Raw genomic sequence first — 115,817 nt, 5'->3', positions numbered from 1 at the left:
ATTCTTTGATTATCCTGACTACAAGTTATAAATGCAGGTGTTGGTGATTTTGCTTTTAATCTGTTTTGTTGCAAAGTCATTTTGTAATCTTTCGTGTCCTGCGTTATTGGTTGTGTATTCATCTGTTGGTCATACTTTGTTTGTGGCAATGTCTGCGGATTGTAAAAATTTTTATTCAAAAAACTCCTTCTCTTTAACTAACAATATTAATAGGAACCAGCTATCGATTTTACATGTAAACATGAGAAGCCTAGTTGGCAACTTTGAAAAATTAGAATCACTGCTTGTCGAAATGCAAGAAGCACCGGACCTTATTGCTGTGTCAGAAACCTGGCTGAATGAAAATCGATTGCATTTTGTTAGCTTGCAAGGCTATAATTTTGTCCACTTTAATAACAAACAAACTGATGCTAAAATACAAGCAGGTGGTGTCGGGCTATACGTAAGCAGTTCAATAAAGTATAATCAAATTAATAATTTAAGTCTAAACTTACAGGAATGTGAAGATCTCTGGGTGGATATTACTTTATCAAACAATAGACAGTGCACAGTTGGTGTAGTATACAGACATCCCAAAAATAAGTTAATTGAGTTTCAAACCAAATTCTGTGAGTGCATTGATTCGTTAAATAATTTCAAAAAACAATATTACATTTGTGGTGATTTTAATATTGATATGCTAGCAAAGACAAAAAATTCTGCTGTAAAAAATTACTGTGATGCGTTTCTCTCTTTAGGCTGCAATCAATTAGTACAATCCCCAACCCGTGTAACTTCCACAAGTTCAACTTTAATCGATCATGTATACAGCAACGACCAATCAAATAAAATTCAATGCCATGTTCTTATTCACGATGTTTCTGACCACTTTCCTATTGTAGTTGTGATAAACTCTGTAAAACCAAAACAAGAAAAATATACACAAAAAGTAAGGAACATGAAAAACTTTGTTGCTGATGAATTCGTTTGTGATCTGGAAAATAGCTTGACCAACCAATACACAGAAAGGAATGATTCAATTCATAGTAAATTTAATCATTTCATTGACACTTTTAATGACACTTTAAACAAGCATGCACCTTTACGATTGTTGTCTCGAAGAGAAAGAAAACTCAAGACCAAACCATGGCTAACAAAAGGAATTTTGAACTCCATCAAAACTAAAAACAGACTATATCACTTAAAAATAAAAGACCCAACAAACACTTCTGCACAAGCAACATACAAAAAGTACAGAAATGTACTTACTCATACCAAAGAGCAAGCAAAAAAATGCATTACAGTTTTCTTATTACGCAAAGCAAGCACAACACTGGAAAAATATGGAAAACCATAAATGACATCATCTAGTACAAACATAAGCACACAGCTCACATACCAGAAGAAATAATTAGCACTGACAATGAAAAAATATCTGACCCTGCACAAATAAGTAACTGTTTTAACACTTTGCTCCTCAAAGGGAGGCCAGATTTGGCCCCCCCCTCATATTTCCTTTAATTATTTGAAGCACAGTAACGCCATGCACTTGGTTTTTCTTGACTTTTCCTAAAATTGCCAGGCGGATCTGATGATATTAAATTTGATGCTAAAAGTTGTGTAGTTTTCTTGTAAATTCAAGATTTTGGTGAATTTTTGCTATTTCTAGCTAACTTCCAGCAAAGCGTGAAATGGATTACATTGCGATGACAAGCCATAAGCTCATAATTGCTTCGTGCATCGATATGCGCGAGCAGAGAGAAGCATCCTCTTGCTTTCTTTTGTTTGGTTTGACCTCAATAATACAAAGCGCGTTATTTCTTATGCTACAAAGAAAAGCCAGTGATCGCAAAGCTGTTAATTAGAAACAATAATAGCAAGCTTTTTTGCGTTATCAGCTCTACAAAGAAGAATAGCAATCCACGATCAAAATAGTAGGCTATGGAGGCCACAAACTATTCAAAACAGTTGTTTCAAGCAGATAATATTCATTGACGAATAAAAAACGTTACAATAAGAAATCTTTTCTTGGATAAAGACACGAAAACCTGGTTTCGAAATAAACGTTCTATGGAAATGCTCTCATTGACAAAACTTGCAATTGAGGAAATGTATCACTGCAAATGCTTTTGGGAGAAGCCGGAGAAATAGCGTTTTTGCAAACAGTAATTGTGAGATACACTCAAAATTATGAGATAGGCTCCATTTGCACGTAGCAGCTAACTCGATGGCGTCCCTTCACTGCTTTATGTCGCCTACTTGTTGTTATGTCCTGTATTTTTGTTTCACAGTGCACTGTGTTTTGTTCCAAAAAGCGCAAAATAAAGATGATAATGCCTCATCTACATTACAAAATATTTTGTAATGTAGGCCTACAAACAAAATGTACAATGTACACAATGTACATTACAAAATATTTTGTACTGTAGACGAGGCATAAATTTAGGCGTCACATAAGACAAACAACAAATCAGCTTTCTTCATCATTGATTCAACATCTGAATACGTTGCGCCAATGTATAAGAGGCCGGCTATTGTGAAGACCCGCCATTTATAAACGATCCGATTATACCAAAAGTGGGACAAACTAGTGGATCAAAGAATGAATAAATAATGCTGAGAAAACTAAATCTAAGTGACGAACAATACCGATGTCTTCATTTATCTTGGAAAAATGCTGCCTAAACTTATCAACAAAAAATACAGTAAATAACGGCAAGGATCCCGAAAGCAGAATTTGCTCGACTTTGGCATGAATTTAGTCAGACATCTAATAATTCCACACATACAATAACGGGCTCTCAACTGCTGTAAGATACATAATAATCAACCTGGTTCTGGGCGATTTGTGTAACAGTTTAGGGAAAGACACTATTTGAAATGATGCACCACACAAAAGATTTTCAATGAAGACTGAGTCTAAAAACCGATGTGGATAGTGCTGCACAATAACTTCAAGTTTAGGACAGAAGAGGCACAAAATATCACGATAAAAATAAAGACCTTGTGGGAAATTTTCGAGAATCATAACACGATGCAAATACCATAAACGCTTAGTTTGCATGCTGCTCTAAGCTGGCCGGCAACCACAAAGGTAGACAATAGCCTACAGGCAGTTTATAATTCGATAACAGCGCAATAAACATTATAAATACGTAAACCGACAAATTTCTTTTACAAACGTTTTACGTCTAATAGTAAATTTTCCCCCAACAATTTTTTGTGAAGCACTTGCAAACCACGGTTTTGTAAAATAATTCATCATTATTATTTTTTACTTCTCGGATATTGTAAAACGTCATCAGCAAAATCACAAAAAAAATTTCATTACTTCAATGTAGTAGGCCTAAGAATTTTTTATAGAATTGTAGCCACGTTGTTTCAACAAAGAAGCCATTTTTTAGCAATGTAAAGTTATAGAAAATAATTTGCAATCATGCAAATGGTTGGAAAGAATCTAGGAAGTCTTCTCACAATCTGGCACAAAATGATTATGTTTATTGTATCTCAGTAAAATGTTTTACGACAAACTTTGAAGCTTCGTTATAATCATTTTTATCTTTGAAGTCAAACGTTATTTTTTTTTTGGCCAGAAACATAATCACTGCCTTGCTGACGTTGTCGCTTTTACGCGTATTTTTAGTGCTTCAAACAATAAGGACCCAGTCAGCAATCCAGTCCTTTTACATTGATTCAACATTTGTAAACGTTAAATTTATGTAGATTTGCTGACTGTGGGTTATTTCACATTTCCTTTGTTTACGCATGTTCCTCAATTCGCTGTTGCATTATTTCGACGCTGGCGGACTAAAAATGTATTTTCAAATTGATTGACACAATCTTCAATAAAAAGTGAGCTTCGAACTTAGCTTTGTTGATGTAAATGCTGTATTTTTTGTGGATGTAATTTATGAGTCATGTTTATAAACACTCGTAAGCGAAATGACTTATGATGTGGCCTGCATGATATTTGTGATGCGACTTGACACAAATCCACAATTTCAAAAGCACCTAATTTGAACTTAGAAATTTCAGATTATTTCAACAACTTGTTCAATTGTCTTCTCTCTACTAAAAATATTCATACTACAAACTCAATTGTAGACCTAAAATACACAAACGAAGATGTAAACAGCTATTCAAGCAGGCTAAGGTGTTACTTATGAGAAATTTGGTTCCATAAAACTAGAAGCTAGCCATGAGTTTCGGAATGCATTAGTTTAGGACAAAAATGTAAGACAACAAACGCAGTTTTGTTTTTTTCAAATTCGTGTAACAATATTACTCTGATTGTATCTATTTTAGAATCAGTGAGTACTGAGTAGCTTACAATAAGATTTGCTCGCAAGTCGTAAATTCTAATCAATGCAATGATTCGGCACACCGCACACACACTTCGTGCGTTCGATCGAGCTCTTTGTTATTTAGAAGTTTGCATGAAATCGGATTAGCACGGTTAATTAAAGGCGGCAAGTTAAATCAAAATTGTCGTTTTTAGGTACCTTTGCAAAAATTGAAATATCAAGTTTAACATATAAAATTTTAAAATAATGAGTTTTCAAACTTATGGACAAATGATTTGCTTTCACACCAGTGCAACTTCTGTTGAAATAGCATCAGCGGATAACTCGTAACAGCTGATTGAATTTGATCCAAAAATGGCCCCCCCTTGAGCAGTTAACTTCCAAAAAAACGTTGAAAAGCAAAGGGTTAATGATTATTTCACAGAAATTGGTCCTTCCATGGCATCTAAAATCCCTCTACCGTCTCCTGGCTCATTATTGAAATTGCAAAGTGTCCCATTCTCCTTTTTCCTAAAACCTGTCAATCAAGAAGAAATATTAAAACATCTTAATAATCTTTCTGTCTCTAAAAGTACAGGACATGATGGAATACCTATAAGATTTGTCAAACTATCCTCACCAATAATCGCCCCTTTCCTCACCAACTTATTCAATGAGTGTATCGATAAAGGTGTATATCCTGATGTACTAAAGGTCGCTCAAGTTACCCCAATCTTCAAAAGTGGCTCCAGGAAAAATTGTTCCAACTATAGGCCCATATCACTATTGTCCCCCTTCACCAAAATATTCGAAAAATGCCTGTATGAACAAATGTACAATTATCTAACAAAAAAAGACCTGATCACACCACATCAGTATGGATTTAGACCACAATATTCCACTTCGTTAGCTGTGTCAAACGTTTGTGATAACATCTTAACTAACCTAGATAATAAAGATACAACTTGCTCTGTATTTCTTGATTTAGCTAAAGCCTTCGACACAGTTGATCACACTATTCTCATACAGAAACTGCAAACATACGGCTTTCGGGGCCTTCCATTACAATTGTTAAAAAGCTATATCAGCAATCGTCTACAGCACACGGTCGTCAATGGAATCTCTCAAACTCAAGACAGGTTACCTGCGGTGTGCCCCAAGGATCGACATTGGGACCCCTTCTTTTCTTACTGTATATAAATGACTTACCAAATTCAACAAACATGAATGTTAAACTATTTGCTGACGACACCAATCTTACGATGAGCGACAAATGTGAAATAAATTTGCAGAACAATGTGAATGCCGAAATGCAAAAAGTTTACAACTGGTTGAAGCTTAATAGATTATCATTAAATTTCTCAAAAACTGAATACATGCTAATAACAAATAAAAAACACATAAAAAATTTTAACATTAGCATTGGTAACACAACCATTCAACAAAAAGATCAAATAAAATACCTTGGCGTTTACACAGATAACAAATTAACATGGAAATATCACATAGATAAAATTTGCCGAAAAGTAGCAAAAGGTTCATGGGCGTTGCTTAAACTCAGAAATTATGTCAACACAGACCCTTTAAAAGATGTGTATCACGCTTTGATTTACTGTCATTTGCAATATTGTATTTCAAGCTGGGGAAAGGCCTGTGACAGTGCACTGGATCCATTAATAAAATTACAAAAAAAGGTTATAAGAATAATTACGAAACAAAATTACTATGCTCACACTAATTTTTTATTTTTCAAAATGAACATCTTGAAACTAAAAGACATACATAACATTGAAATAAAAAAACATATGTACAAAGTTCATATGAATGAGTATCCGTCTACGTATTGTGATTTATTTACAAATGCTTCATCTATTCATCAGCATAACACAAGATATCAAACAAGCAACAATTATTTTATAAACAGATCAAACACAGAATTTGGCAAGAAGTCCATACAGGTATTGGGACCAATGCTCTGGTCAGAGGTTCCAAGTAGGCTAAAAAACTTATCATTTCATTGTTTCAAAAAAGAGATCAAAACGTTAATTTTACAAAGCTACAGTGCATCGTAAGTGATATGTTATGGAAACCAACTTGTCAGTTGCTTCGGAAACTTTATTATTCTCTGCTTGCTTCATGGAATTTTGTGTTTTGGCTTACGTTATCATCAATATGTTTTTTTTTTGTGCGTATGCTGTTGTTGAAGCGCGGGAACGTTTCAATTATTATTTTTCTCTTGTAAGCTTATTTTAAATGGCAAAATCGTAATTTCCGTAGGGTGGCAATTGACTAGTAGACCGTATGGTCGTCTCGTTGTCTCCTTGTCGGTATGGGAACTTGTATAACTTTTGTACTGTGTATATTGCATATTTCAAACATGTACCTATGTTCCTGTTACTGACAAATAAAACATTGATTGATTGATTGATTGATTGATTGCTTGGAGTAGATTACTGAGCTTCCCTTAAATCAACCGTCTAGCGTGAAACAGAAATCACTGGGCTGTATTTAGGGCTACCATATGTCCTCTTTTAAGAGGATTTGTCCTCTTTTTTGAAAAAAAATAAGTTGTCCTCCGAGGACACCCAAAAATGCTCAAATGTCCTCTTTTTTACATTTTCAGTTTTCTTGCTCATATTTTCAACAGGATTTCATTGTAATGTGACTTTTTACAATTTCCAACCATTTCTGTACCAATGCAACATGTTGATTTATAGATTTTCGAAAAAACATTGAATGAACTAGGTTACATTGCTTTGCGATTGTCGTAGGTATCCAAATGGCGGCCAGTGATGAGTGCGAGCGAACTGCAAATCCACTTGTTAGGGAATTGCTTCATTTGAAGAGATCTGATCAACAAATTTATGAAAAAGAAAAATTGGGACAAACTAAAAAAAATGAGAAAATCAAAAAAATGAGTAAATCACAACAAAATAAAAAACTAAAAAACGCAAAAACTTGCAAAAGAGTTTGACGTGTTTACATTTTAAGCTTCACACACTTTTGCAATGAATTATTGTTTTACCCAGATTTATTTTATATTGATTCAGCGCTTGTAGACGTTGCTGATTACCAACTTAATAGTTTGGCTAATGTGTCAAGCGAAGCAAATCGAAAAAATAATCCAATGTTCACTATGCATAACATATAACCTTATTCAAAATAAATCGTGGCATGGATAGTTGGATACTTACAACTTATGTGGGTGCAAATGTAGAATAAATTTTATCTGTGATGCACCCGGGTACAAGGAAGGAATCAGCCTATTAGTTGAGTCTGTCCTTAGTATCTCATTAACAGCTGTATACAACTTCAATTATATTTAGTGCAAGTAATTTATGATTTCGTTAAAGCTGATCCTTTTTTCTCTGAAAAAAGGGCATGGCTACCTATAGATACTGCCTGCCTCACATTTTTATTACATTATCACATCACATTTTTATTTTGTCGCACAAATCTAACAAATCGGCTTGCGAAAAACAAATTTGTCTGTCTTTTTGTGTTTGTTTTTTTGCTGTAACTTTTGCTGCATACGGCTATAATTATCCAAAAGGATGTAAAAAAATCTTCATACCTAACGTTCTACTTGCATTTTACTCGCTGGCGAAACGCATCCTCTTTTTAAGGGATGAAAATATGGTAGGCCTAGCTATATTTCCATGTATGTTAAGTTTACTTTTAGTCTGTTATGTTTTTAGGTTGTTACAATAGTTATTGTTAAGTATTTATTGATTTTCACATTTTGTTGCATTGAAGAAGTTAGATAAGAAGTTCAAAAATCCAAGAGTAGGCCTACATGAAGTTTATTTTAGGAAGAAAATGGCTCTACGCCAGGGGTCACCAACTGGCGGCTCGCCAGCGAAAGTTTTTTCCCACAAACTTTCTGTCTCATTTGCATATTTCTGTAAGTGTAGCCACTACTGGTTACCGCGCGGCGCGAACGTAGCCTGGAGACACCTAGCCTATAGACAAGCTTAAAAAAGTTGAAAAAAAAATTGATTCTGGTCAGTCACTACAGTCTAAAAGTAAGATTATCCGAATTGATTAAGAACTAACCCTAACCCATTAACCCTAACCTTACTTTTTTTGAAAAACTTTTGTGCACCGCAAAATTAATGTAAAGAAAAAAAATTGACTTCGATGGGCGTCGAACCGATGTCCTCACGAATGTAAGGCAAAAGATGAAACCACTGAAACAAACACACCAACGAAAAATGTTTGCCTTCACACGGTATAAATACAACCTCTAATAAATACATATAAATACTAATAAATACAACCTAAAATACTTTTCTTGAGGAGTTAAAGAGCATGAAGGCAAAAAATACTTTCCTGGAAGAATATTTTCGCCTTGCATACGAATCCACCAACCGACCAATCAGATTGTAGTTCTAGGTGGGGGTCGCTTAACGTTATTCCAATGCGATGTCCAGCCACACTGTCCCATTGGTTGATTAAAACGTCTGTTTTCGAATTTCGAAATTGTCTGTGAGCATAGGGTTGCTTATTTTAAGTTTGTAAGTGTTATGTAAACACTAGTGTGCGTTTCACCGTTATTGTGTTTCACGAGCAGTGTTCCCTTTGTGCAAGTTTTTGTGAGCAAAATCCATCTTGTTTGTTGTTAATTTTACTTTCAATTTCATCAGATAAACGTAGCAACTAGTGCTAGAAACTCAATTTATAATAAATTGGCAAAATATTACAAAAATTAATATTATATATAAATCTAAAGACTTTTTCTGGTTATAGGCTAATACGAAAATATTTAGCTTAGTTCGGCAAAATGGTATTAATAATAATCAACAATTCTTGCCATGCTGATGAGCACCGCAAGTGACAGTTGTCTAATAATAATCAAAGAAAGACGGTTTTAGAGACTCTCACAAAAAGGATGAAAAACCAATTCATTGCATTTTTGGAGGGAACACTGTTCATGAGTTACCGATAGAAACGTTTTTTCAGTGATTTCCACAAGCGTTTGTTTCATAGTTCCTGGTTTTTTTCTCCTTGTTATTAGAGCCTTATTGTTCACTGATATGTTTGCTAGTCACTATTGTTGCCTGTATTGCGGTTTGTCAAACATTTCCTTGTTTACTGAAACTGTTAATTGCAAGATATCTTTTGTGAAGCGTAGTGACGACACCACTCTTGCTTGGCGATAAATATTCTGATGAAACCGCTCGCCTCGCTACAAGTGCGCAAAACAAGTGGCCTCGTTTATTAGGCATTGTTAAAGAAAGTCAAAAGTGTTGTTAAAGGAGCATGGCCTGTCAATAGCGTTGTTCGACTAATTTTGTTGCTACGGTATTCTAGGATAAATATTAACAACATGTAACGCTGGATACTGGGTGCGAAATGCGTTCGTTTCTAGCATAAGAGTCAACCTACCTAAAATTTTATCAGTGCGGCCCGCCACAGCTCTCCTTAATGATAAAGTGGCCCGCATGTAAAAAAAAGTTGGTGACCCCTGCTCTACGCTATTGTCCAAAGAAAATGTAGCCTACTCTCAAAAATATGGACCTCAGTGGCAAAGGGACTCGAGACTATGTGAATGGCTGAAACCTGTTCAGAGTGATTCATCAAAGGCTTTTTGCAAGTTTTGTCACATGGAAATATCTCCAAGTTGCAACTCCTTTTATATCACGCCGCCACAAAGAGCCATATCAATATCATCATCATCGGCGTATGATCATATCTTTCCAGGCTAGATTGGAGAGCAGGAAATCATCAACCACTAACAGTCTCGTCGTCCAGGGCCCTCAGACCATACGTACCATGTGGAGGCAGGTGGGTTAGGCAGTGGTGGATGACATGGTCTGTGGTCTGTTCAGTGGCACTACACTCGCATTCTGATGAAGGGGTGAGGCTCCATTTGTGCATGTCCGAACGAATACTGCCGACGCCAGTTTGCAGGCGGTTAAGCCTGACCTACGCAAGCCTTGCGAGGTGTCCGACATCCCCAGTGGGCGGGGATTTGCGTCGGATATGAAATCACGGAGCGTGGAGGTGTGGTTTTGCCACTCCGTGTTCCACATGTGGTTCGTCCAGAGTTCCGCACTTAAACCAAGTTCTTCTGCGTTCTTAAGTAATTGTTGTACGGCAAGCACAAAGGGGGGCGTCTTGATTTCAGTCGCTGCTTTATAGGTGGTAGTCGCTTAAATGTTGCATGGAGGGGATGGTCTGGGTCCAGAGCGCGGCGAGCGAGAGAAATCTAGGCTCCTTTACGGCGTAGCTCAGCGGGTTGGATGCCTGCTAGGATGGGTGGGTAGTCCGTTGGAGTTTGCATCAGGCATCCAGTCACAGTATGCAGTGCATCATTGATGGCGGTATCAATCTGGTGGGTGTGAGAACTACGGCCCCACACTGGTGCGCAGTAATCAGCGGTGGAATGAACAAGGGCTGTACGAAGAGTTTTGGCACCAGTTCCCCAACCGGAACCTGCCAATCGCCTCAAAAGAGCGACGTGTGTAGATAGTTTTTTGCGCAGTGACTCCAAGTTCCGGCGGTATGTGAGCGACCTGTCCAGGGTTATGCCGGGGTAAGTAGGTTCGGCACAGTAGGGCAGGCGTTCCCCATCAATGTTGATGTTTATCTTACGCTGTGCCTCCGGTTGTTAAGGTAAAAGGCCGCCGACATTGTCTTTGCTGAGCTATAACTTCCATCAGTGCCGGTCTTAGGGTATTTCGGGCCCTGTGCGGAATATGCTTTGCGGGCCCTAATGACAATGATCCAATTCAGTAGCGTAGCTAGGTATTTTGAAAGGGAAGGAGGGTGGCGGCGTGATCGCCGGACGGCGTGTTCGCCAAAGGCGACACCCATATTAGCGGGGGGTCTGGGGGGGCTTACCCCAAAAAAATTTGATAAATTACTTTGAATTAGCTGCATTCTGAGAGCATGTTCAACAAAAATTTGGGTATGAGTATTACTGTAAAATGGTGCTGTCCGGTGGCATAGCAAAAGGATAAGATCCCAGTCAGCAAGGGTTCGTGGGGTCCACGTGGGATTTCCATGGGCATTCGTGGGCTTGTGGGCTTAAGGTGAGTTTATCTGATGTTTCCGATTAGGCCCCAAGTGCGCGGCCTACTTCATATTTTTTTCTTTACGACCGATTCCCGACATCTTTTATTGAATTTATCTTAATAATGTTATCATATCATGAAAATGTATCTGGGAATTTATTTTTATTTCTTGAAATAAACTTTCTGGGATTTCTGTGGGCATGAAGTGGGCTACCCACTAGGGTGGAGTGAAAAAAGAAAATTTTGATTTTTGCTTTGTAATAGCGATTAAAAGTTGTAGTGTGGCTTGACTATTAAGCTTTGAAAATTTCAGCGTTTTAAAATAAAGTTTTCGTCTGCCGCAAGCAAGTTCAAGATTACAAGGGATGTGCTGATTAAATATCACAATTTGCTTCAGATTTTTTTCCGCAACAAAACCATCGCATGTGACGTCATAGAGGATATTTCTTACGATTCAATTAGTCCATTTAAGCAACATAATCGGAAATATGCAATTCTTAAAAAGGGCCTGAAAAAGCCATTGCAGCGGTTTGTATGTCTGTTGCATTTTAATGAATTACCACTGAGACACTTGATGCATTATCTTGATGGAGTTACATCTGGTCCACTAAGTTTTTCTGGCTCCATTGGTAAAAAACTTGAAGACTGTGACAGTTTACCAGTCACAGAGTTTGAGGCTGTTGATATTCAACTGCCTTCAATTGACGTGAGCTTAAGCACAGACCAGCAGTAGCCTACTGTAGCCTACTTGTATGGCATCTGTAAAGCAATTAGCTCAGGGCGTTGTGATGCCAAGCTTGCCTATTGTAATCCAAGAAAGATGAATCACTCCAGATGGCTGACAACAACCAATCGCATTTTGAAGCTTTATGTTTCACGAAACAATCCCTGTAAAATCTGAGAGCGTTGGTCTTCTTCATCGTGTATCACACGGCCGTAGCCCAGAGCATCACGCAGGCTCTTGCTCTATCGTTGAACTCGGCCAAATCCTGTGCAGAGCACCTTGCTTTTAGGTCAGGGCATTCGAGTAGATGTTGCATCGTTTGCTCCTGTCCGCATTTGCAACTTGTGCTCCCCATGGAATACCCCCAGTGTCTCATCAAGGTTTTACACCTGCCAATACCAGTTCTTAAGCGGTTGAGGCATCGCCAATACTTCCACGGTTCACGTTTTCTGGGAGGAAGGCTCTCCATGGGTGTGAGCTCCATATTGGCCAATGTCGGTCCGGCTGCCAGTCTCTCCTGCCATAGTTGAACCCGCACATTGGCGGCGACATCGTCATGACCTAATGGGACAACTGAAGCAAGGAAACTTTTGGTGGAGTAGCCTACATTGCCAAGTTATACGCTCCAACGTGGTTTGCAGTGAAAACGCAACCTTCCTGTACTACTTACTGTAAAGGAGCTAAACACTTTGTTTCACGTAGTTAAAAAGTCGCGCTGTCTTAGCGCTGAACTAAAAGCAATAGTTGTCCCTGGTATCAACCGAAATGCCTTTTTTGCTCACCAAGAGAACCTATTGCTGTGGATGTTGGTAGATGAACGTCTGTACAACAGAAAATTAGCACTGAGAAGGATACTTTCCAGAAAACAAGGTCATGGAGATTCCATTCGTCTCTTTAAAGTTCCACTCTTGATCTTTGAAGCAAACGAATACTTTGAACTGATTGATTGGCAGCATACAGAGAGATATGAACCACCACTAACTCGAGACATACCGGACAGTCAGTTAATGTCCTTCATTCAAGATGCTGCAGCTCCAGAGCTTGAATTTCCTAGCTATCCGTGTCACACGCAAGCCATGGAAGGTGGCCTTGCCCCTCGTTATTGAAGCAGCATCTGCGGTGTGTGGGCAGAAACAACGGGACGGATTTATTCGAAGTAGACTGTAGTCAAAATTAGAAATGCCTGTATTCAATACAAAACGAGAGTTTTTGGCAAATGGAGTGCTTAATGAGATTTAAACTCATGGGAGTCGGCAGAGAGGGGCACTTGTCCCCCTGGATTTGGGTTTTATAAACGTTTCTTTCCTTATGAAAACGATACTTTCAAAAATGTTTCTTACCTTTGGGCGATAATATCTTTTTCATCCAATTTTCTTCGAAGTAAACCAACATTTTTCCAGGACTATTTTTTCGCGCTTTCGGAAACTATCGCTAAGTATGCCTTGGAAATATTTTTAATTGTAACGTTTTCGCTCGTGCCGTCCAAATTTACGTTACATTTCATCAATACACTTAGCTACGTTGCACTCGTTGTAGCTCACAAGATGAAATTTGGCTTAAAAGATGTTTGCCCCCTCCCCCTGCAATATTTCTGCCAACGCCCATGTACTGTATAAGCCAGGGGTGGGGAACCTTTTTAGTATTGCGGGCCACATAAAATGAGAAATAACAAAGGCGGGCCACTAAAAATTTCGAAATTTTAGCTAGTAGCTTGACAACGGTGACAATGCATTCTTTCACGAATTCTCCATCTGCATGTGGTTTCAGCTTCTTTGTTATCAGTTCAGTATGGTAACTTCATAACTCGTTCTGACAATATCTTCACCCTGTTTGCAGTAGCCTACCTTGACAAAGTGCTTTGCTGCGCTTGTAACTCTCTTCTAAGGACACTAATCTTATCCTGCCTCGCCTGCCCTGTTAGCTGTTTCAAATAGCAGGAGTCATAATGACGCTCTAAATGTGATTTTTTCTTTGCTGCTACAGATTTACCACAAACAATGCACACAGGTTTGCCACTTAGGCTACTTCAACAAAGTACAAGTTTGTCCAATCTTTCTGGAACATTCTGCCTTCATCACTAATCTTTCTTTTCTTTGCAGAAGCCATTATACAACGTAAAATTTTGCTAATTTGAGAAGTAGGCTACTCTGCAAAACACTTTTCACGAATGGCATAACTGACCGATTAACAATAACTGGTCACATTGTTGTTACAAATTGCCTTCTATGATGGATTAACTAGTCATAGAAAGCCATTCGCAATATACCGAGAATGCAGAGCCTAGCCTACTCTTTTTTGAGCTGTTGTTTCAATATATTTTGGGTAAAGAAATATTGACGCGGGCCACATGGAACAGTCACGCGGGCCGCATTTGGCCCGCGGGCCGCAGGTTCCCCACCCCTGGTATAAGCTGATGATTTAAAAAGCGTTTACAATATTTATATGGGATCAAAAGTAAACAGGCAACCGAAATCTCAATATTGTCATATTAAGAAAAACACTTTTCTACTGTAGTTTGCTTTACCTTCATTGCACATACTTGCTTAAACTGTGGTGATGAACTTGTGAAAGGAACAGAAATTTGAAGAAAATAGCTTAAAATCCGTGTTTTTTCTTATCAGTTGATCATATACATGCAACAAGCGTTCTAAAAGACGTATTTTCCACTGCATTGCAACGATTTATGTGTAATTTACAACTCTGATATTGTTAGATAGAAGTACCGAAGGTAGAAGTTAGATAAAAGTGACGATCTGCTAATTGTGATGACGTCATAGCTCCAAAATACCAGTGAAAACTTCAATGGACTTGCGGCAGACGTAAACGTTGATCAAAATCAAAAATATTTCAGCATGTGAATACATTTACCACATCACAACTTTTAGTAACTATTACAGATTGATTCTATCAACTTTCATTTTTAACCTATGTTTCACTCCACCCTACTACCCACCATGATGAAAAATTATAAAATATACGTTTGCACCGGTCCATTATGCTATATTAAAGTGCAATAATCATAAAAATTGAATATATACAACGATACAATGCGACGGCGGTTTACATTTTAATAATGGTTTCATGGTAGGCTGCCCACTCATTAGACGTAGGTGGGCTGCCCACTTGGGACATTTCTGCAAACCGTGGACACATAGGTACTGGGGCCCACACAGTACAATGTGGGTAACCCATATGCAGCCCAAGTGGGCCCTACGAACCTTTGCTGATTGGGATCATGCTTTCTTTGGCATTTTTCGAAAATAAAGCTATGTCTTTATGTTAAGTCTGGATGCAACCTATTTTGTACCCTGAGATCGTGTAACAAAATCAAATTTCGACCTATTTCGTCCCCTGAAAAGATCGAGAGAAATTTTGAAATGTTTGCAGCAACTCCGATCAGCGACTTCATCGGCTCTGTTTTTTTCTCGATCCTTTCAGGGTACGAAATGTTCAGGGGACAAAATAGGTTGCACTCGTTAAGTCTCTATGTTTTCTTGTTGCTAATTCCTTTGTTGAATTCAGTTGTTGAATTTTTCCATTGGAAATGATTACATCAAAAGATTTACTCAGAAAATGCAATAATTTTCTCGAGTAAATTGCGGGCCCCCTAATTTGCGGGCCCTGTGCGATCGCACGGTTTGCACAGTGCACACCCCAAAGACCGGCACTGCTTCCATTTCTGGAGGTATGCTGTTATAGTGTTTGCATGTCTTAGCTGAGGTTTCTCTCCACTGACTGCAAATTTTCCACTGAGTGCAGGAGCGCCAGGTCGTCTGTGTAAGCATACTTCCTGGAGATGGTGGGGGGCAGGTCGTAGGTGTAGGCTACATATTGAACAGGACAGGAGCCAAGACTGAGCCCTGTGGGACGGCCTCTTTAAGTCGGCGTAGTCTGCTTCGACGACCGCTACCGGTTGTGAAGGTACTGTAAAACTGCGGTTTTGCATCAATTTCATCAACAAATGATGGCAAATCTGGACGTCTAACTTGCGCCACAATAACATCTCGAGCATTATCATTAGTAGAATTAGATCGCTCACCAATGTCCAGCTTTTGTCTTTCTAATTCAAGTTTTAACTTTTCCAATTCATATTGAGCTCTTCTTTCTTCAGCTTCTGCTTCGCGCTGCGCCCGTTTCTCCTCAGCTTCAAGTTGTGCTTGTTTCTCTTCAGCTTCTCGTTGTGCTTGTTTCTCTTCAGCTTCTCGTTGTGCTTGTTTCTCTTCAGCTTCAAGTTGTGCTCGCTTTTCTTCAGCTTCAGCTTCACGCTGTGCTCGTTTTTCTTCAGCTTCAGCTTCAAGTTCTGCTTTCCTTATTTCACGAGCAGCTCTTCTATCTTCTCTTTCGTCAGCTTCTCGCTGAGCTTTTTGAGCCATTATCTTGTGATACTCTTCCATCACAAACTGAGACTTATCATTGTCACTCAGCCCCATTCGTTCAGCCATGCTCCGTAAGTCTTCAATCATCTTATGTTTGACGGTAACCGCCATCTTGACACCTTGTTGTTAATTTATTATTCTTTCAATAAATCCTTCGGTATTCTTCGGTTTTTCGGTTTTCCCGGACGAGCCCCCAGAATGTCACGATTTCTTTCTATCTCTTACCAGGACAAAGACTTGGAAAGGTTCAATGACGTAGTTTAATGGGTTATAACCGAAAAGCAGTCAATTAAATGTCGAATGGTTCTGCTAGCAAAATGATAATCTAACTTCTTGAAGGACTTTAACGAACGGCTTCAAATAACTCTAATTTCGAACACAATTTATATCAGCACCAATTCTCATCTACTTGTATTCGATTTCTTCAACTCTCAATCAACAATAATTTCTGCACCAACTACCAATTCACAACTCATAACACAACTCTCATAATCAACTCGTCATAATACAACTCCCATAATCACATAATCAACTCAATAATAATCATTACGCAAACTACACCACTATTTATAGAAAGTTGTTTCGGTCTAGTAACATCGAGAAAGTTACGTAATGTCACATTGTTCTGTCAAGTTGCAATAAATGTCAACAAGCAGAAGCTTAAAGAAGTCTAAAGAATGTCACGTAGGAGTAGAGGACTCTTACATAATAAATATTTCGCAATCGGACATTTACTGATAAACAACCTTATGACGTCATGACAAACGACGCTCAGAAATTACGAAAAACAACAGAACATTCCAGAATTGCATGCTTACAGACGATTCTAGAAATACGTTACATAATACAGATTTCTCATACAAAGGTTACTTCAGGTCATAACCGATAATAACACACCGCACCAGAATTCCATAATGAAAACAGCACAATCTGTCAAGACGCAAAGCAGCCCGACGCGAGGCCTTGCACATTGATTGTGACAGGTGTGTTATACAGTAGCTAGGGATGGTAGAAGTAGGGGATTGCTCACTCAAAATTAAGGGAGGGTCACAATGTGATGACAAAACTTGATGCAACTACAGCTTGAGGTCTTCTGCCATATGTCGCATACTCAGGTGCAGTTTATGTCGCATACTCATACAGTTATGTCGCATACTCACTACTCAGGGGGGGGGAGAACAAGCACCTTCTCGTGGTCCCTCCCGTCAGTACCATATTTTCAGGAAAAGAAGATATGCGAAGCGAAGCTTGTCACACTCGAGCAAACCAGGCCCAGGTTCAGTGCAGGGTGGATAGGGAAACGCCCTTATCAGGGCGCGGCAGCTCCTCTGTCGAAAAGTACCGACGACCCACCGTACTGCAGCTGAACACCGAGGACATTACGGCCAGCAAGCTCAGCATCATGGAGTATCTGGCCACAAAACATCAGGCCTTCGTTATTCTCCTCCAGGAGACCCACTGCCAGTGTTGGGCGCGATAACTCATTTTTCAGTTAAGCGATAACGATAATCGATAAACGAAAAATGCCTAAAGCGATAACGATAAACGATAAATCAAAAAAAAGTTAAGCGATAACGATAAACGATAAATTATCGCCGATAATGTCCGATAACGATAATTTTTTTTTCTTGATTGGCGCTGCCCCATCCCATGCAGCACGAACTGTTTTCATCAACATGACGAAAAATCGAACATAATATACTGTAAAGGGCCAAAACTTTTTGTAAGTTATGCATGAATAGAATCGCAACAGCGGCAGTAGGTATCGAATCTTCAACCTCTTGATCCAAAATCAAACCACTGAGGTAACCGCCGTGCTCATAATTATACCTTCAGATACCAGTTGGATGCTTTTATCAATTGAGTTACACTGCCGCTTACGTGCAGTAGGCAAAATAATTAAATCAAATGAAAATACCATAAAAAATTCCAAACTTTGTATTTTGCTTTCTGCAGGGCTGTTTACAGCAAAGTCAGCAATAATTGAAAAAATTCCAAAAAACGCCAAATGCTTGAAAATTTATCAGTAATCTTAAGCGTTATTGGTAATAAAATGTGCATACACTGTGAAATCCATCAAGCTTGTGAAATTTGATAACAGATTTGCCCAGCGTCTTATATATAGGACGGCTTTTTTCTCAAATGTACAAACACAAGTAGGAAAAAAATAATTGTGGTATGTTTTTTAGGTCATAATTATGCAATATTTAAATTTTCCGAAATTTTGTTTAAGTAGCCTACTTTCATTTTCGGCACAAATGGGTTAACTTTTTAAGATAAACGGCACTTAGGCCTACGCATTTGGTTATTGTTTTTGGATTAAATTTATATCGCCAAGCTAGAAAAAGATCGATCTTACAGTCTATAACCGATCTTGTGTTGTTATTGTGTGTGAATTTTGTCTTTTAATCTGAGTTTGTGACGTAACCGCACGTCTCAAGGCAAGTTCTTGCAATTTTAGTTAATCTACTCATCTAAAGACTTAATGCGTTTAAAACAGTAAGTTTCATGTTTTGACGAGAGAGATTTTATTTTTTTACCACAATTACTAACACTTCCAACGAAAAAAGAAAACACAAGAATAAAATAGTTGATCGTGAGGTGGCGCGAAAGACCATGTTTCCGATGTAAAAGCGGCCTCGTATTGCGACACTTTCACAAACCACTTGCCAATTTCTGTCGCTTCGCTTCAAAGGAATCTGTACCGCCTGTGCGCTTACATTTTAATTGTAAAATTCACTCGCGATTGCCGATTGCAGCAAAACAACAAGAGACTTGTTGCATGCATTTCATTGCATTGCAATTTGCAACTCTAAAAATTATTGTGTTGTCAGGGCCGTCGCTGCAGAGGGGCGTGCCCCCTCCCCTGTCAACGACCTGTGCATACACACTTCAAGCACTGAAGAAGAACTGGTTTTGATTTTAGTTTCATTAACTAGGTGGCTAGTAAAAATATTACTTTTCATGGTCTTTCCACTTGTGCGTTGATCCGAAATAAAATTTATCGGCGATTAATTATATCGGCGATAATCAAATATTGCCTTTGGCGATAACCATAAACGATAACTGAAAAAATAATTGAGCGATAACGATAAGCGATAAAAATTTATCGCCGATAATTATCGCCGATAATTATCGCCGATAAATTATCGCCGATAATGCCCATCACTGCCCACTGCACATCTGTGGATAAGTTGGTATTACCCAACTTCACACTCGCAGGGGCAACCATCACCAGGAAACACGGCCTCGCCACGTTTGTCCATGATGAGCAACTGAGCTGGACGCCAATCGACCAGTCCAGTGCCCAATCGGAGATAAAGTGGCTATGCATAAACATATCAGGCTATCACATCATCAATAAGCCACCACCCTCACGCTTAACACCAACAGCCATCCCAGTGTTCCCCCCACCCAGCCTCTATGCTGGCGATTTTAATTGCCACAACGTTGACTGGGGCTACAACACCACCAACATCGACGGAGAAAGCCTGGCCTCATGGTCAGCCAATAATAACCTCACCCTTCTACTGCATGATCCCAAGGGTGCAGCGAGCTTCTTCTCCGGACGCTGGAACACTGGTACAAACCCCGATCTGGCTTTCGCAAGTGACGACCCCGATAATTGCCAACCGGACAGACGTGTGCTAGAGAAGTTCCCCAGGTCCCAACATCGATCCTCGATTATCACGGCTCCAACGCTCATAATGCCTGTCCCGAGCAAGCCTGTTAAGCGATGGAACTTCAGAATGGCTAACTGGGAGTACTATACCCTCCTCACCAATGAACCCACACAGTATCATCAACAACGTGGAAGAAGCCTACCAGGACTTTTGTGATGCAATAACATCTGCGGAAAAACAATCCATCCCCCGCGGCCGACGAAAGACCTACATACCGTGCTGGGATAAGGAGTGCGAAAGCCTCTACTCCGACTTCTTCCACGCCCCTCAGGGCAATGACACCAACAGCTCAGCCACAGCTCTGTTGGCAAGGCTGGACTCAAAGAAGAAGGAGCGCTGGACAGAAGCCGTTAAATCAATCGACTTCACGCACTCCAGCCGCATAGCATGGAGTACACTGAACAACATAACTGGCAGATCACGTGCCTCTCGTCAACAATGTCCCGTTTCAGCAAATTCCATCGCCTCACAACTTGTAGAGAACGGGAAATACAAATCGAGAGACCGTGAATCAGATAGATCCGTCTTGCAAGAAATGACGGACCTCTGGAGGGTAACAACCCCAGATGGGGACAACATCTCGGGTGAGTTCACCCCGGAAGAATTTTCCGCCGCCCTCCAGCACATAAAGCCGGTCCCTGACCAACTATGCCCGGAGTTGATACTCCATGCTGCCGCCTCCTTAAAGTCCTGGTTAAAAGACTTCCTTTCCTGCTGTTTGCGCCACCTGAGAATTCCAAGAATCTGGAGAAGAGCCCTTGTGGCTGCAGTTCCTAAGCCGAAGAAGTCCCCAGGGGACCCGAAGAGCTACCGTCCAATCTCACTGCTCTGCATCCCTGTCAAGATCCTCGAGAGACTCATCTACGCCCGTGTCGAACCAATAATAGATCCGCAGCTCCCTCGTGAACAAGCTGGTTTCCGACACGGACGATCAACCGTAGATCAGGTCACACTCATGACCCAAGACATTGAGGACAGCTTCTCGGCTAAGAAGAAGGCTGGCGCCATGTTTGTTGATCTCACGGCTGCCTATGGTACCGTATGGCATAGCGGCCTCACCTGCAAGTTACTCCGTCTGCTTCCCGACAAACACATGGTCCATATGATGAGGGAAATTGTGCAAAACCGCAATTTTACCCTCACAACTGGTAGCGGTCGTCGAAGCAGACTACGCCGACTTAACAACGGCGTCCCACAGGGCTCAGTCTTGGCTCTTGTCCTGTTCAACATATACACCTATGACTTGCACCCCACCATCTCCAGGAAATATGCTTACGCAGACGACCTGGCACTCCTGCACTCAGCAGGAAACTGGCAGTCAGTAGAGAGGAACCTCAGCCAAGACATGCAAACACTATCAGCATACCTCCAGAAATGGAAGCTACAGCTCACCAAGTCAAAGACAGTGTCGGAGTGTCGGCGGCCTTCCACCTTAACAACCGGGAGGCACAGCGTGAGATAAACATCAACATTGATGGGGAACGCCTGCCCTACTGTGTCGAACCTACGTCCTACATACCTCGGCATAACCCTGGACAGGTCACTCACGTACCGCCGGCACTTGAAGTCACTGCGCAAAAAACTATCTACACACGTCGCACTTTTGAGGCGATTGACAGGTTCCGGCTGGGGAGCTGGTGCTAAAACTCTTCGTACAGCTACCCTGGCCCTTGTTCATTCCACCGCTGAGTACTGCGCGCCGGTCTGGTGTCGTAGTTCTCACACCCACCAGATTTACACCGCCATCAACGACGCACTGCGTACTGTGACTGGATGCCTGCGTCCCACTCCAACGGACTGCCTACCCATCCTAGCAGGCATCCAACCCGCTGAGCTACGCCGTAAAGGAGCCTAGATTTCTCTCGCTCGCCGCGCTTTGAACCCAGACCATATCCTCCATGCAACATTCAAGCGACTTCCACCTATAAGCAGCGGCTGAAATCAAGAAGGCCCTTTGTGCCTGCCGCACAACAACTACGCAAGAACGCAGAAGAACTTGGTTTAAGTGCGGCACACTGGACGAACCACATGTGGAACACGGAGTGGCAAAATTACACCTCCACGCTCCGTGACTTCATACCCGACGCCGATCCCCGCCCACCAGGGATGTCCTTCACAAGGCTTGCGTGGGTCAGGCTTAACCGCCTGCGAACTGGCGTCGGCCGCTTTCGTTCGGACATGCACAAGTGGGGCCTGGCTCCTTCATCAGAATGCGAGTGTGGTGCCACTGAACAGACCACAGACCATGTCATCCACCACTGCCTAACCCACCGGCCTCCACATGGTGCGCATGGTCTGAGAGCCCTGGACGACGAGACTGCTGAGTGGCTGAAGATTTCCTGCCCTCCAATCTAGCCTGGAAAGATCGCTCATACACCATCATCAGGTACAGTTTATATGACCTGCCCACGTGTGTACAAAGTGTGTATCGTCAAAATAAATGTAGGAAATATGTGATATCATCATGTTTATTTAATAGGATTCAAGTCATGATAATGCAGTGGTAGACTTCACGCAACACCGGTAATCGTAACGGTAGGCAGCCTCACACTGCTGCAGTAAGGCTTTGTAGATTTTCTAGAACCCAAAATTTTAACCAAATATAGCAATTCATTTGATGAGAATAAATTTACCTAAAAGCAAAGAAAACGTTGTGCAGTTCTGCTAATTTTTGAACTCCATTAACAGCTGTTCATTTCGCAATAAAAATCAGTACCGTAAAGTGAGTCGTCCCGATATCCTACTGTGCCTAGTTATAGCCCAGTCACCGTGGAGGCAATTAATTAGCATAGATGCTAGGTTTGGGGGCATACTGAATTGGTTGTTGGTGTTAAGCGTGAGGGTGATGGCTTATAAACATTGATGTGATAGCCTGATATGTCTATGCATAGGCTAACCACTCAACTAACCACTCTTTCTCCGATTAGGCATTGAATTGATCTATTGGCGTCTAGCTCAGTTGCTCATCGACAAACGTGGCGAGGCCGTGTTTCCTGCTGATGGTTGCCCCTGCGCGAGTGTTCTACAGATATGCAGTGGGTCTCCTGGAGGAGAATAACGAGGGCCTGATGTTTTGTGGCCAGGTACTCGATGATGCTAAGCTTGATGGCCGTACTGCCCTCGGTGTTCAGCTGCAGGACGATGGGTCGTCGGTAGCCTACTTTTCGACAGAGGAGCTGCCTCGCCCTGTGAAGGGCGTTTCCCTATCCACCCTGCGCTGAACCCGGACCTGGTTCGCTCATGTGTGATAAGCTTCGCATATCTCTTTTTTCTGTCTTGAAAATATGGTAGGCGACAACCCTGGAAATCAGTATGGTTTTTCTCAGTCAATCGGATGGTGCGTTATTTTCAGTCAGTTCACCACGGATTATTTTCTTGAATGTCACGGCGTCAGTTCAGTTATGGTCGTGGTTTAGTTTTATGTTCTGAATCATGATTTCGATTCAGTTCATTTCATTCTGTTTGTGATCAAGTTAGGCATTATTTGGCTGATTTCCAATCTGGAAGTTTTTTGTTTTTTTTTCTTTGCAATAAATTCATACTTGTAGAAACCAAGATATCATTCTCAGATCATCCCCACTGCGTGCTTGTATTGGGAATGTTGCTGTAGCAGTTACACTTTGGAATGGGAGGATGCTCTACAAAATTCGACGTCTGCTACTGACGGAAATTTTATGAGAATCTGGCAACACTGAACTCAGTGCACACCACAAAAGCACAATCTGATCTGAGTCAAGTCAACTCAGGTCTCAGCAGTGTTGCCAACCTTGCGGTTTTCTCGGGAATTTGGGCTTGTTTTTTTCTGGGTTTGCGTTTTTTTTTTAAGACTTGCGGGTTGCTTGTTTTTGGGCTTGTTTTTTTCTGGGTTTGCGGGTTTTTTTTTAAGACTTGCGGGTTGCTTTTTTTTGGGGCATGTTGTTTTATTGTTATTGAAATATTTCATTTTATTGGTATAATAGTTAAATTTTTTAAATTATTATGACATTTTTAAATATTATGGAACTTTTGCTGTTTTAATTTTCTGTTTAAACGGATTTAGTATCTGGCAACACTGGGCAGCGGTTTCTTTTTCTACTAGACACTTTCCAAGAATTCCAGCACACACAACAGTCAACAACTCAAGTCACAAGTCAGTAGTTCAAGTTCACAATGTCACAAAAACAAGTCAGTAGCCATAGCCAGGTAGTCAACAGGGGTAGTGTGTGCTTCTGCCTGGTAGTGTCACTATAGCCTAGTAACTCCTTATTTACTTTACCAAATAACTCTACTTCATTTCACATTTTATATCTGAGTGAATAATAATTGTATATGGAATGTTTTGATAAAGCTTTGGTAGAGTTTGCTTTGTTGAACCATAGAGAAATACAACATAGTGTCATAGTAACTTTGGTGGGTTTAGCATACTTTATTACATACAAAAATATAACATAATTTTAAACTTAAAATCATCTCTCGAGGCAGATCTAATTTTCAGACTAAGATCATGGAAGCCTTAAGAATCAAACGTAACAATCCATCTCTCAATCGGCAGTTATTCGCCGTGTGTTCTACTCCAATGCCTGTAGTCTACTACACCTCACATGATCTGTTTTCCACCGCATAATTTACTCGTAATCATTCTCGTATCATTTATTCAGTTTGCAGTCTTCGAAATTAGCCTCGGCAATTGCCGAGGTGATTGCCGAGGCAGATGCATAAATGGCACATTAGCCTCGGCAATAAAAATGCCGAGGATACACGAGCGCTTGTAAGGACCACAAGATTACAAAAATAACCCTAATTTTCTTAGACCACACCAGACTAGGAGGTTGATTCAATCTTACTATTGCTTGATGTTTTTATTTGGGTTACTTTCTACTTCACCGCCGCTTAGACACGTGCCCAGCTGGGAGAATTGAATCTTTTATAGAAATATCACCCTATTTGCATTGATTCAACGCCAGTAGACGTCAAATTATTGTAAGCATTTACTCCTTATCGCGCTTCGCCTTCCGTTATCTCGTCCAGCTGTATCAGAAACGATTTCACAACGAACCACACAACATCAACAGACGTCGAATACATGTAAGTAATAGGTTAACGCGTTAACCTTTAGAGTGAGCTTTGTTATTTGCGGTTTGTGATAGATGTCTGGTTGCGTAACAACAACAGGTGTAATTTTATGCGCTGACAATGCTCATGTGAACTATAAAAAAAGTTTGCAATCTTATAAATACTGGCTTAATTGTTACGCAAAAGTTATTCTTTCATCGAATGCTTGTTCTTTACCAGTGTCATTGCCAATATAAATCATGGTAAAGGAAGATACAGTTAAAAAGTGGAATTTACCTGCTATAGGTTATGAAACAGAGGGGACAGAACTAGGAAAAGTTAGTGTAGTATTTTGCAAAATTTGTAAAGAATTATATGACGGAAACAAATCGGAATTAGAAAAGCTACGGGGCCCAGTTAAAAAAGTAGTACAAAATTGGATAAATGGTACTTCGGCAGTAAAGAAAAGTAATGCTTCCGATCATGTGACATCGCGCGTTCATGAACGGGAAGTTTTGCGTCTTCAAGCTTAAGCTTCAAGACGTCGTCGTCGTCATCTCTTATTGGGCATTGTTGTTACGCAAAACAACCGGTCGGGAAAATTAAATCGATTTGTGCTGGCTCGAAGGTTGAATCAACCCAAAATTAACATACTTCCCCCCCCCCACCGTGAGTTATTTAACATGAATTATCGTAACAGCGTGCGTATCGCGTTGCTCGCTTTATCGTTACTTTAGGTATTATTACATCACAACAAATCAAACAATGCGGTCTTGATAGACTACTCTATTATATTTTTCACTTCTCGTTTTACATGTTGTGGCAGCCTACAATTTTTTCGTAATAAACGTTCACAGCAATTGCCGAGGCAATTTCAACTTTTGCCGTTTGACCTCGGCAATGTTTTCGCCGAAGTAAAAATATGCTAATTTCGAAGACTGAGTTTGTGCTTTTCAGTCCAGAGTGTCGTTACAGTGCAAAGTGAAATTTATCTTACGATTTTTCATTTTATGTACCGTATTTCAGATTTAATTCCTGATGAGGCCACACGTACGTGTCAAAAACGTTTGAGTTTATTTTATTTTAATTATGTTATATTTTGTCTGAAATAAAGTATGCTACGTATACCCGCTTAGGGATGGGCAATTCAGAATAATTCACTATTCCAGAATTATTCTGGAATACTAAACCGAATCCAGAATCGAATCCAGAATACCAAATCCTATTAACTTCCAGGCTCCAGCAACACAAAAAGTAAAAAATTTCAGACACAAAAGCTACACATTCAAAGTAAATTTTTGTTGCAATGCAACACATTAAGGCAGGGTCCCACGAATTACCCATAAGCCTCATAAGTACCCATAAGTACCCATAAGCACCATAAATCGCGTCGAATTACCCATAAGTCGCGTCGAATTACCCATAAGCCCCATAAGTCGCGTCGAATTACCCATAAGCCCCATAAGTAGCGTCGAATTACCCATAAGCCCCATAAGTCGCGTCGAATTACCCATAAGCCCCATAAGTCGCGTCGAATTACCCATAAGCCCCGTAAGTCGCGTCGAATTACCCATAAGCCCCATAAGTCGCGTCGAATTACCCATAAGCCCCATAAGTCGCGTCGAATTACCCATAAGCCCCATAAGTAGCGTCGAATTACCCATAAGCCCCATAAGTCGCGTCGAATTACCCATAAGCCCCATAAGTCGCGTCGAATTACCCATAAGCCCCGTAAGTCGCGTCGAATTACCCATAAGCCCCATAAGTCGCGTCGAATTACCCATAGGCACCATAAGTAGCATTGAATTACATAAAAGTAACGTCGAATTACCCATAAGCCTGTATAGTGTAGAGTGTAGTCTATAGCCGTCTAGAAGCCTAGTAGTCGGCTGCATAGCCGAGTGGTGAGGAGCACGGGCTGGACGTTCCAAAATATAGTTCGACACCGCTCAAGAGCAGGACACTTGAAGGCATGCCTAAAGGTGGACACAAAGATTGGCTTCGTTGCCTTCCCGTCCGCTTATGTGAAATCTGCAGTTTGCTGCAGCAGATGGAGTGTTTTGTCCGATAAAACACCTTAACATTGGACAATTTTCCCTATGAACCAGGTGACTGCAGCATGGCAATCGTTCTCGCACTCAGCTAGAGACTTAATTCTTGCTTTGAACTTGATAATAAAGAAAAAAAAGAATAATGGCAAGGGTGGGAATCAAACCCGTGTCACCAAATTCAATAACCTTTGCCTTAACCACTCAGCCACGCAAGAGCTCGTGAAATCTTCGCTTAATTTGTTTATATGGGTAATGTTTCGAGAACGCTCACAATATTATCAGTTTAGTTTGTTTTTATTTCTGACCATCACAACGAAAAAACAATACACGACAAACTTAGCACAGATCTATAAAAGGTAGAAGCGACAAAACGCGGACGTTATAACGTGCACAATACCAAAGCCTGCAGATTACATATACGCTGACATGAGGCGTAAGTAATTCCACGTTGCTTATGGGTAATTCGACGCGACTTATGGGTAGGGTTGCCAGATGTTCACTATTTTAGTGAACAAATCACTATTTTAAGAAAATGTTCACTGTAAACTATTTTGCTAATAGTGATAGTGAACATGTTCACTATTTTGACAATTAATTTTTGTCTACAATTCTGTCAATATATTTTAGCCAATAGCCATGGATTAACCAGTGACTATACACTTCTGCTGCTTAGAAAGTAAAAGCACATGAGTCTGGTGCTTTGAGGAAAAACCCCTAATATGCTACCCCAGTGTAATTTCGCCAAAGACAGGCTTGGCCAGCACGAAGTCCAACAGTGGAGTGTACACTGTACAGCCTAGGTAGCTGACAAACTGAAAGCCACTAGCCTGAGCAACTAACAGCCTAGAAGTTTGGCCATTTAACTGTTTGTTTATAGAGTGTGTAGGCCAGCTACTCAATCATGTGTGATGTGGCTAATAAGTTAAGAATTAAGATCATCGCTGGAAAAGTGGACTAACTTCTTTCAGAAAGAAACTGTACCTAAATTGTTAAAATTTGTCCAGTATACAATGTCTATCCCTGTATTTAATGCCAATGTTGAGAGAATTTTCAGTGTTATGGGTAACATATGGACAGATGAGCGCAGTGGCGTAGCCAAGGGGGAGTGTTTTGGGGGTTACTACCCCCCCCCCTTTGTCACGCGTGTGACATATTGAGAATGATGCTTTCAGTCTCTATGCCTCAAAACAAAGTTTGCCTAATTTTAAACGAAACTGCATTAAAAGAGCGAGTTTTGCCAATACCAAACATTTAAATATCTCAGCTGGGAATTAGCAACAAGAAAACATAGAGACATAGCTCTATTACCGAAAAATGCCCAAGAAATAATGATCTTATCCTTTTGCTATGCCACCAGACAGCACCATTTTACAAGAATATTTATACCCACATTTTGGTTGAAAATGCTCTCAGAATGCACCAAATTCAAAGTCATTTTTCAAAATTTTCTGGGGGAGGCCCCCCAGACCCCCCGCCACTGGGTGTCGCCTTTGGCGAAGACGCCGTCGGGCCTCGCCCGCCGGCCGTCAACCCCTCCCCCTTTCACAATTCCTGGCTACGCCACTGCTTTGAGAACATTGAGGATGCGGTCACGCGCTTTCAAAATGTTCACTATTTTGAGGAAAAATATCTGGCAACCCTACTTATGGGGCATTTGGGTAATTCGACGCAACTTATGGAGCTTATGGGTAATTCGACTCGCGTCGAATTACCCATAAGCAACGTAGAATTACTTACGCTTTCATGTCAGCGTATATGTAATCTGCAAGTCGCTGTTGCGACTTGCGATCGTGTCACTTGTTTGTTTGTTTGTTTGTTTGTCTTAAACTGATTGTCCTGCTTTGGTATCATGCACGTTATAACGTCCGCGTTTTGTCGCTTCTACCTTTTATAGACCTATGAACCAGGTGACTGCAGCATAGCAATCGTTCTCGCACTCAGCTAGAGACTTAATTCTTGCTTTGAACTTGATAATTAAAGAAAAAAAAGAATAATGGCAAGGGTGGGAATCAAACCCGTGTCACCAAATTCAATAGCCTTTGCCTTAACCACTCAGCCACGCAAGAGCTCGTGAAATCTTCGCTTAATTTGGTTTATATGGGTAATGTTTCGAGAACGTTCACAATATTATCAGTTTAGTTTGTTTTTATTTCTGACCATCACAACGAAAAAACAATATACGACAAACTTAGCAGAGGTCTATAAAAGGTAGAAGCGACAAAACGCGGACGTTATAACGTGCATGATACCAAAGCAGGACAATCAGTTTAAGTGACACGATCGCAAGTCGCAACAGCGACTTGCAGATTGCATATACGCTGACATGAAGGCGTAAGTAATTCCACGTTGCTTATGGGTAATTCGACGCGACTTATGGGTAATTCGACGCGAGTCGAATTACCCATAAGCCCCATAAGTCGCGTCGAATTACCCATAAGCTCCGTAAGTCGCGTCGAATTACCCAAATGCCCCATAAGTCGCGTCGAATTACCCATAAGCAACGTGGAATTACTTACGCCTCATGTCAGCGTATATGTAATCTGCAGGCTTTGGTATTGTGCACGTTATAACGTCCGCGTTTTGTCGCTTCTACCTTTTATAGATCTGTGCTAAGTTTGTCGTGTATTGTTTTTTCGTTGTGATGGTCAGAAATAAAAACAAACTAAACTGATAATATTGTGAGCGTTCTCGAAACATTACCCATATAAACAAATTAAACGAAGATTTCACGAGCTCTTGCGTGGCTGAGTGGTTAAGGCAAAGGCTATTGAATTTGGTGACACGGGTTTGATTCCCACCCTTGCCATTATTCTTTTTTTTCTTTAATTATCAAGTTTAAAGCAAGAATTAAGTCTTTGGCTGAGTGCGAGAACGATTGCTATGCTGCAGTCACCTGGTTCATAGGGAAAATTGTCCAATGTTAAGGTGTTTTATCGGACAAAACACTCCATCTGCTGCAGCAAACTGCAGATTACACATAAGCGGACGGGAAGGCAACGAAGCCAATCTTTGTGTCCACCTTTAGGCATGCCTTCAAGTGTCCTGCTCTTGAGCGGTGTAGAACTATATTTTGGAACGCCCAGCCAGTGCTCCTCACCACTCGGCTATGCAACCGACTACTAGGCTTCTAGACGGCTATAGACTACACTCTACACTATACAGGCTTATGGGTAATTCGACGTTACTTCTAGGTAATTCAATGCTACTTATGGTGCCTATGGGTAATTCGACGCGACTTATGGGGCTTATGGGTAATTCGACGCGACTTACGGGGCTTATGGGTAATTCGACGCGACTTATGGGGCTTATGGGTAATTCGACGCGACTTATGGGGCGTATGGGTAATTCGACGCGACTTATGGGTACTTATGGGTAATTCGACGCGACTTATGGGGCTTATGGGTACTTATGGTGCTTATGGGTACTTATGGGTAATTCGTGGGACCGTTAAGGGCATTCTAAATGACTTCCAGCCAAATGGGAGCAGTGTTGCCAGATGATGGAACCCGCTTGGCAACAAAAAGTAACTAAAATTTTACCAGATATTTAAAACACCCTAAACAGGCCCGTAGCCAGGGAGGCATTGCCCCCCCCTCTGGAAAATTTTTGCCCCCCCTGGCAAAATCTCAACATTCTCGAGCAACAGCAACAATTATAATGATTTTGTCCAAAAAAAATTTTCGACCCCCCCTAAAAAATTGCCCCCCCCCTTGCTCTGCGGTCTGGCTACGCCCTTGACCCTAAATAAAGCAATTTTGCTTAAATACAAATAGTTTTTAAGACATGAGACACTGCCATCATCCATATGCAAACCTCTTGCAAAACATTTTCTATACGAGCAGGGATTATTTGCTAAAAAGTTTAAAAAAATTAAAAAAACTTTCTTGAAAAAAATTGAGTAGGGAAAATTTCACCAGATTTCACCAAAAAGTTATCTGGTTCCAAGGTCAAAAAGCTTGGCAATAAAGACCTCTAAATTTCACCAGAATTTTTCAATTTGATATTCTATCTCCCCATCTGGCAACGCTGAACCGGAGCGCAGCTTAGTTTCCGTCAACCCGCAGTCGAAAAGAATCGCTCGGAAGATGCTGATGTGGCAGATATGCTGAGGTGTTTCAGAGCCAACTCCTTTAGCAGGGGGCATCTGCTCAATGTTGTTACGCGCACCAGTCAAACTATCGCAGAGTCGCATACGCACGTGAATTGAAAATAAATTGCGCGCACGTGAATTGAAAGAAAATTGCGCGCTTAGTTTCTTTGATTGCTCATGCGAGCGAGTGACGTAGAGTTGCATGCGCCGTGCGCGCACAACGCGTGCACAATGGTTTTGAAAGTGCGGAACTGCGGATGGTGTCAGTGCAAAGAAAAAGTGCAAACCACACTTTTTTTCAGTTCACTGTCTCAAGCTGACAGCTTGCACAAGACTTATGTATATCTTTAAAACCGAATCTTATTACCCGGTTTTATTGCCGTTTTGGATTCGGATAGTTTAGGATCCGAATCCTTCTGGATTCGATATTCTGAATTGCCCATCCCTATACCCGCTATTTTGACTGTTTTTTGTTGCTTGTTTTTGTGTTAATTTGCTTGTTTTGGGCTTGTTTTTCAATTTTTTTTGCTTGTTTTTGTAACATAACCTGACAACACTGGGTCTCAGAGTCAGATTTTTCTCTTGTGTCATATTATGGTATGGGCCAATCTGAAAAATGTTTGCTTCACCTCTTTATTTTCTTCAGATTAAATATTTGTAAATTGGTAATCAATTATGTTAACGCCTGAGTTTGAAATTTCGCAATGTGATAGTTTTGTTTATTTGACAATTTTGGCTCCATATACAAAAGTTTCACATGTGGAAATTACGATTGAAGGAAACACATTGTTGTTTTATGCTAAGCCATATTACTTGAAGTAAGTCTGTGGGCACAGTTGTATGCATACCTAGTTATTAGTCATTGTTACTTATTTTTTTACAGTGTTTCTGTGTTTGATATTTTTCTTCTCTCGTGTTGTCGCTATGTGTCAGGGCATCCGTTGGTTAGCCACTGCATGGTGTCGTCATCGATAGAAACTAGGCCTTCCATACCATTAGGTGGTCTGTATAGCCGGCAATCTTTGATAATGTGGGCTGCCGTCTGCATTTTACCACACTCACAAGCAGCACTCTCTGCCAAGCCCCAGTGCAGCATGTCTGCACCATAGCGTCCAACACCAGTGAGCAAACGGTTACGCCTTGATGAGGCAAGTCTAGAGAGGCCTTGGCCCAGCTGGTTCTTGGGCGGGATCTGAATACTTGGCAAAGTGGGGATGTGCTGCTTGACCATTGTTCACACCACGCCGCGTGGCACCACTGTTTGCTAGGGCTTCCACCAGAAGCTGGTCTTGTGCAGCGCGTACAAATGGCTTTCTTGATTTTAGCCGGATGCAACCTAGTTCGTACCCTGAACACTTCGTACCCTCAGTTCGTACTAGAGATGTACCGATATATCGGTATCGGTGATATCGGCCACTTTTTGAGTATCGGTATCGGCAAAATTTGGCCGATACTGTAGCCGATACTAAACATGTAAAAAAGGCGCTTGCTGCGGATTTTCCACAGAATAAAGATACAGATTTTTTCAAGTTGTAACTAACGTCACATTGATATAGAAAAATAACAACCTGTTCAAATTGCTGATATCTCACACTCCCATGACTTCTTGCGCGTGCCTTTTGGCATTGGTTGCTTGCAGTGATTCTTTCACTCAAACAAAACGTTTTGTTTCAGCAGTTTTGCGTTGTTCGATTCTTAAGTTGTGAAAGAGACTCAATTTCTCCAATATGTGTTTCTTTTTTACTCTCAGCAGAGTGTAAAACTTGTAAAAGTTTTTCATCCATACCACGTCATAAATGAAATTATATCTCAAATCGGCGTAATGACGTGACATCGTCTAAACATTTTATCGAATAATAAATTAACAAATTCGATTGTCACAAGTGGTTTGGTTGTGGTAAACAAATACGTTTTAACTTTGAAGTACATTGAAACAAAATATCCATTACCGGTAATCGATATGTAATATACATGGGTCTGCTACTGTTCGGTGAGTCCGATTCGGTGAGTCTGATTCGGCGAGTTCCTAACTTCTAACCCCTAACCTTAACTCCTAACCCCTAACCCTAAAACGGCAATGATAATTAGGCTACGGTACCCGATAATTAAAAAAAAAAATTGAAAAAATCCCTCGTTAAGGGATCGGACTCACCGAATCGGACTAACCGAATCGGACTCACCGAAACGGGCCATTCCGAATATACATAGGCTATGTACGGTAGTCATAAATTCCATATCAAGAATAAGTCCATATTTTTAAGGTTTACGTCAGCTCCAGAGATCAGTAGGCACAACAAGACCTTTTACTGATTGGTTCAGTGAGGATTCGTGGTCCCATTGCTCTCCTTTTTAGTGAATAGACTCGTTTTCAATTCATTCTTATAAGACATTACGTAATGAAAAAATATGTGATAAGGTTGGAAGACATTACATCATGTCTTTTCAATACAAATTGAAGTTTAACATTTATTCTTTTGTTCATAGTCGCCCACCTTCAAAGCGGTATTACAAACAGGGCTGCGATTTTTTCTTTCTTGTCGAACGACCAAAAATTCTACGCTTGTTTGTCGAATAGTAATATGACGTCACAAGAGTCAGATTATAAGCGTTTGGCCGCGAGTTACCGCACAAGTTGTGTGGTATCAGAGTCACTTACTGTTTTTAATCGCACGCTGGTTGAGTGATTCCATCTACGACGGCAAAAAACATTGCCGTCGCCAAATCAACACACCTTAGATTGCTGCGACAATTGCCGTGTGCTTTAATGTTTATTCAAACGAAATTTTATGCGCTTCTTCATTGCGTGTCACACGGCGGGAGCCCAGAGCATCACGCAAACTATTTTATGCGCTGACAATGCTCTTGTGAACTGTAAGTTTGCCACCTTATGAATACTGGCTTAATTGTTACGCAAATGTTATACTTTCATCGAATGCTTATTGTTTACCGGTGTCGTTGCGAATATAAATTATAGTGAAAGAAGATACAGTTAAAAAGTGGAATTTACCTGCTATAGATTATCAAACAGAAGGAAAAGTTAGTGTGGTATTTTGCAAAATTTGTAAAGAATTTTATGACGGAAACAAATCGAAATTAGAAAGCTAGGGGGTCAAGTTAAAAAAGGAATACGAAATTAGATAAACGGTTTTTCGGCAGAAAAGAAAAATAAGGATTCTGATTCTGATCATATGGCATTGCGCGTTCATGAACAGGCAGTTTTGCGTCTTCAAGTATTTCAGTGATGACGCGACAACCTCATCCTCCCATACAGCGTCTTATGATTCCGATTCTGACAGCTAGTTCTTTATCAAACAGACTCGTGTTTGCTCGCAGTATCTCAATTGTGCCGAAATTATGTTAGTGTAAACGTAAGTCGAGGCAATCATCTCGCAGTGAGATATTAATTTGTTACCGGTACCTGGTTGAACAATTAACGTTATTTTATGATAATTCAAAGTCGCTAGATGTCGAATTAATGTAAAACAAACGTACATTTCTTCTTGGGCATTGTTACACAGGCAGCAAAATTCGTTATTTTTGCATTGACTTCACGTCTGTAGACGTTGAACCAATGCAAAAATGATGATTTTTGCTGTTTGGGTACGCAATGTAACCCGCCAGGAAAATTAAATAGATTTGTGCTGAATCGAACGTTGAATCAACCTAAAATTTACTTACGTTTCCCCCTGAGTTATTTAACGCAACAGCGTGCGTATCGCTACTTTTGGTACATCACTACAAATCAAACAGTGCGGTCGTGACTCGTGATAGACTACTCTAGCATATTTTTCGCTTCTCGTTTTTTCGATTCAACGTCTGCAGACGTTGAATCAATGTAAAAACGACGGGTTTTGCCAGCTGGGTTGTGTGCTTTTGTAAATGCAAATGCAAAATCGCCCATTACGTAATCACAGAAACCCTTTTAGTGGATGGAAGTCAAGTTGCAACCGTGTTTATCTGTCTACTATTCCTTATTCACATTGCAAAACATTTCTGCAAGCTTGGAACAACAAGTGCATAAGTCAGACATAAATACAAACTTGCAAACACGTTGACAATTAAAGTAGCCTACTTCGGTTATTTTATCTATAAAGGAAACCCGTTGTGTCGAATAACACAAAACGTGTGTGGCGAAATGTTTGTTGCCAGGCGTTGGAACTTCGATCAAAGCATTCTCCCGCAGTGTTCAAAAATGGCGGCGCTGACGCCTTGGGAGTTTCTCGTGTGAAGCGTCACATTTAGACCTTGCTTTGAAGTACCTGGCGCAAGAAAGTTTACGTAAGTCAGCACTCTTATGATTGCATCACGTGATGCTCCCCCCCCCACCCCGATTGTTCCTCGACCTGACGACGTTTAGTCCTCTCTCAGTTTTTTTTTACCTTTTTATTTTCCTTTTTTTTTTTTGTAAGGCACGGCGTTTGTCGAATAGTGATGGCGCGTGTCGAGTGACCTCGTCACCGAAAAAGGCAAAAATCGCAGCCCTGATTACAAAGAACAATTTTCGTTATGGGGGGCATCAAGAATATGTCGACATGACTTTTAAGGTTTACGTCAGCTCCGGAGATCAGTAACATATAGGCCTAAGGTTGTTCTCTTTGATGCAACAACACCATTGATTGATTGGTTTAGTGAAGATTCGTAGTTCCATTGCTTTCATTTTGAATGATTATACTGATTTTCAATTTATTCCTACAAGACATTACGTAATGAAAAAATATGTGATAACTAAGAATGGAAGAGAAGACATTACGTCATGTCTTTTCAATTCAAAATGAAGTTTAAAAATTATTCTTTTGTTCATAGTCGCAATCCACCTTCAAAGCGGTATTACAAAGAACAATTTTCGTTAAGGGGGGCATCAAGAATAAGTCGACATGACTTTTAAGGCTTACGTCGGCTCCGGAGATCAGTAACATATAAGGTTGTCCTCTTAGACGCAACAAGACTATTGATTGATTGGTTTAGTGAGGATTCGTAGTCCCATTGCTTTCATTTTGAATTATTATACTGATTTTCAATTTATTCCTACAAGACATTACGTAATGAAAAAATATGTGATAACTAAGAATGGAAGACATTACGTCATATCTTTTCAATTCAAAATGAAGTTTATTCATAGTCGTAATCCTCTTTGAAAGCGGTATTACAAAGAACAATGTTATGGCGCAACATGCAGCATTTCAATGAAGTTCGGGAACAGTTTTTTTTCTTGTTCATCTGCGCTTTAAATACCAGTCATTCTCCGTTGTTCATCCACTAAGCAGTTTAGATCAACTGTGGTTAGCCTGCTTGCAGCAGGAGTTATACTGTACAGACAGTGGTGTAGCGTAATTATGGCGTGACTTATTTAATTATGGGGCACTCCAGAAGCAAAAATATTTAACTTGACATGAAAATTTAGCCTCGGGCGATTTTTGTTCTGTAGCCTAACATTCAAAATTTTACTTATTACCCTATTTATTATAGCCTACTCGAGTATAGTTCAAGATTTTCACAAGTGATTTTCACCGCAAAAAGCCAGGTTTGACTTATACATTGGACAAGCTGTTTCCAGCTCGGCAGCCTTCAAAATTAACGCATTTTTGCTGTGACAAAATTGTTGCTGACCTAGAAAACTGAGTGTGAAACAGCGTCGGCCGAAGTAAAAGTTTTGAATATATACGTTTATTTGCCGTGATTCAAACTTCATTATGAGTTTTTGTCAATTCTAAACTTTATACACTTGTTGAACAATACGCAAAGCTCACGAGACAAAACAGCAAAAAGAGCTGATTTAAGTGCTAAATTGTAAATAATATTTATAAGTGCTAAATTGTAACGTGTTCAATAATTCCTTATATGTATGGCTACTGGACATCAAAAAAGCATTGTTTGGAATTTTTTCAAACTTTCAAAAGACGATGAAGCGAAAGTTATATGTGACCTATGCCAGGCTGGTGTGTCAAGGGGTGGAAAAGATGGAAAAACGTTCAACACTACGAATTTGATAAAACATTTACAACATAAACATAGCCAAGAATTTATAAATGTCAAGCAGACGCTAGAAGAAAAACAGCGTTCGGAACGAAAAAGAAAATCATCCGAATTACCAAATGCCGCGAAAAACACTGGAGATCCTTGTCCAAGCAATAGTAGGCCTAGTAAGCAAATTACTCTTAAAGAAACATTTGAACGAAGAAACATTTGGGATATAAATAGCACTCAGGCGCGAGAGATACATTACCTCATTGGTGAAATGATAGCTGTGGACTGCCAACCATACTCAATTGTTGAAGATGTTGGGTTTTCGAGAATAATAAAGAAATTAAAACCAAACTATCAGTTACCCAGCAGAAAATATTTTTCACAAAATATTTTGCCATCCATTCATTCATCGGTCAATGCAAAAATAAAGATGCTGCTTTCCAAAGCTGAGAACATTAGTCTCACGACGGATATTTGGACAGGGTCTGCTACTATTCGGCGAGTCCGATTCGGCTAATCCAATTCGGCGAGTTCCCTATTCGGCGAGAGCCTTTTTCGGCGAGTGCCCTATTCGGCGAGTTTTTGAAATTTTATTTTTGAAAGGGAATTATCGGGTACCGTAGCCTAATTATAATTGCCGTTTTTACATCGTTAAACGTTGAAATCGTGCAGAAAGAAATAAAAATAAAATGTTTGAACTATTAAATTAAAATTCGTTATGTCAGTTCAGTTGAGTTGTTTTTATTTCTGACCATATGAAAAACAATACACGTCAACATAGCTAAGGTAGAAGCGACAAAACGCGAACGTTAAAACGTGCTTGTGACCAAAGTAAGTTATTGAGTTGAAAGATATTTGGCACGGTCGCAACACCTTCAGAAAAATTTAAGAAATGAACGGAAAATAAAAAAAATAAAATGTTACAAAAAATGTTACATCGTGGCCTACCGAGAGCTCCTTCTCGGCGGCCAAATCTGCGTGCTTGGAGGCCAAAATACAATAACGATAGCACAAGTAAATAGCATTAAATTTGCAACAATGTTAAAATGATCACTTAGCGTTGTTGAAGTCTGGGCGACGTCCTGCAATAGAATCGTTGTACCACGCAATAAATGCTTTATCGAGATTGTAATCCGGTATTGCGGGACCATCTAACGACCCTAAATTGTTTTAACTGCTCGCAGCTCAGTAAATTGTTTCAACTGCATACCGCCTTTCATAAAACCTGACCATTTATTCCATTATGATGTCACCATTGAGGGTGTGAAGTCACTAACCCACAGCGTTCTCAACTATGAAGACACGTGTTTTACCCACGGATGTCAACTAACCTAGTTCTCCTTTTTAACAACGATTCAATATCCGACAACATTGAATCGATATAAAAACGACAATATTGCTAGCCGATGTAAATTAGCACTTCGGATTAACACTTCATCAAAATTAACATCGAATTGCAAACAAGACTTACAGCGCTGGTGATTGCAGCTGGATATATTCAATACAACAGTAGTGACTATGATGCGCTGACCTAATTCTGCGTCACTCTTTGATACTACATATTTTCGACATTCAATCCACGATCATTCTATTGCGAAATTAAACAATTGGCTAAAAGAAACTTGCGAAGAAGAAGAAGAAGCGGCCAAACTTGGCCGACGTTGGAGGTAGCACATATGCGGTCATTCAAGCACTACTTAGCGACCATGGCCACCGGCTGCTTTAAGGCTTGCAACGTATCCTAGTCATCAAAGTTCTCTTTTCTACACGATTTCAACGTTTAGCGACGTTAAAACGATAGGCCACACATTTCGTTAGCCTTTTCATTCTGTTACTACAATGTAAAAATGAACTGTTAGGCTAACTGGGTTCTTGGAACAAATTTTTGCTGGTAGGGATAACTAGGCTACGGTACCCGATAATTTCCTTTCAATCCAAGCTGTAGGCCACACATTTGTTGATCCAAACTAATCATTTTAAATATTTAAAAGTACTAACTTATAGATATAAACATGATTTTTTTTTTGTAACATTTTATTTTTTTTATTTTCCTTTCACATCTTAAATTTTTCTGAAGGTGTTGCGACCGTGCCAAATTTCTTTCAACTCAATAACTTACTTCGGTCACAAGCACGTTTTAACGTTCGCGTTTTGTTGCTTCTACCTTAAAAACAACTGAACTGACATGATGAATTCAAGCACGTTTTAGCGTTCGCGTTTTGTCGCTTCTACCTTTGCTATGTTGACGTGTATTGTTTTTGATATGATGGTCAGAAATAAAAACAACTGAACTGACATGACGAATTTTAATTTAATAGTTCAAACATTTTATTTTAATTCCTTTCTGCACGTTCAGCGACATTAAAACGATGTGAAAACAGTTAGGCTACGGTACCCGATAATTCCCTTTCAAAAATAAAATTTCAAAAACTCGCCGAATAGGGCACTCGCCGAAAAAGGCTCTTGCCGAATAGGGAACTCGCCGAATCGGACTAGCCGAATCGGATTAGCCGAATCGGACTCGCCGAAACGGGCCATTCCGATTTGGACAAGTAACAACAATACTTCATTCATCAGCTTGGCCGCTCACTGCGTTGACATTGACTTTGAACAGGCGACAGTTGTTTTGAGAGTGATGCCATTTCCAGGCTCTCACACAGCTGCCCATATCACGGAAGCCTTGCGGGGTGCATCACAAGACTTCAACATACCCTCTTACAAAATTCATTTGATCATAAGTGACAATGGGCCAAACATTGTGAAGGGTGTTAATGACACTGGTTTTGCTAGTTTGTCTTGTTTTTTGCACACGTTACAGCTGGTGATACATGACTGTATATTTGAACAAAGAGTAGTAAAGGATATCATATCTCAATGCAAAAAAATTGCTGGTCATTTTAGTCATTCGTCGTTGGCTTATAACAAATTGGAGAAACTCCAACAACAATACGGTCTTCCTGAGCATAGGTTAATACATGATGTTCCCACAAGGTGGAACAGTACCTACTTAACCCTTTAATGCCCGGACTACTTTCTACAAACGAAAAAAAATTTTTTTTTGTTTTTTAGTGACATTTGTGACCCAATAAATCCATTTTTATCAAAAATTTTATTTTTTGTGTTTTAAATAAAAAAATTAAAAATGTTGCCAAATGGCTACATTGGGCATACAGAGTGCGCAAATATGAAAATTCGTAGATGCAAATTATCCTGTAAATTCGATCGCTGAAGGTCAAAAACCGAAGAAGAAATGTTATATGCATTTTACAAAGAGTAACCAGAAAACTAAAATGGCTTTAAGATTCTTTGGCAGGCTATTTGCAATTTATATTATATTCCTCCGGAGGAATTTGCTGACATTTCGATTACAGATGCTCTATCAAGGGATTCACTTCGATTGTCATAGCCTTCCTCGTCTCTTTTCTTCATATCTGTGTTATCATTGAAGTGCATGCAACAGCGTTTCAAATCTGTTGCGTGGCATTCAGTCAGCTATTAGAGAGTATCTCGTTCGTCTTTCCCATTACATCCTTCTCGAAGGCATCTTTACAATACTGATGTGTAGGAGGAGCACTCCTATAAGCTTTTCATTTCAGCAATAGATGTAGTCAAGACATGTCCGTCTTTTTGATGAGCGTAGAGTTTTGATTCACGGACAATATTTCCAAACAGCTCGTCATCAAAAAACTCTAAAAAATACTCCAAAGAGGTTTCATATTCAGATAGAGTATACCCTTGATCCTCCCACTGAACATCCAAACTGGGTTTAAATACCTCTTTCTTCCACGTACTCTGGCGTTTTGTGGTTTTACTGGTTGAGCGTTTTGTCGGTTGAACCTCTTTCACACTTTTCTCAACCACTTCAACTTGTGGCTGTCTTGTAGTAGAAGGCGCCGAAGATAACCTTGATGAAGAACTGAAGAAGTAGGCATTCCGCATCTTCATCGGACTCATCCTCTTACTCTGAAATGTCACCAGCGGGCACAACTATCGCAATATCCCATTCAACACCAAATCTACATTATTTTCATCAATTGTAGATAATTCAGGCAGCGTTACAGTAAAGAACGTATCTGCATAAAAAGTAAAAAAAAATCAGAAATTTATTCTATTCCATCGAATTTGGACTCTTTCTACGCCCAATGTAGCCATTTGGCTACATCAAAATTTCGGGTAACATAACTAAGATTAAAAACATTAACTTCAAAATTAAAGTATTTAGTCTAGTTATTTGTTGATATGACTTTGTGAAAACACACAAAAGTGCAATAATTTCTTCAAATAAACAAATCTGCAGTGCTCTGAAGCTGCCTCATTTTCTGACTATTTCAACTTTTCAATGGTCACCTCATCACCATGCTTTCTTCGGAAGGGAATTGTGGGTAATTAGTGTTTCCAATAAATTTCTTTGCTATTATTGTCTTCACAAGAGATAGAATGGTGGATTAAACCATGACAAGGAAACTTATTTGTTTTTAAAAAAGTTACAGGGGCCCCTCAATTAAGATGTGCCAATTGGCTACACTGGGCATTAAAGGGTTAATGTTAGAGCGTATGTACGAACAGAAAAAGGCAATTGCCAATTATACCCTTGACATTTCCAATCTTTCTGTTTTTGATGCCAACAAATGGTCTATCATTGGAAAACTATCTAACCTGTTGAAGATATTTCATAAGACCACAGTAGCTCTCTCTGAGAGGACAAGTACGGCATCAAACATCATTCCTAATATCAAATTCATGAAGCTGTATGCAACAAAGGCGTCAAGTGACCCACGGTTTTCCGGCCTAGGCAGTATGCTGACAGCTTTAACAACATCCTTGAACAATCGCTTTAAAAAATATTTAGATGATACCAATATGGTATTGGGAACATTCTTGGATCCGAGATTCAAAGACGATCTATTTCAAACTGCGGCTGAGGGCACAAAAACATCGTTGGTTAGCATCAAACAAGCATTCCAACAAGAATTTGAGAAACGTAACGAATGGGAAAAGGGTTGTGAAGAAGATTCTGGGACCTCCACACCTTCAAATATTATCCCAGAAGTGGAATTAGAGGAAGATGACACTGCTGAAGGCACTGATTTATTAGACTTTAATTTTGAATCCTGCTATAGCGAGTTATTGATGCCCGTGACTGCAAGTGACAGTGCCGAGAACCTTATGTCACAATCTGAAGTTGCAGATGGGACAAACAGTTCGTCTCTGAAAACGTATGCAGACATCTGCAGTGAGATAGATCGGTACCTTTCCATGAATAAGCAACACCTGGAGGGCAATCCATTAGAGTGGTGGAAGTTCAACAAGCACGGACTTCCAATTTTGAGCAATTTAGCTACTAAATTTTTATCGGCTCCTCCATCTTCAGTGGAGAGCGAACGATTATTTAGTATTGGTGGCAATGTGTATTCGCCCCATAGAAATCGCCTTAGCGCAGATTCTGGTGAAAAACTTCTCTTTCTTAATTACAACCTAAGAATTTTCAACTTCGACTATTAAGTTAACTTGAGTGTTTTAACGCTTGTCGTTTCTATTATTTTCTATTCCTTCTCTGTAGGCTAATTCATTTAATGGAATAATCGTTGCGCAGTAATGTATCATTGGACATTGACCTGTAGCAGTTAGCCATGACCTGTAGAGATTACAAAGCAATAGCATGCATGTTTTGCAGTAGCTTGCTATTTTGTGGCACTGTGTGGTAGACCTACACTCTTTAGAGTAGAAGTTGTCTTTCACTGTAAGGTATTTTTTTATTCAGTAATTTTGCTTTTGTAGTATTCTAGAGTGGGTTATGCGTATCTTGTGCTTCCATTTCTTTGAGCTCATCAGTATCATTATCCTGATATGCTTCACTTGTTTTGTTTGGTTGACTAATGCGAAGTAGGCTAATTCGTAGTAGGCTATAAAGTGAAATGGTTTGCAATGTATGCATAACTTCGGTTCACCTCGACGAAGGAATCACGAACGTAGTCTGACTAGTCTCACATAAAAAAACCTTTCTCAGAACAGAATGTTTCTTGGCTTTGATTTATGTATGTTTAGTATTGAGTTGAGCAAACCTTGCTCTCCGATACAAACGCTCCGGGTTAGTAAACTGTTCTTAACCCACCACAAGACTTTCATAATTTAATCAGTGGAAGTTTTCGGTCCTGGTTTCTTTATCACACTAAGGTAATTATTTATTGTTAATTTGAATGAAACGTTGTGAAGTCTACTTTTTAAGTTTGTAATTTTCAATTGCTGCATGCTTTGGTTCGGTTGTTGTTATACTGGACATTGGACAACATATTAACATTGCAATACATCAAGTGATCAATGCAACATTTCGTAATCAGCATTCATAAATTTGTTGTTGAAGTTTTTTTGCGGACCAACATTTCGTTACATTAAATTAACGCAAACCAAGTGTGGTGTAGCGCGTGTCGTCAGTGACAGCCTGAAACCAAAATTAAAAAATGGTAGGGACATCAGCGGAGTTAGGATCAACTGAAAGGTCTTTAGGACGAGGAAGATGTCTGCTGTCTTTCAGATTCTTACTTAAATTAAGATTCTTACGTTTAATAAATTGACATGACCTGCATTGTATCATATGTAACGAACGAACTCATTTCTGTGAAGTAGGCTTTTTTACTGCAATAAACTTAAAACATGATTATCATGCAATTGTAAACAAGCTGTAAAGAATGTTAACGGAATATTAAATGACAAACTAAACAAGTGTTTAAGTTTCCGATTGCACTGCTACACTGTTGTTAACTGAAAATAAAGAATGAATCAACACAAAAGAAAACAAGTATAAGTCAAGCCAGGCAATCCGCAAAGTCACACTGCGCTGTTATCAAGAGAGATGGTGGTGTGTGATGACACGTGCTACACCACACCAAGTAACGCAACAGAAATAGCGAAGAGCAATTATCACTATAAAAAAACACAAAAATGTGACGCAAATCGGCAACATCACAAGACATAGATGTTCTTTGACTTGTCAGCAGCAAGTGGGGATAACTATGGGAGTTCGTTGCGCAGCGTACTTATACTTACTCTGCCATGACATTGTTTAAGCTTAATAATAATAATAACAATATTAAATCACAAGCTGATAGAACCAGCTTACTATAAAAACAACCAAGTTACATGGGTTTTTTAAACGTTTAGTAACATAAAAAAGATGCAAAATTATACGTTTTTGCTACCTAGGTAGTCTTGGCCCGGCAAAAGCTTCTCAACCAAACAACATTGCACATTACTTGTCTAATAGTTTTTGTTCGACTACACAAATGACTTGGTTTACATCTTATTATGAATTATGATAGCCTATATGGAGAGTTTACGCAAACCCTAAAATATTAATGTTTCAGAAACCCTAATTATGATGTAATGTTTCTTCCCTTATACCCCAGTCCTCAATTACGGTGGCCTTTCATTACCAAAACCTACTATTATGACACAACAATGCGGTTGAGATTGAATTTGTGAATCTTTAATAAACTATGCCAATTCAAGGCTTTTTTTAATAGTTCTATATGCAAATAAGGTCAAACTTGGCGGTGGGATGGTGCAACGGATAAGGCGTTGGCTTTCCAATTATGCAAACCTGGTTCGACTCCCGGCTTCAGCTGGTTGTTGATAAACACCGCTCACCTATACCCAGGGTGTAATAAATTGGGTGTGCATAGTTGCTGAAGTAAAGGCGGCCGAGAGAGAGGAACTGGCCACCCTACTCTCCTTAGTGCCGATTGCCGAAGGCTTAGTATAATGAGAACCTTATATCTTCTCATTCCCCAAAGCTCAGTATCTGAGTATGGGACCTTTAAAAAAAAGGTCAAACTTAGCATTTGATACAATTCCTTGCAAATACCAAAATTGCTTCTATTTGTAACACTAAACTAAAGTATCGGCCAAAATATCGGTATCGGCCTAAAAAAGTGATATCGGTATCGGCCAAAATATTGGTATCGGTACGTACATCTCTAGTTCGTACCCTGAAAAGATTGAGAGAAGAAATTAAAAAAAGTGGAAGTCGCTGATCGCAGTTTCTGCAAACATTTTAAAATTTTCCCCCTGAAAAGATCGAGAGAAAGATAGCACAAAACCGAAGTCGCTGATTGCAGTTTTCGCAAACATTTTTCCGTAGTTTCTGCTAACTCTTACTCTAACCTTAGAGCATGGGCGGGCAACTTCTCCAGTCGCCGGGCCTGATATAGGAAAATGAAGTACCGTACTTGGCGGGCCGGATTCATTAATCGCGTATTTATCTACCTACTGTAGACAAGGAATAAATCGTACTTAATGTAATGTAAACTTTAAGTTTAAAGCATAGAGACTAAAAACAGGATTTCATGAATTCATTAACAATTAACTTAATGTACCGGTACTTCAATAGCTGCTGAAGTCAATGAGACATCTGTGGTCGATCAAAGTTGTCAACAAGTTCTTTGAACTCTGGCTGCATGTCGGACGTAGAAACCCTCAGTAAAGACTGCTCGAGAACATCAGTGAGATTGGATCGCAGCTTTGTCTTGTTGATATTGACGGTCGAAAATGTTATGTAGACCAGAACAGAACAAGTAGGCCTAGTTTCATGGCCATTTTTCTCAGGTTGGAAAACTTGGACTCATTTCCAAGCTTGGGCTGGGGCTCTGAGAAGATAGACCCCAGCCCTAAAGGCTTAAATGAGAGTCATAGCTTATTATTTTGGTTGCATGGCTTGAGTTGTAAGTTATTTTTGATTTGTAGGTTAATCTTTCCCAAAGAAGTCCAAGATGAGGGTTCATCTTGTCAATACGAGGTTGATAGTGGGACCTACATCTTGAAGGTAAAGAAAGTGTTGCCAGGAGAGAAGTTTCCGGATCTTGACCTTATGACAACGCTGTTGTGTGAAAAGAAGTCTTCCATTGGTCCATCCATTGAAGTGCTTAATGTTGAGGGTTAGTATATTTACACTTACCTGTAGTAAGGGCATGTATTAAATATATAGTCCATCCGTGAATTTCCGATCTTGGTGGCAATTCTGACCACTTGACAAATTTGTAAATATTTTGCGATTGAAATGGATTTGACAGAAAAAAATTAACTGTTCATTTATGAATGTTGTCATTGTCACAATAATGTTATCACAACTTATGCAAATTTTATCATTTTGCCCAAACTATGTCACTTGTTTTTGGCTTTTGAAATCACTTTTTAAGAAAATCTTTTCTTTTGTTAAAAAAAAAGAAAAAAATGGCTTCCTGACTTTCATGATACAGTAGTAATTCCGTTATTTTTGTCCAATTGAAGTTTAACCATTTGGAAGGAACTGGATCTCAAATTAGTCACAAAATACGCTCTTGTGATTACATCACAAAAAACAACAGTACCACCGCATCATTACAGTTCTTAGATCAGCGTTTCTCAACCTGGGGGTCGCGAAGGTCATTTCATGGGAGTCGCAACTTAGATATTGATAAAAGATTTTCAAAATGGCAAAAATTTCAGGATAAATGAAAAATCTTTGTAGCAATCACTTTAGTATATACTATGCAGTAATGTCGTAGCAGGGTCTGCTACTATTCGGTGAGTTCGATTCGGTGAGTTCCTAACCTCTAACCCTAAAACGGCAATGATAATTAGGTTACGGTACCCAATAATTAAAAAAAAAATTGAAAAAATCCCCCGTTAAGGGATCGGACTCACCGAAACGGGCCACTTCGTCGTAGCAAGTGACTAATTGGTTGCACTGTTACGAAAGAGAACGCGTAGCTCGATTGTAGGCTAATTTAACATCGTTTGTTCAAGTAGAATGATATTTCCGTGAGCTCAAAGAAAGAGATGCCGCATTTATACGAAATCCGTTCTCCACCGCTTTGGATGTTTTGTGCATGTGATGTTTTTCATGAAATGCCACTCAGTTCTGGTGTGCTATGAATTATACCCACAACTATCTGAACTAGCTTTTTGAATATTATTTCCATTTGCCACAACATACCTCTGCGAAAGTGGTTTTTCAGCTCTTGTCCAGAGTTTTAAGAGCTAAGCCTACTCAAGCAAAGCAGAATGGCCCGTTTCGGTGAGACCAATTTGGTGAGTCCGATTCGGTGAGTCCGATCCCTTAACGGGAGATTTTTTCAATTTTTTTTTTAAATTATCGGGTACCGTAGCCTAATTATCATTGCCGTTTTAGGGTTAAGGTTAGAGGTTAGGAACTCACCGAATCGGACTCACCGAATAGTAGCAGATCCCAAACAAAGAGGTGAAAAATATTTTCAGTTGCATTCAAATGCATTGCATCCCAAGTCGTGTGGAGCAGGTCATTGAGTTTTGGGAGTGTCAATTTATCCTAACAGTCGATTGGCAGATACCTATAACTTGCGTTGGTTGTGTGTTGATTATAAATTGCCTCAACACCAGATGGCGTATCTTCTATTACCAGCATGAATGTTGTTAACAGAGCATAAATCGATGGAAAATGCAGATGAAATTATCGATTGGGAAGTTGATGATCCGGAAGTCGTCAGTGATGGGTTGGACTCGTTGTATGGATACGGATTTGCAAACAAGACTCACCATCTTCCTGTCATGGTTGGTCAATGGTCAGACTACGAATGAATGAGATCTAGTTTACAATTTTAGCGCAGTTATTTTGCAGAATTTGTTTTGTAATGCAAACTACATGTCTGATGGCTCGTCGTCTCGGGATCTTAGGCTTGTAATTGAACAGTTTGCCAGGGGCTTCTGGAACAGGCAAATGAATAAGTAATTTCATGATCCTCTCACTCACTGTAGAAAACTTTTTTTGTAATCGGTGCTTTATGCAAATGTTGAACTCTATTGGGGAACCGGATAACTAAATGGTCTTTCGCTGCCAATGGATAATCAGATTGAATTATTTAACACTGAGCATATAAGCGTTTTTCTAGGTTTGTTAATTGTATATTATTGTGATACTGGTTTTTTTTTTTGGGTCATTTATCGGTCAATGACCAATTTTTTAGCAAAATGTCCGAAAAAAATATAGTCAATTCGCTCAAAATGTCCGAAAAAATATATAGTCAATTGACCAAATATGACCAAAAATGACTAAAAATGACCGAAATAAATAAAAAACGACCGAATTTTTTCAAGCAATTTCGGACAAATGACCGAAAAGTCTCAGCAAAAAAAAAAAACCAGTGTGATGTAAGCTTATTGTGTACTATTATCTGATGGGCAATGAAGTACTTTTTATTGCTCAAACATAATCTTTTCCGATCTACTGTATATTGTCAAATAAAATTTCATTTTTTTTATTAGCCAATAGCTATTTTATTGATAAGGATGTTGATCCAATCAATGATTGCCTTAGTGAAAAGAGATTGGGCGCTCATTGCAAAAGTAAGGTAAGAAACCTATGAAAATGTGACCTTGTTTTTTCACATTCTTATCATCTTCAGGAGGTTTTACAAGAGGTTCTCTCCATTCATGAGCTCGATACTACATCAGTATCCGATCGACGGCGCCTCAGGATAGCAGCCGAAGACAGCAAGTTTAATGATGATCATTATTTGTAAGTACTTGCAGTACTGCAGAACTTTCGCTTTTCCAGACTGTGTTAAACAAGCGTTGCACATTCCCGCTCACCAGGCCAGTGATAATATTAAGTCAATGCAACTGGAACTATGATAATGTGAGGTTCCGTTACATCTACTGACAACTGATCCCTATTACCTTAGCAATTGAGGTTTTAGCTTTCAATGCAACTGGGTTTGCTTCCAGTGTACAGACTGTACAGTAGTACACATATGCTGCTAATGGATCAACTGTAAAGAGTAGATTTTGGCAATGCTGCCAAGTGAAAAATAAAATTGATTGATTTATTAGGGCAGATTTATATGACGCTGAAGATATGGAAGATATTCTGAGCTACGAGCAGTGGTGGGAAGATGGCATCTTGTCCTTCTCCACCGATGATAAGTTATTGCTGCAGAATTTTCCAAACAAGGAATACTTGCTGACAAACTTGGAAAGACGAATTGTATTTTTAGGTATGATGCTTCATGCTTTTACCATGTAAGCATTGTCAGTGTTGATCATGGTCATCTCCCTCGATATAACGTTGTAACGATATAATAATCGCTTATTATATATCTTGCAACTATAAAATCAATCGATATAAATCAATCGATATCGATACAAATCAATCGATATAAATCAATCGCTTATTATATATCTTGCAACGTTAATAGATTAACGTTTCAAGACTGTGTCTTCTCTCTCCACAAACACAATTGGACCTCGATTGGTGGTTGTGCTGAAATTCGTGCAGGAAATAGAATTTCCATTTTTGTGGCATTCTTTGCGGCTAAGCGTCTTGATGTTGTGGCAGGTTTGTTGGACGTCCTAGTGGGGTATGCTTACAACACACGGGTCCTGCAAGGGGAGCACACGGTCGGTTCATCTTGGACGATAAGGAATGTCAGCTCAACGTTGTCCTGGTGCGATGCTCATGTGGACCTGCGTGCTCTCCTCCTCACTTGTTACCGCAGAATCCTTTGCTACCCGCAACACAGGTGGGTCTCAGCCCACTATTGGTGATGTGCTACAGCGCCAGGGAGATGTTGTGGCTGCTATGTTCTATGGCTAGTAATGTTAATAGACGTTTTTGGCTCGCTTTGTTGCTTTATTATTACGGGTCTGCTACTATTTGGTGAGTCCGATTCGGTGAGTTCTTAACCTCTAACCCCTAACTCTAAAACGACAATGATAATTAGGCTACGGTACCCGATAATTTAAAAAAAAATTGAAAAAATTCCCCGTTAAGGGATCGAACTCACCGAATCGGACTCACCGAAACGGGCCATTCTGATTATTACAGCAGTTACTTCTACTGTTTGCAGCCACTTCATACATATTTCAGCAGGAACTAAGAATTGCAGAAGTGAATTCAAGCTTAGTTTGAGAACATGATGAGTGATGACTCATTGATTAAATCGGCCTACTTGCTGATGAAATGTTTGGGACAATACGCTCTAGTCTAGTGGTTCATTTGGTGATGTGAGAGACTCGAATTTTGTGGAGTGAAGATTAGAGAAGATTTTGTAAAACTTAATTGATGATCAATGAATATTGTAGATGAACATAACATACAAAAAATTCTGCTGCTAGAACAACTCCCATCGCCCGTTATGGCGCAGCTTTCTAGATACAGGAGTGCTTCTAACTAAGCTTAGGCATTGTCATGCCTAGTTTATATTGTGGCGCTGGTCACTTGATTCGGTTTCGCAGGAACTGGAAACTGGCCGAGAAGGTTATTGAAGATGTCGTCACGATTCTGAGATTGGGGAAGCGATGCGCGTTGCGATGCTTGCTCGCGGTCTATGCGACGTTCCGGGATGCGGATGAAAGCCCTTGTTACCTGCTCAACCAACTTTATATACAAGACTACTGCGTCTGGATGCAGAGAGAGCGGGATTGTGACCGGACAATGGCGTCACTCGCTTCAGCTATATGTAAATGTAAAATAGTGAAGTCTAGTGTAGGATTTGAACTCGATATGTTGGAGGAAGCGGCTCTTCTTGCCATCGAAGAAGATGAAAGGACGAACCCTGAAGAAGATGGCACGGAGGACGATGTTAATGATGACGTTGTTAATGATGACGTTATTTGTTTATTAAATACATTGACGATCGTTGAGTGATGTATTCAACAATTGTTAAAAATACTGCCACAGTCAAATTTGCTTTTATTTATATAATGATGGCATCGCCAATCTCTTTCCATCGATAGACTGTTCAGTTTTGCAATTGATTATTTTATCAAGCCAACAGCGGTAAATAGTTTGAATATTTTTGAGTATTGTTTATTGCTGCTTAGGCGTTTGCAAACAATCTTAAAATGTAATGTTGTGTAAGAGGTATGAAAAGTTACAATGTTGCACCCATGAGTGCAAAAATCAGTTTGGTTCAAATCCTAAAATACATCCGACCAAAAGTAGTTTTTGGCGATATGTTGCTGCTGAGTCCTTGATAGCATCTGTTTTTCGGTAGAACCCCTAATCCGCAGAATATATTTTAGAGGTTGATGAATCCTGTACTTTGTGACGCATTTCATACTTCTGGTTCAATAAGCTTTGATCATCGATGCCTGGTCTGCTTTGTCTCCATGCTGACCTCTAACGGCATGTTTCAATCGTGATTAAATGCAGGCACAGCGTTCAGAGTTGTCAAGTACTACTGTCTACTATTTGGAGATTTATGTTTTACTCAACAATGATCAGTTAAAAACGACGGCCCATGCTTAAATTGTCTTGGCTTATTAACTATATATTTGTTTGAACTTACTCATGCCAAGTGATGGGTGTTCACTGTCCATGACAACATCCGGATTCTAAGCGATGGCAGGATCAATCCTTCGTTGTTCTCAGTGCTTTTCCTCGATTCATTGCTGTATGTGCTTTGGGGGGCTATCGAATTTACAGCCTTTCGACAATCATGCAGCGATGTTTGGTTTACGTTCAGTTGAATCGACATCAAGCTGACCATGAATGTTGGAAGGCTGGTACGCTCACTGATGGCGCTAATCTGGCTGGTGGCTTGGTCGAGGGTACGATGAGCAAAGTGTGACGGGATACCGAACATTAGACCTCTCTATCCCCCACCCAATAGCACACTCCTGAAGATCATCATGTGAAGTCATTCTTTGATTTGTAATGACGTTTTGATGACGTCAACTTGATATTCCAGCGTTAAGCATTTTTCATTCCTAAATCTTCGTTTCAGGCTATAGAGGTGTAAGAATATTTGTTGTAGTTTATTGTTGTTAAATCTTAATTTTTGCTTGTGCTGTGAAGATGCCAAAGAAAGGAGGTGGAAAGTCTAAGGGAGCCAGCAAGAAAGGGGGTGAGGTTTCATGTGACATCAATATTGTATTTTTGGGATAATAATCGCCTCATGTCAACCCTTGCGTGTCACAGAACTTGTATGGCCTTCGCCCTTCAGCAACTACGTGTTGTGGTGGCACTCCAGATAGAACTCCACTCACACGGGTATCGCAAGAACATTTGATTCTTCATTTTTTTTCTTTATTTTGTCAAAGGTTTCCCGAAATCGTATCGGATGACATCGTTTCACACGTCACAATCTTTGTATGAATCGTGCAACAGCTTACGCTTCTATCCGGTCATAACAGTTCCAATCATGTTGAAAACATCATCATCCATTGCAGCAAACTGTGTCAGCGCAATAATCCATCCGTTTGTTTCAGATTCTGCAGACGCTGCGCCGAAGGAGAAGAAGGGAGGAACATCAGTCAAGGTAGGCTCGTTCGAGATTGGTTAGTTTGGTATGCTTGTTGGGTGGCTGCTCGAACCTAGCATGGTATGGCAAAGTGTTTGGTAATGCAAACATAAGGTTTTGTTAAACCTCCAAATAAGGTACTTTCCGAATGACTGAACATGATCGGACACTGATAAGTTACATCTAACAGCATGCTCCACCCAATGTGTCCGCAGGTTCGTCACATCTTATGCGAGAAACATTCCAAGTGCATGGAGGCGATGGAGAAGCTGAAAGCCGGTGTTCGCTTCAATGAAGTCGCCCAGCAATACAGCGAAGACAAGGCCAGGTCGGGGGTGAGTTGCCGCCATGTTTTGGAGCCGATAGAGAGCGATACTGTAGCAATAGTTGGTAACCATATTGTTGGCCACCTGTCAAACCAATTTACTTGTGCTTTGCGAGACAAGCAACCTGCCTTCTTCCCGTGGCTATACTTTTGAAAAAATTTACAATGAAACTATATCATGTCGTTAATATTTTTTGATCATTTGATAAGAAAAACTTTATTATAATCTCACAAATATGATCAGGGAGATCTTGGTTGGATGACACGAGGTTCCATGGTTGGTCCCTTCCAGGATGCCGCGTTTGCTCTTCCCACCAGCAGTCTGGCCTCCCCGAATTACACAGATCCTCCTGTCAAAACCAAGTTTGGGTATCACATCATAATGGTGGAGGGGAAGAAATAGATGATGAGGATCAGCCTCTTCAACGACTGGCTCCTACCAATGAACAGATGCGCTTGTTTCCCGACTCCTAATCACGGATGACAATCGATTTTTCTGTGGAAGGAGTCGCGTATCTTCACACTTATTCATGTCTGGTCTGAAATTAACCCTGTCGGTTTCAAACAATCTTCATTGTTGCATAATAATCAAAGATCGGTTGTTAGGCGTTGAATTGACATCAATTGATAATGAAAACTAGAATATAATTCCGTATGTAACTGCTTGTTCACAAAGATGTTGCCACAACGCATCCTCATCGATGCTTATGCTGAGGATTTAATGAGGGAGTTAGTCGCCCTGTCATATCCATAAGATGTCATGTTATCGTCGTTATTAGATGTCATGTCGTTGTTATCTCTTTTTTAACAGAATGAGCAGTCTATATGTGTTGAATTTATATCTGGGCCAGAAGCGGCTAAGCGTATGTGCTGCTATGCTGCATTTTATCGAACAAACGCTTGCAGATCATTTGTGGAGTTGTTTTGTGGTGGGTGCTTGGGTGGCATCAACTTCGATTTGTCGCTGCATTGAGGGAAATGGGTGTGGATGCACTAAGTTATTGACTTGATTACAAACTTGTACCAGATGAAGTAGAAGAACAGTTTCTGGCATTTAAAGTTTACCATACCTCGACATGGTTGCGTTGTTTGGAGAACTAAACGATATTTAACCTCATCTTGGGGTTTTGAAATGCTTTCAATAATTTGTAGCTATCGGTGTTACTTTATGAAGTACAAGTCACATCGTTTATTTTTTCTTGTAACTCTCATGTTCATAATGTTTTTAATGTGGAAGCACCTGTGTAACTAAAACCTCCGTCATGTTCGGCATGCTTCATACAACAGACTGACCTATGCAATATTGCACCGATTCTGCTGCAAGCTCCCAACCGCCACGGATTTCCATGTCTAAACTATACCTTGTTCACACTTAGTGCAATTAAGGCTTATAATAAGTTCAAAACTTTTTGTCCTCTTAAAATTGCGGCGCTTCACTCCCAGTCATGAGCCATCTTTGAGGTTGACCTGATGTTTTCATCGAGTTATTTTCTGTTTAGAGGTTTAATTATAGGAAGGTGTTGCTGTTAACACATCGGCATATCGCGGAAGACCTCCAGCGGCCTACTTGCTTACGTCACAAGAGACCTCCTCCTTTCAGGATGGCTCCATCGAAGCGACAACCATCGGACATCCTCATCACCGGATTGCTATCCAGCCGAACATTCCAGGTACCCCAGCCTGGTAGCGGTGGCTATGGAACAGATTTAACGGTCGATTCCATACATTCGCTACCTTTTTCGTTGGTGTTCAGGCGCGTTCAATGAACCAATCTGCAAGCGTTCAGTCACTTATCGTTTCATGGAAATTCTATTCGTTGTCACTTCGGCATTGATGTGGTGCCATTGCTTCTGTGGCTTAGTAGTGATCGGTTGGCACTTGACAGGTTGCAAGTTCACTTGTATGGTAGCAAGTTCGCTTGTATGGTAGCAAGTTCGCTTGTATGGTAGCAAGTTCACTTGTATGGTTGCAAGTTCACTTGTATGGTAGCAAGTTCACTTGTATGGTAGCAAGTTCACTTGCATGGTAGCAAGTTGCTTTTCCTTCACATTTGTTACTAGCCGGCTCAAATTCGATCAGTTGTAGTTTCGATGAATTGTCGTTCCACGATCATTGTGTGACGCGATCACTGCCATGCAGGTTTGTTTTGTTATTCTCGGAGCTTCGTTTGTGTTCTTGTTCTACTCTTTCGCCACCACCGAGGATTTCCTGAGCCAGAGTCGTGCCTTGTACGAAGCCGAGCGAAAGGCCAGTCAACGTCGGTCGCCCGGTAGGTGGCTCTTGTCATAGCTTTTTGACCTGTCATTGTTGAAACCAACCTCTGTATATTGCGGAATACCTTAGAAAAAGAATGTTTTTCATCTATTTTGCCAATGTTATGTCATATCAAATTATTGGGAATGTGTTTTTTCCTAGATATCGGCCAAACTGAGATATCTTCTTACAGCAAATTACCACTTAATTCTGTTTTGAACTGCGAAATGTAATTTGTTCAATTGTCTTCTTTCGTGTCCACCATATGTTGTTTATCGATGCAAATATGCCGAAGCTAATCCGACAATTTTTGCTTGATCCAAATGAACAAGGAAACTTAGCAATCAGAGCGGTGATTGCCATCATAGATTCTGGGAACTTAAAACCCGATTGATATGGAGCCACGTGACATAGTAAACCCGAACTTGCCAAACTGCACCTTCCTGGTAGTCTAATGAATATAAATGTCTGTGTTATTGTTAAGTAATAAAAATCGATATTCGAACCACGCTGCTGCCGGAGGCTAGGTTTTGCTGAAGATAACATCCAGGGTAGTTTATCAAAATAGCTCAATGCGTTTCCACATCATTCAAGACGAACAGTTCACGTCTGGCAGCGCTTGCGCTGCGGCTTTAACGTCTTGCCTTCAATTCAGTTGCTGGGATATCTTGGTTTTGTTCGATTTAAACTCTTGTCAATGTTACCTTTCAAGATTGAACGCTTGTGTTGAGTTCGCCTGTGCATTGCAGGTCATGACGTGAGCGATGAAGACGATAAGGCCATCAAAGAAAAGCAAGCCAAAGCTGCAAAGGTTCGCTCAGTATATTCTGTTGGTTGTCTCGTATGAGTTATCTCTTGCCCAACGAGTCCTGCAGCCATATTCGTGGAGTAAAAATCTCGAACGATTATTGTAGTTTCTCTGGGGATGTGTCTGGGATAAAAAAAAGTTAATGCCATTACCCAGGTGCGATACATGCAGCCACACAACCACAAGCATGGCCTCAATACGTCTAGTAACCGGCTTTCGTTGGAGATTGGTGGACAAACTTTGTTATTTTCACTTTCAGAGCCAGGCACAAAGGCACGCAGAGGAGTTCGCTAACGACTTTCACATTCTCTTCATCTTTTCAAACGTCAAAAACAATCCTAAACTGAAGTGAGTGGATGTTGATTGATGTATTATTGCACCACGGCGTCATTTCAAAACCGTGAAAGGTCATTATCGAAGCTTTCATCACTCCTTCGAAAATTTTAATTATACCCAACCGTTATCTAAAATTATAAGGCAATTTTTTTTTGTTTATTATAAGAGTATATGACGTAAAAATCCATCGTTAGGTAAGAATTTTGCATGTTTTCCGACAGTTTAGCTTCTTCCGAAACTGAATTCTTGTTGCCAAACTTTGCCCTAAGTTTGACGTCACGTCATGCTTTGACCGTCGCTGTTGAACATTTAAGTGGGTGAAGGTTGGCATCATTCCTAGGGGTTCACAAAGCCTTCATTCACACTTTTGTTGTTGAGTTGAGTCTGCTTCAAGTTATAACGTCTGAGGTTGTATTTACAAAACTAGTGGTCGATGATCGTCGTTTCTCCACGAAAAACGTTTGAAAATATTTGATGGTGCTTGTGATAACAAATCATGTGACTTCAGTAGCGTGCTTGGAAATGCGCAACATGGATCCAACTTGTTGCATTGAAGTTGTAAGGGAACCTTCACACCCCTGCAAACAGACTAATGTGCGCATTAGCGTATTTCGCCTGGTGTAGCAAGCCACTCAACTCTGGTAAACTACAAAGTCAACGTCATACGTTGCTTGTTTGTCAATAGCCTACTGCGGCCACTTTTGTGCGCAAACTTAGTTTTAGCAGTCCAGTTTTAATCTGGTGATGTCCCCGTTACCGAGGCCGAGGGTGGCCGGATTCACCTCCAAGTGCCGTTATCGCCTTCACACCCTGCCTCCACATCGATCTGTCCAACGCATCCTCTCTTGTCAAGCCTCTCTTGTCGCATCCTCCTTGCATACAATTTCAACACGGTTGCGCCACTGGCTCTGATGTTTCTTGCAGGGACAAATTCAATGTTGCGTTCGGATCATTGTTCGAGCACGCCGCTTTCGGAGCCCAGGAGACTTTGCATTTGCACTTCGTGTGTGACGAGCCGGGGAGGGCTTTCACTGAGGACTACTTCGAGAAACACGTCGCCCACCCCCAGTTTGCTTTCAAGGTAGTGCCCACTAGGGTGGGGTAAAAAAAAATCTTTTTTTTAAAATCAAAAAATCAGATTAATCGAAAGTGGCGTATGGACCTAAAACCAACTTCTGAAAAGGTTTTGGGTGTGTGCCACCTACACTCAGGTGGCCCATAATTTTTAAAGGTCATCCGAGGGTCAAATTTCATGAAAATCCCATAACTTGGAAACCGTTGGTTTTTGGCTTAAAATTTCCAGAAGGTCCTGTTTATATATGCTCTAATGCAGGGGTCACCAACCTTTTTTGCATGCGGGCCACTTTGGCATTAAGGAGAGCTGTGGCGGGCCGCACTAATAAAATGTTAAGTAGGTTGACCCTTATGCTAGAAAAGAACGCATTTCGTACCCAGTATCCAGCGTTACATGTTGTTCATATTTAATATGTTAGAATACCGCAGCAACAAAATTAATCGAACAACGCTACTGCCAAGCCTAAAGACTATGACAAAAATTGCCAGTTTTCCAAAATTCGAAAATGTCTTCCCACCAGCAGCAGGTATTGCGTTAAAACGCATAAACATATTTTGGTGAAATGACGATCTCTTTTGGGCAAAATGTCTTCATTTCCAATTCAATAAGTTAATTGTAAGAGCGCTGAATTTTTTAGTGGCAAATAGTTGCATTTAATTTTGTAAAAGAAAAATAGACAAAAGTATTTCTCAGCAAAGACAACCTTGAGCAATTTAAAAGTTTTATGTCCATCAAATTGCAAAGAGAAAGGTTGTCGGCTGACCACAAGGGGTCGTGAAGCATCACCATGTCTTTATATTGATATCATCACCAGACATCTCTCGAACTGTGTATTAGTGACGTCGTTACGCATGACGTCATGAGGCGATGTGCACGGTTTGATTACGCTTCGTTGCTTTTTAGGTTCACTTTCATGACGTGTCCACTGTTTCCAGGCAACTGCTTCCCGAAGTGAAGAACCTTCAAAGCGCCCTGAGCCAGAAGCATCCATATTATGAAGACACCATCTTCTTTCTCTCCTTAACCTTGCACAAGATGTTGCCATCCCATGTGCGTGTCTGTTTCATGTCTGTTCATATGTTGTCTGTGGTGTGAGGCATGCCGTGCAGGGTAGCCCATCATACTCTGTTAGGTAGCTACGTCTGTGACGTGTTTACTAACTAGCCAATCACATTGCAGATCCATCGGGTAGTTCAACTCGACCTTGATCTCAAGTTTGCAGTCAACATCCGGGACATTTGGGAGGAGTTCGGCTACTTCGCCCGGGAGAATGTCATCGCACTCGCTCATGAGAACCAGCCTGTCTACAGGTGACGTCATATCCGGGGCGTGTCAAGTCAAGAGTTTCACACAAATAATGTTTTTAACTCCATCTTCACCTATTGTTTGTCATCTCGTTTGGAATCTATCATGCAGCATCCCATACCGCTGGTAGAAATCTGCAAATCCCCTGTCCGAAAAGCTTACTCTGCTGGAGGTAGCGAGAAAGTGACTGACGCAGTCGCACGTTGCACCCGTGCTCGGTGGATCACTGCACCCGCATCCTACCTGACCGTGCGATGATGGATCAATGGGTCTCATGAGTTCCCACTAGGATTTGTTTTGCTGGGTCAGTGAGGGCATGACAGACATTCCTTTCAGTATGCTCTGCCTCTCACAAACATTCTTAACAGGCACATCCTATGGAAGTACAGACAGGATCATCCCGGCACCACGATAGGGGAACCCCCTACAACGGGAAACCCTGGCTACAACTCGGGAGTTATTCTACTTCATCTTGACCACATGAGGACGTCGTACCGTTACAAGTCGTACATAGATGCCAACGTCATCCAACAGCTGGTTGACAAGTGAGTGATCGTCCGATGTGAACATGGAACAACCCTCTCTTGGTCTTTTCACCGAGTACATAAACAAACAGGCTTTTGAGAAGTTAAAGCTGTAGAGAGTATAACACTAAATTAGCAATTTGGATCTTAGATTTAGATCTTAGATAAATCAGTGTTTAACAGGGTACGAAATAGGTTGTTTGAACAACCTCCAATCTATCTTGGCTGTATGAAAGTTGTGACCTATAGCGTTCCAGGGTCAGTTACCAGCTGCTTTGGCGGAAGAATTGCCGCCAAGACATTTACATTTCGCTTCTGCAACGACGCCTCATTCTTGCGCAGGTATTCCTTCAAAGGTCACTTGGGCGACCAGGACTTTTTCACCTTGCTGAGCTTTGAGTGCCCCGAGTTGTTCCACACCCTCCCGTGTACGTGGAACCGACAGCTCTGTCAGTGGTGGAAGTCCAAGGGATACGAGGAGGTCTTCCCGAAATACTTCCATTGCGACGGTGACGTCAAGATCTGGCATGGCAACTGTGATACGCCCATCCCGTGACCGGTTGCCATGAAGATTGCTCAATAACTTACACAATTTTGAAACCCTTTCCGTTTGTATTGCCACAAACATTAGATCTGGTTCGTGTGGCAATCAGCCATCTCCAATTGAACGACGCAATATGGCGCTCAACGAGGCCTGGTCGGCTCACAAACTTGATGTTGTATCGGTCCATTAGTTGCTTTCATACAAGAACATTCAATTTGGAAAACTAAAATTGGACTGTTACGATTTTACATTCAAAGTACTGAAGGTTGCCCTTTCATCCTTTACCTATTTTCTTTTTACTCTATCATCGCCTAAATTCAGTATTTCTATTCAATCCTTCACTTGCCGCATGCGCTTTCAAATCTTCTATTGCTGCGTTATGTTTGTTTAGATGTTTGAGAATTGAATGTTGTTGCAAGGATGTGAGAAGCGATTTATCAAACTGCTCTTCCATGATTGCGTTGCAATATCATTGACACGTCCCCCCATCTCCCCGTGCTTACCTATTCTACTTTTATCAAATGTATCATCCGCCGATTGCTTCGACCAATCAACTTCGTTGATTTGAACTTTTTAATGACGTCATCGGTTCTGAAACTAACTCCCGTAAACATTTGTTGTTCCGGAAGCTACGTTTACAACATAATGAACGTTTTAAGAAGATGTTAATTCTGCAATCTATAGAAAGTATTATTGGTGCTCTTCATGTTTTCCTGAACTTGACATTTTTTGACCGTGCTTTTAGTGTGATGCTTCCAGGCTACAGTTTCTTGCCCAGTTACATTCCTGGCTTCGTAAAATTATTTCTTTTTCCGTCATCCATCGCCGTCGGAGAATAAAACATTTTGGTGGTGCGTAGGGTTGCCAGATGTTCACTATTTTAGTGAACAAATCACTATTATAAGAAAATGTTCACTGTAAACTATTTTGCTAATAGTGATAGTGAACATGTTCACTATGTTACTATTCTTAACAATTCTGTCAATATATTTTAGTCAATAGCCATAGATTAACCAGTAACCATACACTTCTGCTGCTTAGAAACTAAAAGCACATGAGTCTGGTGCTTTGGGGAAAAACCCCTATTATGCTACCACAGTGTAATTTCGCCAAAGCCAGGCTTGGCCAGCACGAAGTCCAACAGTGGAGTGTACAGCCTAGGTAGCTGACAAACTGAAAGCCACTAGCTCGAACAACTAACCGCCTGGACGTTTGGCCATTTAACCAAGCCCGCAACCAGGGGGGGCATTGGGGGCATTTGCCCCCCCCGAAATTTTTTGAAAAAATTTTCAGCGTTCTATGCAGTATGAAATGTAGCCTACTATGAATAGACGTACGTCGTACACGTACAGCCATACTGTAGAGTGTAGACCATAGGCGTAGCCAGGGGGGGGCGAAAGGGGCCATGGCCCCCCCAAATTTTCAAAGCTTGAATTCCGAAGTTGAGCGCTTTGTTGAAAATATAATAAAATTTGTAGAAATTTATAACGTTTTCCAAGACATCTGGCTATGAACACCACAAGGACTTGTTTTAGACCAGTGGTTCTCAACCTTTTTTCTTTCGTGGCTATTTTGTTTGCATAAAAGTTCTGTGGCCCATTCAGTTTTTATGTAAGAAAAAAATTACAAAACAGGTTTATAAACAAAAGTAGCAGAACATTGCCTTTGGAATGTTGCTGGAATCCCCTTGTTGAATCCAGGCGCTGGCGCTTCACAGTATCTTCTTTTCATTAAAAAAAATTCACATCTTCATCCTTCTCCTTGTAATTTGGATGACTAAGAACCTTGCAACATAATACGCATTGTCCTTTTTCTTCTCTGTTATCAAAAATTGATGTAGGCTGCATACTGAATGTAATTTTTATCAAACTTAAAGCTTCAAATACTGTATTGTCAATTCCTCCCCAAAATAATCCACAAAACAAAATGCTGCACGTACTAAAAACGCGGATCTGCAGAAGTTCAACAAGGCTACCGCTGATAAAGATGGCTTAATTGTAACCACAAAGTAGTAGTCTATTACATCATACAATGTTGTAAAAACTGAGTTGATGTAAAACTGTACTGTATGTTGCAATAATTAGATAGAATGATGATTGCCACTTTGTAGCTAAAAACAGCAGCATCATTCATTGTAACTAAACAAACACACAAGTGTAAAATTGACTATAGTGACAAAAATGAAACAAAATGTTTCAATAAATCTTTCAATTTTTAAAATATGTCTGTGGCCCACCTCAAAATGCTTCTATGGCCCACCAGTGAGCCATGGCCCACTGGTTGAGAACCGCTGTTTTAGACACACAGAAAGACATCAATAAATTTTGCAAATCGTAAATCGCGCAAAATTTACTCGATTTACGTTTCTTTTAACTAATTTGTGGAAGCAATTTCAGAATGGCTTACTCTGTTGGGTTTTTGTGTAGCTAAGTTTTTGGTGTTCTCTAATTTTATCCGCAGATTTTGCCTGTTCGTGTGTAAGAGCTACCTTTAATAAGTTAATAGCTGTTTATCTGCTAATAAATTTCATACAAATATTATCCTAAAAGTGTTTCCAGAACGCGCTATAATCCATTAGTTGAGTGTAATTTTGCAAAAAAATTCCGGGGAAGCATGTCCCCGGACCCCCCTAGAATACGCGTGCGTTCGGCACGCTCTCACCCCCACCAGTTTCATTGCTTCCCCTTGCTCAGCCCACCAGGATACGCCACTGCACATCAGGTGGCGATGTCTTAAATCAAACACTTTGTCGTTCTCTTCAATTCATCAAATATTTGGCCCCTCCAATTTTTTTTTCCTGGCTACGCCACTGGTGTAGACTATCGAAACCGAAAGTAGGCTACGCTGGTTGGAAGCCATGCTAACGATTTTGTTTGTGGACATTAACATAAAAATGTCACAATGCATCATTTTAATATTTGTTCTTTGATAAAAATTAAATGCCCCCCCCCGAAAATATTTGCTGGTTGCGGGCCTGCATTTAACTGTTAGTTTATAGACTATGTAGGCCAGCTACGGTACTCAATCATGTGTGATGTGGCTAATGTGTAGTCAAGTCAATTTATTTTGTTTTAACAGCGCCATATATTAACAAATAATCAGAGTAAAATGTAATTGTCAAAACAATGCATTGTACAACTGTTGGTTAGATTATGGCGCAATCAGGATGGTAGCGAAAGACCATAAGCAGTCATCTAGTCAGCCACCACCCCATCACAGTAAATCTAACTACACATTCATACACACTAGTGTGCAGAGGCAGGCACACTACTTCATTGAATAAAAAGGGTTCGCCACTGAGATTGAAAAACAACTACTGTTGGTTTGAATCTGCATTCTCAGACTGAGTAAGCCGAGGATGAAGATTCAAACCAACGACCAAGAATTGACCAACCACCAATAATTAGTGATTGTGTGCTATAATAGGCTACAGCACTTGCGAAAGTTTTCCTGAAATAACGAGGAAAAACGTGGATACCACCACCGAATTGCAACAATTTTTATGTGAAGCATACAAAAACAGGGCAATTTGATACTAATAAGTAATAACTGTAGAGAACAAATATTAATAAGTACGATATGATGATATAGGCCTACTGTGAAGGTAAGTTATCCTTTGTATTGAGCACTTAAGGTACGCATGTATATTCATGTAACAGTTGGTTTTTGAGATTTTTTTTAAAGCAATGGAACGGTAAATCTTTTATATCGTGTGAAATTTCACTCCACACACAAGAAATGGAGTGTTTTTTTGCCAAAGTTTGTTTCAAACCTGGGAAGAAAAAATCTGGTTTTAGCCTTATGTCTTGTATCATGTTGATGTATGTCGTCTAATTTAACAAAGTAGCCAGAGAAACATGCTGGCAAAAAATTATTTTCGTACATGAACTGTGCATATGCCAGCTTTGCAAGGTCACTCACTTTTAATACCTGAAATTTGCTGTACATGTAGGTCGTCGAAGTTTTCCTGTCACCAAACAAACACGCTCTAATAAATTTGTTCTGAATCACTTCCACCTTGTGTACTAACGTTTTGTTGGCCCTACCCCAATTAATTATCGAATATTGAAGATTTGATTTAAATAATGAAAAGTAAATTAAGGGAACGTTCAAGTATTACGTAACGCCTTCGAGGGGGAGGGGGGGGGGGGTTATGCAAAGCGTTACGTTAGCGTCACATCGGGGGGGAGGGGGTTCAAGCAAAACGTTACGTAACGCTTTCGAGTAGCCTACGGAATGGTAGTTTTTTGTGGTGAATTCGTAGTGAAAAAGCGTTACATGGGGGAGGGGGGGATTGAAAAAAGCGTTACGTTGGCGTTACATGGGGGAGGGGGGGTCAAAAATTCGAAAAAAAAGCGTTACGTAATATTTGAACGTTCCCTAATCGTACTGTGGATAATGGGACATAGTATCTGATTTTGTAAGCAATGCCACATACTTTACTCAATTTTGTGCAAAGGTCGGAGATATGGGCGTTCCAGTTCAATCTGTGGTCCATCGTTACTCCAAGATATTTTACTTGATCAGTTTTGTTAATGCTTCGGCCGTTTAAGGTGAGAGAGAACGATTTTGCAACAGGAAGATTTCTACAAATGATCATAAAATTAGTTTTAGTGTAATTAATCGATAATTTATTGGTTCTCATCCATACATCAATCTTTTTTATTTCTTCATTGGCTTGTTGTTCTAGGTAAGTCAAATTATGGTGTGTCATGTTTAGGCTGGTGTCATCCGCAAAAAGAGTGCTCATGAAAGAGGACGCAGTAGGTAGATCGTTCACATATAATAAAAATAACAAAGGACCAAGCACTGACCCTTGGGGGATGCCGCATTTGACCGTCGAAAAGTTTGATGATAATGAGTTAAGTTTGGTGTATTGTTGTCTGTTGGTTAAATAAGACTTCATCAAGTTCCATATTTTTCCACGTAAACCATAACAATATAATTTGTTCAATAAAATTCCATGATCAACAGTGTCAAATGCTTTACTCAGGTCAAGAAAAACGGAGCACGTATAGTTATTGTTATTTAAGTTTTTGAGTAAATGATCATATATGTGAGTTATACTGAGTTCTGTCGAATCGTTTGTCCTAAAACCATGTTGACTGGGAGTTAATATATTATTTTTATCCAGAAATTTAATCATTCGTTCGTACAAAAGCTTTTCAAGAATTTTAGAGAAAGTGGGCAAAAGAGATATTGGCCTGAGATCGGTTAAAGCGGTGGAATTGGATAGCCTACCTTTGGTATTGGGATGATTTTAGACAGCTTCAGTGGATCTGGATAGGTCTCTTGAGCAAAGCAGTTGTTGTATAATCGAGCAAGAATGGGTGAAATAATACAGTTTGCAAGTTTGATGAATTTTGTCGGGATATCGTGTATTCCAGGAGAAGTTTTTGTTTTCAATGTCATTATGATGTTTGAAACCTCACTGGGATTGATGTCTTCAAGTAAAAAACTGGATTGGCATGTTGTTGTTAAAAAATCTGAAGAGGATACGCCAGTTGGTTTAATTTTACTTGCCATATTAGTACCAATATTGGTGAAGTGCTCATTCAATAGGTTTGCAAAGTGGGTTGATTCAGTTTTGTGTAAAACGTTATTTATTTCCATATTGGTGGGAAGCGATGACGTTGACTTGGATTTGCTAGTGTTCAATTCGTTAATTACTTTCCATGTTTTCGATGCATCAGCTTTGTTTGCTTCAAATAAATAAATGTAGTGTTGTCTTTTAGCTATTCTTTTTATATGCACCAAGCGGTTATTGTAAGCTTTATATTTCTTTACTTTCATGTCATCTTTGTGCTTATAGCACGCTCGATATAGTCTGTTTTTTGTCTTTATGGATTTAAGAATTCCTTTTGTGATCCAGGGTTTGTTTTGCAATTTGACTTCTTTACGGAATAATTTCCTTACAGGTGCGTGTTTATTGAGTGTTTTTTGGAACGCATCTATAAATTCACAGAATTGTGTGTTGACGTTGTTTTTTGTGAAATCAAGGGAGTTCATAGCAACATGCATTTCAGATAAAAAGTTTTCATTGTCAAAATGCCGCATACATCGTGTCAATTTCGGAACTTTGGTTTTAAGGAAATTCAAATTAGTTACGCTCAAGAACACTGGTAAATGATCAGAAACATCATATAAACAGATACCGCTGGTTTTGTGTTGTTTTTCAATGTTTGTGTAAATATGGTCCAATAAAGATGGTTCACTAATTTTAGAAAATCTAGTTGGATGGCTTATCACGGAATTACAACCTATGGCCACAAGTGAGTCCAAATATTCTTTTACTTTAGGGGTTTTATTTTCATGCATAAGGTTGATGTTGATGTCTCCGCAAATGATATATTGTGATTTCGTCTTCTCAATTTCCGCAATAGTTGATATTATCCTGTTTTGAAAACTATCAATGTTTGGTCCAGGATGCCTGTAGATGACACCCACGACTGCGCTGTCTTGAGAATTACTTTTTATCTCGATCCAGAGGTCTTCACAATTTGGTACATTTAAGCTAATATCATTACGTATAGAATATGCAATATTATTTTTAATGTAAAGTGCAACGCCACCAGCATTTGTAGGAGAGTTTTTGTGTAAAAATTTGTATTCGATGAGGTTAAAGTTATCAACACAATTGGGTTTTATTTTAGTTTCAGAAATTGCAATAATATCTGGTTGGTGATTAATTTCGGCCAAAAATTCTTCGAGTTTGTTTTTGCTTAGACTGCGGGTATTGAAGTGGAACAAGGAGAGCTTTGTTTTTTTACTTTCTTGAAAGAATTTTTTAGTATCTGATATAGAGAGGTAGTTTTTGGAATCGAAATTGATGTTAGTAGTGGACATTACAACAAACACAATAAAAATGACTGACATATACATGTGCAATGAATAATTACAATATGACTGGTTAGGTAGTGCACCCAGCATGGAGCTAAGGGGGCTCAAGCCCCAACCGCCACCAAAAATGAAGTTTTTGTATGTTCCCTATTTGTACCTTTTGCTTACATGTTAGATATGAATAAGACACAACAGGACTGAGCATTATAATAATATATTTACAAACAATTTTAACAATCGAACGTTTTCGGTTTAACTGAAGCCTTCATCAGGAATCTGAAAATATTTATAAAAATGCAACTAATTTCAACTTCTTGAAGGTAAAATTACATTAGGAAAAGGCAACTAGGGCCTACATAAATAACTACAAAAAAATTTGCACCACAGGGAACGTGATACACATCAAGAAAATGTTGAGAATGGACGCGGCTCCAGCAAATAATTGTTTGTTTAAATTTGGGTTGTAGCGTTTGATTAACAGTACCGTAGCCTACTTCCTTAATTTTGGTGTCAAATTAAGTTAGAATTTGCCATTTCGAAAAATTTTAAATGAGTCAGCAGAGAATTTTCTATCTGTGCAAAAAGAACATTCCATGACATGGTCTTTGATGACACTTTACTTTAACTTCCTAAAGTTCAGATGCTTTCGTGGTCAAATGTCTGGTGGACATGTGGTAATTTTTATTATACATGTAGTGCAGGCCCTTAGGGGAATCTTTAGGCTAAACGTGTTACACGTTGTTTTTTTGCAGTTGATCAACCCAACTTTGATTTTAGTGGGTGCCGCAACTTTTTGGGCCACGTGATCACCCCCAAATCGGGGATTTCCCCAGAAATCACGTTTCAGCTCTTTTTACGTCATTTTTGTGCAATTACATGTTTGATTTTTGTATATTTTAACTTAAAAAGCACATACAAATAAGTGAGACAAAACAAACACAAAATAATTTGATTGATGACGTCATTGTGACGTCATCACATATTTTTTTGCTTTTTAACCTATTTTGGTCGTTTGCTGTTGGTTTTAGTTGGAGTACCGGTTACTAAAACCATTTCACAATTCCTAAAAGTAGTTTCGTCATGATTGCATCTTTATGACGTCATCATTACATTATTAAAACTAGACAACTTCAAATTCAGGAACCAAAGGTAAGTTTATTCCGAAAAAAGCGATCAAATACTCTCATTATAAGTTTTGCAAATGCTTAAAATTTTACAATTGCAAGCAATAACAATAATTCCAGTACAGTATGACGCAATAACGACCAGGGCCGGATTTAGCTGATGGGGGGGCCCGGGGCACTTTTAGATCGGGGGTGCCCCGGGCAAAAAAAATTTTGGCGCCTACGGCGCGAAAAACCACCTCTACGTCTACAGCAGCATTAATCCAGCACTGCACTGCACAACATTTTGCAGAAACTTCAAAGGCTGAGAGAAAAAATAATAATAACATAAAATCACATTTTTTCCACGTAGGGGGGGCCTTCAAAAGTCGGCGGGGCACCTGCCCTCTCTGCCCCCCCCCCTAAATCCGGGCCTGATAACGACGTCATCAAGGGAATAACCAGAAGCGCAGCTACCAGGGGTGAATTTCCCTTTTGGTCATGCCACTTTAAAATTTAAAATAATATGTAGGCCTAATTATGATCTACAAATCAAATTAACACACGACTCCAGATGATGCAATGTCAGAGTCTTAACACTGTTAATTCAAGACGAAAAAACTAGCGGTTTTCGATGTTAAATTCCTACCATACGTAATTTGATGTTAAAAAAATCCGTGTACGACAAGTTTCTTCAAGTTACAAGATAGAGTTTAGAAAGTCAAAAGCATTTCTTGAATGATCAGTGTGGATTGGAGATGAAACGTCAATGTGGATTGAAGATGAAACATCAGAGAGGATTGGATATTTTGTGGTCGAATTGCATGTTTCGTACTCGCATGAACAAAGACTTGTGCATTTTATGGATTTTTTCTTACAGGAACATCGAGAGCCACAAGTAGACTGACAAAATGGAACAAGCTGATTTGCATCATTATGTTTCCAACCCTAAGCTAAAGGAGAAGGTAGTTGCTGAACATTTACGAGGCTTGATTTCCGTATTTCAGCTTGATGTATCGCTCTGCGTGTATGTTGCATCAGAGCAGCTGACGTTGGTGGCAGCTTTTCAATAGTGCAACCATTGGTAAACATCATATAACGGCATTCGTCTACATCCGTGATAGTAGGACCATTGCCATAAAGAGCTATAACATACTTTTGTATGTCATTTATAGAACTAGGTGAGCTTGAGAAATTCAGAGTTAAATAAGCCACACATTGCGGTAAGATTAAGCATCCAACAATCCCAAGCCTTTTTTTCCAAAGACGAAACAGTATCACAGATTGTGATAGCATAAAACAAAGGTAAAGAAGCGCAAATCATCGGAGATTGAGGCAAAAATGAAACAATATCATGGATTGGAATGAAGCGAGTTTTTTCTCCAACTCCAAATTCAACCCATAGTTTACAGATTTCTAACTTTTCAAAACACGAAATTGCAATAATTACCACAATAGTATCTACTGTTTTGACTATGGCATCGGATTTTCCATGTTTCACATGGAGAAACACACGGGTGTCTGCCTCTTCGTGATCACATGGGGAAACCTCAGACATGTCCAATGTTTGATTGTTAAGAGCTGTATCTAACGATGTTACAACAATCGTAAACAAGTTTGGATCGACTGAAGTTATCACAGCTTGTTGAACCAGTTGATATAACGCAGTTTTGTTGCTGTCATTTCCCAAAAACTCAGACCAGTTGAGAGGAAGACGAGTATTACTTGTGACGGCCACGTAACATCCAGACCCTGTTTCTTGCAGAAGATAAGCCTCAAATAGCTACTGCCATCACAGAACATGCCAGCAGTGTGATGTCAGCCGATTATGAAGTAGTGAAAGAATCTGCCTCGAAAACCGATCACTACGTCCTTGATGGAGGGTTCTTGTTGCATCGAGTGCCATTGAAACTGGAGACAGTTATGGGTCTATTGCACAGTCGTATGCAGATTTTACCATTCGTCATTATCGCTTAGCAACGGTGGTCTTTGATGCATATGGTGGTCCGTCTATCAAATACAATACCCATCAAAGACGCGGCATGAACGTCCACCCGGTTGTTCACTTTACTGTAGACACCAAGTTCATTGGAAAGAAGGAGCAGTTCTTGCCTCGAGCTTCCAACAAGGAAGGATTAATTTCTGCTCAACTGAGGAATAGAAGCTGCAATGTGATGAACGCTCCAGGTGATGCAGATGTTGACATCGTCAAGACGGCAGATGGACAGCCCTTATAGACATAGTACGACTTTAATTGGTGAAGACACGGACCTTTTAATATTGATACTACGCTATGCTGACCCTGACCCAGACATTAAAGACCTCTACTTCCGCTCCGAAAAGGCTTACGCAACCAAGATACACGACATCAACAAACTTAAAGCAATCATCGGACCAGACATAATTATGCTTGCAGCTTCTCTTCATTTATGCATTCACCGGTTGTGATTCAACGTCAAGGATATTTGGTATCGGGAAGAAGACGCTTTCAAGAAACTAGTGAAAAGTCAACCAATAATCAAAGAATGTGCAAATTTCTTTATTCTCCCAAATCAGACAGACCACATCATGCTTACTGTTACGGATCCCCTTCATATCTGAGCGTTCTTGCAACTGTTAAATTCTTTATCGATTGTCGATCAATTAATCTCGTGACGTCATCTCGCGGTCGCTTTGGAACTGTCTTTTAGATACTGACATCGCTAGAGTTAGGACGTATTTTTGCTGTCTCTTAATTACTAGACAGTGGTTGTTTCAATAATTGGTAATCCTTTCATCAACCTCATCACTCGAATTAAGTTGGTCATTGTTATTCCTTTAAGTGTTTACATCATAGGCTTGAGCCACAATTATACTGTGTTACCCATCTCCTTTGGTGATTTAACTGAGTGTGGTATTTTAGACAGTGTGGGTGTCAAGTCAGGAATAATTAGGTATAGGTTGACGACTGATCTACCAGACTATCCACTAAAATTAAGTAGGCGAGCAGCGGCGGTAACACTTACCTTGTGTGTTTTGTGACTTGTGTTGTGTTTATGAATATGGGCCTGTCTCTTTAGTGCCTGATGCAAATAAATAAATTAAGGATCTTGGAAACAAAGCTATGACCGTTATGTTTGGCAACGATGGCAGTAGTAATCTAGAAACACAGCGATACAATACATTGGTCAAGAAAATTAAAACAGCCAAATCCTTTGTTCACCCTGAATGTTTGCCACCTACATCAACCTTTACCAAATTCCACTGCCTCAGAGTTTACTACCAGATTATGGTCAGGATGGGTAGGCTACTGACGATGGTATGGATGCTCTAGACTGGGGATGGAAAGTAGACAATAATCAGATGGTTCCAATCATGACGGACATGATAGCTGCCCCGGACAACCTACTGAAAATGATCACTGCAATTGCGAATCGTGTTCACCTCACTGTAGTTACCGGAGATATGTGCTACCATACCATGCTGGATGTGGACCATGCCAAACTGGTTCATGTGTCCATACAGCAATCACATAATTACAGACGATGACATCGAGAGTGACAGCGATGAGCATTAGTAATACTTGATCCATTTGCTTTCTTTACGCTGATTATATCAAGAGTCTACATGACCACATCGTATAAGCTCTTTATGCCTGCTCAGTTAACCCAAATATACATATAGAAATCCCTGTGATAGAAATTTACCGGGTTTTTTAATAAACAATACATTGTTATTGTACATTTTTAATTGTTTTGGCAGCCATCTTAGATTGCCATATTGAATTTATAGGCTATCAGATAATTTAACAATTCTGAGAATGGTCTCATTGACTTCACAAGGTATAAAAACCTAGATATAGACACCAAAACTACACGTTTTGGTCATATGATAACCTAGTTATGGTCAATTTACTGTTATTTTAATGGTTTGGCGGCCATCTTGGTTTGCCATATTGAATTTATAGGCTATTAGATAATTCAACAATTCTGAGAATAGTCTCATTGACTTCACAGGGTATAAAAACCTAGATATAGACACCAAAACTACATGTTTTGGTCATAGGATGACCGAGTTATGGTCAATTTACTTTTATTTTAATGGTTTGGCGGCCATCTTGGATGGCCATATTGAATTTATAGGCTATCAGATAATTAAACAATTCTGAGAATAGTCTCATTGACTTCACAGGGTATAAATCCTAGATATAGACACCAAAATTACATGTTTTGGTCATATGATGACCGAGTTATGGTCAATTTACTGTTTTGTTCAATGGTTTGGCGGCCATCTTGGAAGCTATCTTGAAAATAACCACTTTCCGGAAGTTGGATTCCTAAAGATTTTGAATATGTTAGTACTGACACTCAATACTAATCAAATCAGTTGAAAAACCATTGGTAACTTATTGTAACCAAAAAAGTAACACCAACAACAAACAAGCGACTACAATAAGAAAAAAACAAGCAAAAAATTAATACATGACGTCACAATGACGTCATTAATAACATAATTTTGTGTCATTTTTATCTCGTGTATTTTGTAGTGGCAGTCAGTCCAAATGTAAAAAAATAACGTATCTAATTGCATAAAAATGCCGTGAAAAGGGCTCTAAATTGACTTGGGGGGAATCCCCGATTTGGGAGTGATCACGTGACCCAAAAAGTTGCGGCACCCACTAAAATTGAAGTTAGATTCATCAACTACAAAAAAATGCAAAAAAACAACGTGTAACTCGTTTAGCCTAAAGATGCTCATTTTTGCCCCTAAGGGCCTGCACTAACGTAAGAATGCTAATTTATTATAAATGTAAGAATGGTTTTAGCGGTAGTTTAAATGTTATTTGACTGTGTAATGAAGTTCTGTCTGTCTGACGGACATTCTAACTATTATAACTTATACCAAAGACAGGCAAGACACAACAATACCACAGGGTTGAGCATTACAACAGTAAGTTATATAACTTAATATATATTTTACATATTTACAAAATAGTTTTAACATTCGAACGTTTTCGGCTTAACCTAATTTCTCATCAGGAATCTAAAAATATTAATAAAATGCAATAAATTTCAACTTCTTGAAGGTAACTAGCTAACTGATTGTAAGCAACAAGAAATACGCAACGGTTAAAAGCAATAGTGTGGAAAACAAACACACGGGCGAAAAACAAAATTACATTAGTAAAAGACAACCACATGACTACAAAAGAATTAGCACCACAGGGTACGTGATCCATCTAACTTAGTAGCCTACTACTAGGTTAAGCCGAAAACGTTCGAATGTTAAACTATTTTGTAAATATGTACAATATATTCATGTGAATACGTTTATTCTTTTGATTGTACTGGTGGTTCATAGGACCCCACGCGTTGGATCCTATGAGCCACTTCAACAAATTTACATCTTTGCTCCACATTAAAAATCTGAAAAGATACGAATTTTCTCTTTGGTGATTCAACAGGTTATATCACAAGTTATGCTAACATGAAATATGAGGTGAAAATATTCAGAAATAAAAAAAGTTATAAGGCTAAATCAAAAAAGGGGATCATAGGCCCCGACCTTCCCCTACATTGAACAATCTAACTGGCAGATCACGTGCCTCTCGTCAACAATGTCCCGTTTCAGAAAACTCCATCGCTTCACAACTTGTGGAGACCGGGAAATACAAATCGAGAGACCGTGCATCCGACAGGTACGTCTTACAAGAAATGACGGACCTCTGGAGGGTAACAACCCCAGATGGGGACAACATCTCGGGTGAGTTCACCCCGGAAGAATTTTCCGCCGCCCTCCAGCACATAAAGCCAGGTACAGCTCCGGGCCCTGACCACCTATGCCCGGAGTTGATACTTCATGCTGCCGCCTCCTTAAAGTCCTGGTTGAAAGACTTCCTTTCCTGCTGCTTGCGCCACCTGAAAATTCCAAGAATCTGGAGAAGAGCCCTTGTGGTTGCAGTTCCTAAGCCGAAGAAGCCCCCAGGGGACCCGAAGAGCTACCGCCCAATCTCACTGCTCTGCATCCCTTTCAAGATCTTCGAAAGACTCATCTACGCCCGTGTCGAACCAATAGTAGATCCTCAGCGCCCCCGTGAGCAAGCTGGCTTTCGACACGGACGATCAACCATTGATCAGGATATCACTTATGACCCAAGATATTGAGGACCGCTTTTCGGCTAAGAAGAAGGCTGGCGCCATGTTTGTTGATGGCAAAAGTGGTTAAAGTCATTCATAAGGGCTGTCATGCAATACTGCCTACGATTCACGTTTTTATTGTTCGGGGTACGAAATAGGTTGAACTCCTGTGAATGTAAAAAGGTTGGGAACCACTGATTTAGATACTCAGTCTTGTAGTTTTGATGAACAAATGTGGCACCACTCTAGCATTCTAACATACATCATCAAATTTTAAACAATGTAAGGTTTTACCACATTTAGGCTACTTGGTCATTGATGTCTTGGTATGTCGCTGATTGCAGCGAGCATTATTTTGTGGCAGTGGCTATTTGACTGGCACCGGTCTTTTAATCTAAAACACTATTTGACCGGCATGACGTTATTTTTTTTTCTTTCACCTTCTTCAAAGCAAAAGACGAGAGGAGAACAAACGAAAAAAAGTGCCCATATAACTTCTCAAATCAACAGTTTTTTTTTCAACTGAATCAGTGGCGCGTTCGATATTTGTCAGGCTGGTATTCCCAAGGATGTGAGTTCGATACTATCCGAATGCTCAATCGTTAGACTACTGCATTTTTGTGGTGAGTTTTTTGTCCTCCTACAGAAGAAGCATGAGAAGTCACTATTGTCACATCACATCATGGAATTGATAATAATTGGAGCACTATTCCAAGTATGTATGGGAGTCAATTCATATTCATCGCCAGAGGTTCCACTCTTCAAACGCTTCCGGGAATATTGGAGATTCATCGACACCACCCAGTATGAATCAGGAATTGCAGCGGATGACATGCAACCCTAGTAGAAGACATAAACCAAAGTTTAATCAATTACGCCAACAAGCAACTTGAGCATAGACATCCGAGAGATGATTATAAAGAATTATTGGAACTTGTGATAGTTTTTCTCTGTAATGATCCTGCCAGAGGAGTGCGATTCATGTCATCCGGAGCAATGCACCACGCCCGCTGGATTTCCAAAGTTATATACAGTCTGAAGATCTGGATGTTTAGTGGTCAATTCAAACTGACTCCTGCAGAAACGAGAGGTTTACGTGATGTTTGTGTATTCACGGTCCGTGTCTACTTGAAAGCCTGGATTCCGGCACTTCAAGCACCTCACAGTGACCTGCTGCTACTGAAAACACTAATTGAATAAGTTTACTCATCAATCAATTCGGCCATTTCGAAGTCAACATCACGCAAGTTTTCCAATCATTTATGGTACTTGTCACAGGAACTTGTCAGCTAACTTTTCTTTCTTCGACAGTTAAGTCAGCTCAACGATGAAGAGACTGATGGTGAGTGCCATGAACAAGGTGGAGGAAGAAGATGGAGATGTGGCTCATTGCGAGCGAATCAGTATTTCTCTTGTGACAGCAAGACAATGATTTAGTGATAGCAAGACCAATGAGACTCTTGCAAAAGTTGAACCTTCCAAATGGATTCCTTGCGGTTGATCCTGACTTGTGGGATGAGAGAGATGACTACAGGAAGGCTTCAGAAACAGTCAAGTCTCTACGAGTTGTCAATGGCCACGCTGAACGTGGCGTGGCACTAATTCAGGAGTAGGCTACAGTGCATTAATAACCCGTGATGCAATTCAGCTGCAATTCCTGCTACAAGTTGTCGAGGACCATCGTCGAACGTTCCCAGACAGCAGAAAACAGACATTGTCCATGGTTCCATGAAAAAGAATGTTATAGACATTGTCAGACTGATACTATGACCCGCCACAAAGAGAACAAGGAATTGACTTATTGATGTGTTTAATAATACATATTGTGTTCAAGTGTTTAATTAAACAAATTACGATATTGGTCTGATAAACTCCCAAAAATGGCAGCAAAAAGTATCAAGGCCGAACCGGACAAGAAAAATTTTTCCTACGAGATTTCTGTCTCATTTGCATATTTTGGTAGGCTAAAAGTTTGCATTAAAACCGTGTGAATGCAACATTTTATCGTTGGCATGGTTGGTTCAGTGGTTTCATCCTCTGCCTAGTGTTCGTGAAAACGAGGGTTCGACGCTCGTCGAAGTCAAACTTTCTTTTTTCTTTAAATTAATTTTTGCCGTGCACAAGAGCTTTTCAAACAAAGTAGCGTGAGGGAAAGCTTATATTTTATTATCATTGCAAAATTTCATTGGCAAATAGTTATTTTGCAATCTGAATCAACCAATCTCTCAAAACACTTTCGGAAAATCTTACTTTTAGAGTGACTAGAATCAATGAGACAGAAAGCTCGTGGGAAAAAAGTTTCGCGAACCGGACGTCATCGTACCAACTTATTACAACTGCTGAGATCTGACATCAGAAAAGCTGGCCTGGGATCCCTGCTCAGCAAATCACATCTCCATCGATTGCAAAACATCGAAAAGGACAAAACAGAATGGAGATCCTATCAACCTTGTTGAAAGACTGATCGAAGCCAGCGGCTGTCAAACGATTGTATGGGAAGGTCGCTGGTATAACTGAAAACTGGGAGGGATATGTGGCAGCTTGTTCCATTCCTGGGCCCATGTCTCCATGCAGCTGAAGTTCTTATCCACAAGCTGTGTAGCATATCGATGGAATGGGCGCCTTGATGACAGGCGTTGAGGTCTGACTGGTCCATATCTTTGGGAGTGACTGTGGAAAAGGTGTTGAGGATCGAGTCTTACATGCAAAGCCAGTTTGTGAGAGGCTTCTTCCCTACGGACATGAGCAGGAGCAATGCCAGTCAAAGTTGGTAGATAAGCAGTAGGTGTGGAGCGGAGACAGTCAGTGATGATGCGCAAGGTGTCGTTAATGCATTCATCCATCTTTTTTGTGTGTCTGCTACGGTTCCACACAGCTGTGGCATATTCGGCTGAGCTGTAGACCAAGGCTAGTGCACTTGTACGCAAGGTTGATGCTCGGGCTCCCCATTCTGTTCCTGCTAGGCTTCTCAAGAGGTTATTTCTCTAGGTAACCTTGGCACGGAGTGACTCGATGTGGGGTCTGTAGGTCAACTGCGGGTCAAGTTTCACTCCAAGGTAAGTTGGGTTTGCAGTAAGTATGGTAAAGGATTTCCTTTTAGCGAGACAGACATTTGACGCTGGAATTCCCGACTATTTAGATGGAAAGCGGAGATTGTTGTTTTCGACGCATTTAGTTTGAGCCTCCACTTGTCCAGATAGTCAGCCACCAGTTTCAGGTCAGTTTCAAGTTTTCTTTCAACCTCATGCCAGTTCCTGTGAGCGTATAGAAGAGCTAGATCATCCGCATAGCCATACTGTTGCGATGTAGTGCATGGTAGGTCACTTATATAGATATTAAATAGGAGTGGCGATAGTGTTGACCCTTGGGGGACGCCATTTTTCAGGCGGCGTGGTGTGCTGGGTTTTCCCTCGTTGGTATGCAGTATGAAGGTACGGTTCGAGATGGTCTCTACCAGAAACTTAACCATGTGTCGGTCAGGAATGACAACCACGTAAGAGTTATTCAAAGTTCAAGTTAGGAAAGGTGCGTTCAGTATTATTGTACCATGCCCATTAGGGTGTACCATTTTGCAAGAAGTTTTTAGAAATTAGTGCGGCTATGTATTACGGGTTTCCACTTCTGTTAAAATGTATTTTGGTAGAGTTTCAGAATTTTCCCGCCAAAACTGTGGTTCTGCCGCCATTTTGAAAAAATGGCGGCCATATAAGCCTATCATGAAAATCTACAGCCTTAAACTGGCGTAATGTGATCATATAATATGTCGATTACGGGGTTTTTGGGGTCACAGAACACGAATTTGGAATCAAAAATACTCTACGACAACAATTTTGGAAAGTGAAATTTTACCACTTGAAATTTATGGTGAAATTCTACAGACATGGACACAACCTGACCAAGAATACCTCACCCCAGAATGAATAATCTTGAAATATTGTCAAACTTTTGAAATAACAACACGATTCATTTACAAACAATTGAGTTAATCACTCTCAAACATGATCCATCCCTGTTTCTTCAGTCCTGATTGATTTCACTTCCCAGTATTTCATCAACACAATAGCCTACCAGAGTTATGCAAACACTCAGTTCACTGAATTCTTCATGTATTTCTTTAACAATTGAGTTTGGCTAAGGTAGCTTTTTTGTAATCTGAGAACTGTTCTCTGTGCCTTTGTACGACAAGCAAGATAGCTTGCCGGTGGCTCTTGTCAGAACACTTGTCAATAAAATGAGCGATTAGCTTAACCCCACGCTCCGCAATAGCCTACCGTTGACCACCCTTACGTTAGTTTCTTATAGCCTAATCACTGAAATTTTTCCATTCTGATACTGGTATTTGTTGCCACTTTTGATCAGTAAGTTCCGAATTGCTTTCCCAATTGCTGACTCCAGCAATGTACAAGCACTTTGCCACTTCCCCAAATTGGAAGCAGTCGTATCAAACACCTACCACCAATGGCACCTTTCACTCTCCAGTCTTCCACCAACTTTATTACGGCCTGTTCCTGAGATGATCCGGTGCCGTCTGGTAGCTCAGGCACTCCCAGCAGCTGCTTTATTTCTACATTACCTTCATCATCAGAACTAACGCCAGACACATATACACAGCACTGTTCTGATGAAATTTTTCCTCATTTTCAGAATGTTACAGTCCCAGTGAATTATTGCCAAATCAGGGGCCTGGAACTCATTTCTGACATTTTGGGAATGAGAGGACCACGGCCTACTAGAACACGGCCAAATATGTTGCTATTTGAGGAAATTTCTAAGAGTCTGAATTGTTACAATTAGGCTATAGCTATGACAAACCTGTCATCTTACCATTTCCAGAAGTAAGTAAAATAAGCGATATTTGTACCCAGTGATGGGCATTATCGGCGATAATTTATCGGCGATAATTATCGGCGATAAATTTTTATCGCTTATCGTTATCGCTCAATTATTTTTTCGGTTATCGTTTATGGTTATCGCCAAAGGCAATATTTGATTATCGCCGATAATTAATCGCCGATAAATTTTATTTCGGATCAACGCACAAGTGGAAAGACCATGAAAAGTAATATTTTTACTAGCCACCTAGTTAATGAAACTAAAATCAAAACCAGTTCTTCTTCAGTGCTTGAAGTGTGTATGCACAGGTCGTTGACAGGGGAGGGGGCACGCCCCCCTGCAGCGACGGCCCTGACAACACAATAATTTTTAGAGTTGCAAATTGCAATGCAATGAAATGCATGCAACAAGTCTCTTGTTGTTTTGCTGCAATGGGCAATCGCGAGTGAATTTTACAATTAAAATGTAAGCGCACAGGCGGTACAGATTCCTTTCTTCTTCTTCTTCTTCTTCTCTCGTTTGACTTGCAGTAGCTTAGATTGGCAATGCCTCCTCGTGCAGCCAAGATACGGTAGTTGGGTCCAGTTGTCGAATACCAGTGATTCCACTTGGGGGTCGTAAGATGGGACATTCGTGGAGTATGTGTTGCATTGTTTGTTCTACCGCTCCGCAGACACATATCGGCGAATTATGCAACCCCCACCTAAGCAAATTAGCTCCAGTACAGCCAACGTCACATCTGATCCTGTTCAATGTGACCCATGCCTTTCTTGAGAGGTCTGCTCCAGGAGGGATGGAGAGTGCTGGCATAACTGAAAACTGGGGAGGGATATGTGGCAGCTCGTTCCATTCTTGGGTCCATGTTTCCATGCAGCTGAAGTTCTTATCCACAAGTTGTGTAGCATATCGATGGAATGGGCGCCTTGATGATAGGCGTTGAGGTCTGACTGGTCCATTTGTTTGGGAGTGACTGTAGAGAAGGTGTTGAGGATCGAGTCTCGCATGTAGAGCCAGTTTGTGAGAGGCTTCTTCCCTACGGACATGAGCAGGAGCAATGCCAGCCAAAGTTGGCAGATAAGCAGTAGGTGTGGGGCGGAGACAGTCAGTGATGATGCGCAAGGTGTCGTTAATGCACACATCCATCTTTTTTGTGTGTCTGCTGCGGTTCCATACAGCTGAGGCATATTCGGCTGAGCTGTAGACCAAGGCTAGTGCACTTGTACGCAAGGTTGATGCTCGGGCTCCCCATCCTGTTCCTGCTAGGCTTCTCAAGAGGTTATTTCTCTAGGTAACCTTGGCACGGAGTGACTCGATGTGGGGTCTGTAGGTCAACTGCCGGTCAAGTTTTACTCCAAGGTAAGTTGGGTTTGCAGTGTATGGTAAAGGATTTCCTTTTAGCGAGACAGACAGTTGACGCTGAGATTCCCGATTATTTAGATGGAAAGCAGAGATTGTTGTTTTCGACGCATTCAGTTTGAGCCTCCACTTGTCCAGATAGTCAGCCACCAGTTTCAGGTCAGTTTCAAGTTTTCTTTCCACCTCATGCCAGTTCCTGTGAGCATATAGAAGAGCTAGATCATCCGCATAGCCATACTGTTGCGATGTAGTGCATGGGAGATCACTTATATAGATATTAAATAGGAGTGGCGATAGTGTTGACCCTTGGGGGACGCCATTTTTCAGGCGGCGTGGTGTGCTGGGTTTTCCCTCGTTGGTATGCAGTATGAAGGTACGGTTCGAGATGGTCTCTACCAGAAACTTAACCATGTGTCGGTCAGGAATGAGTTGTAATAGTTTCATAGTAAGACCACGGTGCCACACAGTGTCATAGGCTGCTGTAAGATCCACTAGGACAACACCCACCTTCTCACGGGCTTCAAAGCCACTTTCGATGTCATCAGTAAGCTTGACAACCTGGTCAGTTGTGCATCGGCCGCGTCGGAATCCAGCTTGTTCTTCTGGCAGTTTTGGGTCAACGATTGGTTCGAGTCTGCTCAGTAAGAGACGCTCAAGTAACTTGTATGGCACACAGAGCAGGGAAATGGGCCTGTAACTTTTAGGGTTATCAGCTGGCTTGTTGGGCTTTCTAATGGCTATGATGTTAGCTTTCCTCCAGATCTTTGGGAGGAGCAACTTCTTTAGGCAGAATGACATGAACTGTCGCAGCCACTCTCTTGCGAGTGGTCCAATATGTTTAATTAGCTCTGGTGGGATTTTGTCTGGGCCTTGTGATTTGCCAGTTTTTAGGTGTTTGATGGCTGCGTCTAACTCAGAGATGTTAAAAGAGGTAGATAGGAAACAGCTTGAGCTGGGTACCTTCAATAGTTGGTTGATTTCATTTTTCACTGCTCTGGCATGCGCTTTATCAGCTCCTTGATATTAGCCATTTGCGAGAAGTTGTTTCGCTATGGAGTTGGCCGTTATAGGGCATGGCTTTGGTTTCGTGGTCCTGCCTGTGAGGCGGTTGAGCGTTGACCAGGCTTTCCGACTTGAGTGGGTGAAGTCTATTCCAGCGACGGATTCCTCCCATCTATCTCTTTTTTTCCTGTTGATGCAGTCTGTTAAGTCAGTAGCGGCTGCCGCAGCTGCCAAGCCAGGTTCGGATGACATAAAAATATCATATTTTTGCTGACATTCGTTATCCCAGGTTGGGATAAAATTTCTCCTGCAGCTCCTTGGGATGGATAGCTTGGCTGCCTTGATGAGGTGTTGACAGAATTTTTTGTATGCTGCGTCCACTCCTACGGTGTTTGCTTCAAGAATCTGGTTACATTGCTGCTCTACAAGGTCGGTGTACTTTTCCCAGTCCGCTTTCCGAAAGTTCCATCTTGGGATGTATTTGGTTGGTACTGGTCGAATTGGGTTAGATGGGACAATCAGTGAGGGTCGGTGTTGGGACCGAGGGAATTTCTCCAGGACAGCGCGATGCGGGAGGATTCCGCCAAGCTTCACAAAGGCCAAATCGGGTTAGATATGGTACCCCATCTGGCAGAGCGGAAACTATCAGGTTGTTTTGGGTCGTGCAGAAGTTGAGCCTCTACGAGGGATGCCCAATCTTCCAAAGCTGTCCCATCAGAGTTAGTGATGTTATAACCCCATTGAATGCTGTGGCAGTTGAAGTCGCCAGCGTACATGCATGGGGAACTGAAGTTCGGGATCGAATCGTTCAGAAATCTTGTCTGTGGTGACTTGTAGACGTTAACAACGCATACGCTCTCGATAGTAGTAGCGACCCACTCTATGTCTGAGTCACTATCATCAGAAGAGGACACATGTGACCAAGTTGCAGCACTGTGCACAAACGTCGCAACTCCATGGATTTTACTAAGAGTGTAGGAGGCAAGTTGGAAGCCCGTTATCTTCAGGCGCGAAACATCCACACAGTGAGTTTCTTGGAGCAGGATGGCAGTCGGTTGCAAGGGTTCAATCAGGTGTTCTAAAACTGTAGACTTGGCTCTTGAAAAACCTTCCACATTGAGCTGCAGCAAGGTTATTCCTTCCCTTACGACATTCGTTGATGTCCGCCCTAATAAGGGCGCTTGATCGGGGTCGGAATTAATCGGAGACTGCAACTCCATTTGCATGTTGTTTGCTTCAGATAAGCTTTGCTTTCTCTTTGCTACTTGTCGGTTTGTTGTCATTAGTCGAATCCAGGGCTCACCACGTGGAGGTTGACAGCTTGAGCCCCACACAACTTGAGCCCCACACAGATTCCTTTGAAGCGAAGCGACAGAAATTGGCAAGTGGTTTGTGAAAGTGTCGCAATACGAGGCCGCTTTTACATCGGAAACATGGTCTTTCGCGCCACCTCACGATCAACTATCTATTTTATTCTTGTGTTTTCTTTTTTCGTTGGAAGTGTTAGTAATTGTGGTAAAAAAATAAAATCTCTCTCGTCAAAACATGAAACTTACTGTTTTAAACGCATTAAATCTTTAGATGAGTAGATTAACTAAAATTGCAAGAACTTGCCTTGAGACGTGCGGTTACGTTACAAACTCAGTTTAAAAGACAAAATTCACACACAATAACAACACAAGATCGGTTATAGACTGTAAGATCGATTTTTTTCTAGCTTGGCGATATAAATTTAATCCAAAAACAATAACCAAATGCGTAGGCCTAAGTGCCGTTTATCTTAAAAAGTTAACCCATTTGTGCCGAAAATGAAAGTAGGCTACTTAAACAAAATTTCGGAAAATTTAAATATTGCATAATTATGACCTAAAAAACATATCACAATTATTTTTTTCCTACTTGTGTTTGTACTTTTTGAGAAAAAAGCTGTCCTATATATAAGACGCTGGGAAAATCTGTTATCAAATTTCACAAGCTTGATGGATTTCACAGTGTATGCACATTTTTATTACCAATAACGCTTAAGATTACTCATAAATTTTCAAGCATTTGGCGTTTTTTGGAATTTTTTCAATTATTGCTGACTTTGCTGTAAACAGCCCTGCAGAAAGCAAAATACAAAGTTTGGAATTTTTTATGGTATTTTCATTTGATTTAATCAGCCATTTCGAAGAAAAAATTGCAATACTATCCGACATGGCTGACATAGCATTGCATATGTGTGCTTACAGCTTTACATTAACATACAATATCATTTCTGACCTTGAAATCTGCAGAGACTAGGGCAGCAAACTTAGGATGAATGCATTGCTATTGTTCATGACATTAAGAAATACCAACTTCAATATAAGAAATAGGCTACCAACTTCATATAAGAAATACCAGCTTCAAAATATTAAAAAATTTTTATGCAAAATTGACCTTAACACGCAAATTTAAACATTTTATTGGCCCCCTAAACGCAAAAAAATGAAAACATTGTTGTTCTAAAAAAGGGCATACCCATGAGGGGGCCCATTCAAAATACAAAACTAATATTCATATAAAAAAACAATATTTTATGCAAAATCAACCTGAGCACGCAAATTTTAACATTTTGTCGGGCCCCCCTAAACTCAAAAAATTGAAAATTCTGTAATTTTAAAAAAGGGCATAGCCTAGGCTACCCATAAGGGGGCCCCATTCGACATGCGGAACTAATATAAAAACAACATTTTATTGTGAAGAAAGGGGCGTTCTTCCCGGCTATCAGCACAAGACTGAGCAGTGAGCACTCACTAGTACAGCGAGCAGTTGCGATTCGCTAACCATAACGGTGTAGCTTCCACGCTAGCCATTCAGACCATCCAATCAACAATATGTTTCTCGGCAGCCGATTTGTAGCAAAAATTGACAGCGATAGACACGTGTTCGCTGTCAATAGACACGACATCGCTGTCAATTCTTGCTACAAATCGGCTGCCGAGAAAACAATATTTTATGCAAAATCGTTGAAATCAATCTTTTTATCGCGTAAATTTAGACATTTTGTCGGGCCCTCTTGAACTCACCGGGCCCCGGTGCAATGCACCGGTTGTCCCCCCCTCTTGTGGGCCTTGCTGGTAACCATAGAAACGCCCAGCGCGACCGTGTGACGTCATTATTTTCAATTATTTTTTTCACGTTTGTGTATGTAAAAGTCCACTACAATTTTTCAGAAAGTTAAGGGAAAATCCATGAACCTCGCCATTTTTGGCACAGCCTCATGCGTATTCAAAGATGGAACGCCCGATTGATCCACTACGATTACACCATTGAAGACAAGCCAGGCCAGGAAAATGTGGTTGCCGATGCGTTATCACGCATGCCAATACAAGATGAAACAAAACTTGAATCACATAACGTGGAAGAGGAGGTAATATGTTATTTAAACTTATTAACAGAAGAACCGCCTGGGATTGCCTTGAAAAAAATCCAGCAAGAAACAGGATCGTACCCAACATTATCGTCTGTAGCCATGCATATTGAAGCAAGGTGGAAAACGTTTAATAAAAACAAGGAACCAGAACTTGTCCGGTATCATACTCTTAAAGATGCACTGACGGTGGTCGACAAAGTGATTCTCCACGAGAACCGTGTTTTGGTTCCATTTGTTCTTGTACGGAAAGCAGAGGCGTAGCAACCGCCCTCCGAACCCTCCGATCGGAGGGGGCCCCGCAAGGAATGAGGGCTTCTTCGCCGAAGTTTTTGGAAGACTATCGAAATACAGGACACTAACCACGTGGTCACAAATGAACGCGAAATAGCAGAGCTTATTGGTATTGAGCAGGTGTTTTCAAAAAACACGGTGCGACGTAGGAAAAGAATGTTTGGTTACGAATGTGTTGATGATTCGAGTCGTCTTTCTGCTGAAGAAAAATTCAAATCGCAATTTTTTCTTGTTCTCACTGATCAGGCCATGTCTTCTGTTTCTTCGCGCTTTGACCAACTCGTGAAGTGGTATAAGTTGTTTGAATTTCTGTACAACGCTAGCAGCCTGAAGAAGTGTCTCAAAGAAAATGGTTGGGTTGGTTAGTTTTGAATCTTTATCCTCGGACTGACAAAGCCTTGATTGGTTATTCCTGGTAGTTTCACATACTTGTAGACATGTAGAGGCTCTTGATTCAGGGCCGGTTATCGAGATTGACAAAGTGATGTTTTCCAATTATTGAAGTGTTGTTGCCAGGATATTATTCCATTCACTAGGTGCCGCTGAATGGAAAGCAGTCCTGAAATGCGTTGCTCGAGCGCACACCCCGAGAGTCGAACTTGCGCCGTGTGGTCTTGAGCCGGGCGCGTAACCACTGAGCTAATGGGGCGGACAATGGAACTGGACAATCACTGCAAAAATTTAAAAGAAAAATGGGAGACATTGATGCCAACGAATAATTATTGAATCATTTTATTTATGTCATCGAGAAAGAGAGAGGACTTGTCACGCAAGCATTTTTTAACGTACAAGAACAGCCTTCAGGAGATATATCCGAATCTTTGCATTTGCACCAGAATTCGTCTGACCGACCACACCAGTTACTGTCGCCAGTGTTAAAAGAACCTTCAGCAGAATGAAACTGATCAAGAATATCCTGCGCTCAACCATGACAGATGACAGGTTTTCTGCTTTTGCGATTACAATCGAAAACAAGATTGCCAAATCCCTGGAACTATCACCCATTGAATTTGCGCAGAACAAGGCTCGAAAGAAGCGCTTTGCGTAATTATGGAATGTATGTCCACACTGTCACTGTAGTGTAGACCTATGTACACACAATGGTGGGCGCAGCTAATGTAAACGATAGCTTTCAACAAAGAAATCAGCGGATTTCCAATAAATTTACTTTCGCTAACGAGTCCGCTAAAATTTCTAAATATTAGCGAAAATGCTAATCTGCTAACCAAAGCGTTAGCTTCGCTAATTAGCGGAATTGTGCCCTCTACTGTGTATACATAATATGAACCCTGCATGTTGTGTAAAATAAATACAGTACCACATTCCAGTTTCTGCGTTGGAAGGGGCCCTGGACTTATGTTCGGAGGGGGCCACGTTTTTTGTTGCTACGGCCCTGACGGCAAGTCATTGAGTTAGGACATTTTGGCCACCAAGGTATCGTAAGAACAAAACAGCGCATACGTCAGCTGTATTGGTGGAAAGGGATGGATAAGCATAATGGAAGAATTTGTAAAAAACTGTTCAATTTAATGACATTTTCTATGGTTTGAGAAAAAGTTTTCTCTGCCTATAAAGCGTTGAATGGTAGTTTAATTAATTATTTCTGAAAGTTCTTTGGTTTCATATTATCTGAATTTTCTCAACTAGCTACTCTCCAAGGCGTATATGATCAATCAGAGTTGACTCTGTCAAGGAAACAAGCAACTGTATTACGCTACTGTATTACATTGTATTATAATCACTGAAATCATATTGAATTGATATTAATAACAATACCGTCTATTAATTTTCATTGCTTATCTAAGTACTGTAAATTAGTATACTTCGGTAGATGTTCATTGTGATGGCTTTTTTGCTTTGAACATTAAGTTTGTTTTAACAAAAAAAAAACTTAAGCGAGTAATGTCGGTCTGGAATTGCATGCGGGAAGTGATTTTCTGATGTCTCTGGATTTATTAATATGCAATTGAACACTGAGAATATGTCCTTATAATGTTTGTAATGTATTGTAGGCTATTGAGTTTAAATTTAACCGTTGTTATTGCATTCATAAACGTAGTTGCACTGATGAGAATTTAATATTCGAAATCGCGTTCTGCAACACTGTTTTTTGCACTCTGCAATGCCTGATGCAGATTTATTTGTAGATTTCCATCACGCATTGAAGCGGTGATCTGATAATGAAATTTTCTACGGTTCGAGAAAAAGCTTTCTCTGCCTATAAAACGTTGAATGGTGATTTAATTAATTATTACTGTTCAATTTGTAACTAAAACGACAAAACGGCTACTGCAAGAACCGCTCCATTGCAGCCAGTATCGTTACCTGGAGGACCGTGGGATAACTTGGCCATTGACATTGTGAGACCATATTTAAATGGCCCCTTTTGCATAGATTACTTAAATGTGGAATTTCTAAGGCTTGCATACTTCAAAATACTGGCCTCCCTAAAAACATTTTTTCTGAAGAAAACTATGATACATATCAAAGTAAGACGACAGCATGTCTGATATGCTATACAAAGGTGTATTATTGCAATGTATTTCCATGTTTTGGAATTGATACAATAGACATAATCCATTAAAATTGAACATAAACTATAAGCTACAAACGTTTTCGGCCATACACACGTTAGCCCTTTTTACGTCTTTTCTTGATACGTCATATGATGCGTCTTTGCCTCGTGTAATTTAAACGCTATGTAATGTGCCTTTCTCCTATGCTCTGCCGTTTCATTTTGCATTTCGTTTTTCAACTTAGTGTTTAGATCAGTTATTCATTTTCATTGTAGATATGATAAGCAGTTATTTTTTGTTACTTGATAAGGGCTAACGTGTGTATGGCCGAAAACGTTTGTAGCTTATAGTTTATGTTCAATTTTAATGGATTATGTTAAATGCCGTGTGGTTGCTTGGTTGTACATGTCTGTGGTTGAAGAAAGTGATCTCTTTACCAAAATTGTAATATATGTATAGGCTATAGAAATTTTTGTGTATATTGTAGCCTACGTGTTATTCAATATATTCACTTTGTCGTTTTAGGAATTCTAATTTAAATATTTAGTACCGTAATGGCTTGCGACAATGCTAGCTTCAAAGTAGTTTTGGTTGGAGACGGTGGTGTAGGAAAAACAACATTTATAAAGAGATGCAAAACGGGTATATTTGAAAAAAAACATGTTGCTACTCTTGGCGTTGAAGTCCATCCGTTTAAATTTCAAACCAATCGTGGGATCATCCAATTTAATATTTGGGATACAGCTGGCCAAGAAAATTTTGGAGGACTACGTGGTGGATACTACATACAGGGACAAGGTGCCATCATCATGTTTGACGTCACATCAAAAGTGACATACAAAAATGTCCCCAATTGGCACAGAGATCTTGTCCGAGTCTGCAATGAAATTCCTATGGTTTTAGTTGGAAATAAAGCTGGCATCAAAGATCGAAAAGTCAAGGCTAAATCTATCAACTTTCATATCAAGGAGAACTTGCAGTACTAAGACATTTCTTCCAAGTCAAACTACAACTTGGAGAAACCATTCTTGTGGTTGGCAAAAAAGCTTGTGGGTGACCCCAACCTTGAACTTGTGAACGCTCCAGCCCTCGAACCACCAGAAATTCAAATCGATAACAGCTTACTCCAGAAACACGAAGAGGAACATAAAATTCGGAATCAATGTGCACTACCTGATGAAGATGATGATTTGTAAAAGCTTTAATGCTTTAACTAAATGCTTTACAACTAAATGTTAAATGCTTTATAACTCTCGTGTTTCAATAAATTTCACTCAACTTTTGCAGGTGTTCATCATAATATAAGATAGTAAAAAGGTGTGTAAAATTTAAGAAAAATTGAAAGGGTTGAATTTCTTGACTGTGTAAATTGACACGGAATGGCCCAATGGTAAATTTTCAAGTGGCTGGTGGCAGATCAAGCTCTCGTCAGATTACAGTCTAATTTTGCACAATTAGTTTTAGTAGTAATTGGCAAGTTTTCCAACCCCAAGCTAATAAAAGTTTTATAAAAAGGTTTTTTCAATCCACCCTAATCAGGATTCGTTCTCTCAATCAGATTAGAAGTTGGTCTAGTAAACCCCATGCTACTAGCACCATCAGCATCCTCATCCCTACGTCCACTCTCGCAATCTTCTATAAATCTCGACTTTTTTGTCATGTAACTTATGACAAAATAGAATTAGCTTTTCGTTTGCCAACACAAATAAGTGCGATAACAACAACTAGCACGAAAACAGTTTGAAACAAAACACTAATTTTGTAAACAGTAAATTTGATGTGGACGCTTTTCCTACTTACAAAACATTCAAAATTAGTTCATATTTTCAACTAAAGTCCAGTGGCGTATATTCAGGGTGTTCAAGGTGTGCACTGCACACCCCAAGAAATCCAGAAAAAAAGAAAATTTCCATCGGTTGTCGATGTTCTTTACTTTCATGATATTCTAACATCTTGCTGCATGCTGATTGCTTTCTTTTCAATTGCAAAACTCGTTCCCTTTTAATTTTAATACTCCAACGTTTGAGGTCATTGCCTTTAATTTTTTTCGGTCATTACCTTTAAGCTGGGTGTGCACTGACAACTTGGCGAGTGCTATTTAAAATAAACAATTAAGAAAAATGACGTCACAAGGCAGCGAAAACAGCAATGGTTTTAGGTCAGCCAGGCTGTGCACTCGCTGATCTGCACACCTTGGCACGTCATTGGGGGAATCCCAGGCAATAGCAAGTTTTAGCTTGTTGGATTAGAGTTTGAGGTGATCAGCGTTGGAAACAACTTTTGCTAGAACTGAAGCAACAGCAAGCTTTCTACGACGATGTAATTCAAAAATTTATTGCACAAACAAGAAGAATCGAATTATGCTATAGATGAATTTTCCTTCTGTAGTCGAGGTGTTAAACATTTTCGTTTTTAATAAGTAGGCTAGTACGGCGGATAAAAGTACAGCCGACCAACATAGCAACCGACTTTCTTTTCTTGTTTATTATCGAGTTGCTTTGCTATTGTTTTTTGTTTTAACTTTCACCTGTTTGTTTTTAATTCGCTTGTACATTTCTCAAGGTGTTGCGACCGTGCCTAATCCTTGCATGAAGTAAATCATTTCCATCTCGAGCACGCTTTAATTTTCGCGTTTTTTCAGACTCCTGCTGTGTTATGGCAAGTAATATTGTTCGTTTTGATGGTCGGAAATAAAAAGTGAACTGAAGTATGTGACTTTAGAAATGCAACTTAATGTTTGACATTATTAAGTCTTTCATTCAATGCGCTGTCAAATAAATATCTATTTTGTATTCTTCTCCATTCCGACAACATTATTTTTGTCAGTTCTGTTCATGTTCAGAATTTGTGCTAAAAATGCTCTCTGAACGCACCAAATTCAATGTTATTATGTTATTTTAAAAATTTTCTGGGGGAGGCCCCCCAGACCCCCCGCTGTTGCTTTGCCGTCACTGAACACCCTGTCAAAGTGGTCACGGTACGCCACTGCTAAAGTCCCAGACGCCTTCGTCTCTCTGCTCAAATGTCGTATACAGTTTTACATGTCCGTGTGATTCGGCATTGACGTATTGTGGTTATAATTATTATTATTTAGGTTATATTTTGCGTACCGTAACTTATAAAAATGTGGTTATATTTTATTTAGTTTATTTAACGTATAAGTTTAAGTATGAGAATGGTTTGTTTATAAGTTGAATTAAGATGAAGGCTGTCTGACTGCCTGATGACATTTCTATCTATCTAATTTATCTAGTTTGGCTATCTGACTCCATGAACTAATTTCCACACAATTGTTTTCGAATTATAATTTCAAGTTATCAGAAGGTGTTCGTATAATGTTGTAGGTCTATAACACAATTTGAATTTAAACAGTACAGAATAATGAAATTACAGAACAGGGAAACATTATTGAAATTACGGAACAGGAAAAAATTATTACAAATCATTACATTTTAACTAAACAATCAATTTAATGTTTTCTGAGAACCGAACTGGTCTAACTGCGCTGGTTTGATGTGAGCTAGTCCGATTTGATAGAGCTCGTCCGATTTGATAGAACTCGTCCGATTTGATAGAACTCGTCCGATTTGATAGAACTCTCGTCAAAGGACGAACAAACCATTTTATTGTGTGCGCCCTTTTTTCTATTTTCTTTGGGAGCAGTTGCATGGAAAATTACAGAAACTTTAGTAAAAGGCAGGAAAACTTATATGTTGAAATAATGGATCGCTACAGTATGTCCACCACTCACCAGACATTTGACCACGAGAGTACGGGAACATCTGAACTTCAGGGAGTTAAAGAAAAGTGCCATCAAAGACCATATCATGAAGTGTTCTTTTTGCACAGATCGAAAATTTTTCGCAAAGGCAAATCCCAATTTGATACCAAAATTCAGGAAGCAGTTTGTTTTGTTTGTCGTATCCAGGCTTACTCCCGGTGATTGAAGATTTAGATTAAGTGGACGGGAAGGCAAGGAAGCCAATCTTCGTGACCACATTCAGGCATGCTTTTAAGTGTCTTACCAAAGACACAGCCGCATGCTCTTGAGCGGTGTCGAACCGGCGTTCTTTCGAACGTCGTTCCAGGGTTCTCACCACTCGGCAGTGCAGCCGACAGAAGTAGTGTTAGGCTAATCAAACGCTACAACCCAAATTTAAACCAACAATTATTTGCTGGAGGCGCGTTCATTCTCCTCAACATTTACTTGACGTATCACGTTTCCTGTGGTGCAAAATTTTTTTGTAATTATTTATGTAAGGTAGTTGCCTTTTCCTAATGTAATTTTACCTTCAAGAAGTTGAAATTTATTGCATTGTTATAAATATTTTCAGATTCCTGATGAAGGCTTCAGTTAAGCCGAAAACGTTCGACTGTTAAAACTATTTGTAAATATGTAAAATATATTGTTATAATGCTCAGCCCTGTTATATCGTTGTGTCTTATTCATATCTAACCTGTAAGCAAAAGGTATAAATGGGGAACATACAAAAACTTCATTTTTGGTGGCGTGCTTGAGCCCCTTTAGCACCATGCTGGGTGCGCTACAGATTGTATGTCTACTCTTCCAATATATATATTCGTTTTCTTTTTTTCTAACGCTATGTTTCTGATTCTAACGGTTATTTTTCTTAGAGCCTAAAAAGAATCGTCAAGCTTGTTTTAGGGATTGTAGATCATAATGTACCGTCCCTAGCTTGTTTTCACGACATTCAAAGCTTTCCTTTTTTGTAAAGTTGCGCAGTGAGGCATTTGACTTAAATAGGCTAACCGTGATGGTTTTTGTTGCTTCCTGTTGTATCATCAAAATTAGGGAGATCAAAATGTTTTTGAAAATTAATCGGGCATGAAGTACAGCGTTTTTGTGTTTTACTGAGGTCTAGAAAAAGGTAGAAGCGACAAAATACGAATGTTATGACCTGCTTGAGACCGTTTAGCGGATGTGGCCCACTCATAGGCCTACATAGCGTGGGCGCTATGGTGGCGAGGAGTCATCAGGACACACGGTCTTCCTCGCCTGGTTTATTCTTAAATGTAAGCATGAAGGCGGGGTAATATGGTAAACATACTATCAGCAAATAGAACGAAAGGTAAAGCAAGAGCCGGCCACCCTAACATAAGCCAACAAAAACCCGCACCAGTGTAATAGTAATACTGTAGCCTACTGGTAGTGACACACCACGGTTTCAGCTGCTTAGGAAAGAAACCTAGTTTGATTAGGGCTGTGTCGCTGCAATCACTATACACAGGGCCTCCGAGAGAAATCAGGACTGGTTGGAAAACGTTTGTTTGTTTTATTTGTTTTATTATCTTTATCCTGCATTGCGGGAAAGCGGATTTGAGCGCTATGCATCGGTGTACGCCTTCCGACGTACACCTGACCCACGCTGCAGCCGACGACAAGGTCTGTTTCCGGTTGTCATCCGTACTCTACTTATGACTTAAATTTGGTACTACCCATTACTCGAAATCGATCACTGGATAGAGGCAATTATCGTAAAGTTTTTTGCCCAGAGAAACAACAGCAAGTGCGGGTGGCTGGAGTCGAACATGCAGGCTCTCGACTGCGAGCCCAACGCGCTAACCACTCGGCCACTGCTGCCAATTGTACAATACAATACCTACAGTACAAACAATACCTAAAATGAGCCCCAAAAAATTTTTTTTCATCAAAAATAAAAGCAACGAATTTGTATCATGCGTTACATCATATATATGATTTAAGCTGAACTTGGTCTACTTTCCTCAGCTTGAAATTGACTTCCTTTTAAGTTTAGTTTTTAACAACATATCAATATGAAGAAAAAACTTCTCTCAATATAAAAATCTACAAAAATCACGCGACTATACTTGCAGTAAAATTGCTGAGGTTGTTCACTATTTTGTCTAGAAAAGGTTGTAGAGTCGTATGGTTTGCACATCTCATACGCAGTGCCTTTTGGCACATTCAACCAGTCTTTCAAAATGTCGTCGCATATACTGTAGTATATCAACATCTACACAAACTACTCCATATCCGACACTGATTTTGGTGACCGATGGGCAGGCCCGGATTTAGGGGGGGGCAGAAGGGGCAGGTGCCCCGGGCCCCCCGACTTTTGAAGGGCCCCCCTACGTGAAAAAAATGTGATTTTGTGTTATTTTTTCTTCCTTTCAGCCTTTGAAGTTTCTGCAAAATGCTGTGCAGTGCTGAATTGATGCTACTGCAGACGTAGAGGTGGTTTTTTCGCGCCGTAGGCTTAAAATTTTTTTTGCAGGGGGGCCCCCCGATCTAAAAGTGCCCCGGGCCCCCATCAGCTAAATCCGGCCCTGCCGATGGGTAATCTTTGACCAGGTGCCGACGTCCTGAATGATGGCTTCGCAATGTGGGCATCCAGAACTGCTGAAAGTACCCTGCCTAGTGCCTATGTAGGTTTTGGGCAGTGCGGGCGAGTTTTCTGATGATCCTGTTATCCACTTTTGTCTGTTTGTTGGGTGGAATCTTGGAAGAGCCGTTGTTGGGTCGATGATGACGTCTCTTCTTCTTGACAAGTCTGCGTACGAGTAGCCTATTTGTTCCAATCATAATGCGAATCGAACTTATTGTAGCTGGTAATTTTAGTATTAGTGGAGAAAAAATTATAAGCACACAATACAGGCAATGAAAATAGCTCAACAAAAACATTCAATCCATCCGGACCTTTTGCAATGCAAAGTTGCAAGTCACAGCGTCAAGTAATAAAGATTTGGCAACATTAATTTAATGCACAACATCCATGCACCTAGCAAGGATGCCAGAGCTTGGTTTTTCCATCTAGATCTGGGTTTTTTTGACCACATCTGGGTTTTAAGTTTTTTTATTTCAAATTTAGGTAAATCTAGGTTTTTTTGGTTTTCATCTTTGTACAGAGCTTGCACGGTATTAAGGCACTGGGATCTTCGATAAATGGTCCACACTGCAACACAAAAATGATAAGGTACTCCGGTAATGTTTTTTGGGTGCAAGTATAGAATCCGCCACCCTGGTCAACATGACGTCACAAAACGGACGCAACTATTACATAAGGGGTGAAAAAAAGGATGCTGAAAAGCGGCGGAATGAAGGTGATAAAGCGGAATGGATATGGATTTTTTGACAATTTTACTGTGTTTTTACAATAAAAACATTAAACCAACGTCGAGTGTTGAATATAACTACCTAGAATCACACAAAATTACCAAATTGCATCAATTCAGCTAAAAATTTACCCAATTAAACTTTAAAAATAAAAATATGAAACGTCTGCAACTAAATGTGTTGTAGTTATCTAATTTCAGCTCGCACTTTAATTTTTACAATAAAAGTACCAATCTAACGCAACTGCAAAGAGTATGTCTTGCTTTATGCACCTGGAAAGTTTCAGGTTTATATCTTATCTACAAAACGGGCAATCGTCGTTCAAACGTAGCCGCTCGGCGACACTTTTTTCCAATGCATTGTAAAGGCGAATCGATCCTTATTCAGTAAAAGCCACCCCCTGTTTGCTGTGATCGGTAAATAGTGCTTCCACTAAACTTGCTGTAGTTTTCTCGTTTCTTCTCGGATTTTAACAATTTTGCCATCGTTGGAAAGCACGATCATACATCTACACGAATCAATTAAACAGTAGCACAAAATAGGTACTAGCTTTATCTTGTGATAACTTAAACTTCACCAACTTGTAACGATTCTCAGCAATTTAATTTTTGCAATAAAATCATTAAATCTTTGCACACTAAAAGAATATGTCTTGCTTTATTCACATGAAAACTTTCAGGTTTATATCTTATCTACAAAACTGGTAATCGTCGTTCAAACGTAGCCGCTCGGCGACACTTTTTTCCAATGCATTGTAGGCCTAAAGGCGAATCGATCCTTATTCAGTATACGCCACCCCCTGTTTGCAGTGATCGGTAAATAGTGCTTCAACTAAATTTGCTGTAGTTTTCTTGTTTCTGCTCGGATTTGAACAATTTTGCCATCGTTGGAAAGCACAATCATACATCTACCCGAATCAATTGGCTACAAATCCAGAACAAGTACAATCTTTATCTTGTAATAACTTAAACTTCACCAACTTGTACCGATTCTCAGCAATTTAATTTTTACAAGAAAATCATTAATCCTTTACAAATTGAAAGAGTATGTCTTGCTTTATTCACCTGAAAAGTTTCAGGTTTATATCTCATCTACCAAACGAGCAATCGTCGTTCAAACTTAACCGCCCTGCAAAGCTTTTTTTTCAATGCATTGTAAAGGCGAATCGATCCTTATTCAGTACCGGTATACGCCACCCCTGTTTGCAGTGATCGGTAAATAGTGCTTCAACTAAACTTGCTGTAGTTTTCTTGTTTCTGCTCGGATTTGAACAATTTTGCCATCGTTGGAAAGCACAATCATACATCTACCCGAATCATTTGGCTACAAATCCAGAACAAGTACAATCTTTATCTTGTAATAACTTAAACTTCACCAACTTGTACCGATTCTCAGCAATTTAATTTTTACAAGAAAATCATTAATCCTTTACAAATTAAAAGAGTATGTCTTGCTTTATTCACCTGAAAAGTTTCAGGTTTATATCTCATCTACCAAACGAGCAATCGTCGTTCTAACTTAACCGCCCAGCAAAGCTTTTTTTCAATGCATTGTAAAGGCGAATCGATCCTTATTCAGTATACGCCACCCCCTGTTTACAGTGATCGGTAAATAGTGCTTCCACTAAACTTGCTGTAGTTTTCTCGTTTCTGCTCGGATTTTAACAATTTTACCACCGTTTGAAAGTACAATTATATATCTACCCGAATCAATTAAACACAAGCACAAAGTAAGTACTAACTTTATCTTGTGATAACTTAAACTTCACCAACTTGCACCAATTCTCAGCAATTTAATTTTTACAATAAAATCATTAATCCTTTACCAATTGAAAGAGTATGTCTTGCTTTATTCACCTGAAAAGTTTCAGGTTTATATCTCATCTACCAAACGAATAATCGTCGTTCAAACTTAACCGCCCAGCGAAGCTTTTTTTCAATGCATTGTGAAGGCGAATCGATCCTTATTCAGTATACGCCACCCCCTGTTTGCTGTGATCGGTAAATAGTGCTTCCACTAAACTTGCTGTAGTTTTCTCGTTTCTGCTCGGATTTCAACAATTTTACCATCGTTGGAAAGCACGATCATACATCTACACGAATCAATTGGCTACAAATCCACAACAAGTACTATCTTTATCTTGTAATAACTTAAACTTCACCAACTTGTACCGATTCTCAGCAATTTAATTTTTACAAGAAAATCATTAATCCTTTACAAATTGAAAGAGTATGTCTTGCTTTATTCACCTGAAAAGTTTCAGGTTTATATCTCATCTACCAAACGAATAATCGTCGTTCAAACTTAACCGCCCAGCGAAGCTTTTTTTCAATGCATTGTGAAGGCGAATCGATCCTTATTCAGTATACGCCACCCCCTGTTTGCTGTGATCGGTAAATAGTGCTTCCACTAAACTTGCTGTAGTTTTCTCGTTTCTGCTCGGATTTCAACAATTTTACCATCGTTGGAAAGCACGATCATACATCTACACGAATCAATTGGCTACAAATCCAGAACAAGTACTATCTTTATCTTGTAATAACTTAAACTTCACCAACTTGTACCGATTCTCAGCAATTTAATTTTTACAAGAAAATCATTAATTTTTTACAAATTAAAAGAGTATGTCTTGCTTTATTCACCTGAAAAGTTTCAGGTTTATATCTTATCTACCAAACGAGCAATCGTCGTTCTAACTTAACCGCCCAGCAAAGCTTTTTTTCAATGCATTGTAAAGGCGAATCGATCCTTATTCAGTATACGCCACCCCCTGTTTACAGTGATCGGTAAATAGTGCTTCCACTAAACTTGCTGTAGTTTTCTCGTTTCTGCTCGGATTTTAACAATTTTACAACCGTTGGAAAGTACAATTATATATCTACCCGAATCAATTAAACACAAGCACAAAGTAAGTACTAACTTTATCTTGTGATAACTTAAACTTCACCAACTTGCACCAATTCTCAGCAATTTAATTTTTACAATAAAATCATTAATCCTTTACCAATTGAAAGAGTATGTCTTGCTTTATTCACCTGAAAGGTTTCAGGTTTATATCTCATCTACCAAACGAATAATCGTCGTTCAAACTTAACCGCCCAGCGAAGCTTTTTTTCAATGCATTGTGAAGGCGAATCGATCCTTATTCAGTATACGCCACCCCCTGTTTGCTGTGATCGGTAAATAGTGCTTCCACTAAACTTGCTGTAGTTTTCTCGTTTCTGCTCGGATTTCAACAATTTTACCATCGTTGGAAAGCACGATCATACATCTACACGAATCAATTGGCTACAAATCCAGAACAAGTACTATCTTTATCTTGTAATAACTTAAACTTCACCAACTTGTACCGATTCTCAGCAATTTAATTTTTACAAGAAAATCATTAATCCTTTACAAATTGAAAGAGTATGTCTTGCTTTATGCACCTGAAAAGTTTCAGATTGATATCTCATCTACCAAACGAGCAATCGTCGTTCAAACTTAACCGCCCAGCGAAGCTTTTTTCCAATGCATTGTAAAGGCGAATCGATCCTTATTCAATATACGCCACCCTCTGTTTACAGTGATCGGTAAATAGCCCTTCCACTGAAAGTGCTGTAGTTTTCTCATTTCTGCTCGGATTTTAACAATTTTGCCATCGTTGAAAAGTAAAATTATATATCTACCCGAATCAATTAAACACAAGCACAAAGTAAGTACTAACTTTATCTTGTGATGACTTAAACCTCACCAAATTGTACCAATTCTCAGCAATTTAATTTTTACAATAAAATCATTAATATTTTGCAAATTGAAAGAGTATGTCTTGCTTTATGCACCTGAAAAGTTTCAGGTTTATATCTCATCTACCAAACGAGCAATCGTCGTTCAAACGTAGACGCTTGGCAAAGCTTTTTTTCAATGCATTGTAAAGGCGAATCGATCCTTATTCAGTATACGCCACCCCCTGCTTGCAGTGATCGGTAAATAGTGCTTCCACTAAACTTGCTGTAGTTTTCTTGTTTCTGCTCGGATTTTAACAACTTTGCCATCGTTGGAAAGCACGATCATACATCTACACGAATAAATCAAACAATAGCACAAATTAAGTATTAGCTTTATCTTGTGATAACTTAAACTTCACCAAATTGTACCAATTCTCAGCAATTTACTTTATACAATAAAATTATTAGGCCTTTGCAAATTGAAAGGGTATGTCTTGCTTTATGCACCTAGAAAGTTTCAAGTTTATATCTTATCTACAAAACTGGCAATCGTCGTTCAAACGTAGACGCTCGGCGACACTTTTTTCCAATGCATTGTAAAGGCAAATCGATCCTTATTCAATATACGCCACCCCTGTTTGCAGTGATCGGTAAATAGTGCTTCTACTAAACTTGCTGTAGTTTTCTCGTTTCTGCTCGGATTTAAACAATTTTGCCATCGTTGGAAAGTACAATTATATATCTACCCGAATCAATTAAACACAAGCACAAAGTAAGTACTAACTTTATCTTGTGATTACTTAAACTTCACCAACTTGCACCAATTCTCAGCAATTTAATTTTTACAATAAAATCATTAATATTCTGCAAATGGAAAGAGTATGTCTTGCTTTATTCACCTGAAAAGTTTCAGGTTTATATCTCATCTACCAAACGAGCAATCGTTGTTCAAACTTAACCGCCCAGCGAAGCTTTTTTTCAATGCATTGTAAAGGCGAATCGATCCTTATTCAATATACGCCACCCCTTGTTTGCTGTGATCGGTAAATAGTGCTTCTACTAAACTTGCTGTAGTTTTCTCGTTTCTGCTCGGATTTTAACAATTTTGCCACCGTTGGAAAGTAAAATTATATATATACCCGAATCAATTAAATGCAACCACAAATTAAGTACCAGATTTATCTTGTGATAACTTAAACTTCACCAATTTTACCGATTCTCAGCAATTTAATTTTCTCAAGAAAATTATTAATCCTGTACAAATTGAAAGAGCATGTCTTGCTGTATGCACCTGAAAAGTTTCAGGTTTATATCTCATCTACCAAACGAGCAATCGTCGTTCAAACTTAACCGCCCAGCGAAGCTTTTTTCAATGCATTGTAAAGGCGAATCGATCCTTATTCAGTATACGCCACCCCCTGTTCGCAGTGATCGGTAAATAGTGCTTCAACTAAACTTGCTGTAGTTTTCTTGTTTCTGCTCGGATTTGAACAATTTTTCCATCGTTGGAAAGCACAATCATACATCTACCCGAATCAATTGGCTACAAATCCAAAACAAGTACTATTTTTATCTTGTAATAACTTAAACTTCACCAACTTGTACCGATTCTCAGCAATTTAATTTTTACAATAAAATCATTAAACCTTAGCAAATTGAAAGGGTATGTCTTGCTTCATGCAACTGAAAAGTTCAGGTTTATGTCTTATCTATAAAGCGAGCAATCGTCCTTCGTATTTGGACAACACTGATACATTTCACATCTAGGAAAAGAGCAAGATGCTAGCCGTTTTTGTCATTCGTCCAGTTCAAAGAACACGCAACATAATTTAAACCCTTTGAATTGGGATTGTTTGGAGGGTAGCTCATAGCCTTCCTACCAGTTCTGTAGCCAAGGGGGGGGGTTGGGGGTTACAACCCCCCTTTAGCACGCGTGTGACGTCACGATATTGAAAATGATGCTTTCAGTCTTTACGTCTCTAAAACAAAGTTTGCCTAATTTTAAACGAAACTGCATTAAAAGAGCGAGTTTTGCCAATACCAAACATTCAAATATCTCAACCAGGAATTCGCAACAAGAAAACATAGCGACTTAGCTCTATTACCAAAAAGTGTTACGTTTGAACGACGATTGCCAGTTTTGTAGATAAGATATAAACTTGAAACTTTTCATGTGAATAAAGTAAGACATACTCTTTCCATTTGCAAAAGTATAATAATTTTATTGTATAAAGTAAATTGCTAAGAATCGGTACAAGTTGGTGAAGTTTAAGTTATCACAAGAAAAATATGGTACTTGTTTTGGATTTGTAGCCAATTGATTCGTGTAGATGTAGGCCTATGCTCTTGCTTTCCAACGATGGCAAAATTGTTAAAATCCGAGCAGAAACGAGAAAACTACCGCACGTTTAGTGGAAGCACTATTTACCGATCACTGCAAACAGGGGGTGGCGTATCTGAATAAGGATCGATTCGCCTTTACAATGCATTGAAAAAAAGCTTCGCTGGGCGGTTAAGTTTGAACGACGATTGCTCGTTTGGTAGATGAGATATAAACCTGAAACTTTTCAGGTGAATAAAGCAAGACATGCTCTTTCAATTTATAAAGGATTAATAATTTTCTTGAGAAAATTAAATTGCTGAAAATCGGTACAATTTGGTGAGGTTTAAGTTATCACAAGATAAATCTGGTAGTTACTTTGTGCTTGCATTTAATTGATTCGGGTATATATATAATTGTACTTTCCAACGATGGCAAAATTGTTCAAATCCGAGCAGAAACGAGAAAACTACAGCAAGTTTAGTTGAAGCACTATTTACCGATCACAGCAAACAAGGGGTGGCGTATACTGAATAAGGATCGATTCGCCTTTACAATGCATTGGAAAAAAGTGTCGCCGAGCGTCTACGTTTGAACGACGATTGCCAGTTTTGTAGATGAGATATAAACCTGAAACTTTTCAGGTGCATAAAGCAAGACATACTCTTTCAATTTGCAAAATATTATTAATTTTATTGTAAAAATTAAATTGCTGAGAATTGGTACAAGTTGGTGAAGTTTAAGTAATCACAAGATAAAGTTAGTACTTACTTTGTGCTTGTGTTTAATTGATTCGGGTAGATATATAATTGTACTTTCCAACGGTGGTAAAATTGTTAAAATCCGAGCAGAAACGAGAAAACTACAGCAAGTTTAGTGGAAGCACTATTTACCGATCACAGCAAACAGGGGGTGGCGTATACTGAATAAGGATCGATTCGCCTTTACAATGCATTGAAAAAAAGCTTCGCTGGGCGGTTAAGTTTGAACGACGATTGCCAGTTTGGTAGATGAGATATAAACCTGAAACTATTCAGGTGAATAAAGCAAGACATACTCTTTCCATTTGCAGAATATTAATGATTTTATTGTAAAAATTAAATTGCTGAGAATTGGTGCAAGTTGGTGAAGTTTAAGTATTCACAAGATAAAGTTAGTACTTACTTTGTGCTTGTGTTTAATTGATTCGAGTAGATATATGATTTTACTTTCCAACGGTGGTAAAATTGTTAAAATCCGAGCAGAAACGAGAAAACTACAGCAAGTTTAGTGGAAGCACTATTTAGCGATCACTGCAAACAGGGGGTGGCGTATCTGAATAAGGATCGATTCGCCTTTACAATGCATTGAAAAAAGCTTCGCTGGGCGGTTAAGTTTGAACGACGATTGCTCGTTTGGTAGATGAGATATAAACCTGAGACTTTTCAGGTGAATAAAGCAAGACATACTCTTTCAATTTGCAGAATATTAATGATTTTATTGTAAAAATTAAATTGCTGAGAATTGGTGCAAGTTGGTGAAGTTTAAGTATTCACAAGATAAAGTTAGTACTTACTTTGTGCTTGTGTTTAATTGATTCGAGTAGATATATGATTTTACTTTCCAACGGTGGTAAAATTGTTAAAATCCGAGCAGAAACGAGAAAACTACAGCAAGTTTAGTGGAAGCACTATTTACCAATCACAGCAAACAGGGGTGGCGTATATTGAATAAGGATCGATTCGCCTTTACAATGCATTGGAAAAAAGTGTCGCCGAGCGTCTACGTTTGAACGACGATTGCCAGTTTTGTAGATAAGATATAAACTTGAAACTTTCTAGGTGCATAAAGCAAGACATACCCTTTCAATTTGCAAAGGCTTAATAATTTTATTGTATAAATTAAATTGCTGAGAATTGGTACAATTTGGTGAAGTTTAGGTTATCACAAGATAAAGCTATTACTTACTTTGTGCTACTGTTTAATTGATTCGTGTAGATGTATGATCGTGCTTTCCAACGATGGCAAAGTTGTTAAAATCCGAGCAGAAACAAGAAAACTACAGCAAGTTTAGTGGAAACACTATTTACCGATCACTGCAAGCAGGGGGTGGCGTATACTGAATAAGGATCGATTCGCCTTTAGCCTACAATGCATTGAAAAAAAGCTTCGCCAAGCGTCTACGTTTGAACGACGATTGCTCGTTTGGTAGATGAGATATAAACCTGAAACTTTTCAGGTGAATAAAGCAAGACATACTCTTTCAATTTGCAAAATATTAATGATTTTATTGTAAAAATTAAATTGCTGAGAATTGGTACAAGTTGGTGAGGTTTAAGTTATCACAAGATAAAGTTAGTACTTACTTTGTGCTTGTGTTTAATTGATTCGGGTAGATATATAATTGTACTTTCCAACGATGGCAAAATTGTTAAAATCCGAGCAGAAATGAGAAAACTACAGCACTTTCAGTGGAAGGACTATTTACCGATCACTGTAAACAGGGGTGGCGTATACTGAATAAGGGTCGATTCGCCTTTACAATGCATTGGAAAAAAGCTTCGCTGGGCGGTTAAGTTTGAACGACGATTGCTCGTTTGGTAGATGAGATATCAATCTGAAACATTTCAGGTGCATAAAGCAAGACATACTCTTTCAATTTGTAAAGGATTAATGATTTTCTTGTAAAAATTAAATTGCTGAGAATCGGTACAAGTTGGTGAAGTTTAAGTTATTACAAGATAAAGATAGTACTTGTTCTGGATTTGTAGCCAATTGATTCATGTAGATGTATGATCGTGCTTTCCAACGATGGTAAAATTGTTAAAATCCGAGCAGAAACGAGAAAACTACAGCAATTTTAGTGGAAGCACTATTTACCGATCACAGCAAACAGGGGGTGGCGTATAGGCTACTGAATAAGGATCGATTCGCCTTTCCAATGCATTGAAAAAAAGCTTTGCTGGGCGGTTAAGTGTGAACGACGATTGCTCGTTTGGTAGATGAGATATAAACCTGAAACTTTTCAGGTGAATAAAGCAAGACATACTCTTTCAATTTGTAAAGGATTAATGATTTTCTTGTAAAAATTAAATTGCTGAGAATCGGTACAAGTTGGTGAAGTTTAAGTTATTACAAGATAAAGATAGTACTTGTTTTGGATTTGTAGCCAATTGATTCGGGTAGATGTATGATTGTGCTTTCCAACGATGGCAAAATTGTTCAAATCCGAGCAGAAACAAGAAAACTACAGCAAGTTTAGTTGAAGCACTATTTACCGATCACTGCAAACAGGGGGTGGCGTATACTGAATAAGGATCGATTCGCCTTTACAATGCATTGGAAAAAAGTGTCGCCGAGCGTCTACGTTTGAACGACGATTGCCAGTTTTGTAGATAAGATATAAACCTGAAAGTTTTCATGTGAATACAGCAAGACATATTCTTTTAGTTTGCAAAGATTTAATGATTTTATTGCAAAAATTAAATTGCTGAGAATCGTTACAAGTTGGTGAAGTTTAAGTTATCACAACATAAAGCTAGTACCTATTTTGTGCTACTGTTTAATTGATTCGTGTAGATGTATGATCGTGCTTTCCAACGATGGCAAAATTGTTAAAATCCGAGCAGAAACGAGAAAACTACAGCAAGTTTAGTGGAAGCACTATTTACCGATCACTGCAAACAAGGGGTGGCTTTTACTGAATAAGGATCGATTCGCCTTTACAATGCATTGGAAAAAAGTGTCGCCGAGCGGCTACGTTTGAACGACGATTGCCCGTTTTGTAGATAAGATATAAACCTGAAACTTTCCAGGTGCATAAAGCAAGACATACTCTTTGCAGTTGCGTTAGATTGGTACTTTTATTGTAAAAATTAAAATGCGAGCTGAAATTAGATAGCTACAACACATTTTGTTGCAAACGTTTCATATTTTTATTTTTAAAGTTTAATTGGGTAAATTTTTAGCTGAATTGATGCAATTTGGTAAATTTTATGTCATTCTAGGTAGTTATATTCAACACTCGACGTTGGTTTAATGTTTTTATTGTAAAAACACAGTAAAATTTTCAAAAAATCCATATCCATTCCGCTTTATCACCTTCATTCCGCCGCTTTTCAGCATCCTTTTTTTCACCCCTTATGTAGTAGTTGCGTCCGTTTTGTGACGTCATGTTGACCAGGGTGGCGGATTCTATACTTGCACCGTTTTTTGCATCAGCTACTGCAGTCAGTGAGGTACAGGATGCTGAAGAAATGATCCAACTTTATGAAAATGTGGATCAGTGGATGACTAAAATTTGGAGTAGTACAACTATTTGTGTTACTGAACATTTATTTATTATGAATTTGAGTTATTCTTTTCAACAGTATGTTCAAATGAAAAAGGCTAAGCAGGGTTTATTGCTCAGAACCAAGTTATTGTAGTTGTAGGCCTACACCAAACTGTAAGCACTAAGCAGGCATGATGATTCTCCTCAGCCGCAGTCTACAACTCACACAGCAAAAAGTTTAGTTCAAAAGTCAAAACTAACCTTAATGGCTAGCCTATACAGTATACACTCATACATCTAGTCAGTTTTAGAAATTTTGGTTAAACACACACTGAACCTTGCTAGCTAGACGCTTTACCATTAAGGTAATTTTGAACCAAAATCTTTGCTGTGAGCCCATTGCCCATATAGGCCTACCACGCTCTTTCTTTTGTATAGCAAGGTGCCTCCAGTAAAGTGCTCAATCATATATATTAACTAGGAAGTGGCTACGTTTACGGCGCCGTAAATACAGCCGTTCCACGCCTTTTTTTTTATTCTTTACGTCGCTTTTACTGTGCATGCGCGCTGGTGCGTATTTTTTCTTTTTTCACCTTCTCTTTGAAAGAAAAAGTGAATATATAACTTCTAAATTCAACCGCCTTTGCCAAGTGAGTCAGTGGCGCGTGCGACTTTTGTCTGGCTCTTACTCCCAAGGATATGAGTTCGATACCTCCAGGAGGTGATTCTTTTTTTAAATTAAATTCTAACCCGAAGTGACTCAATCGTTAGGCTACGCATTTTTGTGGCCGTTCAGTTTAGTTTGTTTTTAATTCTGACCATCACAACGAAAAAACAGTATATATATGACAAACACAGCAGAGGTCTAGAAAAAGGTAGAAGCGACAAAAAGCGGACGTTATAGGCTAGCGTGCATGATACCGAAACAGGACAATCAGTTTAAATATGGCACGGCCGTAACACCTTAATAAAAATTTTATAAATTTAGAACGAAGAGAAAAAAAAGCTAGTGATTTTTTCTAAATTCATAAAATTTTTGGGTGTTACAGCCGTGGCATATTTTAAACTGATTGTCCTGCTGTGCTATCATGCACGCTATAACCAGTGGCGTAGCCAGAAAAAAAATTTGGGGGGCCAAATATTTAATGAATTGAAGAGAACGACAACGAATTACTGCGGGACCATCTAACGACACTCGCACGAGAGTCTCCAATGTGGCTGATTTTAAAGAAGTTTGCCATTCCCTAGAATTCTTTTTAGCAACGAAAAACAACGCTCGACATGATTGTGTTGACAATGGCGGCAAGGTAATAAAATAAGTATTTCAATGATGTGAAGGACATTACTAAAAGAAGCATAATTTTTGCAAAATATGATCAAAAAATGTTTTCCCCTTGGATGTCAACTAACCTAGTTCTCCTTTTTAACAACGATTCAATGTCCGACAACATCGAATCGACATAAAAACGACAATATTGCCAGCCGATGTAAATTAGCACTTCGGATTAACACTTTGTTAAAATAAACATATTACAAACAAGACTTACAGCGCTGGTGATCGCAGATGGATATATTTCATCAATAACAAATTTCCCCGCACAATGCAACAGTGGCGATTATGACTCGCTGACCTAATTTTGCGTCACTCTTTGATACTATATATTTTCGACAGTTAATCCATGTTGTTAAAGAAGCTTGGCCAGCAGTAGCGTTGTTCGACTAATTTTGTTGCTGCGATATTCTAAGATTGAAATGATTGCGGTAGGCTACTCAAAACTTACTCTGAGCCACTATGTCTATTTAGAACAAAAAGCAAAGGTTTGCGTTGGTAGCCTACTAATATGTAATAAATTTGAAGTGTTCTTTTTATTGACAAAACACAATGATATGAAAAGTTTTTGGATTAGGCTACCGTAACCTACTTTGCTTTTGTTTTCAAGTAAATTATTAGAAATGTAAAGGCTCTGTAAATTTATGTCGGAACAAAATCATGTTTATTTCATAGAAACTTTGCATAGGCTATGCTTTAAAGCAGTGGTTCCCAACCTGGGGTTGGCGGACCCCTTGGGGGTCCGTGAGAATGCATTTGGGGGTCCGTAATTACCTTGATGAATTTTGGAGAGAAAAAATATAGCTACTTTGTTCTAAGTTATATGCACGGATAGAGCACCAGCTATGCTTGGGAACAAACCCGGATTTGCTGCTTTAGTAAAAAACGAAGCTCCTTTCATGGTTGTTACCAGTAATGGGCATTATCGGCGATAATTATCGGCGATAAATTTTTATCGCTTATCGTTATCGCTTAATTATTTTTTCAGTTATCGTTTATCGTTATCGCCAAAGGCAATATTTGATTATCGCCGATAATAATTAATCGCCGATAAATTTTAAGTGGAAAGACCATGAAAAGTAATATTTTTACTAGCCACCTAGTTAATGAAACTAAAATTAAAACCAGTTCTTCCTCAGTGCCTGAAGTGTGTGTGCACAGGTCGTTGTCATGGGAGGAGCATGCCCACTGCAACGACGGCCCTGACTACACAACAATTTTTAGAGTTGCAAATTGCAATGAAATGCATGCAACAAGTCTCTTGTTGTTTTGCTGCAATCGGCAGTCGCGAGTAAATTTTACAATTAAAATGTAAGCGTAGCGTAGCCTAACGATTGAGTCACTTCGGGTTAGAATTTAATTTAAAAAAAGAATCACCTCCTGGAGGTATCGAACTCATATCCTTGGGAGTAAAGCTGGGTTTAGACTACGTGCGTTTTACGTACGGTTTTGTTGCGTTGCGATTTACGTGCGTGTTGTCTCAAACAGCTCGCGTTTACACTACTTGCGGTTTTCATGCATACAGTGTTACGTCATTTTGAAAATATAGGTTATTCCCCTACATTGATGTCAATCAGCTGATCTAGTTGACATCACTTCAGTTCTGTCAATGCGATCATTACAATACATGTTGAGTTTTACTTCCTCTGCACAAATGACTTTCACAGAAAGAAACAAGCTCATAACACAAGTAATTGAACTCTAGACTACACTAGCTATTAGCACACAATGATATCAAAGTAGAACACTTTTAAGGGTCATATATTGCGAATGAAAAAGCCAAAAAAAAATTACTTATCAATATGGAGTGCAGAGTGGCATCCAGATTTTTAAAGCAATGCCAGATACATTTAATTGCACCGAGTGGGTTCTTGTGTTAAAATAAACTTTGTTACATGTGGACCAACACCAAGAGTGTACCACTGGAATTTTTAGACAAGCTATGTTTTTAGAATAACCTTGGATTCTAAACTCATGTTTAGCAAACACTTCGAAAACTAAACTGTCTATTTCTGGGCTATATATTTTTTGATTAGATTGACCTTGCATTCCAACCATTTTGCCCCTGACCTTGGTATCTTTGTTCAACAACCTTTCTTGTTTTATAACCTTTGAGGAATAACTTTGAATTCTTTGTTGGCTTTTTAGTAGATTGGTTTCTTTATTTAAATGTTAAAAGTTGAAACTATACCACAAGTCTATTGCTAAAAATTGCTTTCCTCTATGCACTCAGCATAAAGAGCACTAAAAATGCCGGCAATGTAAACCACTGAGCAATGCAATTGCATATTTGTGTAAATATACACTATACAATACAGGGTGTATGAGATCTCACAGATCACTACCATTTGTGATGGACTAAATTCTCTGATATTATGACAGGCTATAGTTTAATAGCTGTTTATTTTCTGCTTTCATAACTATTAATAGGCTAAAACAAAAAAAACTGAATGCAATTCAACTTTATTTGTCACCAGCGAATCAAAACTTACATAGTATTTTTGCATGTTGGCAGTTTTCTGTAGGCTATACTTGTTTATAGGCTATGCACAAATAATGAAAAAAGTAGATGCTACAAATTTGGTAGAAGCAAATAAAATAGCACTAACAGAATTAAAAAGGTTGCAAAGTCACAACAATGACAAATATGGACAAAGAATTCTTTGTAATCGCAATGTTGATAATAATAAACCACCATTATAGTTGACAATTTTTGGCTGTTTATCAACAAATCTATAGGCCAGCAATGGCAGTTATTCATCACAACAAATAATTTTCAGTAAACAAATGCTCTTGTGTTAATCTGCCTAATGATGGCAATTACAATATTCTATATTAAGAACACACACATAACATGATATGTTATGTGTGTGTTCTTACCACCAAATTCCTTTAAGGGTGATTGTAATGAAATGCACAGCCAAAGTAATCATAAGAACAAATGACTTCAGAATACTTAATTTTAAAAGTGATTGTAATAAAACACATAGTCAAAGTAACCATAAAAACCCATAACTTCAAAACTGAAATACAAAAACAAAATGAAATAGGCTATAAGCAAATGTACACCTCAAGTCTACAATACATGTATACTTTTGAAATATTGTATCATACTAGAATAGGTGTAATGTATTAATTCTGATATAGTATATGTCTATGACAGTACAATGATTATGCAGTTCAAATTCTTTATCATGGATTTTATATTGATGTAGAAAGTGCAAGACTTCAAATTTCAACAGCAGAAGAATCATCATGAGTCCGATAAGACCACAAACATATCTGTAAAACAAATGAAATTACAATCAACGAAGATACACATAAATGCAGTTTTTATGTTCATAGCAAAATGTGACTGAGAGACATAGCCTATAAACCTCTGAGAAGGAATATCACCTAATTTTGTCTACAAAGAACAATGGACAAGCCAAAATAGCGTTCGCACTGTTTGGTAATAATGGCAGTTGTATCAACTATCAGCTACACTTTGTTTTTATGCAGTATGCTCAAGATATGCATTTGGAATAAGATCATCATTGTATGAGGTTCTGGGGCTGAAGTATCATCCTACAACAAACCAATATAAACTAGGTTGTATAATTAGGTACGGCATAGCAGTAATCTACAAACACATTGCTCACTCAACTAGTTGACAATTAATTTGGCCTATTTCAATGTATGAGGTGAAATGTGCCATGTAGGCCTACACTATAAGGGAAGTTTGGACCACTTAGCAAATTTTCAAAATTCTATTGAAAGCCAGCACAATACAAACTTTCAAAACACCAATCATTCTTTGTGGCCATGATAAAAATATATAAAACAAAGCTTCAATTTAAAATCAAGATTTGTGATACAAACTTCTACAGAAGTCCAGTTTTAATGAACTTGGTCAAATACCGTATATAATAAAGTGTGTGTCTTGATACAAAATATACATTATTAGGTCTTAAAGTGCACGAAACGTCACCAAAGCAAGGTAAACTTTTATGGAGGGCAAGCATCCCAGAACTTTTGCATTGTCTATGTTGTATTACAAATTTTCATTTGTTTTAAATTTTGGTGTCCCCCCCAAATATTTTTATAGATCTGCCACTGGACATACCTAGCATGTTTGTGTGTTTGCGATGACTTTTAAATGTTAAATATGCCTTCAATTGAATTCATTTTTCTTTGTTGAAACGCAAATCAAGCGATATTGTGTCAAAAGCCTCTACAAGTACCGGCATGCGAAACTACCAGGAACTCCCTATCAAGGATTTTTCAGTCAGAGGATAAAGATTCAAAAACCAAACCAAACAACAATAAAGCCCGCAAAAAGAAAAGGTGGCAAAACCATAAAGGTGCGTCTACACGAGAAAGTGTTCTTGTTTAGAAATTCTTGCTTAAGCTAGTGATTAAGCTCGTTTCGTCTACACTGGCAACCTCGACGAAGATTTTGCTCGCTTGAATCGCGGTCACGTGAGTATCTAATCCCCAATGACGTCACGTTTTAAAAAGTTCGCGCCAAAGCATAGCAGTTTGCGCTAAAGTACAGCAGAGTAGACTAAGCAACTGACTGTTCTTTAACCATTTGAAGTTGTTGCAGTCTTTCAGTCATGGCTTCCCAGAAGTTGTGCAAAAAATGCTGCAAAAAGCGAAGGATGCAAACCCGCAATTTACTGCTTATTGAAGCATTCAGACACCTCAGTGAGGTTGAAATGTTGGAAACAGAATTTCGTGTCAGCGTGGGTGACTGGTAACAACCAGCAAGATCATTCCTCCGCTATTTTTATTACCCAGTGTACAATGGCAATGGTTTTCTGCTGAGATTCTGTTTTGGATTTGAAATTGGAAAATATTGTGCTATCTATGGGCTATTTCGAGTACGGTCACCGCCAGTTCAGCCCGCAACATTAATAAGAACGGGTTGGGATCAAAACTTAACGAAATCCTTTAACGATACCGCCCTGCCCTGTCTGGATACTGAGCTGAGAGGAGACCTGAGATTTTGGCGGGAAAAACATTTCTAAGCAAGAGAACTCACTTAAGCGCCCAGTTTTTCGCTCTGAAGCGTATTTTTTCTCGACGGCTCGCTTACTCGCCCATTTTCTTAAAAGTAAGCGGCACAAACTGCGATTAACTTAAAGAAACAAGAAGTTTGGCTAGCTTAAGCAAGAAAACAGTCGTCGTGTAGACGCACCTTAATGGTTTACAGTGAAATAATCAGCACTTCCAAATATAGAATAGGCAGGCTATTTGGTATGATCATTAGCTTCATACTTTAAAATAACATTTAGGTAGTAGGAACTTGATAGTCAACTAGTCATTTTACTCACCTTCTGGTTATGGTAGCCTCTCATAATGACATAAGCATGGTGATCACTGGTTGATTGGTTGGTTTTACTTCATAAGTTTCATAATCATAGCCTAGATTTTTTTTATGTGCAACAATCTATCGAAAATAAAGTTTAAAACGGTGGCCTAAACCTTGAAGAATGAAAAATAAATTAAGTTTGACCAAGAAAAACACTACTGAGAGGCATCTATCTTGCTTAAAATACAATAAAACCCTTTCAAAAAGTCTAAACTTCAGCAAAATCTGCCCAACAAGTCACTTTTGATGTAAAAAGCAATTTTTCTATCAATACTTCACAAAAAACTAACCTACCTCGGTGTTTTTTCGCAAACTACCTAGACTGACTTAGCAAATACGTAGCAAATACGTACTGACTTTACCAAATACCTAGGATCCGTTGCTTCAGCTTCCACTCAGTTCGGATCGCTTGCGATTGTCTGAGACCGAACGTATGAAATACGCGCGCAATGTAAACGGTCCCAATCACTTGTGTGTGATGGATCGAGCGATGCGTATTGTCGGAGTGCTTACGCACGGAAAACGCACGTAGTCTCTAAACCCAGCTTAAGAGCCAGACAAAAATCGCACGCGCCACTGACTCACTTGGCAAAGGCGGTTGAATTTAGAAGTTATATATTCACTTTTTCTTTCAAAGAGAAGGTGAAAAAAGAAAAAATACGCACCAGCGCGCATGCGCAGTAAAAGCGACGTAAAGATTAAAAAAAAGGCGTGGAACGGCTGTATTTACGGCGCCGTAAACGTAGCCACTTCCTATTAACTACCATACCAACATAAGCATGTATATTGTATAATTAAATCAAATATTATATAGTTATTACTATCTAAATCCTTAACAGCCTGTTTCATCTGATGGATCATCAGAAAGTTCCATCATCAGTACATTCCAGCGCCTACCATAGATTCTATTTGAATAAGACCTTCTGATGATCCGTTAGGTGAAACAGGTTGTTAAGGATTCAGATAGTATTTTTTTCTTTTTTTTTTTTTTTTTTTAATAGTAATAACTATATTTGATTTAATTCGCCCTGCTTTGCCTTTTTGCGTAGCGTTGAGCACTTTTTGTAGTATTAATAGTTTTCATTGTTTTATATTGTATAATTATATATACATACGTGTTACTATTTGTAGCTTTCTGAGGCTTCTGTATAATGCTTTAAAATGGTGCTTTCTGGTGCTGAAAGCACACGCAGGTTTTTTAACCGCTTTATTATCGTACATCTTTTCTGGACCTGTTTTTTTTTGCCTCATCTGGGTTTTTTTTAGTACACAATCTAAGTTTATTGGAAATTTCTCGCTGGCATCTCTGGCACCTAGGCTGTTCAGTAAGGTGTTGCAGGCGCCCCATGAAATTTAAATCTTGGTTTCACCATGCTTACCTTTTTTGTGGTACTGTGTTTAGATCAGTAGATAACAAATATGAAGTTTCAGAAATTTTCATCGACGTTTACCTCCACCGCCGAGCTGGGTTTATTCTTCCGCTGAGACTTTTCGGTCATTTGTCCGAAATGACTTGAACAAATTTGGTCGTTTTTTATTTATTTCAGTCATTTTAAGTCATTTTTGGTCATATACAGTCAATTGACTATAACTGCAGACAGTGCACACCGTTTCGACCTCCCGGTCTCATCAGTGCAGTAGTTACACTGGAATAATGGCCATGGAGATATATATATCTCCATGTGACATTTTCCCATTTGATATTTTTTCTGACATTTTGACCGAATTGACTATATTTTTTTCGGACATTTTGCTAAAAAATCGGTCAATGACCGATAAATGACTGAAAAAAAACCCCCAGCCGCCGAGGCCATTTTGAGGCCCACTTTTTGATTTTTTTCATGTATTTTGCCACTAGAGGGCAGTGTATAAGTTTTGCAATATTGGGGGTATATATATTTAAAAGATGCTCTATGATGTTCTGAATAATGTTAAAAAAAATTTGGAGAAATGGGATAAGTATATCCAAAAATAGTCAAGTTTTGTCACTAATTTTTTGCACAATACTGCCCCTAGTGGTGAAAAGAAAAATTGAAATATCTTAAAAACCACTCGTCATATTGTTATGGAACTTGCATGCACCCCCCCATTTTCATGGGTAAGGAATTTGATTTTAGCAATATTTTTGCAAAATATTACCACTAGAGGGCGGTAATTCTAATTTTGAACTATTTTTCTGTAAAAAGGCGATATTGTTGCATTTCTTGAGCTGTGCTATGTGAAGAATACAATTTCATGGCTTATGCACAACAAAATTTATTCAATTGTAAAGAAACTGCATCATGCAGGGCAGGCACTATATCAAATCCAAACAGGCAATGTGAGTCTGAGTTAACACAATTTCCGCAAAGGATCCCCACTCAAGCTGATCCCCACGATCAGCCATGATTTCCCTTGCTTTTTGCGCGCTGGACCCCGACCACCTCCTCCACAGTACATTCCAGCGCCTACCTGGAGAACAGCAGTGACTGAAATCAAGACGCCCATTTGTGCCCGCCGCACGACAGCTTCTGAACAACGTTGATGATCGTGGAATAAGTGCGGCACACTGGACGAACTACACATGGAACATGGAGTGGCAAAACAACACCTCCCGACTCCGTGATTTCCTACCCGACGTCGATCCCCACCCTCCGGGGATGTCCCTCGCAAGACTTGCGTAAGTCCAGCTTAACCTCCTACGAACCGGCGTCGGTCGCTTTCGTTCAGACATGTGCAGATGGGGCCTGGCTCCCTCACCGGGATGCGAGATTGCGAGTGTGGCGCCACAGACCAGACAGTAGACCATGTCGTCCATGACTGCCCAATCCATCAACCACCGCATGGAACGCTTGGACTGAAGGCCCTGGATAACGAGACTGTCGAGTGGCTGATGACATCATGCCCAAACATATAGTCCGGAAGAACAGCTCATACGACGAAAAAGAATAACACGTCATTGATTGGTGGGATCTTTTTGGTGGTTTTATTGGTAGCCTTTATGAGGTTTCACTGTTGTTTCGAATGTTTAGGTTGATTGAAGATTTCGTTGTACTTTGATGAGTCTTTTGATCTTAGGATCGGTTTTAGTAGCCTATACATATTATAAGCAGTGATGGGCATTATCGGCGATAATTTATCGGTGATAGATTTTTACCGTTTATCGTTATTGCTCAATTATTTTTTCAGTTATCAGGCCTCAAAATTTGTACTTTTTTCCGGCGGTCAAGCATGTCCTACCGGACTGGCCCTTTCAGCGGACATTTAATATCTCAACCGGACATATTTTTTGCATGTAGGTTTTGCACAAAATCACACTATCAGTATGTATTGTGTAGTCGTGTTTGTAGAAGATTTTCTGCAACAGAATAACTCTGTAATGGTTGATGGCTTAATTAACCGACCCTGAAGTGTACTGGAGCAGATTGCTTGCTAATAAATCAGTGCATTAATGACAGTCGTGTAATGACGCAATAAACACAATTGAAAACAACAATCTAAATTTCCTTATTATAAAAGCAACTACGATCACTTATTCCGTGGTTTTCGCGTTATAGAATCGTTGTGCCAAGCGATCACTGCTGGCGCAGTGCCAGGGGTGGAGGAACCATTTTAAAAGTAGGTGGGCCCAGAGGTGTAGCCGTCAAAGTCAAACCAACGTCTGGGGGGGCTTCGCCCCCCAGACCCCCCTTAGCTTTGCTGCATTCCAAATCCTTTATATCATTTATACATTCAGTTTTTAACTTTTGTATCAACAGGCGAAAAGTTTTCATTTTTGGGCCCTATTTGGCCAAAACATTTATGAAATTGCTAAATTGCTTTATGGTGATAAAGCTTTGGTAGAGAGTTTGCTTTTTGTTGAACAATAGATAAATAATCTGCAGCATTATACGGTAGGCTGTGCGCATGTAACAGGCAGCACCAATATGCAAATATAATACTGGCATCAACAATGCACAGCAGCTAATTGCCACAAAGTTTCAATACCAGGAGTAGCGGTATTGGTATATACACATATTTAACAGTTAGCAAAGTTATCCGGGAGGCAACTTTGTAAAAGGTACCATAAAAAAATCCCCTCTGAGCAACAAAGGAAAACGTATATTCTAGCTCAGTTTGGTCATTCGTTCCCCATCGGCTGGCTTGGCGCATTGGGTTAGGGCGGTGGTAGTAATTACATTGACATGGGTATGATTCCCACCACAGCTGTTGCTCTTTTTTCTTCTGTAATTACCAAACCAAGTTGAAAGGGGATTTTATAATGGTACCTTTTCAAAAGTTGCATCCGGGAGCAACAGCCTGCAGTATTCTGTGCATACACAACAGCTGCATCACCGTCCACCAATATACAAATACAGTATAATAGGCCTACTGGTATCAAACAACAACAAGGTCCCTTCGACTGTCACTATATGGGTGACTGCTAGTGCTACTGTATGGCACTTAAAATTTTTTTCCTAAAAAAGTTAATAACACGATCATTGAAAGCAATAAATTCTTGGAAAGTTTAGGTGAGATCAACCTGATCGATCAAGTTTTTGTGAATGTGTCCAACTGTTCATCCTATGGTTCAAGTGCTCTTGTTTCGTTGTCTCCCTATCAATAACAAAACCTCAACATTGTATGTATTATTGTTTTATGTCACTTTTGTGTTTTGTTTTTTGATAAATAAACGATTGATTGATTGATTGATCTTGAG

The 115,817-nt window shown here is 39.5% G+C and overlaps 3 protein-coding genes and 1 pseudogene across 4 annotated transcripts; all 4 read left to right on the top strand.

The window, feature by feature from the left end:
- The first annotated feature begins 31,899 nt into the window (after positions 1-31,899).
- LOC145785097 (protein SHQ1 homolog) lies at positions 31,900-51,938 on the top strand. 2 transcript variants are annotated; one of them, XM_082596796.1, is made up of 7 exons: positions 31,900-32,054; positions 45,940-46,130; positions 47,633-47,763; positions 48,615-48,727; positions 49,042-49,205; positions 49,547-49,730; positions 50,446-51,938. In XM_082596796.1, the coding sequence occupies exons 1-7, from the start codon at positions 31,912-31,914 to the stop codon at positions 50,855-50,857; spliced, it is 1,338 nt and encodes a 445-aa protein (XP_082452922.1). In that variant the 5' UTR covers positions 31,900-31,911; the 3' UTR covers positions 50,858-51,938. The 2 variants fall into 2 exon arrangements, with proteins under 2 accessions (XP_082452922.1, XP_082452921.1); XM_082596795.1 differs by lacking the exon at positions 31,900-32,054 and having other exon boundaries at positions 45,670-46,130.
- Positions 51,939-54,277, top strand: LOC145785099 (peptidyl-prolyl cis-trans isomerase NIMA-interacting 4-like). Its single transcript, XM_082596798.1, has 4 exons — positions 51,939-52,058; positions 52,423-52,472; positions 52,670-52,789; positions 53,024-54,277. The coding sequence occupies exons 1-4, from the start codon at positions 52,010-52,012 to the stop codon at positions 53,180-53,182; spliced, it is 378 nt and encodes a 125-aa protein (XP_082452924.1). The 5' UTR covers positions 51,939-52,009; the 3' UTR covers positions 53,183-54,277.
- Positions 54,278-54,317: 40 nt separating this feature from the next.
- Positions 54,318-60,948, top strand: LOC145785098 (xyloside xylosyltransferase 1-like). Its single transcript, XM_082596797.1, has 9 exons — positions 54,318-54,449; positions 54,919-55,048; positions 55,782-55,843; positions 56,100-56,188; positions 57,101-57,257; positions 58,155-58,301; positions 58,431-58,561; positions 58,925-59,101; positions 59,423-60,948. The coding sequence occupies exons 1-9, from the start codon at positions 54,381-54,383 to the stop codon at positions 59,634-59,636; spliced, it is 1,176 nt and encodes a 391-aa protein (XP_082452923.1). The 5' UTR covers positions 54,318-54,380; the 3' UTR covers positions 59,637-60,948.
- Positions 60,949-84,370: 23,422 nt separating this feature from the next.
- On the top strand, positions 84,371-88,274 carry LOC145785686 (GTP-binding nuclear protein Ran-like; annotated as a pseudogene).
- The last annotated feature ends 27,543 nt before the right edge of the window (positions 88,275-115,817 follow it).

Source organism: Aplidium turbinatum, chromosome 16, assembly GCF_918807975.1.
Source record: "Aplidium turbinatum chromosome 16, kaAplTurb1.1, whole genome shotgun sequence".
In the NCBI taxonomy this organism is placed as follows: domain Eukaryota; kingdom Metazoa; phylum Chordata; class Ascidiacea; order Aplousobranchia; family Polyclinidae; genus Aplidium; species Aplidium turbinatum.
Note: the sequence above shows the minus strand (reverse complement) of the source record. Positions and strands in the feature narration are given on the sequence as shown.

What these genes read in the sequence shown, in the direction of transcription:
- LOC145785097 (XM_082596795.1), top strand. Translation starts at nt 45,785, where the DNA reads ATGGCCATTTTTCTCAGGTTGGAAAACTTGGACTCATTTCCAAGCTTG. An exon ending in TGAAGTGCTTAATGTTGAGG is followed by an intron (nt 46,131 to 47,632) that starts GTTAGTATATTT and finishes TGTTGTTAACAG; the next exon opens with AGCATAAATCGATGGAAAAT. An exon ending in CTTTGCTACCCGCAACACAG is followed by an intron (nt 49,731 to 50,445) that starts GTGGGTCTCAGC and finishes TCGGTTTCGCAG; the next exon opens with GAACTGGAAACTGGCCGAGA.
- LOC145785099 (XM_082596798.1), top strand. Translation starts at nt 52,010, where the DNA reads ATGCCAAAGAAAGGAGGTGGAAAGTCTAAGGGAGCCAGCAAGAAAGGG. An exon ending in GGGAGCCAGCAAGAAAGGGG is followed by an intron (nt 52,059 to 52,422) that starts GTGAGGTTTCAT and finishes CGTTTGTTTCAG; the next exon opens with ATTCTGCAGACGCTGCGCCG. An exon ending in AGGGAGGAACATCAGTCAAG is followed by an intron (nt 52,473 to 52,669) that starts GTAGGCTCGTTC and finishes ATGTGTCCGCAG; the next exon opens with GTTCGTCACATCTTATGCGA.
- LOC145785098 (XM_082596797.1), top strand. Translation starts at nt 54,381, where the DNA reads ATGGCTCCATCGAAGCGACAACCATCGGACATCCTCATCACCGGATTG. An exon ending in AGCAAGCCAAAGCTGCAAAG is followed by an intron (nt 55,844 to 56,099) that starts GTTCGCTCAGTA and finishes TTTCACTTTCAG; the next exon opens with AGCCAGGCACAAAGGCACGC. An exon ending in GAGAACCAGCCTGTCTACAG is followed by an intron (nt 58,562 to 58,924) that starts GTGACGTCATAT and finishes CATTCTTAACAG; the next exon opens with GCACATCCTATGGAAGTACA.